At 42.9% G+C, this 128,351-nt stretch overlaps 1 protein-coding gene across 1 annotated transcript; it reads left to right on the forward strand.

Moving 5' to 3' along the window:
• The first annotated feature begins 16,359 nt into the window (after nt 1-16,359).
• TNC (tenascin C) lies at nt 16,360-105,625 on the forward strand. Its single transcript, XM_067542158.1, has 25 exons — nt 16,360-16,535; nt 47,271-47,864; nt 51,174-52,766; nt 54,169-54,432; nt 55,899-56,014; nt 56,402-56,558; nt 57,130-57,399; nt 59,433-59,618; nt 61,074-61,163; nt 62,038-62,301; nt 72,640-72,912; nt 75,687-75,959; nt 82,563-82,835; nt 84,343-84,615; nt 89,617-89,739; nt 93,036-93,179; nt 94,135-94,254; nt 94,834-94,977; nt 95,124-95,254; nt 96,015-96,147; nt 99,763-99,914; nt 100,685-100,781; nt 100,985-101,146; nt 102,852-103,015; nt 104,122-105,625. The coding sequence occupies exons 2-25, from the start codon at nt 47,402-47,404 to the stop codon at nt 104,230-104,232; spliced, it is 5,976 nt and encodes a 1,991-aa protein (XP_067398259.1). The 5' UTR covers nt 16,360-16,535; nt 47,271-47,401; the 3' UTR covers nt 104,233-105,625.
• The last annotated feature ends 22,726 nt before the right edge of the window (nt 105,626-128,351 follow it).

Consider the following 128,351-nt stretch of genomic DNA (forward strand, 5'->3'; position numbering starts at 1 on the left):
CTAAATAAATAAATAAATGCTTTAAAGGAATCACCTTCTCCTGCACAGAGATGTAAAGCAAATTGCCATGTTCATTTGATGAGTGTCTGCTTCTGCAGGGGTGTCGCATTAGTTGACACCCCAACCCAGCCCACAGTCTTGCCTTGCAAGACCCACCATCTGCGAGGCAATGAGGAAAACTCAGTTTCTGTGTTCCCTGAATCCCAGGCTTCCCCCACTCCACCACACAAACAGATCTCAAGCAGCCTAACCTCAAGTTGGAAAGACATAGGTAGGTTACCCTGGCCTGATCTACACCTAAAACTTAGGTCAACATAGCTATGTCATTTTAAGGTTTGAAAAATTCACATCCCTGAGAGATGTAGTTAAGTTGACCTAAGCTCTGGTATAGACACTGATACACTGAAGGAAGAATTCTTTTGTCAACCTAGTTACCACCTCTTGAAGTGGTGGATTACCTACAGCTATGGAAAAATCTCTTTTGCCACTGTAGAAACTGTCTACACTAGGGTGCTACCGTATCTGTGCCTTTGTAGTACCTGTAGTTTAGACATAGCCTCTGTAGTGAAGAGGATTCTGTTCCCTTCTGTAACAAGCTATCTGTGATTTGCTATACACCCATCTCTATTAGCAGGTGTTGATCCTTCTGGGAAAGGTTTAAGTGGGTTCTGCTGGACATAAGGGAGGTGGGAGTGGCTCTTGACAGGGAGAGGATCTTGGATGTGGGCTGAGCAATCCTTCGGGAGGAACCATAAGAGCATATAAGCCAGGGGAAAAGGCTTAAACTGAATGTATTCTATTGTTATTAATCTCTATGTTAATAAAACCAAAACTCAGTAATGAGTGCAGGAGTGAGTATGGACTTTATATAACATGGGAAAGGCACCTGTTTGCACCATGTTTACTCAGTTCTGCACTTCTGTACTGCTCTATTTACCTACCTACCTGCCTTGGGTATTTATACCTGCTCATTACTGTGATGCCTGATGGACTCTAGCCTCAGCCTAGAGTGGACCATACTCTCCTGAGCAAGGAGGAGAGAAGAGATAGGTGAGAGCCGGGGGTCAGGACTTAATACATAGTAATGCAACAGCCTGTAATTGAGTTGATGACTATGTTAGACAGTAGTGACAGATGCCAAACTCCATCCCTCTCTGGTTTAAGATTATTGCTGATATTAAATGTCTAAGAACACAAAGGCAAAGCAAGAACAGAGTTAATCCATTCAAAGGAGTCTGGGATTACAGCTGTCTTTCATGAAATCTGAGTTAGCCACAGAGAATGTCAGTAAATTAAATCTCATCTGCTTTGAGGTTTCCCCTTGTTCCCAGAAGAAGCCAAAGGCAGGATATGAGGAGAGATGTATAGGCTTTTTACCGGAAATGCTGAGAGAAAGGCAAGGAAAAATGCCTCCCCATGCTCCTCTTGTCTGCTTTTATGATGTGACCTCATCACTAACAACCTCATACAGTGATGCAGGCTATAGTACAACACATTGCATAGCAAAGCAGTGAACGAAGAGAAAGCAGACTAGAGATTTTACCATCCCCTCCACTCCCAGCAAATGGGATTAAGACTTCTGGAAATAGTCAGGCTGTAGAAAGGCAGCAGTAAAAGAATCCCCTCCCTCCACCTCCCAGCTTCCATCCTCTCCATAACCTCACTACATAGTCCATAGGCCTCACAGGGGAAAGGGGCAGGGCCAAGAAGAAGGGGGAGGAGCCTGGGAAGAAGCACGCCGCACAATGCATTCTGTCTGCTACGTGGCAGTATACAAATTGAGGACTAATTAATGGCAGCAATAAATATTGCTGAGAACTCTCATGAACCGCATGGGAGCAATCACACAGCACAAGGGATTTTTTTTTGCCAGCCATCAGAAACATGGTTCTACTGACATGGCTGGCAGGAGAGGCAGCTCTGAAAGGAGAGCACAGGAAAAGCGCTTAGTGCTTCTGGCTGGAGATCCACACAGTGGAGCCTGGGTGTCTGGCAGATTCTCCACCATGGCAGCATTTTCTTAGCCCTGCTCATTGTTTCATTAGCCATAAGTAATGCAGCCGGGAGACAAGCAAGTGGAACCATAAAAAATATTAATGCTGAGAGGCCAGTGTTACATGCTGAGGCTCCATTTGTCTCCCAGCACACAGGTTTATATTCCTGAATTTCAGGTCCCTCACCAAACAAGGTCTTTCTTTGAAAACGGAGACTTTTTTCCCAGTTCCACTCTTACTATGACACCAGCACAAGCTGCAATGGCCATGCCGGTAAGCCAGTTCTATTGCCCAACTGGTGTGTATGTTTATAGCTACAGTGTACATTTCACTTCTTGGGTTGATAGCTGGGAGGGACAATTATAATCTAAAATTATCTCTCTCTTCCATCACCCAATAATACTGCCCTTCAATTATGGCCTTTCCTGCCACATATTCAAAAACCCCTTTGCAGAGTTGCTAAAAATCTGCAGCTCAACTGTGATTTATGATCAAAGCATGGCAACAGCCTGGCTTTGAAACACTGCAGCCACGTGGCTGTCATGAACCAGTTAAGGCAGCGAATTGTGTGTCCCAGGAGGATAGCAGTAGAAAACTCTGAACTGGAGAAGGCAAGAGTCTTCCAAAAACTTGAGATCTTCATAACCCTTCCAAACCATTGTCCTTTTCTAGAACTCAGCCCAAACCAACAATTTTGGAATAGCGTAAAATGCTCCATTGACTTTATTTTTTCTTGTTATTTGTTCATTTTCATGAGTGTCTCTGCACTTTCTCCAGTACTCGGATGATGGTCACTGTGAGATAGATAGATAGATAGATAGATAGATAGATAGGAGCGTGATTCTTCTCTCACACCTGGGTAAATCAGGAATAGTTAAGTTCTGGTGTAAATCAGAATGGCTCTATCGACATCAAGGGAGCTACACCAATTTACACCAGCTGAAGATTTAGCCCTATACTCTTCTACTACAAACAGCAGTATTGGCCCCAGTTTTCTGGTTTTACTACTGTAAGCAGTAGAGTTTTGAACTACTACTGCAAACCGTTTTTTGAATGGGAAATATTTATTCTCAGCTTCACATGAGAGCATGTGTCGTTCTGTGCTTTTGTAAATTAGAGGGTTATTTTACAATGTGAGGGTCAAATTATCAGATGGTGCCAATCCCTTCACTTTATTGGAACCATACTACTTTATACCAGCTGAGGATTTGGCTTTAAATTTACATCAGAGATGTCAACAAACTTATGCACCACGTTGGTAAGGCCGTAGCTCCTTACTGCATCACCCACCTGCATCAGTGGCAATGGTTTATTCTAGACCCATGCGCTACCCTTCTTATATTGTGGTGGGAGACCCCAAGTAATATTGCACATCACAATAAGTAGCTGTCTGTGGCAAGTGCCTCAACTGCATTTCCACCTGCTCCTGGTGAAGGGAGCTGACTTTTTTTTTCTTTGTAAATGCTTGCTCTGTGTTTTGCTAATGGGCTTCTCATGTCCTCTGCTAATGAATCCAGGCACGAGATCACAGAACAAAATGGAAACCAAGAGCTTGTTAATTGTTAACAAAGGCACAGGGGGGACAGGTAGTCTGGTATGTGTCTGCTTCCTGCTGGTTAGTAACATTTTACAGTTTCTTTTCCACTAAGGTACATACAGAAGTCTGAGCCCTATAAGATCCAGACAGTGAAATATTCCCATATTCCATAGGTATGAATTTGTGAGACTCAGCAATGGGACATTCTCCCTTACCACCTGAGATTTCTAAGAGACATTGTCCAACCCCTTGAAAACTGTTTGTGACTTGGAGGACAGATCCTCTTGTTGGGGGTGCATAATCGCTCTGTGCCTCGGTTTCCCTGCCTGTAAAATGCAGATAAGATCACTCCCTTTCTTCTACTCTTTGTCTGTCTTGTTTGTTTAGATTGTAAATTCTTTGGAGCAGACTATGGCGTCCTCACACTGCCAAGCACAATAGGAGCTTGATCTCAGTCAGTGCCTCTTGGAACAACTGTAATACATATAATTAATAATCATTTATGACCACTGCATCTGGTCTCATCCATCACAATGGATGCTACAGCTTCAAGATGGTTCAATGCAATGTTTTTAAATGTGACCAAAGAGCTGTTACTATTTATTTAATTTACAGGGGGAGGATCCCCCAAGATTCCCCTATCCCATTTCTCCTGCCCACTCTCCCCTACTTCATTGTTCCCCTTTGGCATTGGTATAGCCAAACTGACCATCCTTCCAGGTTGGATGTGGTTCTCTCTACAGCCAGTCAATGCTGATCCTTACAGCAGCAAAAAGAGTAACATTGTCCTCTCTGCTTCCTGCCACTCTAATCACCCATGTAGCCATAATGCTCCCATACAATTGCTGTTTTGTTGGTTATTCCTATACCTGTAGGGTTGGTGAATGCTCCCCGTTAAACCAAGTGACCTTTCTAACCAAGCCACATGCAGTTTGGAGGTGGGTAGATATAGTTCCCTGGGGTACCAGTCGTCCGACCGAGTTGTAATTTCTGCTCGTTAGCCTGGAATTCCGCACTCCTTGTGTGACACAGAGGCCCATTGGTGGCTCACTCCTCTGTGTCGGTGACTCCTATCAGGCCCAACAAACTCACTACACCTAATACATTGCTGCCATAGTATTCATCTATGAAGAATGTTGTGCAAGGTGTCAAAATGAAAGCTTATATCGTCCTGATCATCATAAGCATTACGAGATGTATGTACAGGCGTCATTCAAGAAATTGTCCGTATGTACTAAAAAGAAGTTTAAACTATGTAACCAGGCAAGGTTGATAAACAAATTTGCCCTAGACAAAGGAGTGTTGAATTACCTGTTTACCTAGATCTTTGATGTAAAGGAAGCGTTCAAAAAGCCAAAACACAATGGGACCTGCATTTGCAAGTAAATCAACAGAAAAAGCTAGGTTGATGGGGGAATGGGCCGGGGGGGGGGGGGGGGGGAAAGGGGAGAGACAAAAAGACATATGGTGATCCATCTTTGAGGGAGCAAAAAGGACAGCGCTTTTTGCACCCATGAAAGCTGGATTCTGGCCCTGGGACCTGGTGTTGTTGAGAGGTTGCTTTAGGTGAGATGCTTACCTTTGACAACGACTAAAATCCACTAAAGTTACGGTTAGTCGCTTACAAGCGTTAATACTTTTGTTTTATTTGTAACCATATCCGTCTTCATTAAACTTGCTTTATATCACTTAAATCTCTGTGTTTGTTAATAAACTTCTCCTTGTTTTATCATAAGTACATCACAGTGCTGTAATATTAAGCAAAGTGTGAATTCTTAATTGAATCAAAAAAGATGGCGTGGGCGCTGTCTCTTTGGAGCTAGCACACTTGGTATTTCTGTGAGTGTCCAGCGACGGGGTGGATACCCCGAGGGAATGCTCTTCCTGGGAGCTTGGGTACTGGGGTGCACCAAGTGTTATCTGCAAGGCAAAGTAAAGGCTGGCAGAGCTTTGGGGGAGATTGTTTGGGTGGATAACTGATTATCAGTGACCTGCACACAGTTTAGTCCCAGGCAGAGGGGTAACAAGATGACTCAGTTCTGGGTGCCTAGAGAAAGTGTTACACCTTCACTTTAAAGTAAGAGCTGTGGCAGAGTCAGGAGTTTCAGTGCAATGAAGCTTAAATTGGGTAGCTGGCAGATGATAAATCCAGCAGGAAGAGAGAAGTAGGTCTAGTCGATAGAACAAAGCATCTGGGAGCCAGGACTGCTGGGTTCAATTACTGGTTCATCGACTGACTGTCTATCTGACTTTGAGCAAGTCACCTCTGTGTGGCTCAGTTTCCCCAGCAAAATGAGGATTATAATACTTGGAGGGATATTTCGTTAATTAACATTTGCAAAGTGATTTGAGAAGGTTGGGTAAAAGGTGCTTCATAAATGCACGATACTATTACAGGGTAGAAAATCAAAGGTTTCCTCTTTGCATTGCTTAACTGGGAAACCAGTTTCTCTGTTGTCCTCCTCTGACCAGAAAATAATGGTCCCAAATAAGAGACATTAGTAGGAATAATAATAATAATGAATTGTAATAGTACCTGTAAGGGGGGTTTCCTGTAGGCTCAAATGCATTCATTTTCCTCTGTCCTGGGAGAGAAGCATGTAGAGGCAAATGAGGTGGTAAATCCATTGGACAACAGGTATTATGCCTTTCCAGACTCATATCCTCAAACTGACACTTCATGGGTGGTCCATTTGTTGTAACCACTTGGCAACTTTCTTTATGAGTGAATGTATTTTCTAGGTGCAGTTTCTATTAGTTCAGCAAGTACCTACTTCAGGCATATTTTAACACACAGCCCTGTGGGGCTGTGGGTTATTCCAGGGTACCGTGAGAAGCTACGCAATGCCCTATGCCATTTTTATTTGAGAAAAAAATGTAGCAGGCTAATCCTGTGCTGAATGACTAGCCCTGAGATTGCCTAATGCAATATCAATAGAAGCACTTCAGACCTGCTTCATCAAACCCGTATCTAGGAGAAGAGGACTTCCTAGGTAGCAACCTGGACTAGACATGTAGAGGACACGTAAGAATAGCACATTTTCACCACTACATGGAGAGTTACCCAGTGATCAGTACAGCATGTAACTCGTCCCTTACCATGTTGAAAGTGTGTCCTTTGCTCAGTGCCATTTTACATCTTCCCCTGTGCTAGGATGGGATGCTCAGGACCAACAGCACCAGCCACGTGTGGCACTTACATCACCTTCCTCTAATGGGTGACATATTGGATTGAAAATATGTCACATTCAGTTACAGAAGGCAACCTGTCTCAAAAGGAAGTGTGTGTGTGTGCATGAGTGTGTGTATACACAAAGAAGTGCTCAGCCTAAGTTATATAAGAGCTAGGTATAGGGTTATATGGATTTTCCCATACATGACCTTTCTTGGTCCTCCGATCTCCATCCAGGCAGATTTTTTAAATACAAACAAATATCCATGACGTTTCCTTGCTCGTCATTTTCCAACAAAAGTTCTGCTAGAACTGCAGTTTCTGGCATCCCCTAATAGCACCCTGTGCGTCTACTGGATTTGCTACTCTTTCTTCTGTGCTGCCGCTGCTGCTGGCAGCGCTGCCTTCAGAGTTGGGTGGTCAGAGAGCCCCGGCTGCTGGCTGGGCGCCCCGCTTTGGAGGCAGCACCACCACCACCAGCAGCACAGAAGCCAGGGTGGCATGTAGAGGGTATTGCCATAGAAACTGTACCTCCCTCCCCCTCCAGCTTCTCCTTTCCTCAGCCATGTCCTCTATTTGGGAATTTGAAATATGGTAACCCTGTGTGACTTAGGGTTTTATACTCCCTCACCTCACCATAGCATCTGAGCGAACCTCTACATAAAATAGGTAGCAACAGTGAAGTCCCTAGCAGATGTGATGATGATGATGTATTTATTATTAATATCCTAATTTTGGAAACAACACATCTTCAGCAAAAACGTAAGCACATGGCTGACATGCATAACTTTCACAGTGAGGTCAATGGGCCTGTCACCAGCTGGCTGGCCCTTTAAGACAGGCCAGGTTCAACCTTGCCTTTGACTGAGCAGCTAGCCACCGGCTGATGGTGATATGGCAACGTAATGATCATTAGTGACCGCAGCTGCAGGGAATTCGGAAGGACTGCACAAATGAATCTGGGCCTTAACCCCCCGGGGAAAAGCTGCAGAGAAGGCTTAGGAAAGAGTTGAGTTCTTGGGAAGAGCTTAGAGCAGGCGGGACCCTCCTGCAGATAGGGGGAACCCCTGGGGATCAGGCTTCTGCGAGTGGGAATGCTGAGATAGGGCTTAAATAGGCAGGAGGACCCACAGTGAGCAGCTTGGCTTCCTGAGGGGGAAGCCCTGATCTAGGTCTGAGGAGGAGCAGGGAGTTCCCTTGGGTCCCTGGGGGAGGGAAAACCTGATAAGACATGCAGCAGCAAAGGAGAGCTCTGCGGGAGGAGGCTTGCTGGGGTGGGCCCTGAAGCTGTGTTTGTAACAGCACTTCAGTGGAGCGGGGAGACGTTAGTTCAGCAGAGAAGGGAGAAGCCTGAGAACCGAAGGGAGGCAGTGTTTACCCAAACTCTAGAGAAGCAGCATAAGAGGGCAGTATGATGGGTGAATATGCCACAATACAGGGACTTCAACCCATAACTGACGTTAAGCACTTCCTGAACGTGGGCCACAGTGAAAGCGAGGTGGTGCGGAGTAGTACACAGACTTCACTGGCGTTCGTTTGAATGCTACGCATGGCTTCACCACCCAAAAGCAACGCAATTATGCTGACAAAAGCTTTATACCACCCCATGTGATTTATTTATACTCGCTCTCACACAGCCGTTTGGCATATGCTCCATCTTCTCTCTAGCTAAGTAAAGACCTAAAACTGTATTTAGTTTCCATCAGCTTCCAGGGAAGCCTGCCACAAATATACGAAATGATAAAAGTGGGTCTGAATATTGCTCTTCATCACACTCTGACAGCATCAGCTGGGACTGAAAGAAGTTCATATGTTTTAATTGTTACCAGGTCTTGATTTCTTCGTGCCTCAGAGCACTGGTTCAAGGTGGTGAACTTAAAGGGTGTTCTATACTCTGTCTTTGTAAATAGCTCTGAGAATAGTAATATCAAGCTCTTATAGCACTTTCTATCAGTTCATCTCAAAATGTTTTGTAAAGGTCATTGTATTTAATCCCTATTTCTCAGATGGGGGGAGGGGGAAGTGAGGCACAAAGAGGGAAAGTGATTTAGCCAAGGCCATCCAGCAGGTCAGTGGCAGAGCCAGGGATAGAATTAATTTATTCTGAGTCCCAGTCCAGTGCTCTAGCCAGTAGGCAACACTGCCTCTCCTGATTTTTCTGATCAAGGGACTCTAAATTACTTTGAAAAAGACGGCACCTTCCTCATTTACCTTCTCCTGCTTTTGGGTTGACGTTTTCCCAGGTGAAGCGGCAGCTGTTCAGACAGACTCAGCTTTCAAAGGAAGAGTTAAAGAAGAGGATCAGGGACCATTGCAACCTGCTTCCTGTGCAGACACATTGCGCAAGCCCAGTGGTTTTACTCTCAAGCAGCTGCATCCCATGTCTCAGGGGATAAACACAACACTTGAGAAACGTCTTGCTCATAGAGAGAGAAATTCTAAACAATGAAGGACTTTCTGTTCTTTTTAGGAAGCACTTACAGAAAAAAATGCTGGTAATTCAAGTATATTTTTTTACTGGAAATACTGGCCCATTATGGTCTAGTTAGAGATGACTAGGGTACAATCCTCCTTTATTTACAGGCATGATCAATTCCATTGACATCCACAGGACTGCTGATATGAGCAGGGCTTGCCGGAGCAGGCCCTGTCCTCCTGGACTGGAAGGCTTGCTGCTGCGGGCTGTGTAGACATGCTGTAAGTGTTGCATTCATAGGACTCGTCCTGAAGTCCTTGCTCAGGTTGGACTCCTATTGAGATTAGGAATGGGCCTTTCAGTTTTCTGGTCTTTAATGGATCATCACAGCCTCTTGGTCCTGCAGTTATTAGGATGGATCCAAGTCTAACAGCAGGAACTTCATCAATAAGATATGAGCCAGAGCACAACCGTAGCCATCCATAAAATTTAAGAAGCCTCTTGAAAAGTTTATCATAAATCCCTATTTGCACTCCATTAACTAAATTAGGTATTGATGCAAGCATTCTTATTGGAAGCATCCATACAGCCATCCTGAAGGCTACTGGTTGGTTTGGGAATAATCAAAGGAGAGAGGGAAAAATAACTTGCTATTCATGTTGCCTGTTTAGCAGTTACAAAAAAAAAAATACTTCAAGCAATAGACCCACAATACTTTATGGGTCACTGGTAAATTGTAAGTGGAACTGTGGGCACATAAACCACTTGCTGAACAATTTCAAATAATGAACAAAGTCATAAAAAATCAAGTCTATTTGTAAATCATTTGCCAACAGGAAAAAAATACTGAACACATTGAACAAATGGCTTCCTGCAAAAAGCGGAACTTGCTTTAGTAAAACTTCAAATGAGAATATTGAAAGAGAGGAGATGATAGCAAGGTTGCAAGAATAACAGTCAGATTTAACATGAACCAACTGCAGGCTAGAGGCATGTAGAAGTCAAGACTGTGATGTTTTAGAAGCCCAAGACTTTCAAAATGTGGACGGGGGAAGGAGACAAAGGGCTAACCGCTAGCCCGATGAAATCTTTTTAGTCTGCTAAACTCTTCTGAGCACTGGTTCAAAGAAGAGAAAATATAACGAAAGGAGATTAAATGGGCTAAGATAACAATTGTCCCTGGGAAATTACTTGTTCTAAAATCATCAATGACAAGAGAAGGTTCTGGCTGAGACCTTCACATCCAGTGTCCATTTAGTCAAGTAGAAAGAACCAACACTATTATATGCTAATCTTTCAATAAATCTTTCAAATAACACATAAAGACTTGTTCCCCTGACTGATCCACCTTTAAAAAGCTTTCTTCCACGAAGGTCCTTTATCCATAATGTATTATTTTTAGCCTTTATTCCTTGTTCTAACCCTTGTGTCCAATGTGAATAGTTCATTTTCCTCTTTACTGTTTCACTCTTGTAAAAATCTCAGTCTTTCATCTGGATTCACATCTGAACATTACAAAGGAGACACATTTCTAATTTCTTTGGCGTCCTAAAAAAATACCATCTGTGCCTTCCATCTGAAAATCTCAAAGCATTATCATCTCTCTTTATGGGTGGGGGAAATGATTTGAAGAAGCAATACAGAAAGGAGGACAGCCAGGATTCCTAATGTCCTGCTATAACCAGTAGAAACATCGTTACAGTTTGTCAAGATGTCCTGCAGTGTTTCAAGGGCATGAATACAAACCTCAAGGTGGACTGTTAAGAAGCAGGGCACAAATGGCAAATTGGCTGATGAAATCTAAGTATAGAACTCACAACCAATTATCAGGTGTGAACTCCTCAAGCACAACAATAGCCTTAATATGGAGTCACAGCCACCTTGGGTACTTTGATCTACCTTGCCATCCAGGTAAGCTTATGTTTGTGATAGATGGTCCTTTACGCCAAAGATCACAGGAATATTCAGGTTACTCCCAGTCTCAAAGGACCAGTCACTTGCACCTTAGGTCTCACACCAGACACAGATTGTAGCCAATCCTATAATAAATCTTTAGTTAATTTACCTAGAAAAAATAAATCAGAGTTATTTACCAGGTTAAAGCAGGTAACATGTATAAACACAAATGAGTTCCAATCTTAAGATAAAGAACAAGAATGGCCATACAGGTCAGACCAGTTGTCCATCTAGCCCAATATCCTGTCTTCCGACTGTGGCCAATGTCAGATGCTTCAGAGAGAATGAGCAGAACAGGGTAACTATCAAGTGGTCCACTCCCAGCTTTTGGCAGTCAGAGGCTAGGAATACCTAGAGCATGGGGTTGCATCCCTGACCATCTTGGCTAATAGCCATTGATGGATCTATCTTCTGTGAACTTAGGTAATTCTTTTTTGAACCCAGTTACAGTTTTGGCCTTCACAACATCCTCTGCCAATGAATTCCACAGATTGACCGTGTGTTGTGTGAAGTGCTGCCTTTTGGTTTTTTTAAACCTGCTGCCTATTAATTCAGTTCTCAGTGCTTCGGGCAAGCATCCAAATCCTATCGTTAGTATTGCCCAGGTCCAGGCTAATTATTCTGGAATAGGATCCTCAAGTTTAAATCAGAAATCCTAACCAACTCTAACTACCTGAGCTCCAGTAATCAACTTATCTGAGCAGTCTTTTCCAGAATCCCCTTCCTTGAATATGAGGAGAAGCTTGAGCTGGCATCTCCTGCTCTTTGTCATTAGAATCCAGTCATTCGTGGGTCCATCTATCCATTATGGCCTTCTCTGTATGTAGTAGCATATTGGGCTGCATTAGTAGGAGCATTGCCAGCAGATTGAGGGAAGTGATTATTCTCCTCTTTTTGGCACTGATGAGGCCTCATTTGGAGTATTGTGTCCAGTTTTGGGCCCCCCGCTACAAAAAGGATGTGGACAAGTTAGAGAGAGTCCAGTGGAGGGCAACAAAAATGATTAGGGGGCTGGAGCACAAGACTTATGAGGAGAGGCTGAGGAAACTAGGCTTATTTAGTCTGCAAAAGAGAAGAATGAGGGGGGATTTGACAGCAGCCTTTAACTACCTGAAAGGGGGTTCCAGGGAGGATGGAGCTAGGCTGTTCTCAATGGTAGTAGATGACAGAACAAGGAGCAATGGTCTCAAGTTGCAGTGGGGGAGGTCTAGGTTGGCTATTAGGAAAACATTTTTCACTAAGAGGGTGGTGAAGCACTGGAATGGGTTACCTAGGAGACGGTGGAATCTCCATCTTTAGATGTTTTTAAGGTGCAGCTTGAAAAAGCCCTGGCTGAGATGATTTAGCTGAGGTTAGTCCTGCTTTGAGCAGGACCTCCTGAGGTCCCTTCCAACTCTAATATCCTATGATTCTATGTTTTGATGACTTACAGCTAAAAATGTTATTTTTCTTTCATGTAGGAGAAAATCTCTCCCTCCTCCCTCTCTCAAAATGTTTTTTGTCATCCAAGTTTATTTCTTAAGAGAAAATACTTCAGTGAGACCTCAGCTCCTGTCCTGTCTGGTAGGGATCAGTGTCTAACGATGTATCTCTGCTATAGGATTCTTTAAAAGAGAATCCCTCCCCCCAGAAAAAAATGATTCAGTTTTTGATTTGTTTCTAATTCAGGGAATCACTTAATGCTGACAGACCAATTAAAATACCAGTATGTGTTTAGGGAGGGGTGAGCCAGATGGGATAAAATGAGAACTGGCCTGAGGTGAGCCAGATAAGAAGAAACCAGAACAGGTCTCAACTTTTACCTGACACCCTTCTGTGGAGCCTTGTCTGAATTTTGCATAGAGTAGTGGGTGGAGGAAACTAAGAGGAAAAGTATGGCTAGCAAGTTGTAACAAGTGAAGGCAAAAGGCTGGTATTAGCAACAGTTACTGAGACAAATGCAGCAAATGACTTTGATCAATCCACCGTCTTTAGCTTTCTATGACAGACTATAGTCTCATGGATTTGCACAGTAAAATAGAATGTTTTCCAAGCATATGCCAAATGAGACTGCAGTTAGGAGTTAGACTGCTGGAGTTAGAGACTGGAAGGCATAACCCTGAACACATTGTAAATATAAGAATCATAGGATTCTCAAGTCCAGGATCATGCTTCCATCAGTAGCCAATACCTGAAATTTACCTGTGGAATGGGAGGTTCTCTGTCCGGAGTTAGACAGGAGATCAGACTAGATTATCCTAATGGTCGCTTCTGGTCTTAAAATTTGACCCCATGAAGCTGTGAATTTCCAGAATTCTCTTAGCCGACTGAGCAATGATTATATAGGAGGAGAACATTTCCTGAGCCCCCATCACACTTAACAGCCAAATGGATCACACTACACCCAGTGTTCAACTTTTGCCCTTCACAAGAGCCAGCAGTAGTGGGAGATCTGTAGTAGAGTAGTTGTGCTCTGATGAAAAGAATTAGACAGCAAAGTAGGAAACATACAGGTGCCCTAAATACCCATCACCACCACTGCTAGCTCTGGTGGAGATGCATAGGTACTAGAGCAACAGTGGAGGATTTCCATAACATTGTCAATACAGTTTGAGTATGCAGATGAGGTGCAACCTGCTCAGAACAATGGGGACATGGTATTTTTAGAAAATAGTGGACCCCTCTTAATGTGTCTCAAACTTCTCCTCTAGGTTCTATTAGTGATCCATTCATAAATGACAAGACAAGTAGGGAGCCCTGTGATAACCTAGTCTGACCTCTTGAATAACACAGGCCCCAGAGCTTCCCCCAAAAACTTTGGAATCATCTAAGCAGATCTTTTAGAAAAGCATCCAATCTAGATTTAAAAATTGTCAGTGATGGAGAGTCCACCATGATGATTCGTAAATTGTTCTGATGGTTAATTACAATGTTAAAAATGTATGCCTTATTTCCAATCTGAATTTGTCTAGCTCCAACTGCCAGCAGGGGGATACCAGTTCTTGGAAACAGAACTGCCTGAAAAAAGATGGAATTTAGGATTTGCCACAAATAGGAATGGGGGGAGAAAGGGGAAATCCTCCTCCTCTTTTACTGAAATTTCAAATGTCAAAATTTCTTGACAAGCTGGACTTGGAAAACAGGACAAACAGTTTTGTCCCGTCCCCTGCCACCCCCAAAAAATTGTGGAAAAATTCATTCTGCTTTTTCACAGAAAATCAAAATCTGGATGCTTCACCAGCTTTATTTAATGCTGCTGGTGGTCCTGCGCTGTCTGGGAATAATGGATGCTTCTGCTAACATAGGATTAATCACGTTTAATTGAAAGCCTGTGCATAAATTATTTCCTGAATTAGAGTATGCAGAGATGCAAACACTAAATCTAGTTAAAAAAAATAAAATTCAAAATTTGAAATTTAGTTGAAAATTTTGAAATGGGGTGGGAGGAGAGGCAGGGGAAATTTTCAACAGTGATTTCTTTCCCCCCTCCCCCCCCTTTTTTTTTTAAATTTTTTTGGACTGATCATGGATGTGGGTGGAATTATCTGAAAATGCTGACATTTCTGTTTATTTTTAAAATGGAAGAAAGCTTCCAATAAAATTTCCTATTTTTCTGACCTGCTCTTGGGTCAACCCCTCCAGTTTTTCCATGAGAGGGTTAAACAATAGAATGAAATATCATTTAAAAAAAAAAGACTGGATAGTCTTCTGACTCACAACACATTTGTATCTAAAGTAATTATTATGACAGTCTCCTGCTTCAAGGTTTAAGATGACTGACTGCCCCAGGTCAGGAATTCTATCCCTCCTCCATACAGCAGTGCACAGCTGACCATATCTATTATGTCAGTCTTAAATATGTAAAGGGGGGCAGGATATTCCCTGTAATGTATTTCCCTGCAGTGTAACTCCCTTAACACAGCAAGGATCATTTGCCATTGGAGGCAGGATACTAGGTTTGATGGACAAATGTTCAGATATTGGTGGTGAATCCTGAATACCTAGGGAAAAACCAGCTGAAAGGAGATGCAGAGAGGTGAAGTGTCTGGCAGGAGACAGTCAATTACTTTTAATTTGAACCAGTAACCAAGTGACACTCTCTCATTGTAGCTCAAAAGGATGCCACTGTTTTTAGGTGCCTGGCAATGGGAGTGTTTGCACTGACTTCAGTGAACTTTGGATCAGGCTAGAGGGAGCACATCAAATGGCAGTGGTTGCTCACTGGAAGAACATCAGAGGTGTGTGGTCCAGACACATAGAATGTAGCTAGGTGAAACCAGAGCTCAAACTCTGAAGGTTTTTTAAAAGGGAAGAAAGTGGAGTGGGTCAGTGAATGGGTCAGTTTATACTGCCAATAGGAAGAATGTCCAGGTTATCCCACCCTCTGACACCGTGACTCCTATAACCCTCAGTCACAAACCTGAGGTCAAGGGAAGATAAAGATAACAAAAAGATGCCCTTGGAATATACTAAAGAGTGTGGTTATATTATTGATAGCTCTGGGGGGTGGGGTGAGGGTGCTTTGTCCCCAACTGAATGAAGCACAAGCGTCACAAAAAGAAACAGATTCTCTCTTCAAACACACACACGCACCACAGACACATAATCCCCTTTTATCAGCTCCGGAGAAGAAAGGTGAGTCTTCTCTTTTCTCTCTGCTTTTCAAGACGTCAGAAGGGAGCTCAGCTCAGATTCTGCTCCACTTCTTCCCCCCCCCCCCCGCTGTTGAGTTTGCAAGGGCTGAGAGACATTGGTTAATGAGACTGCAAGGTTGCAATTACAGGGGCCTTCTGACTGGTGTAAACTAAACTGGCACAAGTCCAGTGACATGTGGCTGATTTACACCATCTGAGGGGCTGCTCTGTGTGAACGGGGCCTTTGGAATGGGAACCCTGCTTGCCACCCTGTGGCTCTTACTTAATTTTCTTTCACAGTATTACTAAGGAGGGATAGGGGGGTTAAAAACTCTAATATACTTCGCTGATGCCGTAAGGAAAATGTTCTCCTCTGAGTCACTTGCGCTGAGCTGGCTTTTTTTTTTTTTTTTTTTAGTGGAGCAGGGGTTTCCTTCTTTAGCCATAAACTGCATGCGAATAGCTTTTTGTATGTGTGTCTTTCACAAGCTAACCCACGCTCCAAAGGGAGGCTGTTCCTTTAATTCATCAACTGGAGGGGCAGGGGGGAGTGGAAAGCTTGCCTTGAGGCATCCCATTACAGTGGAATGAGACAAGGATCAGGACTTCTAGCTCGACTATAAAAACCCAGCAGAAGCTGGCTGCTCTGACCATAGTTTGCTTCACTATCAAACATCTCTCTCACTCACTCACTCACTCACACACACACACACACATAAGACAAGATAACTTTACTCCGTTTTGACAGGACAGCAACAAAGTGAAAAGCTGGTTGCTGACTTTTGCATCCCATTTATTTCATGGAGGCTGCTTATAGTAGGATCTAATTCATATCAAAGCGTGGAAGGTAAGTCTGCTTGAGCACAAATTGCTAAATCTAAAAAAAAAAAAAAAATCTGCCTTTTCTTTTTTTTTTAAAGATAATAATAGAATGTGCCCTAGTGAACTTTACAGTCACGGCTTTTATTCAGTCTGAACTGCCAGAAGATCTCATCTGGGAACGTTTCTTTCACGAAGTGTGCATGTGTTCAGTCTGCTTTTATTTTCTGGTGTCTGAAATAATCAGATGAGTGTCTCAATGGCATTGGCCTGAACAAATGAATGAATCAATGAATGAAGGAGTGCTGGGATTGTTGAGCTCTCGATCTGTGGAAACCCAGACAAAATTTGGAAGACAAGGTGGGTACAAAATGAATGTCCGATTGGAGTGGAATTCTTGAGGTCCACTTGGCTACTCAAGTAGTTAAAGAAGCCCTCTCCCATATCAGATCAAACTTATTTTCAATTCTTAGGCACTTCAAATAACTCCCACCACTAGTCTCTTATATATGAACTGCAAAGAGTTGGAAGGTTTAAATTTTTAACTGGCTACTTACGCTCGCACTTGTGCTAAAGTTTTTTTCTCACCTTTTCCCCTGGGTTCCAATTTCTTCCAGAAGTACAGTGACATCTGACTCTATATTGGAGAACAAAAGACAAAGGCAGACATAGCTGGTATTTTATTACTCGATTTAAAACAGGGGGGAGAGGGATTCCAGGGCAAAGGGTTGAAATTCTGCCATCATGATAGGTAAAAAGAGCCACTTTCTGTATTAACCAGAGTTATTCCCTGTGTATTACAGTTTTTGGCATTACTAGTGATGATCTTGTTAACTTAAATTGGTATGGCTGATAGAGGTTGTAATACTTGGCTTTGTTTAATGGTTTAGTCCTACTTCAGATCTTTCTATAATTACATCATTTTTAAAGTGTTTTTCCCTGTGTGTGCTACAACTTAATAGCTGGCTAGTGGGAAGAACTAGTGGCTACTATTTTAACTTTGACAAAACTTTCATGGCACTGGGTAGGTAAAATGTTATGTTCATGATGTCTAGCATAAATGAAAAAACATGACATGTCTCTAGTGTACAGTACACTAATCCAGAGGCACAAGAAAGGTATTCTTTACCAACTCTTCCTTTATATAGAAGCTGGAACAAAAGCCAGTACACTGTAGTTATTCAATGAATAGGGCAGAAAGTCTGATGTATCTTTTTCTGTTTTCCAGTTCATTTAGCAAATGTCTTCCTTTAGTGGATGTTAATTTTCAAACTTCCCCTGTATATGCCAGAATAAAGTAGCAGAGAGGAAAATTTATAACAATATGCATTAAATTAGTTAGAAAACATGCTCTACCTAACATGTATCGGGGCTCCTGTATGTGCCTTTAATGCTTTAAAACCAGAGCCTGTAAATGATATGTAGTGTTTGATGCCTTACAAGCATAGTAACTCTTTTGTAACAGAGAACTAAAGAGAGACCTAGATATGGAATGCGAGGTTTCTCTTTTGGGTCTTATCATTTCACATTTCTAAGCAATAAATCTTAAAAATCAGATTTTTTGATCAAATCAACATGCTCAATTAAAATAAAACTGAACTAGTCTAACCTCAATGGGTTTTCACTTGCAGTGAATTTTGAACACGTCCGTTATTGAGGAGTTCATAGTGGGTCTCATGCTCCCCCGTTCCATCTCTCCAGTATCAGCTCAGGAAAGCTCTTGCATCTGAAATTAACATGGGGATTAGCAGCTGTAAAAGAGCACAGTAAGAAGGGACTATTCAAAGGACCTTATCCTGCCCAAACCCTCACTGGCCCCATCTCATTCATTGTCTGCAGCAAATTACTATTCATGAAGACAATGATTTTCTCCATTAATTTCATCCTATGCCTCCTTTCATCCTAGAGAAGAGGCTTTTCAAGTTTCTGTATTGATGCTTTCTATGCAGTGAAGAGCTCTATGATCCACAGAAAACCGTGTGTCCTGCAAATTGGAGCAGTGAGTCTTGGCTGACAGCAAAGCTGGTGTCATATAGGAAAAGGTATCAGACAGTACAAATTGCTGAACCAGCCTAAATGAAGGGAGACCTAAAAACCCCTCATTCCTTCCATGGAATTAATGCTGCTGGGTGTCCCACAAAATCTGACTCTGAAGCAGTTTCCAAATTTACTGTAATTTGGGCCAGAGTGTGTAACTTTTTTATAGGGAAATCCTTTTCTTTTGCGAGCCCCACTACTCTCAGGATAGACTGTCTGCTCTTTCTCTCCTCCCCCCCAGTAAAAAATTGCAGTTAAGATTAACTATCACATTACCAGCCTGGAATTTCTAAAGGTGTTTGAAGTTACAGAGTGGTGGCTTATTCTTCCTAAACCTGCCATTTATAAAACCGCTATAATAAACCAAAGGACTCTCTCATATGTGCAGATGTTCTGGATTGCTTTACCAAGACTGTCAAAGCTCTCTTGATTAAAGATATCTTTCACTTGTGGATAAGCAAGACCTGATTAGATTGCAGCAGAGTCTATACTTCTTGGGGTAGGTTTCATCTTCTCTTTCCCTCTCTGCTGTCCCAGAAGGAAGACAAAATACAGAACTGAAAATGGGTTTGAAATACAGCAGTGCTTTTGAGTCTAAAGCTTAGCAGCTTCACAACCTCAAGGGATATCATCATATGAAATAATGGCCACCCACTTGCAGCTGTTTGCTACTCTTCTGGTATTGCACATGGCTCATCTAATGTTTGCTTAGGCGCATATTACTTTGACATGTAAGGAATTTTGGATGAAAAGGCATTTTGTAAATGCTAAGCATTAATAATTTGATATTTTGGATTGCATGAATTAACAGACAGTGGAGAAGATGAATTTATACCAGTTATCTGGTGTCCCTAACATTACATAACCTCCCCTTGCAGATCAGCTAAGTTGACACAGTGGGTTAACTTAAACCTTTTACCACATAAGATCTGGGTTCAGATTTGAACTTGGATAGAAGTGAAAATGATTTGGGTGGTCTCTGCTTGGTTACCAACTAGCCATTTATCCTTACAAACTCAACACATAATTAAACATAGGAGACTCAGGGAGGTTGGAAATTACTCTGGTCTGAAGTCTGGGACTTGAGATATTCAGCCCTGGACACATGCCATAAAGGCAGGGCTAAGTAAAGGGCCAATGACAGTTTTAAGGTCTAATATCTCATAAACTTTCACGGTTACAAATGCATGATTTATACCAGTGGAAAGTTAGGAATTTCATCTTTCCAATGGTGAAAGCATTTGTTTTGAACTCTGGCAGGCTGTAAGATATTAGTCTGTAAAATATCTGATTTACCATCTTTTCTCCCACCTACCTTCACTTAAATTCTGATCTGACTTTTTTTTTTTTTTTTTAAGCAGCACTGTCTCAAGAACTGAGTCTCGCATAGAAAGCAAACCATGTAAACCATGTAAGCCTGGAAATATTGTAAAGCACTAATTTTCCAAATAAAACCTGCACTATGATCACAGAAGGCATGTCACAGCTGAAGTGGGGAAACTCACAAAGATGGGAATCAGAATGATGTGATTTTATGGACCAGTGTCACATAACCTTCCAGGGTTAGAAATATTATGGCAGACAATACAAATCATTTTTGGACCAGCAAGTTTTGGTCCTAGACTGGTGACTGAAAATAAACTTGAGGCCAAGGAATGGAAAAAATGGGGGACATTTGCCTGTCAGTATTGAGCAGTAAGACATTCTCATAGCTCAAGTGCTTTGAGATCGATGGAAGAAAAGGACTTACAAGGGCCTGATCCAAAGCCCATTGAAATCAACTCCCATTGCCTTCAGTAGACTTTGGATCAAGCCTCTTAACTAGCTGTTGTTGTTATGACTACAATAGTTTGGGATCTCATTGTGCTAGGTGCTGTGCATATATTTACAGTCCCTGCCCCAAAAAGCTTACAAATAAATGAGACAAATGTTATTACTGATGGCTTTAAAAGTTCTCTGTGATTAAAAGAAAGGGAAGGACAGTTATCTGAAGCAGAAAAATACCAGAAAGAAGCAAAATGAACAATTCTCAGATAGATCTCTGGGCTGTTTCAGTTTCCACTGAGCTCTGGAGTGATTACAGATACACCAGTCCTGATTCACACAGCACCCTGTCCGCTCAGGTGGTCTCCCACTCCATTCAATCCAAGTTGAAGTTAAATGCCTTCCGCATGTGGGAAAAGTTAAAAACTGGGCATTCTTCCAGCAAATAAAATCCCCCAAAGTGTGATGGAACTAAGCTGTCCAAAATTTTTTGGGTAGGAGTGAGAGGGGATTATTTGGGATAAGGGGTATCTGTCGGTGTAGCAGGATGTGCAGCATAAGGAAGGAATATTATAAAGTCCATAGGGCTGAGCAGAAAAAGCTTTGCCTATGGTCTTTTTCTAACAGTAGTAAGCAGGAGAAAAGCTGTTACAACATAAATGTAATTTGGATTATATATATGTCATCGTACTTCGAAGAGAAAAATATCTTATTAGGATTCTTCTCTGCACACCCCAAATCCCATTGCTAATAAACAAAGCAATATAGCAACATGTCCTCAGCTGCTCTAAATCAATTTATCTCCACTGATTTAAGAAGAACGAGGCTACCTTACAGCAGATGAGGATCTAGTTCACAAACTATCCATAGTAAAACACAAGTAAGATATTGCTCTTTGGCTATGGAGCCCAGGGAAATGATGTCCTTCTATCTACACCCCTCCCCCTCCCATACATATATATAATAGGCTCATTTGTAAGTTGGACTCAAAAGACAAATTCATTCCGAGTTGACTCAGATATTAGAAATATCCTCAAATTCACATCCTGAATGGTGTTGCCATTGTAGTTTCAATTAAACTAATCTTGGCTATTGCCAAGTTTTAAGATTTTCTAACCAGAAAATCCCTGTCCGCAAATAGCCTGTGGCATCTTGTATTCTTCAGAAAATGGAGAGTAACCTTGCCAAGTTTGCATTCAGTCATCCGTCACGTTTTAGCCTACTGGAGAGCCATTCTTCCTCAGCAATAGGGGAGCCCTGGTGCCTACTTATAAAGATTACTCACACAGAAAAAGCTTTCCTTTTAACCAGAACTGCATGAGGAGCAGAAAGGAAGCTTTCTTCAATTCGTATAGCTGATCAGTTTCCAAACCCCTAACAAAAATGATATTGTTTCATGATTAGGAAACATAATTTTTTTAGCAATTGACTAAGAAAAACATGGTGATGGAAAATTCATTTTAATACAGATGTAAACAAAAAATCAAATCTTGGAAATGAAAAGTCTGTTCAGATATCTGTTAAATATCTTCTCCAGCTCCATGCTGAGCTGGAGATCTAACACAAGATTAATTGGGTGTAGATATACACTGAGGTTTTCAGGAGGGTCCATGGAGGGCTGCCGACCTCACTTATTTTCTTTTGAAAATCCCTGGTGTAATGGCCCTGATTCAGTAAGACATGTTATAGTCTATCGTGATTCATCAGAGCAATTGAAGAACAGGATAAAAGTGAAGTGATTAAGATCCTTAGCTGAGAAGTTAAAGATTAACCCTATGGGCCTGATTCTTGTTTACACTTATGCTTTTTTACACAACTCTGTAAATAGTCTGGGTGGGTGTAGTGTGAATTGCTCTGACATTCAGGCCTCTCAATCCTCAGGCCTGTGAGGTTGCGTCCCTTCATCCCACCAATGGAAGTCATTGTGGTTATTGTCATCTCTAAGGTGCTCAACACTGTGTAGTACATAAGCATCACTGCACAAGAGTGCTTTCCTGGAAAGCAATCACATTTCCATTCCCCCATGGGCTCACAATTACAGTGACCCAATGACACATCAATTACTGTACTACCAGGTTTGATATAAAGGGGACAAGATCCAAAGAGTGTGACATGCCAAAATGGATTTCCATCTGCCTGCTCATTCTCAATCTGACTCTGATCTGGGTCACATTTCTGAAGCTATTTTGCTCTTCTACTATTATTGTTTTGCCAGTTATAACATCTTTGATATGTTATCATCAAGGTCATTTTGGGAAAGTCAGTTTATTCATTTGAGTTATTTGTTTTAATGTTTGTTAAGGGCAGATTGTGAATCCTTTACTAACACTGGTGATCCATTACTAACACAAATACCCCCATTAGCACTATTCTGAGTAAGGACTCATCATCATGAGTATGGGGTTTACAATCTGGCTCTACTTTAATAGGGTTGTTTTAAAGGATAGGGCCTGATTCTCACTTGACACCACTTTGAAATTATGAAGGAGCCTTACATTGGGTGTAAATATAACTTGCAATTGGCATAAACTTTAAAGTCCCTGTACACTGCCAGATTGGTGCAAAGGGCTTAGTGTAAATGAAAATCAGGCCTGAATTGTCTAATTTATCTTCAATTGCTTTATTTATGGACAGAGTTTATCCTATTAACCCAGTGAGCTGTTTGCATTTCATTCAGATTTGGGAAGTTGAGTGGGGCCTAATGCGTAATGGACCTTGCATAACACCTAGCTAGTTGTACTCTAAAGAAACTTCAGCTTGCCCAGGATGCAACTACCTTCGTTGATCTGATTCTGATCTGTCTTGTGTCCGTGTAAGTTCAGGTGTAACTCTAATGGAATTACACCAGTGTAAAACCAGGATGAGTGAGAAGGAATCTGGATCTGTTGAATACTTTCATGGGGATAGAACATATCACGTCTGTGCTTCATTAGCGTCGGTGTTTGAAATCCACTTCATTTCTGCATGCAATTCAGGGAGCTGGTTTTTCTTTCTGCAATCTGATGAGCTTGGAGACTGCAGGACAAATTCTCTGCTGATGTAAGTGTGTTGACTTCAGTGGAGATCTGCTAGCATAAAATTGGGCCCTGTCTCCCTCCCCAAGTTCCACAGCTCAAGTTGCAGTTACACATGGCTCTTGAGTGGACAGATCCCAAGTTAGTAGGCTTGAGAGAGAGGGTCCGGAGGTTCTTGGTGGAGGATTCTCAAAACTACTATTTGTGCAGCAGATCCTCAGTTTGCTGACATTCCAAACAATGAGCAAGGTGTGTCTGTTTGACTGTGCTCCTGCAAGAAGTCTGCACATTCATTCAATCCACCACTTGCTCACAGCTGCTTATGCATCTAGATTTTCTGTTCCATTACATCAATGGTTCCCAAGCTGGGGGGCGGGACCCCCGGGGGGAGGGGTACCAAAGATTACAGGGGGTCCATGAGGCTTCAGTAATATTGAAGTCATTTAGCCCCCTGAGCTCCGCGCCGGGCACAGCCCCCCCCAAGCTCCGTGCTGGAGTGGAGCAGCAGCCCCGAACTCTGCTCTGGAGTACCCTAGCCAGGCGCCTGCCCGGGGAGGAGCAGCCCCGCGCTGGTGGGAGCCTGGAGCACCCCTGGCCAACCTGCCAGAGCCTGCCTTCATTACCCTCAGTCCATGAGGGATGGGAAAAGGTGGGACCACATGGGGCATACAGTGGTGGCTGTGCCAGGGTAGGCTTAGCTTCTTACTCAGGTCAGAGCGTTATTTTTATTATCGTTATATGTGTTTGTTTATGGTGGTGTGGGGGGCACATGTTTTACCTAATGTTAACTAGTCGGGCTTTCACTCAAAAAGGTTGGGAACCACTGCATTAGATGATAAAAGCTTATGCTTTACATCAAAGCACCGAGGAGTATCTTGGGCTGATTTAATGAGGAAAGATCTACTTCTCTTTTCATATGCTCTACACCCATTTCTCTCAGTGTGTTAAGGATTTGATCTGTTGGTGGGTGTTTTGCGCTCTCTGGAGTTGACTCCGCATCCATCTCTGTCTCTTGAAAATATGTTTTGTTCATAATATAGAGGGTCTAGGAAGGGATTTATGACTCCACCCTTGGCTTCCAAAGAAGCAAGTTCTTGATGTTATGATATCTGACAGAACTAGGCCAAGCAACTATGTAGCCTGGAGGGAGACAGATTTCTAGGAACTATTTCTGTGGTCTCTTATGTTGGAAAAATGTGCATGTTCCTGCAAATTTAAAATGCTAGTACCAAGGACAGAGGAGTTCTCAGCTGGGATGGAATGCAGGACAAGTAAACCATGAATTCTTTAAAAAGTGAGGAGTTCTATCAAGGGAAGGTTGTCCATTCACTCCCTCAGCATCTAGTAAGAAGAAGCCATAAGCCCCTGGAGTTGGGAGGGAAGCAGTAATATTTCACATAGCTGAGAGCAGTGTATGTTGCTGGTAAATTCTGAGGGAAGCATCATCCCAATATGTAATCTGCAGAGCTGGAATAATTATGTGGTTAAAGCAAAGCAAAATTACAAACTGCAGTTCAAACCACCACAACCAATACTTAAAATAGCCTTCTGCCTCCCAGCCAATTGCCATCTGAGCCATTCATATCTTTTAAACACTTTGTCTTTTTCCAGGCCATTGCACAAGCGTGCTAATTGTGTTCTCTAGTTACAGCTAAGTCATAAAGAAAGAAGACCACTCCATTTGCCTCTGTATACAAAGATCCCTCTACAAAGTTAACTTAAAAGAAGGGACAGTGGAATGTTTGCCTTATGTAATGGGACACTGGATAATCGCATGCTGGCTTTGTGACCTCTGGAAGTCGTTTAAAGATCCTGAGTTAATTTCATTCTCAGGCACAGCATTCACTTCGTTGGAGGTCCTCCACAAATGAATGTGGTCTCCTTGTGTTTATGCATGGCTATTCACCTTTATACTCCAGGGAATACGTATTTAATATGTCATGACTACAGTCTAAATCCTTTCTCTTGGCCACATGGCTCTTTATTTTCATAAGAGCCCACAACCTACCAAATAACAGACAAGATGATGAGACAAATGCTTTGACTGTATAACTCCACGGAGGGATGAAATTGGCATTTTAGATCTGTAGGCTGTGTGAGAGCATAAGTTCACCTTTGTGCAAAATGAGCATATATTTAAATAGGAATAAATGGATATTAGGTGTCGATAACATCCAGTGCTTTACTTCCTCACCGCGAGATTTAGGATAATTACAAAACTATATTTAAAGAGAGCATAACTCTTATGTTTTCACTGTGATAGAAAGCAAAAACAAAAGTGAAGAGATGCTATTAGTCAAATTATGCTCTCCTTTCTACCATTGTAATACTAGAGTATCGCATTTGGCTACAGCAGAGTCACTCTGGATTTAAACCAGTGTGTCTGTGGGAAAAAGGTGCCCTGAAAATCTTAGAATACAGATAAAGGCAATCCGACTGCCAAAGTATGTGTAAGGGGCACAGCGTGGGAGAATTGTGTTCATTATTAGTGGTTAGCTCCTGAAAGCTCCATTTTGTTTTTACACACCCACACCAGTAATGTTGACCCCAAGCATTAAAAGATCATGAACCTGGTGTGAAAATTACGACATAGCAGGGTGGGGAAGGGAGGGCGGGGTCTTTTTTTTTTTTCCCCCTCTTCCAGTTTCTGAGCATTTAGGGCACACTGTACTCCTGCTTTCAAGCTTTTTTCCTGTAACCAGAAGGATAGAAACTTACTTCACACAAACAAAAACCTGAAGGTTTTTTTTTTTTTTTTGGATAACATGATTTGAGGAGCTGATTTTAAGAGAAATACCAAATATCAGAAGATTGGTAATAAAATCATGAGAAGCTGGCAATAGTACCCCTCCTAGTTGCCCTCTACCTCATTGCTATTACCTGGCAAATTGATTTTAGGTGTCTCATAGGCAGGTTTGAGGAGAGATTTGAATGCAGTAAGGGTGGTGGTCTTGTAGACATCTCAGAAAGGACTTGTCATGCATGAAGGGTAGAGTGGAAGAAACTACAAAGATTGTTTTGAAAGAAGCAGCCAAAGTGACCATCTAGGGAAGCATAATCTTCAGAGAGATGGTGATGGGAAGAGAGGCAAAGCACTAAGTCTAAAGACCTTTCACTGCTGCTCTGAGTTTCTAGATACAGTGGTTTCACAGCCTAAGCATATGTGCAGAGGTTTGGTTATGGTGCATCTTGCTCCCATGCGTGGGATAAATTAATCATCAAAATTGGGTTGGGAAGAAATCCACCCCCATAGCCCACTGGTAGGGTGACTTTTTATTGCTTTCCTCTGGAGCAGTGAAACTCAGTTTGTTCTTTATTGTGGACCACTTATAACCAATCAAGGAGATTCCCCTCTCCATCACACATTCTCTGTGGCAGCTATAGTGCAAGGGAACATGAAAAAGTAGTATTAGGGCAGACCTGGGGACACATGAGGAAAATCAGACCACTTGAATACAATGAGTCTGGCTGTTTGATTATGTCTCTTATTCTATAGCTGTGCTGCTTTTCTTCTCTCTGTGTTACCCCACATCTCTGATCTTCAGCCCCCACTGTGGTCCTCTGCCAGCTAGTTCCATTGGCTAACTCTCTCAAATTGTGTTTTTTCATTTGCAAACTTGACCATGATTGAATTTACATCAAAGAAACACTCACAAAGGAGATTTAATTGCAGTCTTTGATGCCTGCCCAGCAACCCAAACAAGTATTTAAGTGGCCACTGCTTCAGAACTGATGAAAGATGGCGGGCAGGACCATTGCATTCCAACTGCATTTTGTGACCAGTGCATTTCTATGGGCTATATGGAAGTAAGCTACTGGGGTTCCATGGACCCGTTGAACAATGTCCAGTCCGGATCACAGAGGGGAGAGCCTTTGTTAGGGTTGATGGACACCATACCTGTGATTAGAGGAATGTGGGCACTGATGTACTTTGACCCTTCTTGACTTCTTCTATGTGCGTTTTTGTTTTTGACTTTAGTAATAATGTTCTGTTTAGCACCTTCAGCCAGTGACCTAAAAGCGTGGCAGAAATGTGAATAAGCTGAGTCTTGAGACACCTCTCTGAGGCATTACGTGCATTTTACAGACAGCACAACTGAGGCAGAAACCAAAGGCTAACCTGAGAGAAGGTCAGCAAGGTGGTGTATGTTACACTCCGAGACTTCGCAGTCAGAAGAAGACGACTGTCTCAGAAATACTTTGTCCATTTACCAATGTGTAAATCTGAATGAAACAAAGTCTAAATTTATGTAACTAAGGGCTTGTTTACAGTTACCTCTGAGATTCGGCGGCAATCGACCGGAGTTATGCAAGCTATGCAAAAAACTTGCGTAACTCCCGTCGAATTCTGTGGTTCTGTTTTGCACGCCATCTTCAATGCACTGCACCAATGGGAACCGCGTTCCCGTCAACACAGCCTTATGCCACTTGAGAAGGTGGTCTTAATATGTCAATTTCTGGATCAACTGAGCGTGTCTTCACTGACCGCTCAGTCAATTCAGAGAAATCGATCTGACAGTGGCGAATTTGCCACCGTCAGTGAAGTCATAGCCTTAAACACCAAAGGTTTGGGAAAAACTGTAAGAAGCTGTAAATTAGAGTTAAACCGAGGGTATTTTAACTTAAGATTCCTGTTAGTTGCATTTCTTATCACACTTCCATATTCTGGCCCATCACCATGTGTTACATCCATTTAGAGGAGTGCTGACATTTAGGAACATGTAAGTTGGGGTTAATAGAAGAGAGCCTCATTCAATTCTAAGAGTAAGTCAGTCACAGTAAGCTGGTGTAAATCACATGCTGAAGGGTGAAGGGTCAGAAGAACAGAAATTTACACTCCTATTTGGAATTGGTGGGCCAAATACTGCTCTCATTTACCCCAGTATAAATCCAAAGTAACCACTGAAGCGTAAATGAGAACCAAATTGTGCAATTAGCCTTAATGTCTCTGCGCCCAATTCAGAAATGGTGCTAAGTGACTTGCCCAGCATCACACCGCAAGTCAGCAAAAGAACCAGGAACAAAATCCAGAAATTCTGGTTCCCAGCTCCGGATCATTGTTTCCATCAGATCACAAACCCTTCTAGAATTTGCAAAATGGACTGTTGAAAGTTTATGGATAGTTGTGGAAGAAACATTTGAGGTTCTGAAAATGAAACAGAGCTTTTGTGTTTGAAACTTACATAAATTGCAGTGATTAATACGGAAAAGAATACAAACTTCATAGTTTGAAACTGTATCTGTGAAGCACTCGGAATAATTCAAAGTGAAGTCGCTTATGTCTACCCAGAAAATAATGAGCTCCTGACAAAGTGTAACTTGGCAAAGAAACTTTCCGAAGACAAGTTTAGAAATCTGTAGATCTATTCCAGTTGTGCATTCATCTTTGCTAAAGGAAGGAAGGGTGAGAGTAAGCAAATACTTTTACCATTAGGAAAGGTTTTATTAAAGGGCACAAAGCGTAGGACTAATTTTTGCTGTGTGATTAAGCACAAACTTTGCTTTTTTATTGGAAAAGGTACCAATCTGGCTTTTAGCTTCCTTGAGTGCTGCTTCTGAGCCTGATTCCATATTTAAGCGTCCGGCAGCTCCATATGGGTCTGCAGAGACTGAGTAAGACTCAGATTTCTGTGCTGCACATGCAAAGGGGGGTGGGGGTGGGGGGGTGTTAAAACAAAAGACAAAACAAAAGTGCAAACCCAGACCTTCTGCTTCCATGGAGTCATTTTGAGGAGCCATATTTCTAGAGTTCTGCTTCCGTTTTTAGAACAGAGCCCTTTTTCCCCTGATATCATCCCCTTTGTTGCTGTTCACATTGCTGATGTGTACTGATGTTTCTAATCTATATTCTTTGTCTAAGCTGTATCTGCCAGAGGCGTTTTTGTTCCAGCTCTGGAAATTACAGTAAGAAAGGAGATTGCTTTGCACTTTCAGGGTGGGGGGGATAGTATTTAGCAGATGTGCAGTCCCCCTTTTTATTTTATTTTATTTCTCTCACATTTGAAGCAAATTGCTCTACTTGGCTGAGTGCTTTACACCCTGCCAGGATTCTGAATGTAGCTCAAAAGACCCCCCACAAACCACTTGTTTTGTTTCTCTTCTACGAGTTCCTGTTTCCAGAAAATGATGCCCAAATAGCCAAGCTCTGTGCAAAAGCTAAGTTCATGCATGGACTGGATATCCTGCTAACCTGTGTCTCTTTGGAGGCAGTGGGACAGTTCCCATGGTTGAAAGAGAAGGACGGGGTTAGCTCTCTGATTGCTGCCTCTCATCATTCCAACTTTCCATCTATCAGTAATATTACTCACTCTGATCATATTCTGTCCCCTAAAACATCCACCTTCTCTGTCATGGCTTGAATGAAAATCCTTCCGCAGTTTCAACTGCCTGTTGTTCTTCTTCACTTCTGTCCTAAAGCATGAAACGTGTCAGCTGTTTAACGGTGCACCACATCACTACACAACAGTGATGCTGTTCAACAGCTGACTTAGTTCACCATAGAGCGAGGGTGCATTTTGTGTGTACGTGTTCACATGCATGTGAAATTATTCTTATGTTCAGTTTGTCAAGACCTTGGGGATCCTCTGACATGAAAGGCATTGTGTACATGTAAAATATCAGCTCAAAATGCAAAGTCTGAATTTTGTTCCAGCTACAAATTGTCGCCAAATGCTGTAGGGCTTTGTTATCATTATTGTTTATTTCCATACGTTCATCTTGTTTTGGTGGTCTGCTGAACACATGTTGGCTCCAAACGAACTCTTCGACCTAAAGTTGTTCCACCAGAAATTCTAAATCTAAGCAGCTTCACGATGTTCTGCTTGTTCATTTTCTCATCAGGACTTTGTCCCTGATGCAAAAGATACTTCCCTGTCTATAGGCTGGGTTTTCTTTTTCCCCCCACATGCTATCAGAGGACTCAGATGCCGACAATTCCATTGTGTATAATTATTAGTATTGCTGGGGTGCTCCTGAATATTGTAATTAGCTGTGAACTAAGGGATTCTATAGTGCTTTTCATCTGAGGCTGTCACTGCACTTTACAAATATTCATTCATTAATCCACATGTTTCCCTTTTGAGAATTTGTAAATGGGCAAACTGAGGCACACTGGTTAAGTTACAAAGTGCTATGGATGCCTATGTATAAAAGCCAGGAATCCTGAATCCCAGTCCTCTGTTCTAACCACTAGACATCACTGCTACTAACCCAGGGTTTATGCATATTTCCTGCAGACATTGCTGGCACCACATGATTGTCTGGGGACTCCAGCCATCCAACATATTGAGCCAGCTTTGTTTAGCTTTGTTTCTCTGGTTATGATTGAACAGTGTCCCGGGTGCAGACCTCTAGTTGGGAAGCTCTCGTCTAGACTGTTGGCCAATTGTAGCTTGTCTGAAACTGGAGAACTTAATCTACCTGTGAGTTCAGCTCATGTTTTAGCTTTCCAATGACATAAGGGGTCTCTGCATCACCCTGCCATCTAACTTTAACTTTAATCTTAACGTTTTCCTTCAGCGGCACTACGTGTCAGTTCACCTCCAATTTCCCTTGCATTTTAATTTTCAAAGCAGTTGGCAACAAACTGCCTAGCATTATGAGTTGAAGCTTTTCATCCCTTGACCTTGGAAGAGGAGCTGAGAGAATGTCTTTGGTACATTGCAAAACCAAAAATACACTGTACAGCAGAAAGGAGATGAGTGCCTCCCCCTGCCCTGCACTGTATTTCATGTGTCACTGCAGATATATGGACACCATATGGACAACTCTGGAGGATGTTTTCTCTCCTGCACATGTAGCCTGTTTAATAGAACACAAACAACTCTGGAATATAGGCTGATGATGTAAATGTCATTTAAGATATGAGGGGGGAAAAAACCACTCCAAAGAGAACATTCATTCTTAATGCTCGGCTCAGAGTTCAAACAAAGATCCACGTCTCTATGTTGTCCTTTTGGAAGTGATCCCTGATTTTCAAAATTTGTATTTTTTTTTTTTTTTATGGCAGCTGCATTTTAATTTTCTGATGTACAGAACTGAAGCCAGCGAAGAGCAGCACGCAGTTTAAACAATCGGGGCCGTCTCTTCACTGGGACTTCAGTGGAGCTATGCCCATTCACATCAGCTGAGGAGCTGCTCCACATTTTGCCTCAGATAGAAATTGGGGAGGAGGGATTGTCTGTTTTTTGTTTTTTAAAAAGGACGCATTTGCAGCGGAGAATAAGTCGCTGGCGCTCTGCTGAAGTTAATGGTCCTATGCTGATATTCACCAGCTGCACCAAAGTACTTTGGTAAGAAAAGAGAGCAACATTTTTTAACACTCCAAAACCATGCAATGAAATTAGACTCTAGAAAACTTAGTACATAGGAGCCCCTCCTCTTCCAGCCTTTCAAACTGCTTGCTTCATATCGCCTTGGAACCATAGGAACTGGTGCTCCAAAGGGTGAGGAGAAACAGAGTGGGGACTGGACAATGAGCCAACTCAGAGAGAGCTCTTGAGATCGAGGGCCAGATTCCTAAAGGTGTTAGGCACCTCAAGATGCAGATAGTTGCCTAGTGGAATTTTCAAAAGCATCTAGATGTAGGAGTTAGGAGCCTCACACGCTCACAAATCCTACTAAGCACCTGTCTTACATCTCCTGGTGCCTAAATACTTTTGAGAACCTGGCTGTAGGTTGCTTTTGAAAATGGCTGTTGGCTCTTAAATCAATGAAGCGCTTTAATATTATCCTGCACTCCTCCTCGAAGTGCATTAAACAGCATGACTAATGTGTCACGTGTGGGTAATCTCTCTCTCCTCCTTTTCCGCCAAGGGAGCAGTGTGTGTGTGTGAAATGTCTATACTGCTCTTTTGTTATCAAAGAATGCAGGTTGAAGAAGTGTCCCTTGCACTTGGAGAGGAAGGTGGTGAAGTTTGTGATGGCACTTGCTGCCTGGGCGAGTTCATTCCATAGTCTCAAACCAGCCACCAAGAAAGCTCAGTCTCCTGCACAGGTGAACAAAAGAATGGCCATACTGGGTCAAACCAATGGTCTGTCTAACCCAGTATCCTGCCTTTTGACAGTGCTGGTGTCAGAGGCTTCAGAAGGAATGAACAGAACGGGGCAATTTTGAATGTTGTCTAGTCCCAGCTTCTGGCAGTTGGAGGCTTAGGGACACCCAGAATATGGGGCTGCATTCCTAACCACCTTGGCTAATAGGCATTGACTGACCTATCCTCCATGTACAGTATTTACCTAATTCTTTTTTAACCCATTTATAATTTTGGCCTTCACAACATCCCCTGGCAATGAGTTCCACAGGTTGACTGTGTCGTGTGAAGAAGTACTTCCTAATGTTTATTTTAAACCTATTGCCTATTAATTTTGTGGGGTGATCCCTGGTTCTTGTGTTATGTGAAAGGGTAAATAATGGTTCCCTTTTCACTTTCACCATACTATGAGCTTTACCCATATAGCAGAGAGCTCCATTGTGCCAGAGGAGCAGATCTGTCAATCATTGTCTTCATCCTGGAGCTTCAGATATTCTGGATGCTGGCTACTGAGCATCTTGAAGATAAGGACCAAGACTATGAACTTGACTCTATGGTGGATGTGTCATCTCCTGCCTAGGAATTCTTGGTGATCTCCTTATCCTCTCCCCTTGCTGGAGTTTGATTATATCTTCCGAACTCAGTTCAGTACTGTCAACCCCCTAACATTCAACAATCACAAGACATTCCTCCACCCAGGCCCCTCAGACTCCCAATGATGAAGTTGGCTTAAAAATCAGGACAACTTAAAAAAAAAAAAAAGTGGAGTTCTTTTTTATTTGCCTTCTGGTTTTTGAGCTTTTCCTCTACAGGCATGAGGGTTGGAAATTTCCTTTTTTGTTTAAATGAAAGCTGAGCTGTCCATGTTACCGCCCGGCTCCAGAAACTGGAGCTCTGAGAGAACACCAGCTGTCACGAGACGCCCAGTACAATTGTGGGATTGGCAACGCTGTTTTGTATCTGTCAGTGCTCCATCATGATTGAGCTGGGCCTGTGCCACCTTTCCCTCAAATAAGACAAGGGGTAACGGCAACTACAGTAGCACACTACGGTAACAGCAAAGTGGCACCGTGAGAGCGTATGGGGCCTATGACTCAGTAGTAGCTCGATCACCGCCACACACTATTTTGACATGGAGCTCCTAATAAGCCACTCACTTCCTAATTAGGTGCTCTCATACCACAGTGAGGAGGACAGGGGGAAAAAACATAAATTAATACAGCAGCTAGGCAAGTGAACTCTGTTTTTCCAATAAAGACGAAGGATAACAGCAAATTGCTGATGTGAAATAGTATGATTCTATTAGGTGCAGATGTTTTACAGCAGGTGTTTTATAACCTCCCTGCGTCTATATCCTGAATCCTTTTAGGTAAGATACAGTAAAACGGCTACTTTCTGCACTGCTTAGGACTCTGATCCTCTTAGACCTCATCAGCTAAGCACAACTGGACCTGATTAAAGACTTACACACGAGTCCTTGAAGGAAAACGTAGATGTCAACAATTCAGTATGGTTCCCTCTTCCCTCTTAATAATGAGCCCAGTCCCCAGCATGGTGCTAAAGGGCACTATACTGCTGGAAAAGTCATCTGAGATGTAGGGTTTCAATTACAGCTGGGGGAAGTTTTTCATGTGAAGCTTTTTTTTTTTTTTTTTTTTTTTTTTTGTGAAAAATGCAGATGTGGCAACACCAAAATGTTTTGCAAATTTGTGCTGTTTTTGCCAAATTGTTTGTTTAGGGAAAACCAAACAAACAATTCTAAAAATTTTAAACCACTGGTTTAGGGGGGAGGGGTTAAATTACTTTTTATTTAAAATTTTCTCTTGATTGTTTTATTTTAAAAATTCTAAAAGTGTTTTTAAATTATTGAAACTGAATTTTCATTTAATCAAAACTTTTTTTTTTTTTTTTCTATTTGCTGAAATGTTTGGAAATTTTTGCTTTGAGTTTGACATGAAGCAATATTTTTTGACTTCAGAACTGGAAAAATCCTTTATCCACCCAGCTCTCATTCCAACCCAAGAGGAGACGTGCTAACCTTAGTGTTCAGGGCAAAGTACAAGTTGTGTAAATTGCAATTTACCTATCTCAAAACCCACGCGAACCCTTAGTTTGAATTATGATTCCATGAGTGCAGAAGGAAGGCTGTGTTCCAGCCCAGAGGTGACCTCATTTCAATGGTGGTGTGGAATGACCTCTATAAGGTATGTACAAATGGAAAGCACATGGGGATCCTTCAGGTAGGAAATGTGCTATATAAATGTATATCATTATGATATGCTACAGTGATGGGTGCTAAGAAAACCCTAAAATAGATTAGAATTTGTAAGCTTTGCTGATCTTCTGTGAACATTGCAACTCTTTTTTGTGTCCCCTTCCCATCTGATTGCCCTTTGCCTATGTTGAATAAAACACAGTAAGGAAAAGAAAAGCAATTTATTTATTCGCTGCTCGATTCTTCCTGAGACTTTTTTTTTTTTTTAACGACCCTGCTTTTGTGAGTTGAATCAGATGCTTGATAACAAAGAGCTGCTAACTAGCGCAGAGACACAAAGAGCCCCTTCAGAGGAACCCATGATCTCATCGCCAGGATTCCTCTATCGCATGAATTCAGACTTGGTTGTGTACCTAAAATAAATGGTGGGCTTACTTTGCAGGGAAGGTCATTTATTCCCACCATCCTCCCCAGCCAGGGAAAAGGCTTTGCCAATGTCCTCCCTGGTTACTGAGATTAAACATGTATGGCAACGCAAAACAGGAGGCAGATCTCCCGGTTGGATTCCCTGTCATGCATTCACTGGCTTCTCGCTGGACCGTCGCTCACAGCCGCTGCCTGGTTGGAGGGGCTGAGTACTAGTGGCACAACAGGCCCTGTTGACTTTGTTGGTTGTCTTGGGTGCTTGGAATATCAAAACATGAGGCTCAGTGCCTCAGGGCATGCTGAGGGAGTGCTCACCCCAGCAGCAGCAGTTACCCTTTTACCAGGGTGCAGCATGTGCTACTCCGACACACGGGGAAAGGGAACGAAGAGAAGCCAGTGTCCTGCCTTACGGCCTATGTGGGCCGCTGTCAGCGCTAGTGTCCCCCGGCTCTTGTACAATGTGGCTGAGATTTTCCGAGCAACCTGAGGGATGTGGCTACCAAGAGGGGCTCCAAATTCCCCAGGGGCTTTGAAATTCCCAGCCTTTGTGTATAAGGACCCGGATTTTGCTTGGCACTTGGCCATGAGTGAGAGAGCTATGGAGTACCAAGCATCCATGCTGGTCTAGGTGCCACAGAGCCTTGACAGGACATGTGTCATTAAGAATAGGGACAAAGGGCTTTTATAGGAATTGAACCTACCTCAGTGCTTGGCTCGATACAGCATAATGAAGTGGCATGGCAATGTCCCACTCAGTTGCAAGCTGGAGGCGTATTTGATATGAGCCAGTCTCTGCATAGCCAGTAGCCCAGGAAAACATTGGAAAGCAATGCATCTGCCATCTCCTGTTAATGAAGTAACACAGACTGAGACATCTCATTTATTTAGCTCTAATTATACACGATTGGCAATGTGTTACACCAGAGATCAAACATTAAGGCATGAGTGCAGAGTGACTAATTCTGAATTATGGGTCCAAGTCGGCTGGGGATTATCTCTATTTATCCAAAGCTCAATTAATTGTCTTTAATTCCAGTGGCATCAGAGAAGAGCTATTAGAAGATTGTTGATTCCTGCGTTTAGAAATGAGGCCCAATGTGGATGGCTAAATATAACTATGACATAATGCCATGTTGGATGCTTCTTAACATAAACATTTGATGCAAAACAACTGTTTAAATAACCTTATGGGTCTGAACCAAGCCAAGAGCAGGCTGGAGATGCAAGGATCCAGCGAATGCTGTTCTCCTGGACCTGATCAACTCAATGCATGAATGGTGCATTGGGCCCCTACTGCATGTTGTTGCGATAAAGGGCTCCGCAGGTCCCTGCTCTGTCAGTTTTCCTGGTGATTTCAGTGGTGGTGTTCCCTGAGTGAAAGGCCACAGAATCAGCCCTAAGCGTGTGAGCTGATGATGATTTGCTGTAACTGAAGTCCTGCCTGTGAATTTCTTTTAGGGGGACGGGGAGTTCCAAAAACCTTAGGGCTACAGTGTAGTTTTAAACTACAGTCCCCAGTAGGGGGCACTGCAGAGTCACGCTACCCAGCCGCCTCACCAGGAGGATTTGTGCCTGATACTCTCCTTTTCCATGCTGGAGTCAGCAATTGCTGCTACATCTTTGGAAGGGTGCAGCATCTATTCCATTGTATCTGCCAGCTGGTGCAGAGAGAGCCTGGGGGGCCAGAGTCTCCACCCTCACTCTCTTCGCCCCTGCTTCGAGGTAGCTAGGGCTGCCATAGGCACTAGACACAATGTTCCTTGTGCTCCCTGCTCGAAAGGATTAGGTCTGTGCCCAGCAACTGTCTCCTTGCACATGCCCTCCCCACTGCATGCTCTCCTGAGCAAGAGTGGACAAGAAAGACCTGATATTTAAGTAGGAAACTTATCTCCCCAAACTCAATCCTTGGAGGATCAGACAAAATTCCTGCTGGCTGAATCCAGATAGGCGGATGTCAAATGCAGTCCATGTCAAAGAGCAAAAGCCATAGTTCAGGTGGTTTGAGTTTTGACATGGGAACAATGCTGCTGCTCTTGGAGTTTTCATGTACAGGCGCATGTGCACATACAATGGGTTATCCACATCCAGTCTGGATTCTCTTGTGCTGTGGATGCCACATCACAGCTGCTGTCCTTAAGGCTTCAAAGGACAGGCTCTCCTGAAGGCTCTTGAGTCTGTATGGGCTCGTTTTGGTGCTAATGCTGGCAGAATGCTACTCCTCCGTCAGCTAGAGATGTTGGAAAGGGGAAGGAAACCCCGCACAGTCCCTCTCTCCCTTTGGGGAGTTGGCTGTGGTCCTCCCAACACTCTGGCCCTAGGCGTGTTTTGCTGGATGCAGAACAGTATTCAAACAGAGATCTCCCATGTGGCCGCATGCAGCCCCTCCACTAGGCTAATTTCAATTGAATAATAACAGACTTGTTTAATTTCCTCCACCAGTGTCTGACTTCTGGAATGGCTCCAAAGGAAGCATTTCAGCCTATTCTATAAATAATTATGTAGACGAGGCTTTAACAAGAGTATCCTATAGCCAGCAGCCCTAAGCACCATCGTAGTGAATTTCAATCTGAAACCAGTATCAGAGGATATATTTTCCAAAGACATCTCATTTACCCTCTGCACCACCGTGCTTGTCTCCTGCCTTAGCTACATATTTAGAGGGTGTACCCTGAATATTATTAACGCTTTTTTCACTACCTGTAGTCACTCCAAGGTACAGTGTTGTTTCATAGCATCTAGAGGCCTCTCTGCTGAGATAAAGGTCCTATTGTGCTAGGCGCTGTAATACATGTAGTAAGACACAGTCCTTGACACAAATAGCTTAATTTGTATTGCACAGATAGGGAACTGAGCCATGGAGATATCAAAGTTTAGACATTTCAAAGGATGCTAGTGAGTTTGGCAACTGATTCACATTCATTTCAATGAGATTTGGGTGCCTAACTCCTTTAGGCTTCTTTGGCAATCCCAGACTAACTGACTTGCCTAATGTTATGTCAGAAATCAGGAAGTAAGCCAAATCTCCTGAGTCCCAGTGTAGTGCTTTATCCCCAAAACCAACCTTCCTCTGAATTCATTGAAATTGATGGAATGCTAAGATGTCAGACTGAATTTATCTGGGATGTTCATCAGTAGCCATGGAGCCCCAAAGAAGCATGCACTAAAAGTCTTTATGAAATCTATTTATTGCACATTTTCTACCATCATTTTTTACCCATGTATCTTGGCCACTTGGCTTTATTTTCTGTTTAAGTCCCCTGATAACTGCTCATCAAATCTAATATTTTATTGATTTGAAGATGATTTCTGTGCTGTTGATGTTGGATAGAAACCATCTCTGATTCACAAACTGCCTCTGCACTCGTTTATTGAAAAAAGGCCAAACCGACTGTTTAATTTGGAAATATATGTTCTCTGTCTGGGATCTTGAATGACAAGGGTAAGCCTAGGATGAGTTTCTATAATTGAGACTACAAACCTCCTGAAAATAGTGCTTTAGAATACAATAATAGATTCTGCTTTATTGGAAATGTATGTATTAGAATTTACTACGGTTCCTTTCTCATTGGTTATGAACACTGGCTTTAGTTTTTTCATTCCCTTTGTGGTAATGTCATGCTGATGCCTTCTTAAGGCCAGCCTCTTCTATGTTCAAAATCATACACCAAGCAATTAATTTAAACACTTTCCAAGACACGCTTGGCAAAGTCTTCTCCACATGCTGCTTTTCATCCAACATGGGCGGGAGAGAGGCTAATATTAATCTAAATGGTTCAATTTAAGGATGATATACAGTAGGAGCTGCTAACCAGAAACTGTACAGCTATCCCCTGGTGGAAATCACAAGAAATGACTCCAGGGGGGGAAAAAGGCCCAAGAAATATAGGGAAAAAGTGAGTGACTGTAAGTCTTGGTAGAACAAGGACCATGATTTTCCAAAGACAGGGGCTACCAGATCACATGAAGGATTAAAAACTGAAGTTTAATAACAGGGCCTTGATTTTCAATGGCCAAAAGAGCAGCTAACTGCTCAACCCTGGTAGAAACCCAGACGTGGGGGCCTAAAACCTTTTGTGCCTTTTTCCTTATTAGAGGGGGAATCCAGTGGCAGAGCGCTGGGAGAATAAATACAGCTCAGTGCTAGGAAGGACAAAAATCATCCAATACCTGGAGCTTCGGGTCTTTATCCTTAGGTCCCATTGAGCTGTGCTTAGTACAGGACTCCAGGGAGTCAATGGGTCAAAAAGTGTTTGTGTATTTCTATTGTATTGCTACTGTCTGATATGAAGGCTGGGTTTGGACACTGGGAGCCATATAGATCAGCATCAGAGCCTAGTGGGGGTGCGGAGTCAATTTATAGCCCTCAACTGCTTACTTTATTTATCTTAAGTGCACCAGTACAGTGTTTCTCAACTTTTTGGATATCAGGGACCAGCGTGCTGCCTTCCTAAACTGCGTCAGGCAGATCTCAGGGACCGGCACCGGTCCATGGACTGGTCGCTGAGAAACAATGCACCACCAAAATGTATGATGCATGCATTTTGCACATAAAACCCCTCCTTTGCTGCACAAAAGTGAATCACAGATTGAGCATGCAGATCAGTGTAGACACAGTCTAAGTTTCTCTGTGCCTCAGTTTTCCATCTTTCAAATGGGACTAATAATATGTTCCTTGTCTATTGTGACTGCAAGCGCTTTGGTGCAGGGGACTCTCTCTCCCAGGAGGCCTCTGGGCATCCTTGAAATATTCTAGTAATATCAAGAATTAAGGACCCACGGACCCTTGCAGTTTTAGAGCTGACATCCCTTTAGTTAAATGAATGAATTTTTCACCCATTCTTTAAAGCTTTTTTTCCCAACTGTTTTCCTTGCGTCCCTGTGTCTTTGTCCCATGGTAGTGCCTGGGGCAGGCTGAGAGCTTATTTTCTTGGGCTCAGCGCGTCCTACTTTCCTGCTTGTATAACCATGAAGAGGCGAGGCCAAGCTTTTCTTGCATCCTGTCTGATGCAGCTGGATCAGCCGTGTGCCACCTAATGAAAATCACCTCCTACGGCAATACGTTTTGACTCGTTATCTGAGAGCGTTGGCTGGTTTAGGCCTTAAGCCAAGATGACATCATGGTAACATAATGGCACCTGATTTGCCTAAACTGGGAAAATATAATTTCCTTCCAAGTGGCTGCCGCCTGCATTTCAATGTGACAGTGCCTGACGTGGTGTTCTGATAAGCAGAAAACTGGAGGGTGCTCTTTCTACCTTTATAATTCTTTATGGACTTCTTTTCAAAGTAAGACCCTTTTGGCAAATGCATTTCTTAACCCGAATTTCTAGAGATGGATTCAACCTACGCATTTGGAGCTTTCACTTTCTGTCCATTAGAAGGAAAGGGGCCATTGGATATGGATCCACGATCTTGGATTCTTTGGATCTGGGATTTCCATTCAGGTTTCTCTCTTTCTTTATTTGCAAATAATGGACCAAATACCTCTCTAGAGTATTTGGTGGGTGCTATAAAAAATCCCAAGAGAGATACTTGATGACTGTCTGGGAGGGCTGTCCTCAGAGACAGAACTCAAACTCTACAGATCTGAAGCATGAGTCTGAGCTAAGGGAGTAGGCCCATGAGGTTATAGGCCATGGAAAACTCATAAACCTCTTTGTGTGGTCCAGTTGCTGTACAGAGAACAAAGAACTACCCTGGGTAAATATCGGTTATAGATAGATAGATAGAACTTCTGTGAGTAAGGGAATCACTATTTCTCTTTCTTTCTGCTGCTTACTACCCCTTTTTCTTCTCTGGACTCTGGAGATTCAATAGAGTGTAGGAGCTTTCCATAGAGTAGAAGGACTAATTACTAGATTTTTTTAAAGAACTCAGCATCCAGAAATTCCCAGTGAGAATATTGTGAACCGCTGAGTGCTGAGTTATTTGGAAAACTTGACTGCATACAACTTCACTACATCTTCCAAGTCCATAACTTGCTAGGTTTTTGAAGTGACTTGAGTCATCCTTCTTAAAAACCGTCTCCTTCAGAATGAATCAGATGGCAGCCAAAGGAAAAAATTAAATGATTTTGCTTTGATGGTCCCCCAGAGCCCTTTGAAGGTAGCAGTAGAGGAAGGCAAGGACTGTTATTACAATGATCATGTCTGTTCCCTGGAGTGATTTCACTTAGTCTGCTTTGCACTGAGGATCTCCCATTAGGTTCTTGGGCTCTTTGGCATCTAAACTGGGAAAAGATGCATTTTTCTAGGCTTGAATGTACAGCAGCAGCAAGGAAACATGATTAGTTCAGAACCGTTCACTTGTTGCCCTGCTGCTTCAGAAGCCTCAATCCTCTCAGCCTCTTACTTTCTTTAAAACATTTCAATACGCTCTACTCTCGGGTCTAGCTGTGCTCAAGATGATGGTACAAGCTCAACTGCAGTGGCAGCGCTGTATTATTAGTCGATTTCTTTTAGATGGGTTGAATCTTTTGAAGCTCTTCCTGGTGAGAATCCACCCCGGCAGTCGCTTTTAAATTGTTAATCCTCGAGAATGAGGTCTCCCGCACCACTTTGGAAAGTGCCTGTGTTTTACCATTTCCCCAAATCCCCAAAGGGAAAATATTCCAGAGCAGAACAATTCCTCGTATGAGTCTTATGTGCCTGTCTGGTGGAAAGAGACCGAGACGAGGACACCACAAAATAGTGACACCAATGCTCACACCTGGCCATTTCTCTGCACCCCAATCCTATGTTAAAAACCAGAGGTCTGGTCATAGCCTCTGCTCTGTATTATGAATGCCTGGCTGCAATTCACTTAATTCCTCAAGCATATGTCCAAGGTTATAACCATGTGATGCTGAGTCTATAACTATAAGGCTGTTGTAACTTCTGGGTCAGGTTACTGTAGCACTTAATCTTACAGTTTCCTTGAAAAAACAAAACTCCCTGCAGTGACTCTCTGCTATCTTCTGTACAATGCTACTGCCCCGACAGCCATATTATTAATTCTTTATGCAATATCTTCAGCAAACCAGTAGAGAGCTTCTCAAGGAGAAGATTGTGTTTTAACTCCTGTGTCCTCAGTCCTGATGTTTTAGTTGCCTGTCAAAGACATTAGTAACATTTTCAAAAGCTCCTTCAGCTTAGGAATTTAAGTCAATGGGAATTAGTCTCTAAGTCACTTAGGTGCTTTCGGAAATTTTTCCCCAGGTCAGGAAAATCTGACTCTCAGTATGAAGTAAAGAGAATTACTTTGATCAGTTAAGCAATGTTGTCAGCTTTGGGAGCAATGGGCTGGAGTGAGCTCTGAAGTCAGTAGGGTAATACTACTGTAAAAACGGTGTCAGAAGAGAATCAGAACCAGTGTATGTCTGTCTGACATTAGTCTTTGCCCTGGTCTACACTTACCTGGCGATCCGGTGGCAGTCAATGGGAGTTACGCAAGCTACGCAGAGTAGCTTTCATAACTCCCGTCGACTGCTGTACTTCCCTTCTGCGCGGTGTCTTCACTGCACTGCATTGACGGGAACCGCGTTCCTGTCGACGCAGAGCTATGCCACTTGAGAGGGTGGTTTTACAGCGTCGACTTCTGGATCGATTGAGCAGGTCTTCACTGACCGCTCAATCGATTCGGAAAGATTGATCTGACGGCGGTGACTTTGCTGCCGTCAGTGTAGACATACCCTTTGACTCAGGCTAGGTGCTATAAGTCACTGCCTGTTTGTCAAGCTATTCCAAGATCTCTAAATGAGTATATCCATTCTAACCAGAGGTTGAAATACTGGCTCAGGTTTATTCATACCTAGCCCTAAAGAACAATGTCTCTAAAAAGATGGTCTGGTTAGAAAATATCCTGCTTTTATTTCCCGTGCAATATATTCTTCTTTCCTTTTTCTTTTTCTTTTTTCATTGCTATAGGCCAAAATCCTGGTCCTTACATACTGCATTTTTTCTACACAGAAATTCTCAGTTACTTCAATGAGATTTCTGTATGCCAAACAAATGTAGAGTAGGCCATCATCAAGCCCACAGTGTAGACCGCAAAGGAGAATTATGTCTATAATGCATTTTGTGTTGCGGTGGCTATTTTTCATAATTCTGCTATATGTTAGCTGGATGCAGCCTGCAGCAAGGTACATGGATTAGAGAAGAATGGAAAGAAAGGGAAAAGAAAAATAACTCTGCAATCCAGATGGGATCATTTTCCCAATCAGAAACAAATTTTTTGTCCAGCTTCATTACATTTTAACTAAGAAGCTGAATTATTATCCTTAATAAAAATATGTAAAAATGCAAACTGCATTCCTGATTTTAACAAGGGGTAAAAATAATACACTTAGAATATTTATGACAGGAGTTTTTACTAGAGTTTACTGATCAAGAGCTTGATTGCCAACTTGTACTTCTAGGATCCAAGATATGTATACATTGCAATCACAAGGTGTGACTGCAGCTTGAGTAGCCATCCCAAGTGGAGACAGAAAGATAAATAGAGTGACCAGATGTTCTGATTTCATAGGGACAGTCCCGATATTCAGAGCTTTTTCTAATATAGGCACCTATTACCCTCCTCCCCCCAACCCCACTATCACACTTGCTATCTAGTCACCCTAAAGACAAATGAGGGAGCATAAAGAAGCAATGAGATGATATTGGTCAGCATGATGGGCTGTGGTGTCAACCCACCAGCTACCTAATCATGCCAAGTATTTTGTAGGCATTAGGGCAGGATCGAGTCCTTGGTGAATAAGGGCTGTTGCATCTGGGCCCTCTTTTGCAAACTCTTCCTGCAAGCTTTATAACCTGCCATATATTAAAACATCTCAACCCTTGAAGTCTATAGAGAGAATATTTAGGAGATATATGTCTGTAACCTTAGGATGCTGATTTTCATAACAACATGAAACAAAGAGAGGGGTCAGGGGAAAGCACTCAAAGAGCAAATGCTGCAGATTGCTATGGCTTCCAACTCTCCCTTTTTAAATGTCTGCTCGTGGGTGGTCACTAAAGGCCTGAGCTGTTGCATAGACATGCTTGAAGGGTGGGAGTTGCAGGGAAGAATGTTGCCTTTGTTGTTCCAGCCAAAAAATAGTTAATTTAGACGGTACTGTATGGCAGTTGCCTGGTAGGTTCGGAAAGATCTCGGATCCAAGTGGGAAACTCAGCTCCCCAACCTTGTCAGATCAGACAAAAAACATCTGATCTGAATCAGCCGAGACACATTATAATCTGGCACTCTGCTTCAGAGCACCAAGGCCACAACAGAGAAGGGGTCTTTTTCCAGACCACCCCGAACAACGTCAAAAAGATGTCAGAAGGGATTAAGTCATCCAGTGTCATCCTCCAGCTGGGAGGCTTAATTGATTGGATCTGATGCACCTCCAATAAATGTGTGTATGATCCCAAGGCTCTCCAACTTTCCTTATGTCTTCTGACTAACCTTAAACTCATTAGACGTAGGATGACATTATAGGGGTATGGCACTGGCCCATGTGTATTGTTTATTAGTTTGGAACATGCATGATGGCAAGTATGGGAGATTCAGCAGCTTGGTTATTTGCTGTGATGAGGGGCCTGTTATATTAGTGTGAGGCCTTGTGGGAGTAGTTACACTAAACGCTGGATTTTAGCTCTAATCAAAGCAAGCTTAATAACCCTGTTATTTATGATCACCTACTTGCCTCCATGCATGTTCCAAACTAATGAGCAACACACACTGGTCAATATTAGACCTCTATAATGTCATCCTAACTCTAGCGAGTTTAAGGTTAGTCAGAAGACATCGGGAAAGGTCATAGATCAACATACCTAAGACCCCTTTTCACATCCCAGCCTTAATTCTGTTGTTGATCCTTTCAAGCAGCCACTTCCTAAATGTAGCTAGGTTTTTGCCCGTCAGTATCCTGTTGTCATTTTGGACAATAATTTTGATTCTACAAGGGACAAGGCATGGCTAAAATTTATATAGACATCTCCCAAGACACACTAAACATCTACAGACAACTTGTGAGACAATTGATGTCTCAAAATAAAACACGTAGCATACCTGGGATCTCAGCTTCCTTTATCAGTTGTAAAACACTTTGAGATCCTCAAGTGGAAACTACAGTGTTAGTCAGGAAAAGGCTTAAGCATCTACTTAAATCCTGACTTCACTGGAACCCAAGCACAATCATAAAGTAAGCCTGTTCCTACGTAGTATCCTGAGTAGAGATATGCTCATGACTTTGAGCCCTATCTGGGGATGGGCCAAGGTCACAAATTGGGATGCATATCTGGGTCTGAACTTCACCGACCATTGGGGATATCTGGTTCAGGACCACCTCTGTTATTAATTATTATTATTATTTACCTGGTGACCTTTTCCAGCACAGAGGCTGGGTTCAAACCCTTTTGAACAAACAGGGAAAGTGCAAAAGAATGATTCAAAGTTGAATGGTTGACTAGACAAAGAACAAGAACAAGATGCGACTGCAGCTTGTGTGGTTCTGATTTATTTCCTAATAAAAAAGGTATAAAGTTCACCCTTTGGGTGTGCTGCATTGTCTGTGCAGAAAATGGACCTGGATGGTGGGTGCTGGAGTACAGGTGTCCTCTTGGTATAAAAGCAGCTGGGATTGCACGGGGAAATAAAATTAATATCTACACTTTATGGGAGGCAAAGGGCCATGAAAGCAGGTCACGCATCTGACTTATCTATTGCCATCAAAACCTTGGGTGTCATAGTCTTTATTGCTGTTTGGGCAATTACCAACACAAAGAAAGAGAGCCCACATCCAGTCAAAGCCTAGCCTCTGATTTATTCATTTAACAAGATTCTTCTGGGAGTAGAAAGCAACACAAAAATGAAGATGACATTTATTAGGGAGTGATGGCGTAGCCTGCCTAACAGGCTCTCTGAGGATCTTGAGCCGGGAGAAGAAGGGCTAATTCTGAAAGGAAGAGGATCTGGGAGATGGAGAGGGGTTAATATTTTAGCTGCTCTGCAGTTCAACCCACTTGAAATTAGTGTGTGTGGGGGGGAGAAGATATTGAGGTGAATTAAAAAGAATGAGATGCAGGAAGGGCTGTTCTGGCCCAGCCAGGCTAAAAGTAGATACTGTATGGACAGCTAATGAAAGGTCAGACATTTGAAAATGGTGCCTGATGAAAGGAGACACATGTTGCTAAAAAGACCTGTTCACGCCTGCCTCAATGTGAAGCTTTCTCTTTCTCTCGAAGGGATCAGGTGTATCAAAGGGTTCTTTCTTTCTTTCAATTACTATCCTTTTTCCCCAGCACACCTGTCTGGTGTCCTGCCCTTCAGAAAGATTTCTGTAGTTCAGCACAGTGCAATATATTTGCTACACTTGAACTAATATCTATTTTTCCCGATATATATTATGGGCTAGCTCCTTAGCCGCTGTAAATCAGTGTGGTTCCATGGCCCTGTGAAGCAGATATCAAAATCTATAGACTTGACTCTTCTTCTGAATACTCATTTATTTCACTGCTGTATGCAAATCCTTTGGGGATATAAGAAACACTGTTGGAAAATAAGCCTTGACATTGATCCCCACCCATCTCCTCCTGGCCCCTCCCCCCTCAAATCAATTGTAAATAAAGGGAAACAGTTGAAATTGGTTTAGCGGCTGTGACATGCTGGATGACACGTGCTTTAGGTCTCAAGTGGTCTGACGCTTGTTAGGCTGAGACCATTTGGCTGCTGAGTGAGAGGAGGTATGGATTGTTACATTCTTACTTGAATGTTGTCAAAATGCAGCATTTCAATTTGTTTTTTAAAGGAAATCTTTATTTTTTTTTTTTTGGTTGCATTTGTATTTTAACCAGTTCTGCTTCTTCCCCTTATCCTTCAGGAATAGCCCCCCAACTTACTGCTTATGGTACTCTTTCCAGAGGGCCAAATTCTTATCTCAGGTGCACATGCCCAGCACCCACTGGCATCAACGGAATTTACGTGTTGGCACCAGAGGGTAAATTTTTTGTCTCATATGGGACTCAGCAGCCTTGGTTTCTGTTCTTGGCCCTGGGGTGAATCTCTCAAACTCTCCACATCTCAGTATGTTCACTTGTAAAATGAAGACTAATTTGCAAGTGCACCGAGATCTTGCTCAGAAGGTGATGGATTGTGTTGCTATTTAAATGCAAGCGTAGTGACTTGACGCTGATTGGCTCTTCATGTCCGCAGCGAACATGAGTCCACATGATCTCTTTGAGGCCAGCATTGTTGATCTTTAGTTGGGATGTGCAGTGGTAACTCACTCTGTGCAACTTTCATTGTTGTTATAGGGGGGAAAGTACATCAGGAAGAGAGCAGAAATCCAGTTTGGTTTGAGCTGGCTCTCCAACTTCTCCTCTGGACTGTGGAAGCAAAACGGTATTAAGGAACCAACCGTGTCCCGAAAGAACCAGACATCAGCATGGGGCTCCCCGTGCAGGTTTTGACCTGCGCCATCATAGTTTTGCTACACCACCATGTCAACGGTGGGCTCATCAAGAGGATCATCCGGCAGAAGCGGGAGACCGGGTTAAACGTCACCTTGCCAGAGGATAACCAGCCCGTGGTTTTCAACCACGTCTACAACATTAACTTGCCCGTGGGTTCCCTCTGCTCTGTGGACTTGGACTCGGCTAATGGGGATGCAGACCTGAAGTCCCTGATTGAGCCAAGCAAATCTGTCTCGGAGCACACGGTGAATGAGGGGAACCAGATTGTCTTCACACACCGCATCAACATCCCCCGCCGGGCTTGCGGCTGTGCGGCTGCTCCTGACATCAAGGATCTGCTGAGCAGACTGGAGGAGCTGGAGGGGCTGGTATCCTCTCTACGAGAGCAGTGTACCAGCAGCGCTGGCTGCTGCCCCAGCGCCCAAACGGCAGAAGGTGAGACTGGGGTGTGCGGGGGAGAGAGGCGGAGCTGCTGCATGGCAGTGTCTGAGTCCTGGTTGCAAATAGATGTTAGAGCTTGTTGAAAAACAGGGAAAAAATGAACCCCGTCTTTTTAATTCCTCCCATGTTTCTCTCGGGTGACGTAGCATAGGGTGCAGGGGAGGGCCAGAAGTCAGACAATTAAGGTAGGGTCTGTCATGACCATCAGCACTCTTTGCAAGCTGATTCTGAGATGGCTGAGTACACACCTCCTGTTGACTTCCGTGGGACTAGGAGGCACTCAGCACCTTCTCAAGGATCAGTTCAGGACATCGCTGGTGACAGTGGAAAGGACAAGAGGAAGTATGGTCCTGGGGTTACGGCTCAGGGCTGGGAAATAGGAAGCTATGATTCTGACCACAGCAAGTCACTTAACCTAACTGCACCCTGGTTTCCTCATCTGTAAAGCAGGAATAATAGACCATACCTAACCCACAGGGTGTTGGGAATCTGAAATAATTCATACTTTTAAAGTGCTCTGATGTCCTCAGAAGATGCTGTTGATGGTCTAAATATTAGAGGCCATCTTAGAGGCTTAGCTGGTCTGAACTGGCATAGTTGCTACATTGACTTCAACCTAGATCCATGAAGGGATTTAGGGGTTGCAGTGCTGAGTGTTCCAGCACCTAGAAAATCACCAGAAGAACAGGGTGAGCCACAAAGCCATGCTAGGCACCTAGGATCCCGATACAATGAAAGGGCAGGAAGGGGACATAGGCATCCTACAATGTGATCCACAAAAGCCACCATGCGGAGGGGAGAGCTGTTTAAGCCAGCAGACGGGAGCTGCTGACAAGACGGATGTGTGCTAAGCAGTGCTGTTCTCCGGGAGACAGGTGCCAAAGTTGAGGCTGCCGGGAGACACCTGTCTCTGCTTAGCGATTCGCAGCCAGGAACCCCTCTCCTGCAGTCAGGTGGTTAAGCACCCCTTGCAGAAATGAGTTAGTCGCCCTCCTCACTCCCCACAAAACAGCCAGAGGAGGAGATGGTGGTGCCCACCTTATAACTTTTATCCCATTTTATCACCTGCAATGTGAGAGACCCAGCTTCAATTACCCCCTTGCTGCCAGAGGGGGAGAGAGGATTTGAATAGGATTCTTCCACAAGAGTGTTCTAACCAGAGGAACCTGTTCAAATCCTTTTCCCCCCTCCTGGCAGAGAGCGGGGAATTGATCCTGGGTCTCCCACCTCCTGAATAGGTGCTCTAACCACTGGGATAAAAGTTATAAGGACACCAGCATCATCACCTCCTCCAACCAGACTTTGAAAGGGACTCGATCCAGTAGGTGGCCTCTGATTCAGATCAGGTCCCGCATGCAGCTTAGGCGGCTCAACCCCTGTGTGACACTGACAGAACAGCCAACCTGGGTATGGCCCATAAAAACTTAACGAAAGGCCTTGACATGCAATCAAGACAATCTACTTGTATGTGAATTTCAGAGAGATGTGCTAGACCAGGAATCATTAAGCCATTTCTTTGTAGTAATAGAAATCAAGGGTAGATGCTAAGTGTATTTGTCTGTGTTTACCTATATTTTGTTAGAAGTTTAACAATGTAACCAGATTAGGTTGTAAATGCTAATTCCCTTTCAGGTTGTAAATGCTTTATACAATGCATGTGGATGGTTCAGTTAGCCTTAAGACCAAAGATGTAAGATACTGTAGGAAACTAATAATATTATCTATATTGTCTTCAACTGAATTATCTATGCCATAATGAAATACCAGCTTATTGCTTTATGTGAATGAATGCAGCTAGTTTACCTCTGTATGCATAAGAAATAGAAGATTAGCTTCAAAGCAACAATTTACATTGCCTGTTCTTCCTTGGGGGAGGTCCTTACAACTTCAAAGTGTTGTACAGATTCTAATTCGTCTTCACAACCTCCCTACTCCATTTCATCCCCATGTTACATCTGGGGATAAATGAGGCACTGAAAGTAGACGTGACTTGCACAAGGCAGCACAGCCAGTGTGTTTGTACAGCACCTAGCACAATGGGTCCCCACTCTTGGCTGGCCCTTAGGTACTACTGTAATAAACATGATCAATAATACATTGTCAAAACTGAGACTGAAACTCAGGAATTCCTGGTTCCCCGTCCCAGGCTTAGTCCACTAAGACAGGCTGTCAGTATAACAATGGCAAAGGAAGCTCTCTTCATTCTTGCTTCCAACTCTTCTCTAGTAAAGGCCAATGAAAATTCAGCACACTACACAGACTATAGACCGAGGTCGAGGGGAGCAAATGGATACAAGAACAAAATAGTAAAGCAATTTCCTTTGAGTTTTTATTTCATTGATGTCAAGAGGATGGGTCACACAGAAGAGCAAAGACAGAAAGTTACAACCTCCCCTTAACCTATAGCCCACCTAAAGATGCTTTATTATGCAATGACAGCATCTCACATAGTGTCCTACTTTGGGGTCAGTGTATGGCATATAATGATAAGATCTCTAATGGGACAGTCAGAAAAATGCCATCACACATTGTATCAGGGTCTTGGGAAAAGGCAGAAAAATTCAATGAGAGGGACATACCTGCTAATCTACAAAATACAGTAATTGTCAACAGCTGTTCCCTGTTCTTAGTGAGAATTAAGGTTTACAAGGGAAACAAGGATGTATTTTGACCCTTTAAGAAGCCTTAACGAGACCTCATCTTCAGAAACCGCTGAGCAACTGCTCAGAAAATCAAGCCCCGTTCAGATCTCTCATTTGGAAGCCCGAAAACTGAAGCTCCAGGAATCACTGGTCACTTTAGAAATTTTAGCCTTTTAAAAAATGTCTTACTATTATCTCTCTTTTTTTTTTTTAAATGTTATCATACCTCTGCCCTTGTTGGGTGTGGCTGGAATAGTCAGAGCATTGAAATGAAGCATGAGAAGCAATTTTCAGAGGATAGGTGGCACAACCCAACCCTGAAGCGTGTGATCTTACACAAAACTTTTGGATATATTTAGCCAAGCCAATTTTTTTGAGGTTCACCCACCACTTAGTCATTGTGTCGCATTTGTGTGAGCAGGCCATGAATTGAAGCTCACATTAGCCACGTTGGCACCATCTACCTACCACCATTACGATTTTTTTATTTTAAAGAGGAGGTAAGAGTAGACCCTGGCTCAGTGCATGCTGACCCCTGCCGCTTTAGACAAGAGTAGAAAACTTTGTAACCCTGACCCATGCCATCTGAGGGGGACTCTTGTGTGTCTCACTTCTGTGACACACACCACAGCTCATTCGGTTTTCTGATTCATTGATGCAGGTCTAGTGGACACCACGCCATATTGCAACGGACGAGGGAACTACAGCACTGAGCTCTGTGGCTGCATTTGCGAACCTGGCTGGAAAGGACCCAACTGCTCAGAACCGGAATGCCTGAACCATTGCAACAACAAGGGCCGCTGCGTCAACGGCAAATGCGTCTGTGACGAGGGCTTCACCGGCGAGGACTGCAGCCAGCTCACCTGCCCCAATGACTGCAGCGACCAAGGCAAATGCATCGATGGCGTCTGTCTGTGCTTTGAGGAGTACACCGGGGAGGACTGCAGTGAAGAACTTTGCCCAGTGGCGTGCAGTGAGCATGGAAAGTGTGTGAACGGGCAGTGCGTGTGCGATGAAGCCTTCACGGGCGAGGACTGCAGTGAGCCGCTCTGCCTGAACAACTGCAATAACCGGGGGCGCTGCGTGGAGAAGGAGTGCATCTGTAACGAGGGCTACACGGGCGAGGACTGCAGTGAGCTTATCTGCCCCAGTGACTGCTACGACCGCGGCCGCTGCGTCAACGGGACCTGCTACTGTGAGGAGGGCTTCACGGGGGAGGACTGCGGGGAACTGACCTGCCCCAACAACTGCAACAACCACGGACGCTGTGAGAAGGGGCTGTGCGTCTGTGACGACGGCTTTGTGGGCGACGACTGTGGTGAGCAGCGGTGCCCCAAGGACTGTAACAAGCGTGGGCGCTGCGTCAACGGGAAGTGCGTGTGCAACGAGGGCTTTGCCGGCGCCTTCTGTGGCCAAGTGAAGTGCCCCAAGGACTGCAACAAACGGGGCCGCTGCGTCAACGGGCAGTGTGTGTGCAACGAGGGCTTCATGGGGGCAGACTGTAGTGAGCGGAGGTGTCCCGGCGACTGCAGCAACCGGGGCCGCTGTGTCGACGGGCAGTGTGAGTGTGACGAGGGCTTCCTGGGTGAGGACTGCAGCCAAGTGAAGTGCCCCAACGACTGTCACGGCCGTGGCCATTGCGTCAACGGGCAGTGCGTGTGTCACGAGGGCTTCATCGGCGAGGACTGTGGGGAGCTGAGGTGCCTCAACGACTGTCACAACCGGGGCCGCTGCCTCAACGGGCAGTGCGTCTGTGAAGAGGCCTTCGTGGGCGAGGACTGCGGGGAGCTGAGGTGTCCCAACGACTGTCACAAGCAGGGGCTCTGTGTCAACGGGCAATGCGTGTGTGAAGAGGGGTACACAGGTGAGGACTGTGCTGAGCTGAAGTGCCCCAGCGACTGCAACAACCGCGGCCGCTGCCTGGATGGGAGGTGTCCGTGTGACGAGGGCTTCACTGGGGAGGACTGCGGGGAGCTGGGGTGCATGAACAACTGCAACAACCAAGGCCACTGCGTCAACGGGCGGTGCGAGTGTGACAATGGGTTCACAGAGATCGACTGTAGCCAACGGCGGTGCCCCAGTGACTGCAACAACCAAGGGCGCTGCGTCGACGGACAGTGTTTGTGCGATGAGGGCTTCAGAGGAGCAGACTGCAGTGAACGATCATGCCTCAACAACTGCAATGACATGGGCCGCTGCGTTGATGGGCAATGCATTTGTGATGACGGATACATCGGGGACGACTGCTCCCATGGTAGGTTTCCGTGGCGTGCTCAACCAGCCAACCACCCTTAAACGATCCTCAGTTTATCCATCGGTGAATGGAGATTTAAGGGTTTTTTTATACAGCTGGGGTCTGATTCTGATCTTGTTTACCATGGTGTAAACCAGGAGTGACTTCAGTGAAGTCAGTGGGGTTAAGGCAGCGTTTGGCCAAGGTGAGTGAGACCAGAATCCATGTCCTCTTTAATGTTCTGGGGTCTAAAAGTTCCCACTTGATGTCCAGCCTCTCAAAAGGCTGGTGAGGCTAATACTACAACTATGTTTCTCATCTGGTGTAAATCCGTACCGGCAGTTCTCATAGACTTCCATGGATGTGCAACGATTTACACTAGCTGAGGTTATGGCCCCCTGCACTTTTCTTTTCCCACTTCTTCTGTTATATTCTTCTGTACTGGTTGTATCTAAAATAGATCTGCTCAGTCCTGGGGGAGGTGAAGAGTCCTAATACGAGGGAGTCAGCAGGATTCACCAAGGGAAATGGCTTTTTGAAGTGTAGAGAGAGCTTTGACTTGAAAAGAGGGCTTCCATTCCTCCAGGAATACTGGAATGTGGACTAAAGGCTTCCAGGTTTACAGCCCGAGTTTTGTATATTTCTAATAGCCAGGCTGTAGATTAAGGATGCGTTTCCTACATATGACACCTTGTGTTCACGCTGAACTGGGAAAGTGGGGTTTTACACTTGCAGTATAGTAACTGTGTACAGAACAGAGTACATGTCATGCTGTGTCTTTTTGGCACCATGCCAGGTGAGACCAAGTTGCTCAGCTGGTTGTCTGCACTGTGGGAGTAAATCAACCTGAGTTTGAATCCTAGCTGTGGAATGGGCAGTCCTGGCTCCACCACCTCCAAGTTGCTGGTCAACAAAGCTGAGTCAGCACTGAGAGTTTTGTCATTTGCTGTTAGCACAAGTCATGGCCCCTGAGACAATTTGCGGTTACTCCTATCGGAGTTGTAACTCTTGGGCTATGAAACACATCTGTGTTTCTTTTGCTGTCCCTATGGTGACATTTCAATTCTTTATCTCTTCCAGTTTCCTCCCACTAGAAGAATCCTGAGCCACATTTTGATCTCCCACTCATGAAAATCTGAAATAACTCCACTGAAATAACTCCAGATAGCCGATCTCACTTAAGCTGACAGTAGGATTTGAACCCATGAACTTCAGCACTAAAATCATGGGCCACTGCCACTTGAGAAAAATTGCTAAGTCCTCTAACAGGCAGCTCTTAGCGGTCTTATAAACTTCTGTGCATCAGCCACTAGAAAGGGACATGCAGTACGATGAACAGTGATTGCATAGGGGAGTGACAGCAGAAATTGTCCCACTGTCTTCAAGTCTGTCTGATATCTCCATTGATTTTTTTTCCTCGCAGTGTCCCCTCCACGCGACTTGACAGTGACAGACGTGACGGAACAGAGTGTAAATCTGGAATGGAAGAATGAGAATCTAGTCAATGAGTACCTCATCACTTATGTTCCTACCAGTGTTGGTGGTCTAGAATTGCAGTTCAGGGTGCCTGGAAACGAGACATCTGCCACCATCCGTGAACTGGAGCCTGGTGTGGAATACTTTATTCGTGTCTTTGCTATCCTAAAGAACAAGAAGAGTATTCCAATCAGTGCCAGGGTGGCTACTTGTGAGTTTAAAATAAAACACAAATCTCTATATTTGACCATCTCTCTGCTCCCTAATATGCATTTACTTGTATCTTTTCTTTCCTTGGGATTTTCCTTTTTTATTGTTCTTTCCTCAGTTATATTCATCTTCAAGTCTGGACCAAGGCAGAGTCTCCTCAGTTTTCTTTTCCATTCTCTTCTTTCAATGGTGCACCTTCAGAATGATAGAATTACAGTATTGGAGCTTTCCTGCTCTGCATGGGGCCTTCTATTGAATATCATTGGGTTCCTGTAAATCAAAACCCTGTCTTCTGCGATGACAAGTTACATTTTAAGGCTTTGGGACTCCACCTGTAAAATTGAAGCAAGTGAAAAGCAAGTGAAAGCATTTAACTCAATGCTATTGTAATTAGAATTGAGATTCTGGATTTTCAATGCTTCCAAGTACAACTATCTCACCTTTCTTTATGATATCTCAGGGTATTTCACTACTGCCAGGTTCAGCCTCCTATAAGGCATACCATACCATACTATGCTATTCTATACCTCTTGCCCTATAATAACACTATTCTAAACTGTTGCTGTAGAATATTATGCTTTATTTTTAAGAGTAACATGCACCATCAAAGCCAGCTTAAATAAGTGCATTCATGCTTCATTATCTTCAAGTTTCAATCTTGCCACCTAAATATGTTCATATATTTCCAATTGGCCCACTTGAGAAAGCAGAGGCATAGTGGTTATATGTAATTTATTTGATGATTTATTGCATGAATGTGCTAATTACTGTGCTTGGAAAGATTCTAAAGAAGGGAATTACCACCTATAACCAGAAGGGGCTAAAGTCTGATCTCTGCTTTAACATGTATTGCTGCTATGTACCACAGAACTGCTAAATTGGCAAGTACATAGCTATGCAAGTCTCTTTAAAAGGCACCAATATATATGTGTGTGTGGTGGAGATCCTTTTTTGGTCTGGAAATCAAGGATGATTAAAAAGCCTTAAAAAGAAAAATGTAGGGAAGTTGGAATATGAGTCCCCCTTCTTTGCAAAAGGGAAGGAAGATTCTTGACTGCATTTTTAATCTTGCTAAAGCTTAGTGGTACATTAGTGGTGATTGGCAAGGTGGGATGGAAAAGTCAGAATGGTGGATAGATTTTCCTACAATTTGGTGGTTCCCAAATTAAGTCTGGCGTCTCTGCAGGGAGGAAAAAAAATATCTATCCATCTACCACACCCACCTTTGATACGTGTCCATGATTTGTTTGTTCATGGTACTTATCGCCCTACTATCTGAGTGCTTCTATCTAATCCAGCTAGTTTTTTCTATAGCTCTCAGCACCATATTATGTCAACATATTGTAGTTCAAACTCAAAACACCCCTGATGATTTTCACCACTGTACTTGTTTGTGAATACCTACTTCCCTGATCTGTGGGAACGCTATAACCTAGGCAACTACCCTCTGGCTGTTCCTCCTCACAGATCTGCCTACTCCAGAAGGCCTGACATTCAAATCCATCAAGGAAACATCTGTGCAGGTGGAGTGGGATCCTCTGAACATTTCATTTGATGGCTGGGAGCTCGTTTTCCGAAATATGGTAAGGAAAAAGTTCATCCTGTGATGCCTCCATGTACAAGTGCAGAGCGTTGGGCTCCTTTTATGCTACATTCTAACTAGAGGTAGCCAGAGAGTGCCAATTGTATTTCACAATAACTTTTGAGGGTTTCAAAATTAGTCTTTGCTCCTCATTGGAATGAAAACCAAACCTCTCAAAAAATGGAATTGCTCCAAAAGGTCTGTTTTCTGAGTCAGCGGTCTTCCTCTGGGAATCCCCCCACATACCTCAGGGATCTTCCCATCCCAAACTTGGTCAAAATCCATTTGTCTTCAGGAAACGTTTCAGTTTAGACGGGAGGGGGAGAAACAATTAGCCAAAAATGTTCTGACCAGCTCTAATTTTAACCAATTGCCTTGTGCATTACAGAAAAAGGAGGATAATGGGGATATAATCAGCAGTTTGACCAGACCAGAGACATCATATATGCAGCCAGGTCTGGCACCAGGACAACAGTATAATGTATCCCTGCATGTAGTGAAAAACAAAACCAGAGGACCTGGGCTGTCTAGGGTGGTGACCACAAGTAAGTCCCATTTTGTTATTTGGTGCACTCTCTGGAGATGCTAAACAAAAGGAAAAACATGACCCCTTTTGAAAACACATAGCAGGAAAGAGCTGAAGGAGCTGGCTGAGGAATTCCTGGGCTAACTTTCTGGAGAGGAAAGGAGATGTTTCTTCTAGCTGGCAGTGGGCTAGTATTCGCTTTATTCTTGTTCAGAGAGTGCAACAAAGTAAATCACGCTGCACGTCCCTAACCCATCACCTGGAAACTACTTGGCACCAGCAGGATTCATCGTGCAGATGGAGAACCTACTTGGACTTCTGCTCATCCTTGCTAGGCCAGCTTGCTAGCACCAGTGCAGGACTGGCTCAGTGTACATCCCCTTTCCTTCCTGCATAACACAGCACTTTCCATCTGTATCAGTAGAACATTAAGGGCCATAAATAAGTGGGCTTGAAGATGAGTTCCCACTAATGGGAGCCACTCATTTAAAATTTGCTTTGATTCAGCTATTCAGGATCAAAGTCCAGACTGTGTCTGATCTCTCTATGATGGGATCAGAAAATTCATGTTTTTCCTCTTTTCGTAACAGAGCTTGATGCCCCCAGCCAGATTGAGGCAAGAGATGTCACAGACACCACAGCTTTAATCACATGGCTCAAACCTTTGGCTGAAATCGATGACATCGAACTCACCTATGGACCCAAGGATGTTCCAGGAGACAGGACGACCATCGACCTCTCTGAGGACGAAAGCCAATACTCCATTGGGAATCTGAAGCCACACACAGAGTATGAAGTGATGCTGATCTCTCGGCGTGAGGACATGGCCAGCGACCCTGTGAAGGAAATCTTTGTCACAGGTAAAGAACCTGGTCAAAGATGTCATAGTTTCTTGTCTATTTCTGCTTTACACCAATCGCCATCAACATATCCATGCTAATTAGTTGTAGCATGTTGCTTCACTTCACACTTATTGTGCCAGCAAAGCACTATGCCAATTACAGAGGTGTATGGAAATGGATTAAAATTATTCAAAAGCGATTTAGGAACCTAAATCCCATTGCTCTTCAAAGAAACTTAGGCTCTGCAGTACCTACATTTCTTTTGAAAATTGAAATTAGGTTCCTAGCTCACTTAAGGCCTTTTGATACTTTTACCCTGAATCTCCCTTTTTTTCACCACTGACACAGAATCACAGAAGATTAGTGTTGGAAGGGACCTCAGGAGGTCATCTAGTCCAACCCCCTGCTTAAAGAAGGACCAACCCCAAGTAAATCATCCCAGCTAGGACTTTGTCAAGCTGGGCCTTAAAAACCTCTAAGAATGGAGATTCCACCACCTCCCTAGGTCACTGATTCCAGTGCTCCGCCACTTTCCTAGTGAAAGAGTTTTTCCTAATATCCGACCTAGACCTCCCCCATTGCAACTTGAGACCATTGCTCCTTATTCTGTCACCTGCCACAAGTGAGAACAACCCAGCTCCATCCTCCCTGGAACCCCTCTTCAGGTAGTTAAGGCTGCTATCAAATCTCCCCTCACTCTTCTCTTCTGCAGACTAAATAAGCCCAGTTCCTTCAGCCTCTCCTCATAAAGCATGTGCTCCAGCCCCCTAATAATTTTTGTTGCTCTCCACTGGACTCTCTACAATTTGTCCACGTCCTTCCTGGAGTGGGGCGCACAAAACTGGACATAATACTCCAAATGTGGCCTCACCAGTGCAGAATTGAGGGTAATAATCACTTTCCTTGATCTGCTGCCAATGCTCCTACTAATGCTGCCCAATATGCCATTAGCCTTCTTCACAACCAAGGCACACTGTGGACTCATATCAGCTTCTTGTCCACCGTAACCCCCAGGTCCTTTTCTGCAGAACTGCTGCCTAGCCAGTCAGTCCCCAGTCTTTAGCAGTGCATGAGATTCTTTCATCCTAAGTGCAGGACTCTGCATTTGTCCTTGTTGAACCTCATCAGATTTCTTTTGGCCCAATCCTCCAATTTGTCTAGGGAACAGTGTTCCTCCTGCCTTATCTGCCTGCCTGTGTTTATTGATCTAAAATTTTCCTGTAACTCCCATCACCACAGTGTCTAAGTTCCGAACAGATACATTATTCTGCCTACATCCATAGTGGATTAGTATAGAACTGTCTCCTTTTTTTTCCCCCTTGGTCCTGGCAATCTCTGCCTGCTTTTGCTTTTTAATTCAGTTTCACCTTTGTTTATGCTGGGAATGCTTTGGCAAAAGGTGTGCATTTTAGCATGCAGTCATGATTAGGATCTGTTAATGGAGCCTCATGACAATGATCAGGAGTAAATGGAACATGGAGAACAAAATCTTCTCTCACCCCAAGATGGGGTTGTTTCACCAAAGCAGAATTTGAGTCCCTTGTGCAAGTGGATTGTGCTAGCTCATTGCATTTTCAGATGGAATCCCTATTTCACTCCAAGAGATGGGATTCTGTTAGGCCAGGGTTGGAGTGTGTTTTCTGAACACTGAATTCCAGGGTTGGTCAACAATTTTCCATCACTAACTTTTATGTGATAGAAAATTGGGTTTTCGATGAAACAAAATGAAAATTTTCACAGAAGGTATCTGCTTTCCTGGAAAAAATTCAATTTTTCTGAAAATGTTTAACTTAAATGGATTTTTGGTGAAGTCAGAATTTTCCACTGAGATATAATAAGAGATTAATACATATATCAATCAGCCCTAGTGAATTCCTCTCCTTGTTAAAAGAAATTGGCTTCATCAGGTCAGGGACATTCATATGAGTGGTGCCTTCTGTAGGAAAATTGATCTCATTTTGTAGATGATACCGTATGTCACCAGGTGTATGACTCATTCTTCCCTTCTGTCATCTGCTGTACTGAGAGAGAGAACCTTTTTCCCTCCTCAGACCTGGATGCACCAAAGAATCTGAAGCGCCTGTCTCAGACGGACAACAGTATCACCTTGGAGTGGAAGAACAGCCAAGCCAGCATTGATAACTACAGAATCAAGTTCGCTCCCATCTCAGGTGGAGACCATGCTGAGATAACCGTGCCAAGGAGTAACAAGGCAACAACCAGGTTTACACTCACAGGTAGGATCATAGTGAGATTGTTAATGTAATTTGCACCAGTAACCACTTGGAGACTTGACCTCACATCATTATCGTGCACTGTGACAAGGTGTAAAGGCATGTAAGGGGTTACAGAGAGAACCCAGGTACCCTTCCTGTTACATGGTTGATCTGGGGCAGAGGCAGGGCTATAAAAACAAAGGAGACGCTGCTGCATGGGGAAGGGTTTGTCCTTTCTCCTTCCGGCTTGCTGAAAGCTGCAAAAGCCTCCATCAGCTGTTTTGGAATCTTAGATTAATAAAACTAGCCCTGAAGAAAGGGATCTTGAATTGAACCAGAGTTTGGACTTTATTATAACGTCCCAGCTGGTACATCAGCCCACCATAATATTTATATAATCACAATATAATTGCATCAATATTCAAGAACAGCTTTGTTTTCATCACAGTCTCCTTAGCTATCTAGAGAGATCTTGTCTTCTTTTGCTATGTACAGAATTTTCCCCTGACACTAAGAATTATATATGCACAACGGAGGAACAGGAGACCCCTTTAGTGTAAAGTACTGTGTCTTCTGAATAGATTATAAAGAAGTTAAAAAGATGTAAAGCTATAAAGCGTGACATTGGAGAGATGTGAAGAGAAACGTGAATATATTAGAGACTTTAAAAACACACCAAAATCCGTGGAGATTGGGATCATAAGTTTATTTGAATCTTTTATGGTAGAGAAGATATTCAGGATGTAAAAGGCTTTGAAGATGACTAAGGCACCAGGAGACTCTCATTTTTTACTAACTTGGGTGCACAGTGTCTTTGTTCCTATCATGAACCACATTTTTAGCCTAAGGGTCAGATTTTTAAGGGTATTTAAAGATGCAGATAGGTGCCCAGTGGAATTTTCAAATCAATTTTCAAATCAATGGCAGTTGATTTTAGGTAACTTTGAAGTCCCTCTAGGTGCCTCTCTGAATCTCCAGGCATCTAAATATCTTTAAAAATCTGGCCCCTCTCAATGCCTCTTTTGCATGTGCTTGCAAAAGTGAGCATGTATCCTTTTATGCATGCAAGTTGTCCTCTCGCATGCAAGTTAGGCAGTTGAGATTTTCACATTCGACATGGATGTCTGCAAACTCATGCAGGTTAAATTTATTTAGATCAGAAGCTTTTTCAGGCAGGAACTGTCACTTTTTACGTGAGCGTACAGTGCCTAGCACACAGGGATCCTGATCTTGGTTGGAGTCTCTAGGTAATGCAATAATAATAATAAAAAATTATAATCAAGTTGATTGTGTATGCAAAAGTTTTTCCTCAACATTGGAGGCCAGCTAGAGACTGACTGAAAATTTGGCTCTTAATGTTCATAGAAAAGGAAAGATCCAGCACCACTCCATACAACAGCTTTCTTATTAAAAACAAAACCAACAAACCTGTTGTCTAGTCCCATCCATAAACACATCTCTACTCCTTCACCATAGGTCTGAGGCCTGGAACTGAATATGGCATTGGAGTGACAGCGGTGAAGCAGGACAGAGAAAGCACTCCGGCTACCATCAATGCTGCAACTGGTGAGACGATCCTTTCTCTTCTCCACACAGGGGGAACCAGCAAAGAAAGCTGGAGCCATTCAAGAACTCCAGTTAGGGGCAAGCGTAGATGGCTCATAAATTGTGCAGTCCTCATGGTCTCTTCCACTAAAAGTGAATGTTGCTGCTGGGGAAAAAAGAAAAGCCCACAAAAAGTGGTATAGTTTGACTCCAAACATATAAAATGTTAGTAGCAGGTATAATTAACCATTGGGAAAGCTTAACAAGGGGTGTGGCAAATTCTCCATCCCTTGGAGTCTTTTACCCAGGATTGGATGTCTTCCTAAAAACATGCTCTAGTTCAGTCAATCTCAGCCTGTTTTGTACCCAGACTTCTGTTTGCATACTAGTATTCCCCTTCTGTTACCACTGTTGGAAGGGCAGTGTGATTGTAAGCCCCTCATGCCTGTCTGTGAAACCCATCTTCTCCCTGGTGGCCAGGAGTGCCTGGCTGAGGACCTCTGCTCTAGTTTCATTACAAGGGCTCAATGCAGGAATTATGGTCTGAAACTGAATGCTGCTAAAAAAGGAGTAAAGCAGAAGGTCAGATTCTGCCTCTCATCCATGCAGCCCCATTGAAATGAATGTAAGCGAAGGAGATTTGGGTCCAGTTTGGTTTGCACATAAACAGAACGTCACCTGTTACTACTGAGACCACGGAAAAGGGTCTGAAAGACATAGAAAGGGAAATCAGACTGTGAGCTACCAGTGTGCATTGAATCTATTTATGACAGTAGATATAATTATGGCTCTTTCTATGTTAGTTAACAGAATACCCCCATGGCAGTACACAGCTCTGCATGGGGGAACATAAAGAATGCTGATGTATAAATAACCTTTGTGTTTTAATGTGCATATCTTTATAATCCCAAGGATTTGGAGGTCAATGATCAGACTGAAACGACCCTCTCCCTCCGCTGGAAAAGGCCCCTGGCCAAGTTTGACCGTTACCGCCTCACTTATGTTACCCCCTCTGGGAGGAAGAATGAAATTGAAATCCCAGCTGATAGCACCTCTTACATCTTGCGAGAGCTAGAGCCTGGTACAGAATATACCATCACTCTCGTGGTAGAGAAAGGCAGGCACAAGAGCCAACCCGCAACGGTGAAAGCATCTACTGGTAAGTAGCAGTCTCTGAATGGGTGAACTGCGTCAGATCCTCTTAAAGAGCAGGTGAGACAGTAAGTCCAAGCAAAATGTCACCTGCTGTCCAAGATGCTGCTGCGGAGCATCTTTAAACACATCAGTTGGCTGCAAACGCCTAACTGAAGTATAGCCATGCATTTTCCTTATCCCTTTGTTTCTCTCCATCTCCTCTATTGTGTGCTTGCTTATCCCTTCAGGAGACCCATACAATGTACTTATTCTCCAGCAGGGAATGTACAGCCTCGTTCTTTGCTTTACATTGGATGATTTTTTTGTGTTTCTGTCTAATGGTTTATTTTGTTTTCCTATAGTTTAGAGCACTCAAAGAAGAAGGGGAACAAAAGTGTTAACATCTCTCCTCTTTAACATCCCCACCCCCCACTTCATGAATTTTCATTGCAGCCTTTCTTGATACCGAAAGCATCCGAACATTGTTGGAGCCCTCAAGACTCTGCTTTTCCTCTTCATCTTTTTCCTCATTCAAGAGCATAGGAAAGCTGATGTCATAATATTAGTCACAGTCTCTTAATTCCATTGCATACCATGATTGCTACACTTCTCAAGTGAGAGAACCCATTTCTGCCACCCTTATTCACCTTGGGTAGGATCTTATTCCTCAAGGAGTTTCCATGGAAACCAGTGGGACTACTTGTTAAGGAACTGTTCAATGTAAGTGTGACCCAGAGTCAGGGCTATGTCAGACGATGGCCTTAGGGTGAAAGATAATCAGGTCCTACGTGTTTTCAGGGTGCTTTACGTTTAAATACTGTGGGCTACCTCTCACCTGATATAAATCATAGCTCCACTGAAAACAGGGGGATTAAATCAGTTTGCACCAGCTGAATATCAGGGCCTGTGGGTTTCATCCCCTTTCCCTCAATTCCATCTAGAATACAAACCCATGCAAGAAATCCCAGATTGTACAAATTAGGAGATGTATACAAAGGAACATTGGTGTTGTGACGTCTCAAAATTAAAGTAGGGTAGGCACCTTATTCTGCTGCCACAGAGTCAGTCCAACCCAGCCCAACTTCATTTTCCATAGTAATTTTCATGCCAACTGTGCCTATAAGTGGTTTACAGAGTTGAATAATTCAAGGCAGCTGAGAGGTCATATGTTGTGAATTGCAGAAAACCGTCCACGTTAAGTAAATTGCATGATGAATAAATAGGTCAGTAGTCAAGCGAGAGAAAACATGGGAGGCACACTGACACACAAAGCGAAGTGGAAGGTCTACGCTGCAGGGATGAACAAAGCTTTGATCTTTCCAGGATTATTTCTCCCCCTTCTCTTTGAAGACTCTTCTGACCCTCACAGGAATTACACATTGAGGGTGAAAAGGACTTTGCTTGAAGTTTCACAAGCTAGTCCTTTCCAGTTTCAGAATCAGATCACCCAAGCCTTATTCTTTACATTCTTGAGAAATTTTTTTAAAAAAAATACACATCAGACCAGTATAATTTTTTTTTTTTAGGACTTTGCTCTGACCCCTGAATAAACAGAGACGCTCCTGCACATGCAGCAGCACTAGCTGATGTAACTGGCTCTGTGATCTTTCCCTTGATTGGGCGTGGATGCATCCCAAATGCATAAGAATCAAGAGCTGTAAAATAAGACCTTGGGAGCACGTGAGGGTGTGAGCCAAGGGGTTGCTTCTTTCTTTGTTCTGTCCATGTCCCAGTGTGTGTGAGATCCTCAAATCCTCAGGCCAAGCAAAACAAATCCTGTTAGCTCACACTCTCTGCCCGCAGCGAGAGATGACTTTTGTGCCGTTTTACTACAGAGGGGATGTGCTTGCTCTGAGCAGCAGGGAGCAGAGAGAAAATGATTCAGGTGGAAGACACCAGGAGCATGACTAGGACCAAATGAGTTCCTAGGAGGGAAGCAGTGGAGGAGTCCCAGGGGCTCAGCTTGGAAACACCCACTCCTTAAAAGAGAGATTTGTCCTCCCTGAACAAAAAGGAAACAGATTCATACTGTAGCTTGTAGACGGCAATCTGCTTTAGGGCAGAGAGTATTTGCTTTCAAAGTTCCCTTCCTTTTCCCATGTTGTGTGTTTTAGTCTTCCGTCTTAATCTTTCCTGACTTCTGTTTGTTCAGTCAGGCCTGCAGAGGTCAGAGAGCCCTGGATTTTGTTTTGCAGGGTTTTTTGTTTGCATCAGTCAATTGTCTCCTAGTGAAATCCTGTAAGATACACATTGCTCCTGCCCTGGAGCTGAAGACATTATCTTCTTGTTCATTGTATGCCTGACTGGTTTTCCCTCACACTTTCTTCAGTCTCCCTCTGAGTTTATAAACACCTCTCTCTCCTCATCCACCACATGTGCACATACACACACACACACAAACTAAGAATCTTTGCAGATTGTGTAACACACTGGCAAAGTCTCCTTCATTGGCCGGCCCACTGCTATCAACTGAGCTGAATGGATCCTTTAGCTCGTACGGCAGAGCTTTGTGCTTTAGTTCTGTGGGTCTTGGTTTCAAAATCTGCTTAGATGGTTCTGCTCACAGCAAGATAATAAATATGACGTGCCCGTTCATTGACTTTTGTTGTTTAAAAAAGGAAGGAATTAAGTATTTCATATTCTATCCTTTGCTTGTTTGTTTCTTTATAGCCACGCATAGTCTAGAACTAAAGTGGGAGGCGACTCCTGGCCCAGATGAGTACTCTGGATCTTGGAGCTTTGACGCTTCTGGGATGGGGGAGGATGCACTGAGGGATCTTGTGGTCTCCAATGTGACGGAGCATGGCTTTAGTCTCTTGTGGAAGGCAGACTCAGGAGTCTACACTAGTTTTGTGGTGGAGTACAAGGAGGTGTCATTGGCAGCTGGGCCCTTTGCAGAAGTCTTCATGTCCAGAGAATCCTTAGGCGCTGTGATTGACGGCCTCCAGGCTAACACATCCTATAAAATCAAGGTGTACGGAATGGCTGGAGGACAGCGCTCTCCTCCTCTTGAAGCGGTGGCTACAACAGGTACATCCTTTCAGATATTAACTAAGGGGTCCTTAACTGTGGTCCACTTTGTTAGATGTTCCACCCAGGAGCATGGTATGTTTACCATTTAGAATGACCTGAGAAGTGAAGGGAAATAAACTGTATTATCTGGAAAGACCATTCCTCCAGCGTATCTTTCCAAATATATTTACCAAGACAGAGAGTTAATTTGTAGTGTAACCTCGTAGCCCAGCTTTGATGAAACTGAGCAGTCAGACTGCATCTTTGTTTCTCCCTGCTCCAGTTCTGGAGTGTTGCCTAAGTAGCACAATGCGGATGCTGAAGAAGGGGGGACAGTAATATATCACGCATGGGTGGCATGTGGAAATACATGAATGGACTTTATAAAAGCTGAGTGCCGGCTTAACATTCCTCTGCAACAGTGCACAGATTGTTTAGCAGCTACTGACACATCTAGGATGAGATGCTCTCTTGTCTCTGGAAGTGAGTTGCGTCTCTAGAGCTCAGAGGGCGCATGGCTTGGAGAAGGTAGCTTCCTACTCTGTTGAATGACTAAAGAAGATTCATTCTGTCTGCTGAGGACCCTTGATAATATTCTGTGTCAGTCCTTTTTTCTCTTATGGCTTCTGCTTGTCTAAAGTTGTGTCCCCGTTTTCCCACACTCAAAGTAACATCATCAACAAGGAACGTGTGAGCCAGCCTGACAGGAAGCTGCAGCGGTTGCCACTGAAACATAATTTGACAATAGATGCTACACAGTTACCACATCTGATCCCTGTTTAAAATGGAGATATAAACAGGTATTGCAGATATCAGCATGCAGTGATTACTGGCAATGCAGAATTTGTAATGGTAGCTATTGTGGTATATTAATCCACCACAAGCAAGACCTTAAATCAGATCCTGGCTGCAAATTACTTCCCCTTTGTGGTGATCTAGTGGTACAAAGATAGCTTAACCAGCTGACTGAGATAGAAGAGAGGGATATTTAAATGGAGGGCCCAAAATAAGGTGGAGGTTTCATGGTTGACTATGATGCTGAAATCCTACCTTGGAAAGGTGAGAGCCCCGCGGCATAGAAGGTGGGTTGATGGGAAAGCTGGCACTGAGTTTGGTTCTGGACACCTCTTTCAAATAAATAAATGAAAAGACAGAAACAAGAAATGATAGAAAGGAACACTCCCTTCTCCCTCCCCCGAGCACCCAGAGAAATCTGACATCCTGGCAGGACAGTAACATTCTTCATAGTAAAAATACTAGCGAGGAATTAAAATGGAATTCCTCTAGAAGGCCCAAGAACATTCCTATAGGAAAGAATAGGCTACATCTATAAAAGGGAAACTTCAATTTGAAAGTTTTACCCACAGGATAATAAATATAGCTATTTCACTTTGAGGAGGAATTCTCACAGCAATCTATCTATTGTCCATCCACCTATCCTTCCATGTGCTTAACTCCTGTGAATCTGCTATTCATTCAGCTTTCTTCTTGATATCGTTCTGTCTTTCTCTCATCCATTCAGAGCTTCTAGCTCTGTCTCTCTTTTGTCCATTTAGCCAGTTGTTACCTTCACATATCTCTGCTACCCATTCACTTTGTTATTCAACCATCAAACTGTTACTTACCCCATTTTCTGTTGTCCATTCACCTACTTGTTAATAATTTGTGATACATTTATAGATACATTACCTGGATGTTTTCCACGTACCCAGCTATTTTGCATTTCTGTCTCAGTTCTATGTTTGTACACTAGACCATACATTTTTCTATTATGGATTAGTTTGGAGCTAATTAAGCTGTTTCTCTACTGACCATGAATTCATTTTCCCTTTGTGGATCTTGTGTTAAACCCCCAAATAGTATCCCCCGCTAGTTCTGAAATAAAATAATGATAGATAATATGACAGTGTAGATTCACCTACATGCCTTGGGCCAATTTATGCCCTGCAACTCCAACTGAAGTCAATGAAGTCCCATGGGCAGAACTAAGAGCAGAATTTGGCCAAGTATGTTTAACCTCCTGGTAATGGTAAGATCCAGAATTCAATACTCGTTGTGAGAATCTCTCCTTCATGTGAGTTACTCTCTGGAGTTATCACATATTCCACCATCCTGCTTTCTATCAGTAACAGACTACATTAAGAAATTAAGTCATTGCCTGCAAGTAACATAATAAATAATCAAAATGGGGTCATTTTTTCTAGAGCTGGGCTGAAAAAAAAAAAGATGAAGAAAACTGTGAAATTGTATTTAAAAATTCCCCTTTTTATTTTATTTGTATTTTGAAATTTCAAAATTTGAAATTTTGGCAATTGAAAAAATTAGATAAACTTTAAAGCTGATCAAGCCAGTAGGGGGAGGAATAGAATTTTGTGAAAATGTCACTGAAACCTTTCCCCTTGTTTTCTGAATTGTGAAATTTTGTCAACATTTTGAAATTGTCAATCAGCTCTCATTTTCACCCTTTCACCTCAGTTATGTGTTTATCTCTGCAGCAAGGGCAGAGGAATGTATAAAATCAGCCTGCCTGGAGCCTGTATCTATGTGATAATTTTTCTGTCCTCCTAATTCTGCTGGTCTGTGTTCTCTACAATATATGTTAGCTAGCCGCATGCATGTAGAATGGTTAACATTTAGTCAGCATTTGCTTTCAATTAACACACTCCTCAGATGCTGCTGTTGCCACGTATACGTAGAATAGAAAAGAATAGGTGGCATCTCTTGACATGCTGACTTTGTAACTGCAGTTCACAGCTCGTAGCAGGTTAATGATGTTGCATGCTTGCCTCGTTCACCCCCACCAACCCCCTTTCCTCCGTGGCTGTCATATTAACTTAATGATTCTGATAAAGCCAGTTAATAACTATAGGCTAACTCAGCATCCTCACTGGCAAAATGGGTATTAGTGTAGTAGTGGTCATTGTAGGTAATATACTATCATGATGATAAAGCTACTCTCTTTCAGCTATACAATATATAGGGCCTGGTTCTGCTCTCACATTGGAGTAAATCAGGAGGCACTCTATCTAAGTCAGTGACAGAGTTACACTGATCCATGACCAGTGTAAGTGAATTGTTCCCATAGGCTTTCAGACTTCTTGAAAGTCTGCAGGAAAGGTGCTTTTACATGAGTATTTGACTTGGGAATGTGTTTTCTAGATATCTTTTATTGCTTTTGTTTATAGATGTTTTTAATGGTTCTTTCTCTTCTGAAAACATGTTTGTGAAACGCTAGTGTCTTGTCAGTTTGGAGACAAATATTGAATCTAGGGTCCATGCCCATGCTGATATGCTTGATGGTGGAAAGCTGCTCACTGTCTTCTAAATGAATGCCATTGGGACAAGAGAGCAGGGCAGCCATTGAAGTGTGGAATGATGTGGTTAGTCCACTAATGAAGAGATAATGCTGCATGGCTAATTGAAGTCTCAGAAAAGTTGCCTGCCTGTTGCCCTCCAACTGGAATGGACATTCTCTCTTATCTGTGCAACCCTCAGAATCCCAAAGGCTGATTATGGTAGAAGGCATGTTAATGACTTTTAGGTAGCATATAAACTCTAGAGCAAGTGCTGGCTCGTCTCTTTAAGTCTCACAAAGCTGTTTACAGAAAGAAGGCTCAAAATCTTTCTTTTTCTTTTTTTAAAGAATGTGGCATGTGTTCAGACAGACAACAGATCCTAGTTTGTTTTTCTCAGGGTAGGAAGAAATTTAGTAACGCTACTGCTGTAGCTGAATTCTGAGTCTGTATTAGATATATTTGCAATCCTAGCATGCATTCAATTTCTGGATTCCATCAGTAGCATTAGCTGTCCTATTGTGTGGATAGAAGGCATGTTTAAGAGATTTAGGGCCAGATCTTTAGCCAGTGTAAATCAGCATAGTTCCATGGAAGTCAGTGAAACTATGTTGATTTACACCAGTTGAGGATTTGGCCCAGTATCGCTACTGAAAACTAATGTCTTTACATTGCTAGCTATAGTGATTGATGCTCTGGAACTACCATTGAGTGTGGCTGGTATGAGAATGACATTATGCTTTGTAAGGCTTCCTTTGCTTACGACCTGGATTCAGTCTCCAAACAACCAATTACCCCATCTGCTTTCTCTGTATTTAGAGATCTTTAATGCAAACCACAGAAATTCAACTTTCTTAGACGTTAGGTATAGTTTGGTGTCATTGCTTTTTTTTATAAGGAAAATTTAACTTGTGATTTACCTCTGTTTAGCACATCTAGTCACAGCATCTGGAGAATCAAACAATGAAACAACACTTATTCCTACCAGCCCAGCACCTACTGAGCTAAGTTACTTAACATATCCAAGCACTGATTCTTACACTCTGCTTTCAGTGCCCACTGATTTTTCCATCCCAGAAGCTACTACTCAACTTCATGACCTTAAAATAACAGGCAGGACTTTCAATAGTTTCACAGTGTCCTGGGCAGCACAAGATGCATTATTTGATCGGTTCTTTATCACTCTGAAAGACCTGCCCAGTTTAAACAGAACCCAGGAAATCTTTGTGTCGGGAAACCTACGAAAAACAGAATTTACCAATCTCACAGCTGGCACACAATATCTGATTAATCTTCGTGGAAGCATTCAAGGTCAGCTTTCTCGGTCACTGGATGCTCTAGCTGCCACAGGTATTTTCTATGGATTTTGTTATCCATATGTTCTCATTTCTGCTTTGAAAATTCTGCATTTCATCTGATACTGTGGTTCCATTGCAGAAATGCCGGGCTTCATGAGAAATGGCTTCCTTCTGATATTATTTTATGCATGGGACAAAACTCCTATCACTTTGGAATGAAGGCGTTAAGTTATGTAGCATGAACAGTTCCCCATCCTGCTTTTGAAGGGACAAAGCATTGATTCTCCCTTTACAAATTGCATGCAAAGAGGGAATTTGATGCATCTGCTATTTACAAGACACATGGAAATAGCAGGAGATGACTGGCTTTTGTTTGGATTGTGATCCAAGCAAAAGGAAGATTACAAGAAGGTCGTGTCTGGCAGTGTTTCCATGGAAGTGGTGATGATTGAAGGGGGAAAAAAAAAGATTGTAACACATTGTGAGTGGGGATTTTCAGAGTTTTTTAAACAGCCTCTTGTTTTCCTTTAGCGCATGTATTTCTCTTTGTACAATACAATACTAAAAAGAAACAGTCATATACTCTCTGAGTGCAATTCACTAATGATCAAGTGCCAAGATGCAAACACACTGTTGAAGAAATAGACAATAGACTAGCAACACTCCCAGTCCATGGACCAGTATTAAAATCATTGTCTGCATGAGATGTAGAATTTACACAAGAACACACAGGCCATCCAACATCCCGGAAATGATTAGAACAATCTCATCTTTTTCCATAATGTGTTATATCTTTTTTTTTAACCTAAGACATATCATCTCTTCATCTCATTCCCTGTGTCATCATCTTTGTTGTCATGTATGGTCGAGCCTTTACTGGTGAGGATGGCTGAGCTCCCCCAGCAATCAGAATTGGTGCAGTGCATGATCTGTGTATGAGAACAGGAGAGCATGATGGGAATTGGATGCATTTTCAGATCAGACATGCATGTCCCTGAACAGGAAACTGAAAGGAAAAGTGTTTTTTGTGACTGTATCTTGGAAGAGAATGGAAATTGAACGTTATATTGAAGGATCTGAATGGCTTTGTCATGCACTTGCAAAACAGATAACGATCAATGTTTTTCCTTGAAAGACTTTGCTATAATTTTACTTCTTCTTTTTTGGTTTATTTTCATTTAAAGGAATGTCTTATTTGTCTCCACTGCCATCAAATGAACTTTGACTTCTTTTCCAGCCTGCATTCTCTCTTTCCAGCTGAACAGTGCTACTTAGACAGGATTTACATTATATCCCAATGAGTGTCTGATCCCTGTCTTTGTTAAAACAGCTCAGTTCTGGATTCATGCAAAGTTCTTGAGCAGCACTGACGTGAAAAGTTACTGTGTACAATGTCATCTTTCCAGGATCATGGGGGATGGGAGGCAGCTGGTTGGTGCTTCAGTGGACCTGAGTTATATCACTTTCCTATACAGAGATATAGGGCCTGAGCATCCGTAAGTCCAGTTAAGTCAGTTGGAGCTCTGGATGGCTCAGCATCTCTGAAAATTAGGCCCACACTGTATACCTTAGGGCATGCAATACATGCCTGCACACACACTATGTGCAACCCTTACTTTACATGATAAGCACCTACACAAGTAGTCTCACTGGGCCTGGTTCTCTTTTACACTAAGGCCCCATTACACCAATCTGCCTTAAAATGGGTGTAAACCTTTAAAGCACTGTACGTCAATGTGGCTTAAAGAAACCTTGAGTATAACTGAGATTCAGGTCCCAATGGAACATCTCTCATGAGTAAGTGTTTAGCAATGTGAGTATGGGTTGCACAATTGGGCCCTGTTATTATTTATTACGGCTATTTTACCTCAATTTCAGCCATGTCAATAAGAGAGAAGAGAGGCATGGAATGGGTCCAGTCCAAGATTAGCCACAAATTAAAAAATAAGATTCCCCATGCATTACCAACAGAGAAGAAGATGCTATTTTCCAGTGTGTTTTTGAAAAGTTTAGTGTCAGTTGTCTTCCCTCGCCACAGGAGGATTTTCTATAGCATGTCCCTGAGATTCTTATTTTGAAATAATAACCATGTTTTTTTGAAGAAGGTATTGTTACCTGCCCTTATAAAACTTGTGTTAACCACTTGGAAAAGGAGCGTTCATTATACATAGGGCAAATCTCTAAAGATGGGCAGGTGCAGGCAGAGAAACCACTATTCATTCTTTGGCCTTTTGAATTAGGAATTGATTTTTAAAAAACAAACAAAACCAACCTCATTTCAAGTGGACACTATTAAAAACACAAAAATCACAGCTCCCAGTACTTACAAGAACTTCAATAGCTGCCTGACCTTGGAATAGGAAATACTGCTGTACCACAATCTCTTCAGATTGGAAAACATTGAATTGTTAATAGCAGCTGTAAAAGCGTTATAGAAATACTTACTTGCCTCACAAAGACACTTAATTAATGTTTGTAAAATGCTTTCAGCTTCAAAGCGAAATGTTATAGTATTAAAGTGATGATTATTTATTATTATTGCTCTCTCCTTATTTTACTGCTCTGTGTTACCAAGTCTCTGAAGGAAACTTTACACTGAGTTACCAAGGGCAGACATAAATGTATACATGCACGTTACAGTGCATTGATCTATACCCTAATTATAACTGAAATTCATTAGCATGGAAAGTCATCAGGCAGCACCCCGTCTCCTTTAATTTTTAATTGGCGTTAACTAATTGACTCTCTGTCCTTATTCAGAGGAGGAACCTGAACTCGGAAACTTAACGGTATCGAAGGTTAGCTGGGATGGTTTCCAACTCAACTGGACAGCAGCAGAAGGGGCCTATGAGAACTTTTTCATTCAGGTGCAGGAGCCTAACAATCCAGAAGACGCTTGGAATCTCACAGTCCCAAATGGACTGCGCTTTGTGGATGTTACTGGCCTCAAGGCTAACATACCTTACACTGTCACCCTTTATGGTGTGATTCAGGGCTACAGGACCAAACCCCTTTCTGTTAAAACCACAACAGGTACCCTTTCTAATTCATTCATCACTTTCCATGCTCCTTCCTTCTTTGCAGATAAGGATATGGGCCAGAGCTATGTCAGCTTCCAGTAAGAGCTTGGATGTCTGGACTCTTTTGCATGCGCGCTCTTAATCCTCCAGCCTTATCAAAGCTTGGCTGACCATATCTTGCCTGGAAATGTCTCATGATTATTAGATTTTTCTAGTGAGAGCCTCAGGAGCTCCACGCTGCCATTTGCTTTCAGGAGTGACCATTTGTCCTTAGAACGACTTATTTCTGCTTATTTTATGCACTTCTCTGGTTGTTGGAACAAATTGAAAGACCCAGATCTCCATTGCACATGATCAGAAAGAGCAGAAGTTGCTCTATGGAAAGCTGTGAAAAACCATGATTTTATAGCCCAGATACTCAAGGCCATGAACATTTGTTTTTCTTGGATTCCAATAATTATTTCCAAAACAATGCAAAAAAAGCAACATGGAAATGAATTACTGATAGGAGTGCTCTCGTGTTTTGGGCTGTTAACCAGTATGGGTCTGTTACTGCTCTCACAATGGTATAAATCAGGAGTAGCAGAATTACACTGGTGTAAAGCTGGTGTAGGTGAGAGGAAAAGCAGGCCCCACTCAACCAAAAATTGCATAAAATGATCAATAATCATGGCATTAATTTGTATGACTCGTCTCTGCACCTTTCATTGATATGCATTCACCCTTCACTGATGTAAATGTGATATCTGGATTAATGAAAAGCAGAGATGGGAACTAGTCCCTACATTCGTACCCAGATCCAGATGTTGCATCCCTCAAAGGTCAAAGATGTTCCCTGGTTTTGGTTCAGGCTGATCTCTCATAAATAAAAAGTAACATTGTTTTAATGATCGACAAAACTCTAAATAATTAACCCTCAGGAAAAAGAGAACCTAGATCACATGATCCACCTGCCCAGTCAAAGATTTGGTTTTCTTTCCCTTCCAATTTAGATTTTGTCCCTCATCTTCGGATTTTTTTTTTTTAATTTAATTTGCTATACCTGCTCTGTATTTGCCATGGAAGCAGCCACTCTCATTTAGATATGCCTTGGGAGTATATCCCCTGCAACACTGTGCACTTCTACCATGACAAGTCAAATATAGCCTTCCTTGGATTGTTCCATGCCACTGCCATGTCTAGGTATTCAGAAAGTTTCTATTTCTCATTGACTCAATGACAATAGCTGGAACACAGTGGCTCTTCCTTCAGATGTGCTAATGATCTGTTTCAAACAGTATCCACAGAACCCTTCATTAAAGCCCTTTGTAACCTGCGGCAACTTCCTTCTAGCTTGGAGGATGGTTCAGATTTTCTCGTGTTTGCTCTCTCTGAGCACATGTTATCCAGCAGCTAGAAGGAAACAGGAACATTTATAGTTGAATTTAAAAAAAATGAGGCTGCACTGCTTGCTTGTTGCAGTGGTGCATTACATGGCTTGGCTTGGTTTATGACATGAGTTGCTTGCATTGCACTGTACACTGCCATTGACTTTGCACTAACGACGTCCATAAGCAGTTTTGAGTATGGGTTGGTATCCAATGATAGACTAGTCACATTGGACATAATTCTCCTTAAAGTGGAGAAAGGAAACTTTAGGGGATTAAAAAAGACAACAGACCCCGCCCAAACTTGGACATCTACACTGCTAGTGCAAACCCAAAGCTGTAGACTCAGGCTCTGAGACTCACTGCTGCAGGCTCCTGCTTGCCATGTAGACACACCTATAGTGTCCTGCCTAAGTATGGCTTTTGCATTGCTCTGTCTCTACCAGTTTAATGGAGACAAAAGAGGACATCCCACCGGAATGGTCCCTCCTGTTTCAGTTCCACTCACCACCTAGCTTTTCAAGGCTTTTCCCTCTGGGGGGTTTTCCATTGTCAGCATGTTCTGAGCCTTTTAGCGGCACATCAGGGATGTCTGCAGAAGGGAAGGAATCCCGACGGAGCTATCACAGATTTCTACTTTGGCTAAAGCTCTGGGACTAGCTGCCAATTTTCATATGTTTTAAACGGGAAGAGAGAGAGAGGAAAAGCTAAAATGAAACTCAACCCTTTCTCCTGGACCAAGCCCCGGATCCAGTTTCAGCTTATCTCAGAACAGTGACGTGTATTCTCCAAGACTTTAAGACCCCTCGGCGTGTTCTTTCACCTCTGCTTTCATGTTCAGACCTCGAAGGGGACATCTACACTGCAGCTGGGAGTGTGCGTCCCAGTGCTGGCAAATAGAGATGGCCTAGATCTGCTTCAGCTAGCACACTAAAAATAGCAGAGTAGCAGGGGGTAGCATGAGTGGCGGCTTGGGCTAGCCATCCAGGTACACACCCAGAGGGTCCAGGTGGGTTGGTATTCAGGTGACTAGCCTGAGCCACTGTCCTTGCTACTACTCCTGGCTACACTGCTATTTTCAGAACACTAGATCAAAAAGAACTAGTGTGTGTCTGTCTCCCTGAACTGGGGAGCAAGGTCCCAGCTGCACTGTAGACATATTCAAGGCTGCTCGGCTGCTCTCACATGCATGGAAAACCATTACTGTCTTACCGCTTTCATTTCTGCAGCATCGTTAGACACTTTCTCTTTTTGACTTCCTTCTCCTTCGCTCATGACGGCTTGTAGCAACCTGTTGTTCAAACCCTCCATTCCGCTTCTCAGCTAAGAACTCTGGCAGCCGTAGGTGCAAGAACAGCATTTCTGAACGCGGGGTTTCAAAGGAGTATCTGATTCTCGCTCATTTTGTTTTCCTCTTTAGCAGCAGAACCCGAAGTTGGTGAACTAAAGGTTTCCAGCATTACCCCCGAAAGCTTCAACCTTTCCTGGACAGTCATGGATGAGGCCTTCGAGACCTTTACCATTGAAATTATTGATTCTAACAGGTTACTGGAGCCCATGGAGTACAACATTTCAGGCAATTTAAGGACTGCTCATATCTCAGGGCTTTCCCCCCAAACCGATTTTATTGCCTACCTCTATGGGAGCACTCGTGGTTTCCGGTCAAAGGCAATAAGTGCTGCAGCGACTACAGGTATATAAACCTACCTCACATACTAACTCTGCTTTCTCCTAACTCTTCTTTACAGGACCTTCCCTTTCCCCTGCCCTTACCTTCCCCATCCAACTACCTGATGCCATATCCTCTACCTCCCCCTACAACGTCTTCGGATGAACAGCTGCAGGAGTTATTTTAAACTGTAAAATTATGGCTAACCCCCATCCAGGGCAGGGAAAAGAAATTGCGGTGATGAGGGATGTTCTCATTCACAGCAGAGAGAATCAGCTTTCTTTTCTCTCGGCCTCGCCTGAGCAGGGGAGGCTTCCGATAGAGAGGAGAAACTCACCAGGTTTGCCCAGGGACTGGACATAGAGCCAGTACTTCTCTAGGCACACCTCGGCCTTGCAGCATGTGTTTGCATCTGTTACGTTGTATTTAGGGGGGTTATTTCTCCTGAATAGGCAGCTTTACGAGCAAAGATTTTTCTTCTTTGATTGGGGTTTGCGTGAAATTCACCCCATGGCAGAGGATTTATACAAGGCCTGTGCACTATTTTAATCCCCTTTAAAACCTCAGATTAGGTTTTACATGGGACTGAAGTAGTTCATGGCTCTGAGATGGCTGTCTACACAGGTCTGGATTTTATTCTTAGGACCTAGAACAGCCTGCAGTTTCAGATCTGGATCTCTGTGTAGCACCTCCGCTCTAAGGGAAGAGGGAATCCTACTGTTGTGCATGTGCTAGTCATCTATCAAATGAAATTTGAAGTAGAAAGCTTGCAAATTACAAAAGTAGATGGACTACTCAGGGGAGGACACTGGATCACATGCAATGATCTTTTATTACCCATATTGACTATGATCCATTAATATGGCCTCTGAAAATGGTTCCCTGCATGACGTTATCTCAAAGTACAGTGCCTACATTAGCCTTGTGAGAGATTATACAACTAACGCAGGTTATATCGCCTCACAGATTGCAAAGAATTTACCTTGTTTTATCTTAAAATAGGTATAAATCAAATGAATTGTAACAATGTGATGCTCCTGCTGACATGATTAACAGAAAGTTCTATGGAACTTTAGGATGCCAGTCATGGTGCAGCATAAAATCAAACAACTGTGATCTAGTCAATAGCAGATACATTTGTAAGTGGGGAGTGATATCCTGGCAGAAGGATGAAATAGGGGTTCTCAGCTGGGGATCGTGACCCCAGGAGGACTGCAAATGGGTATCAGCGGGTCAAAATTATACCGCCCATCTCATCCTGCTAAATGGGAGAGGGATCCTGGTTAGATCTTAGCTAACGTGGTAGGGGTGCTGGTGCAGAAAATGTGCTTAAATAGTTCTTTTCCATCTCTGACTCCTCTGACATTTTATTTTATTTTTGGTTCTAATAATTACGAAACGTTTCCATTTGTTTTTCTTCCTATAGTAGAGGAACCTCTCCTTAGCAAACTAACTGTCTCAAACGCTACCTCAGACAGTGTGTCCCTCACATGGGAAGCTCGGGATGCTGCCTTTGATCGCTTTGTTTTAGAAGTTAGAAACTCTGACTTGCCTTTGGACTCCCTGGTGCACACGGTGCCAGGGGCCTCACGGAGTTTTGTAATCACCAACCTAAGAGCCGCCACTAATTACACTGTCCAACTCCATGGTCTAGTTGATGGCCAAGGTGCTCAGACTTTGACAGCACTTGTTACCACAGGTATTTCACTTTCAAGATTTACTTTTTCTATTATTTCTTTTGCTGCCCACTGAACTGCTTTAGAATGTGGCTCCAATGTGACATCACCTTTCGTCATCTAGATGGTCCTGATTAGTAAATGGCAGAAATGGTCACTATGCGCCAGGTTGGAATAAGCTAAATCTGAGACTGCTTTCAAGTAAGCGGATCTGGGACCCTGGAAATGGCTGAAAAGTGCCCCCAGTATTAAGGGAGCACAATGGTAAACCTTTAGTTGGTTTATCTATATATACACTTATCTGCAAGTTCTCTGTATATATAACTGAATTGCTCCAGATGATTTTTTCTGGAACATCCTTGCATTTGATCTGGAATATTCTTTGTGTTCATTCCCCACCATCTCTCCTCATTTGCCTGGGATCTTTCTTATCATGGGAATGAGCTCTGTGTCTTTGTTATACCAGGAAGGCACCTGCATGCCATTTTGGTTCTTTGTTTGTAAAGGTCAAATGTCCCTCTTGGCATTTGTATCTTTTACTGGTGCTTTCTGGAGCATGTCAAATGACCAACAGGAACTGCATGGAGTGGTCCAGTTATCTAGTGCTGGTACCAAGAATTTTTTCTGCCTGCCATCTTTGCACATCCCCCCAGCAGTGAGCTGGGATTGAAAAGGAAGTGCATCCCTTCTTGATGATCACCCGCGTACACTGTCACTGCATTGTTGCCAGTTATTCTTGCAGGGTAATGGGCAGCACAGTGCATTCCAGGGGATGCCTTTCCAACACTGGTGGTGACTACAGGATGTTGGGAACTCACTAAGCCTTGCCTGAAGAGACACTTTCAACTTGTGTTGCATGTAGTAATCTTTGAAATCTGGGTGCCAAGATGTGGGCCTGCGTGCAAATGGCATGTGAAGGAATGTGCCCGTTTTCGGATCGGTGTGGAAAAGATCGTTCTCTTCAACATGCATGCAGGGCTGACAGTGCTGTGTCTGGTTTCACCACATTCTCCCTTTCCGTATGTTTGCATCTTGAATACTTTCTGATCTCCTCCACCATCTCCAGAGTCACCGAGCTCTTGCCGGGACTTCATTACCAACCGTGCTGGCGCTGCTGGTCAATAGATGGCAGCAAGATGACAGTCCCAGCATGCATCCTTAATTGGGGTTATTTGGATGCACCTGCTCCTGGACTAGTCTAATGCCATACAATGGATGGGGAACAAACTCCCCTTGCACATTTAACGTGGGTCTTGGGTGGGTAAATTGTGGAAACTTGCATCAGTTCATATTTCACTTAATTATAGGACGTCTTTCTGTTCTTTCATTGTTCTATTGTGCACTGAGATTTGCCATGATTATTACTTCCCCAGCATGAATCATTTATTCCATAACTCCCCCTGAAAACCACTGACTCCATTTAACCAAGGCTTTGATGTCCCCAAAACATTTTGACAAATGGGGTTGCAATAGACTCCTCATTGTTTAATGATATAAAAGCTGGATGGGTTTGGCTCCAATTTCCAAAGATATTCCTTTGAGGATGAGACAGAAATTTATGCCAAAAGGGAATATTTCCCCCCCCCCAGAATTATAAGGGCCTGAAAAAGGGGGGGTTCAGTGATCTTGTGTCCTTCATTCAGTGGTGCACATTGTGACCAGTGGACAGTGTGCTGGACTGGAACTCGGCTAACCTGGGTTCCTCTATGAGCTTGGGCAAATCACATCACCCATTTGGGCCTCGGTTTTCCCTCTGAACAGTGAATATAATGACACTGGCCTGCTTTGTAAAGCACTTGAACATGAAGTGCGTGAAGCTTGCCATAACTTAGAGCATTGGCTCCAAAGTAAAGTCCTGGTTCAGATTTGTGCAGTCAAAGAAAAGCTCATTTTCAGAGGCGCTAAGCCTCTGCAGTTCCCCTTGGCTTCACGAGGTGTTGTGGGTGCTTAGCATTTCTGCAAATCAGGCCCAAGTTTAGGTCAGAAAATTGAATTTATTTAACAATCAATAAAGAAAGAGCAAGGGGGGAAAAAAAAAGAAAACCAATAAAGAACTGCAAATAGGTTAAATTAAAAGCCCTTAGAATGCCCAGGTCCTTATCTCTTCACCACTGTTAAGCGGATGGTAAAGGCTGGCTATGTTGCTATACAGCCATAACCCTCGTCTGCTTATAAGCACAGCCCTGCTCTAAGTAATGCTTTCTCTTCACCTGTGTTCCTTTTCCTTCAGAGGCCAAGCCACAGCTGGGCACGCTTTCATTCACAAATGTTACCCCCGACAGCTTCGACCTCTCTTGGACCACGAGAGATGGGCCTTTTTCAAAATTTGTTATAAATGTTAGAGATTCCTATTCAGCACACGAGCCGCAGGAGCTTACGGTGTCAGGAGGTGCCCGCAGCGCTCGCATCTCAGGCTTGGTAGATTACACTGGCTATGACATTAACATTCAGGGCACCGCCAATGCAGGGGTCCACACAGAGCCCCTCACAGCTTTTGTCGTGACAGGTACCCATTTAAAGGCTGCTGCTTTATCTTTTTGCTTTTTGTTCTTGTTGTTTTTTTCTAACAAGGAGGAAAGGAGAGAATTATGCCGGTTGTTTCTCTATGAAACTGAGTCATGTTGACACTTAAAGAGATCATCCACTTTTAGGAATAGGGAAGGGAGAACAGGTTCTGTCCTGAATTAAGAACCCATCCACATTTTTACTTCTAATTTCAGCTGCAATCAACTTCCCCTCTCCCCCGCACCACCTTTGAAAAAATATGATTAACTTCATGGGCCTAATTATCTAATCTGAATGGCTTCTAGTCCTTATTTCCACTCGAATATTCGGAGCAGCACTGGCCCTTTACAATTCTGGCTGTCTTGCAGGATCAATTCCATTGAATAGCACTAATCATCTGTGAAATGGGCATCTCCTTTCTGCTGGACAGTTGGCAATTCAAAGGGCAGGACTTCAGGCACTCTAGTGCCTATTCAAACCTCGACATGTGGCAGTGAGGGAGGACATCAAGATTTGGCCCGTTTCCCCTTGTTATCATGCACTTTACCCCAATCAGATCTAATATAACAACCTGGCAGCCATGCTTGTATTAGAGTACTGCCTCCAGTCCATTTATACACCTTGATGGCTATGCATTCCTTGCACATGATATCACCGGTCATGCCTCATTTTTGCAGTGCTATGTGGCTTTTTTGTAGAGATAGGCTCAAGCCTAGACGTTCCAATTTCTGATCAAAACTCAAACTTTCCCAGCGTTTGGAAGTGGGGGGGTCTGTGTCTGAGCTCCTGGATCAGACTAAGGCTCTCTCTACACTTGGAGCTAGGGATGTGATTCCCAATTAACAGAGACGTACTTGCACTTGCTCTCCTCACGTAAGCGCACTATAAATAGTGATGTAGCCATGATAGGGTGACCAGAGGTTCTGAGTTTATAGGAACAATCCCAATATTTGGGGCTTTGTCTTATATAGCCACCTATTTCCTTCCACCCCTGTCCTGTTTTTTTACACTTGCTATCTAGTTACCCTAAGCCATGGCAGTATGGGTCGCAGCGGGCAGCAGCACGGTTTAGCTACCCCTAGTACATTCCTGAGAGCTCCAGGTAGGTTTCTACTCAAGCTGCGCTGCCACTGGTGCTACCACAACCACGCTACTGGTTTTAGTGTGTTTGCTCGATGAGAATGAGCCCAAGTATGTCTGTGCGCGCTGGGAATCACACCCCGAGCTCCAAGCGCAGACAGAGCCTCAGCTGTCGAATTCAGCTCAGAAACTTTCCCAAGCGCCTGAGCTGTGTGTTTCAGATCCATGGTTCTGGTTTGGACCCATCTCTACTGTTCACCGCTATTTATGCAGTCACACAATGCAGGCAGGGTTATTTTGGAGGGGTGGCTGGGTGGGATGGAAGCAAGTCAAGGGCCAAATCCATTCCACTCTTACTAGGGATAAACTTCCGCTGACGTGAATGTTAGTGAGGCGTTGAGTGAGGATTGCAAGATTCGGTGATTGGGCCAGATGAGACAGTAAGGCCAGATTTTTAAGAAAGCTTAGGGTCAGATCGTCACGGGCCGAGCACCCACTATCAGGGCCAGACTCTCAAAAACGCTCAGTGCCCAGTAACTCCCACTGTGAATCTTAGGTCTGGATTTTCAAATGCGCACTACAGGCCATTTGAAAACCTGGCCACTTCTTTTAGTGCCTCAGTGAAAACTGAACTCTTTTCAACAAACGGCCCTATGCCTCTGAACTTAAACTACTGCCACATTGGTCTGAAAACTACCGGAATAAACATTCTTGATTGGAATCTCTTTAAGTTGTCAACATATCAGTTAAAGGAGAAAGGGGGGGAAGGAATACTTGCCTCTTAAGATTTTTGGCCAGTCTTATCATCAGCCATTAGCTGCTGTCATTAGTTGATGCTAGCACAATCTCTCAAAGAAACAATCCTTCAGTTGTTTAGACCTAATGCTTACTGTGACCCTTTTTCATTTAAACTCTGATTCCTCTGGGTCAACCATTGGAAAGAAAAACTGGCTATACTGGTGTGAGATATGTCAAAATTGAGGCTTATCTATAAAGCAATGGTGATGGAGAGGGAAGGAGGGAAATAGATGCATTATTCAAATCATACAAAAGCTGTATTTTGTGTGCATGTGAAACTGAGGAAATTTGTTTAAATATCTGGGTTGGGGATTTTCAAAGGGACCTACAGGAATTAGGCACCCCAATCTCATTGACATGCAGTGGGAATTGAACACCTAACTTCTTTTGGCTCCTTTGAATACCCTAGCCTTGTTGTAATGGCCATGCCTTTCCATTAAATCTTGTGGTTTTGGGGGGAAACTTGTGAATTATGTTTGCTGGAAGCGTGCTGTCTAACTCGCAATGTTTTTCGCTTCTTTTCTTGTTTTCTTTTCTTTTCTTTTTTTTGCACCTTCCCTTCTTTTAGAGTCCATGCCCCCACTGGGAAACCTAACTGTCTCTGACATTAATCCTTATGGGTTCACGGTGTCCTGGATGGCATCGGAGAATGCCTTTGACAACTTTCTAGTAATCGTGGTGGATTCTGGCAAGCTGCTGGACCCACAGGAATTCCTCCTTACAGGAGACCAGCGTCAACTGGAGCTTAAAGGCCTTATTACTGGCATTGGCTATGAGGTTATGCTTTATGGTTTTGCCAAGGGGCGCCAAACAAAGCCCCTAAGCACTGTGGCTATTACAGGTATATTATCGTGGGCAAATTGTTCTCTTCCGTCCTCTCTTTCATGCTTCTATTCTCACTCGGAAGATGTTGTGTGCAATCCATTTGCAAAACAAACCATGGCTTTTACATCTCCTTTTTCATCATGGCTACACATACCTCATCATGACTGATAGGTTCACTAATGTGATCCCATTCTGTGTTTCTTGGTGTTTTCTTTATTTTCTGTCTCTGTGGGGGTCCGGTGGAGAAGAGTGGAACAGGGTGGAGGGGTATATTGCTCAAATTGCTCCATGCAAGCACCTTAGCTGGAGAAAGGAGACGAGATGCAGCAGTTCACCATGTTAAAAGCCACCAGGTACCTCAATATTCTTCAATTGTCCAACATTCAGGACTGTTCAGGAGAGTCATACTGGGCTTCCCGCCCATGGAATCCTCCCCTTTGTTCTCTATACTGATCTCACTCAGAAAAAATCAAGGTGATCATGTATAACCAATGGAGTTGGGCATCTCTCAGCAAAGCATTGCCGTGCTCTCTTTCTCATTGTAGCTGAGTTTTTCCAGCTGCATTTAGGCCTTCTTGAACAATTATTGCCAACTGATGGGTTCTCTTCACTGGGTCTCAGCCACAGGATTTGCTAACTCCATGCACCGGCGAAGCTGGGGTTATATGGCTGAACATTGGTGAGAAAATAAATATGGACCTTTTATTGTGAAAAATAGCGGCACACTGGAGATACTGTTAAATAGTTACTATTCTGGTAGCATTGCTACAGCTATTGATGCCTAGAGTTCTTTACGAGGCAGAATATCACAATAATAGTGAGAAACCATCTTCGTTAACTGCTGGAATCCTCTTAAGTGGATTAATCCTCTGCTAAGAGTTTTAGATAAAACCTCTTTGGACTTAAGTGTGCAGCTTTGAGGATATAGATTTTCTTGATTTTGCCCATTGCTTCTTCAACATTTATTCCAGAGGAAAAGTGGACAGTGTCGTCTAGTTTTAATCAGAAACATCAAAAAGCCCAGAACCACATGCAATTATTGCTGGGCATGAAGGAAAAAGATCTTCTCAGTGGCTTTTCTACAGTGTTCCTATCAAAGGGGGAGAAGCAAGCAATGGTATAGGCACAGCTGCAGCTTTTTAATAATGGCTTGTTTTTATTTTTCATAAAGGTCTCACAAAGGATGGGTAACTTTAACGGAAGCCAGAAAACAAATAGATATAACATTTACTATTAGCATATTAAGATTGCATGATGGGGCAAATGGCTTGTATCCAGATATTTGTTCTGCTTTGGGGTAGTTGGGCACTCCTACACACACACTCATATATATCTTGGACAGTAACTATTAAATATCAAAAGCTTTTTTTCTTTTTTATAGCTAGCAGATTGTTCCAATTTCTTTGAACTGTGGCTGGATTTTTGCAGCGTGCTCTAATCCGACCTAAAGCAGGTCACTATGAATTGGTGAGGGGTGGAAAAAGTCTAATTTCTTCTCCCTACTGCTATTTTCTCCCTTTTAGAAGCAGAACCCGAGGTCGACAACCTTCTGGTTTCAGATGCTACCCCAGATGGCTTCCGTCTGTCCTGGACCGCAGATGATGGAGTCTTCGACAGCTTTGTTCTTAAAATCAGGGATACCGAAAGACAGTCTGACCCACGGGAACTAATTGTGCCAGGTCATGAACGCACCCAAGATATAACAGGGCTGAAAGAGGGTACTAAGTATAACATTGAACTCTATGGAATTATCAGTGGACGACGTTCCCAGCCCATAAATGCAGTAGCTACCACAGGTATTGTCTTTACAATGGAGGGAGAAAAGCATAATGTGCATGTCTGTCTCTTTAATTTCTCTCACTCTCACATCCAGTTTGAGCTTTACAAAGTTTTAAAAGCCCTTTGCCCCCCACACAGCCCCTACCAAAATTTCTTTTCTTTGAATCTACTCCATCTGATGTAGCACTTCCTGTCTGCTTGGTGTTCTTCACCATATTTAATAAAATACAAGGAGGTATGTTTCATACTTGATTTCTGAAGGTAAGCAGCGTAGTCTAGTCTAGTGGTTAGAGCACAGGGCTTGAGAGACAGGGGATTTGCCTTCCGTTGCAGGCCCTGCCAATGACTTGCTATGTGACTTTGGACAGTCACTTGTCTTCACTCTTCCTCAGTTTCCTACCTGTAAAAGATGGTTGATAAAAAGTATCTAACTCATAGGGCTATTGAGAGGCTACTCACTTAGGGCTTGATCTGCCAGGTGCTGAGCATCCTGAACTCACATTGATTTTATTGGGAGCTAAGGATGCTCAGCAGGTCAAGGGAGCCTTCAGCATTTTGCAGAATCAAATCCCTTGTGTCTGGGAAGTGCTTTGACGTCCTCAAATAGAAGACGCTATAGATTAGCTTTATGGAGAGTAGAATACCCTGGAGTCAGTGATTGTTTAGCTGAGTCTTCCAGTGAATGGTATCTTCAAAGAAAAAGGCAGGCACAAGAGTTTATTAGTGCCATTTTGATTGAAAAAAAATCCCCAAGGGCTGGATTCTACACCGTATGACGCCAGCTTTGCACAGATGGGATTCCATTGACTTCGATGGAGCTTCCCTGGCACAGAAATGAAGTAATGTCATGGCCCCAGTGTCTGATTCCTGGATGCCTAACTCCCTTTTGTGCCTTTCAAATCTCCCCTGGAATAAACTCTCACATCCAGGCTGTTTTTAACTGCCAGAGTGGTACAAAGGGGTCTTGCTGGAAATGAGAATCAAGCCTTAAATCTGGCTTGATAACCTTCAGTCAGTGTTTGGAGAGGAAAAGAGCCTATGGCAGATCAGTGTTGAAAAGCACCCACTGACACTGCATGACATCATGATTCATCTAACTGATCCCCTAAGGCTGAGGGGGAATGCACACTTGTGAGGCACGTCCAACTGATCACAATCGTGTCTCTTAAACAAACAGCAAGCAAATGTACTTAAGGGCTGAGACATTTGCAGTAAGCAGAAGAACATCAATCCATCATGGGCAGCCTTTTATGAAACCACAGGTCTGACTCACAAGAGAGGGAGATAGATGTTTAAAGCCAACTATACTTTTTAGCCGCATGTCCCCCTTTTCACTGACTCTCAGAATATTTACGGTGAGCCAGAGGCGGTTGTAAATTTCTTCATGACTACATTCTGATTCAGCCCTGGCAGAAAGATTTAGGAGCATGCCAGCTATTGAAGCTAATAGTCCAGAAGACAGCTACCCATAAATAGCCCATGGATAAATGATAATAGGTCTAGGCCCATAAAATCCCAGCTAAATGACTTAGGCTGTGGGTTATGCCACACCCAGCAATAGTAGCCAATGCCACCGAGAAATCTAATTAGCTTTTTGAGTTAGTAGCTTCTGTCTGTTAGACTTATATGGCCTTTCTGCTTTGATGGTAAAGAACGATTTTGAGGAATTTTGACATTTCCCCCTCATTTTCTATTCCAAATAGGAAGCAAAAGTCAAAATATCGAAAAACGTCATAAAATGAAAAATTTCAAAAAAGATTTGATGGGAAATGCACCCATTTTTTAATCCAAAAAAAAAAATAATAATTTGATGTGTCAAACAGATATTTATGGGTTTTTTAAAAAAGTCGTTTTATTTTGAAATATTAATTCAAAATGATTTTGATTCCCCGGATTGCTGATTTTGACAACATGTATCTATTTTCCAATTTACTGCAGAAAAATTTCAATTTTATTGAAACTGCATTTTTGTGCAGGAAAATTTTCATGCAAAACTTGTTTAACTAGTTTTATTGGCAGTCAGTGTCAGAGGGACTAGTTGACTCAGGGGACGGGCACATAGAGTCTTTCACGTCTACCCATCAGAAAGACCAAGGATAAAGTGCCCGTTTGGAAACTGAACTCTGCCTTCACACCAAGACGTGACCTCTCTAGAATGACACAGAGTCACACTGGCAACAGAAGTGAACCTAAAATTCTTTGCACTGTCATTGTATCTGTGCTGTCGTTCGAAGGCCTAGTCCAGTACTGATATGAATGGGACTATTCAAATGGGGTGCAATTCACCCCATAAAGAGAGGCACTATAGAGCCCAAGCATCATATAAATGACCATATGTGGTACTGGAGTGGTACTCAGGCACTCTGTGCAGGGATGAATTTCACCCATGCATAACAATGTCTGAATCTGGTTCCACCAGAGGCTCTCAGTCTCCAGAGCTGTCAATCCATCAGCTTTCACCAGCCACTAAATCAATATTATTTCCAGATCTGTCTCATCCGTGTTCTTTTTCTTCTTTGCTGTTTCCTTCCAGATTGTGGCTTTTTGGCTAAATCAACAGCAGCTTTTTGTGCAATGCAGTTTTACCAAACCCAGCTTGCTTTGTCTTTTCTCCCCACTCCCACACCGTTTTTTTTTTTTTTTTCTCCCTGGCTTTTGTTTTTGAACAAACCCAGCAGACCCAACATGGACAGTGAGTGGTGGAGATAATTTACAGTTCTCAGGAAGCTCAGGTTGTTTTCCTTTCCTTTCCCTTCTGTTGATTTAGTGCCCTGCTGCTGGAGCTCCCAGGAGCACCTAGAAGTCACACCCCTCTTTGACTCCTTTCCTGGCAAACTTTCTTTCCAAGCCATTTCACCCACAGTCTTTCTTTTTTCCTCTCACCGTACCCCCTGGCTTGCCTCCCCTGATTCTCTTACTATAGCTGGTGTTTGGTATTTGTCGCTCTTCTGCTAATGGACTTCTCTTGGGGGGGCTATTTATTTTTGTTAATTATTAGCATGGTTTTTGTTACAGTATAGAGGGCAGATTAGGACTGAAAAAACTGAATATAAACCATCAAGCCCCGGATGTTGTCACCCCACGCTGCGGGAAGCCCTTGCCACACTCAGATTGCACTTGCATACGCTCTAATTTGTTGAAATACTGCTCAGACTGTGCAAAAATGTATAACACATCTTCAGACTGAATCTCATTGACAGGTGTTTTTCTACTTATCTAAGTGGTGCATGCAGTAGGCTTTCACATGTCTAATTCCAGCCAATGTGTATACAAACTTAGGAGCCAGGATTGGGTAACCAGTTTTTAACAAAAGGGGTGTGTGCATGTGTGTTCAAAACCAAAGCCTCAAATAAGTATACTTGCTTCACAGTCCTCCCCGCCCTCATAAGACCTATCTACTCCCAGTGGTTCCACCTATGCAAAAATATCTATAGGGCCATATTCACTATTACGCTCTGGCTGTTTTGTGTTGTTCTGGCAATGCATATCAGCCATAAACCTAGCTTAACTGGTTGTGTTTATGGCTGTGTGGCATTGTCAGAGGCACACAGCAACCACTGCATATTCTTATTCTTACTTATTTAAATCCCAACAATGTGTTCAGCACTGTACCCCAGAAGAAGACAGCTTCCGACCCAATGAGTTTGCAGTCGAAACATTGGCTGCCTTGCTCTCACAATGTACAGACTTTGCCTATGCCACTTTAAATTCTGCTTAGTGATGCACCCTACTTTGGAGAGAGAGAGAGAGAGAGGGAGAGAAAAGAAGAAGCAGTGGTTTTATCCAGAGGAATCAAAGCCAAAAGAATTCCTTCCCTGTCCTCCTCCCTCTAAACGATTTGTTCTCTGGCTCTAAATATCCAGTCACTTCCCAGCCAGGGAATTTGTTTTTCCCCTCCTGCTCGCTGGGTAAAATGCTGCTCTCATATGCAAAGCTAAAGTTAAAAAGGCTTTCAGCCGGGGGCTCTACTCGGGGCTGGAGGGGATGGAATTGTCCCCATTTCATAAGCAGGGTGCAGGGGAGCTGCACAGCCAGCCCCAGGTGATATTGCAGCCTGTCCTAGTGGATGTGTCCTAGTTGTGGTACCACTGGCTGCTCCTGATTGCCTTCTGCATGCCATTATAAAGAGAGAAATACAGTCCATAATAGTGCTCTACCATGGGGAATGAGTGGAGGATTTCTCCTACACCCAACACAGGTGGGAGCCTTTCTTTTGGTGCTATGTGGCTAATATGTTCCCTCTGCATTCTGGACCTTCAGCGACTTTTATTTGGACTAGGAATTACTTGGAGTTTGTGACATCATCTGGGGCTTGATCCTGCAAGCTTTTGAGTGTCCTCCGCTCTCTTTGGTATCAGCAGGAGTTGAAGGCACTCAGCCTCTCGTGGGATGGAGCTCTAGACACACTCAGATCCCAGATTCAAGTCCTTTGGTGGGCTTCCTGCCTACAAGGAACTTGGCACCATGAGAGAGGGCTCGCTCCATCTCTAAAGATTGCTGTGCACAAATGCTTTTCAGGGTGCGGGGATGGACTGCCTCTGATGTTCAATGAAAAACTAAAAACAGACCAAGTAAAATTAGCTATAGAAAATGACGACTAGAACAAATTCTGTACAATATAGAGTGCAAACAAAAAAATGGATTGAAAGACATTGCTGTTCCCTAACCCCTGCAATCTCCATTATTCCATGCAATATGCTAATAATAAAGTAATATATAATGATAATAAATTTAAGAGCTTTTTTTTACGAGGCTGGACATTGCTGTAACTTTATTGGAAAACAAAATCAGGACCAAAACACCTCAGCGGGTTCTGTTCTGAGCTGGTAATAAAATCCTTAACTGTGTGGAACTTTCTGCTCTAGTGTGATGTTAGACTGAATATTTATAGCGTCAGCTCCTGGGATAGAAGGCTGAGGTCATTGTTATTCCAGCAAAAATGATTGATAAGCACGTGATTTAACTCTTTCCCTGTGTCTGTGTCTATGTTTTTTTTCTCCCTCTGACTCCACCGGCAGCTGTGGGATCGCCCAAGGCAATCACTTTCTCTGACATTACTGAAAACTCAGCCACAGTCAGCTGGTCACCCCCAAGGACCCGAGTGGACAGCTTCCGGATTTCATACGTCCCCATAACAGGAGGTGAGGAAGTGGTGGGGTAGTGAAAGGAATAAGGGAGCACTGCAGAAAGAACGTAGTGAGCGAGTGGAAGGGACTAGGTCATGCTGGTGTCAGTCACTCGGCACATAGCAGTTTGTCCTCCGTATCAGAAAGACATAGAGGTTCATTTTCTTGCTAGCCAGCAGCTGGCAGGCACAATTAATGTGCACTTAACCAGTTCTAATGGGTGGACTTATTGTATGAATGGCATATCTAGTATGCCATGGACCAGATTTGTGAAAGACCCTGATTTCCAAATGCTCAGCACCCATAATTGCATCCAGATTTTCCCAAAGAGTTCAGCTCCCATTTAGGCTCTGGAGCACATCAACATGCATGAATCATGCTGAGCCTCTTTGAAACACCGGCCCTTCCAGATTAAGAATAGTTTATTTTTAAAATTTTGTCTGTGGCTTTAACCGTGTTTTCTAAGTCAACACTTTTTTGAACATCCCTGAAAGATGTTTCATTCCATCCACCATGATTAGTGCTTAGTGCTTCACTGACAAATGGGAAACTTGTCTTTATCGTGAGACTTCCTTGATGGGCAGCAGATGTTAGCACAACTCATGGACCTCTGGGTGGAAAGATTAGCGAACAGCATGGGAAGAGCACCTAGCAGAGACTAAAAGGAACACACTGGAAGTGCCACACAACAGAACAGGAAGGAGATAGGGATGGAACTACAAAATGGGAACACCAACATCAAATACCTTGGAACTGGTTTTTCACCTAAGATTTAGGCCTGGATCCAGAAAAGCACGTGTAACTTTAAGCACCTGAGTAGTCTCACTGAAGTCATTGGGCTTACTCAAAAGCATGAAGTTATACATGTGCTTAAATGCCTTGCTGGAGTAGGACCAGATTTTGGAACAAATAACTATCCATGTCCCTGTTAATGCAGACTAATATGCATTGTATCTTGGTCTGAGATTAAGTGGGCCACGGAGAGACTCTGCATAGATATATGACCTTTCTTCGTCTCCCCCAGAAACAAAATCAAAGAGGTTCAAATGTACAAGACTCCTTGCAATTAAATACAAAGAAATCAAGTGCAAATACCTACATTTGCATGTGGCAGGTACCTATTTGGCACATGAAGATGTGGCAGTGTACAGGCACAAGATTTTATTTTTTCCTTACATGTATTCAAATGTTGGCCTTTGCACTACTAGGAAAAATGTGAATAAACCAGTCCCTTTGATTTATGTTTTAGAAAGACCAATTTGACTGATTTTCGAATTTTCCCTTTGGTTTCACCAATGCAACCCCATTTACATCAATGGGTGTAACCGAACGGGAAATTTGGCCCTGTGTCTACATAGCACAAGCATGTAGGGACAAACTCAGAAAGGGTAAGGCACAAAATGAGTTACATTTAGCAAGGAACATTAAAGGTAATAAAAAGAGGTTCTTTAAATAAATAGGGAGCAAAGGAAAGATGAAAGAAAGTGTAGGTTCTTTACTTAATGGAGAAGGAGAGCTAATAATTTATGACATCAAGAAGGTTGAGGTGGTTAATATCTATTTTGCTTCATTCTTCACTAAAAAGATTAGTGATGACCAGATACTCTACACAATTAATATTAATAACAAGGGGGAAGGAACATAAGCCAAAATACGGAAAGAACAGAGTAAAGAATATATAGAGTAGTTAGATACATTCAAGTCAGCAAGGCCTAACAAAATTCATCCTAGGTTACTTAAAGAACTAGCTGAAGCAATCTTGGAACCATTACCAATTCTCTTCAAGAGCTCATGGAGGATGGGAGAGGTCCCAGAAGACTGAAGAAGGGAGAACATAGTACCTATCTTTAAAAATGGGAACAAAGGAGACCCGGGGAAATATAGACCAGTCAGCCTAACTTTGATACCTGAGAAGATACTCAAACAAATTATTAGCCAATCAATTTGTAAGCACCTGAAGGATAATAGTGTGATTAGGAACAGCCAACCCAATCTAATTTCCTTTTTGGACATGGTTACTGGCCTGCTGGCTGGGGAGAAGCAGTGGACATGATATATCTTGATTTTAGTAAGGCTTTTGACACAGTCTCACATGACATTCTCATAAGCAAACTAAGGAAATATGATTCAGATTAAATTATTATAAAGTGGATGCAAAACTGGTTGAAAGACAGTTCTCAAAAGGTAGTTATCAATGATTCACTGAGTCCTGGGTCCGGTACTAGTCAATATTTTCATTAATGACTTGGAAAATAGAGTGAAGATAATGCTTATGCAATTTGCTGATGACACCATGCTGGGAGGGGTTGCAAGTACTTTGAGGGAGAGGATTAGAATTCAAAAAAATCTTGACAAATTGAAGAATTGGTCTGAAATCAACTGAATGAAATTCAATAAAGAAAAGAGCAAAATATTTCACTTAGGAAGGAAAAAACCAAAGGCACAGCTACAAAATGGGAAATAACCGTCTAGGGAGCAATATTGCTAAAAAGGAACTGTGGGTTATGGTGGATCACAAATTGATTATGTCAATAGTCTAATGCAGTTGTGAAAAAGGCTAATATCATTGTGGGGTATATTAACCCTGTTTGTGTTCCGGGAAGTGAGTGGGCCAAAGGCCCCTCCCCCAGCTTAAGGGGAGGAGTCACTGGGCCTGGGACTCAACTGATTACAGGGGGTGGGGTGTATTAACAGGAGTTTTGTATGTTTGTTACAAGAGGTAACTCTTCTGCTGGGCTCATCACTGGTGAGGCCTGAGCTGGAGTACTGCATCCAATTCTAGGTGCCACACTTTAAAAAAGCTGTAACTTGGGGACATTTCATCTTGAAAAAAGAAAACTGAGGAGGGACCGGATAGCAGTCTTCATGTGTATTAAGGGCTGTTATAAAGTGAAGAGGGATCAGTTGTTCTCCGTCCCACTGAAGGTAGGACAAGAAGTAAGGGGCTTACTCTGCAGCAAAGAAGATTTCAGTTAGTTATTAGGAAAAGCTTTCTAACTGTAAGGATAGACACACCCTGGAATAGGCTTCCAAGGGAAGTTGTGGAATCCCCATTTTAGAAACTGGAGGTTTCTAAGAACAGGTTAGACAAACAACTGTCAGGGATAGTCTAGGTTTACTCAGTCCTGATTCAGTGCAGGGGGCTGGACTTGACGACTTCTCGAGGTCCCTTCCAGCCTTACATTTCTATGATCCTATGAAACTTATTTCAGGGATGGAAATGATGTCCTTTGTTTGGAACACAGCACCACAGCCTAACCACGAGCTGGAACATCATCACACCATTGCCTTGACATTTGGTTTGCTCCTAGGTACTCCCAGTGTTGTGACAGTGGATGGGACCAAGACTAGGACCAAGCTGGTGAAACTGATCCCAGGTGTACACTACACTGTCAGCATAATCTCCATCAAAGGATTTGAAGAAAGTGAGCCTATCTCTGGAGCTCTGACTACAGGTAATGTCCAAAAGAAATAAGGTCCTAGTAAGTTTGTCCAATTATATTACATGTGTGTACAGAAGACTCATAAAAACTGGAGATGAAAAAGTTCCACCAGGTCCCATTTTAGCTATCCCCTGATACTGACTAGAGGATTTCTTTCTTTAGTGTTTTCCCTAGTGGTTTATTATTCCCTGTATTTGTAAAGGAAGCAATATTAGTCCCATTTTACAGATGAGGAACTGAGGAACAGATTGATTAAGTGACTTGGCCCAAGTCATACAGGGAGTATGGGGTGGAACACGGAATTGCACTCAGATCTCCTGAGTCCCAGCTCAGTACCAGAAAAGCAACCTCTCTCTCACATTTCCTTTGTCTAGCACAATTTTAAAGAACCCCGAGGTAGGGATTTCCCCACGGTCCTTTGGAAACCACCTGCAGTCTAACTGGTCCATCATTCTCTTGAGCCAGTAGGGTACAGAGCATTGGGCGGAAGGGGCGGTGCGCTCAGTACGGGAGGTCAGGTCATACTTCACATCTCCAATCCGTGGGAGCAGCTAATGCTCCCAATGCAAGTTCTCTCCTCCACCCCCACTGGTCCCCAATCCACCCCAAAAGAGTCTGTCTGGGACTGAGAGCGTTGAGGAGAGAACTGTGTGCAGCCCGAAACCAATCATGTCGAGGGTATTATGCAAGAGCCTGTAGAACTGAGACTCTGACTATAATTCGTTATCGCTGCCAGCCTCTCGGCAGGCATTTAATCCTCTCCCGTAATGATGACCTCCCTTTGCAGCAGTGGTGTTTGGTGAAGCATGACATCTTTCCAGGATCCCTCCTCATTCCAGTGAGGACCACGCCCGGGCAGCAGTGCACACACCGTTTGCACCATGTGCCTGATATAGCGCATTACAACGCAGCAGGGGAGCCTTTAATCCGTGTCATTCCCTCCTTATGGTGTTATCTGTCCCTTCAGCTCTGGATAGCCCCTCAGGACTGACCGTGGTCAATATCACAGACTCTGAGGCGTTGGCACTCTGGCAGCCAGCAATTGCCACGGTGGACAATTACGTCATCTCCTACATTGCTGAGGATGGTAAGAAGGGGCTGGGGGAAGGAAGGGGGGAGGGCTTTGAGCTTGACCGCAGTTCAGTCGGTGAAAGCCATGTTCGGGACAGGTTTCAGCAACTTGATCGCAACTGGGCAGGAGTAAGGAAGGTTGAATTTGAGGGGTGAAGGCTGGTTAGGCTGGTTAGGGGCATGTTATCCTCATTTAAGAAAGTTTTCAGTCCCTGATCCAGGTGGTGTGGACAGCAAAGGAACTGTGTTTATGTTACCTTTGAGGAGAAGAAAACACCCTGTCTTGTAACTAATACTTTTGTATGGAATTGACTGTAGATCTAACAACCCAAATTCAGCCTTCGGGTGGGTTGAGGTAGGGAGTCCACTGAGCCCGTTGCTTCTGCTTATTTCATCCTCGTCCTGAAACGCCTCAGGAAAACGGATTTCCTTCCAATGAATGATCAGCCCTTGGCACAGGATGTGATCACTCGAATGGAGGACTGGTGTGAAGTATCCATCTGAGACGTGTGCACCACTTGCAATGGCTGTCCTTACTTTTAGTCGCCCATAAACTAAAGTTATCTGTTCCCATCTCTGTTTGTTCGCTGTGCAGAGCCAGAAATTACTCAGATGGTGTCTGGGAACACTGTGGAATATGACCTTAACGGCCTTCGTCCTGCAACTGAATATATGCTGAGGATCTATGCAGTAAAGGAACCACAGAAGAGTGAGACAATCTTCACCAAATTCACCACAGGTACAGCACCAAGCCTTCCCCAGGATTGCAGCCTCTGGCAGTGTGACAAGGTTACTTACATTGTAAGGCTGTCATCAAACCAGCACTGCATTCACTGTATCATGCTCCTTGTGGATGTGGTCTCAACTGTGTCGTGTCTCCTTTAGGCATGGATGCGCCAAGGGATTTGAGTGCCTCTGAGGTTCAGTCAGAAACAGCCGTGCTAACGTGGAGGCCTCCACATGCTTCTGTCACTGGCTATCTCCTCATCTATGAGTCCGTTGATGGCAAAGTCAAGGTACAGCGCTTGAATCTAACCCACAAATTCTCTATTTGGACACATGCTTGTGAAGCTGCTCAACAAATGCCAGCCAGTGGGACGTAAGCATGTGTCTAACGTTCAACACATGCTTAAGTGCTTTCCTGAATCAGAGCCTATAATAAAAACTTAGCTGCAGCCTGCACAACGTAAAGACTGTCTTCCCTCCACTATAGAGAAAAAAAGATAGCAAGCAGGCTGCCTTCTCCCATCCAAAGTCTATGGAATAAAGGCACACATGTCCACAGGTTGGGTGCTCAACTTCAGTCACTTAAAGTGGCCCAATTTTCAGCACTTTCTGCAAATCAGGCCTCTTCAAGGTATTTCAAGATGGATGTCCAAAATCACTAGTCACTTTTGAAAATTTAGGCCAGAGATGTCTACAGACATACCACGAAGGGCAATCCTGCTTAATTTTTTATGAGCTTTGCCCCTGTGGCAGTATATAATGCGTATATATAAGCCATGCTAACTTCTGCCATGGTTTGCTTTTAAGCTACACAATTTAAACATTACAATATTAAACATTCATTTCCAGGCAACCTTTCTCATACTACTAATGGAAGTTAGCATGGTAAACATCTCATAGGATTCAAAGTTTCATAATAAATCATTTAAATGGTTAAAAAATAGCATAAATAATTTACATAAAAAGGCATCTGCAAATCTAAAATATGTAGCAGTTCCAGTCCATATGTTTTTTTCATTTGAGTTTCTCTATGATTTATTCTCTCAACAGGAAGTCATCCTGGGACCTGAGACAACTTCCTACAGCCTGTCTGACCTGAGCCCATCCACCCAGTACACAGTGAAATTGCAGGCACTGAACAGAGCCCTGAAGAGCAGAATAATCCAGGCTGTTTTCACCACAAGTAAGGCCTTTGCTCTGTATGAGGGGTTAGAATTATCTACAGGTTACCATTTTGAGGACCAAGTTGAACTCTGGAGCACACAGATACAGCACTCACTGAAGTCAATGGGCAGTCGCTCCTACTTACAGTATGCTTAGGGCAGGGTTATTCACTCATAGAGTGTGCCTGCACTGCAATCAAAGGTGTGACAACAGCTCCTGTCACCGGAGCTAGCTTTGATCTAGCTAGTTTGAACAACAACAATAGCAGTCAAGCACCAGCAGCATGGACTATATGGCCCCACCCAGCATCCTGAGCATCTACTCACGTGGCTAGCCTCCGTGCAGAAGGCCAGTGCGAGTCTCCCTGCACCACTTAAACTGTACAAAGCAGCAGCCCCATTCACTACCCTCAGACTGGAAGGTGGAATGACTTGCACTCAGGTGGAATTTGGCCTTCAGAGCTTAATTCCTGAACTAACTTCTCCTCTTCCTTCTCTCTTTCCCACTGAGCTCACTCAGTTGTCATCCTGCTACCCCAGAGGGTTCATTCTGACTCTACCTGTGAAGGCTCTCCAGTGAGCTGACTGAAATAATGGATCAGGTGTTCTGAAAGCCTCCTCACAGCTGATACAGTTGGCAGTCAGTTCTCTTATTGAAACAATTTTGATGGCAGGGAATATACAGAGACGTTTCTTAGAATTAAATGGCTATTAAATTCTGCCTGCCATTCTTCTCACAATCCTCAGCCTTCCAAACACAGCAGCATCTTCAGATGTTTCTCTCTTTCTTTTGCCATCTATACTGACATCATGTCAAATGCTTATAAAATGCTAGGTAAAGTCACATGGCCATGAATCACCTTGCAATCAACTCTGGTGTAAAGCAGGCATAACTTCACTGAAGTTAATGGAGCTACACCAGTGAGTGGGAGCAGAGTCAGACCCAGATGTGTTTAAGTGACATCTGCCTTCTTGGTCATGAAGCTAAAGAATGACTCTCTACAGCTTCAGCTAAAGAGCTAGTACCTTATTCAGGCAAACAATTAAGTACATGCTTGATTGTAAATACATGCATGAGTAAGTGTGCTTACCTCCCCACTGAGTAATTCTCCTGAGGAGGGATGTTTTCCTGAATTGGAGGCCTAAGTCATGGAGCAGGGAGCTACAGTGGACTCAAATCCACTGGTACAGATGCATCACATAATACATAATGAACCTTGAGTTACATTTACACAGCTGGCTTTGAGACTGTAATAATGATAGTAGAAATTCACCTAACGTACCTGTCCAGAACATCACTTAATTACACCTGTTGCAGTTATTTCCACTGAATATGCAATAATCAATAGTATTTCAATCATTTCAAAGATGTTAAGAAAATGCCAAAAACATTCACATTTGAACAGGTTTGGGGACGTTTGTGTTAGAAATTGTATTGACTACGCTTATGCCTATATTAAATTGTAGTCGGAAGGAAATGCACCACTGTTGTTTTCCTCACATACTTTTTTTTATAACATACTTGCATTACACTTGTTATTGAAGAAGTCCTGATTTTTGTCTCGGTTTTACCAATGTGGCCACTGTTACACCTCTAGTGTCATACGTGCAAATCATTCCAGGTGCAGTTTTAGCCTGCAGGTATTTGCAGACACAACTGATGTCACTTAAACATTTAACTACATGATTGTGCCAGCATTGCAGGTAGGTGGGCATGTAAATGCAGCTAATTGTACCTTCCAAATTGCAGGCATACACAGGAGGTCTGGCTTTAGAAATCTGTCCCTAAATATTTCATTATGTCCTGTATTATCTGATTTTTTTTAAATGAATATATATAGTGTAGTGCTGGGGTGCGATCCAGACCAGTCAGGGGTTGTGTCACCACCTGGTCCACAACCTTGGGTGCTTCACCATGCTTTGCTGTTGTAGCTTCCATCCTAAGATGCTCACAAACAGCCTACTGGCATGCAGATCACCCCCCTCCTGAGTTTCTGTGGATAGCTGCAGCCCTGATCCAGCAGCTCTGATCCCAGCAGCCTGTCAGCAACACACCAGTCACACTTTGGCTTCCAGCAGCCTTGGTTACTACTTGCCAAGTGACCCCAACACATTCCCAGTCGCAAATTTTCCCAAAAATGTGTGTTCCACACCATCCAGCCCTCTCCTGGACAGTTCAGATATTACAGGTCCCTTGCCTCAATAGGTTGCTACTTTAATTGGAGTTACCAAACAGTTTGGTTTAAACACAGTACTGGATTAGTTTAGCTTAAAAAACAAAACCAGTTTATTAACATAAGGAGATAGGATTTTACATGAATTCAAGTGTCAGGTATTTATGTCTCTTGTAACTATTTCTAACTTTAAGATGAAACACTTTCTAGTAGTTAAAACTTAACAAGCTAGAGTTGGTTCAAGATAAAATCCTTAACACATGTTCCCAGCAATATGGCTGGCCAAAATCTCAGGTCAGAATCTCTCTCACTCACTTACCCCCCGCCGCCCCCCTCCGCTCCCCACACACACCTTGGAGTCAAAGGGCTGGTTCCTTTGTCTTCTTAGGTGATAAATGTGGGTGTTTTACCCCTCACTTTTATAGTCCAGTCACCTTTTGAAATGGATTTTCACATCTGACGGAGTGGGTTACAGCCGATGAAAGCTTATGCCTACAGAAATTAAATGTGTTAGTCTTTAAAGTGCTACAGGATGCTCATTGTTTTTGCTGTATACAGACTAACACGGCTACCCCTCTGGAAATTTTCCTGAGGGTTACCCCTAGATAAAGTTAATTCCAGCTGTGAGGAAGCAGACATGGAGTCTTGTGGTGGAAAAGGTTCCATGCTGTTGTTTGCTAAAATGCAGATTGATTCGTTCCAGTCAAAGAATGGCCACTTGACCAGTGATTGCCAATCAATACCTGGCTGGAGGCATCAGCTTGTCCTTTGTCTTTGAGGTACTGGTTTACCTACTCCCCAAAGTTGTCTGGTAAACACACTGTAGTAACAATTTCATCTTAGATTCATAACTCTTAATATGCATTGTATGCATATGTTACACAAGAATACGAATGAGCTGTGTGTCATCAGTTTTTAAATGATTCCTCGCAAGGCATATTTTGCACAAAGATTATTACAATAATGTGTGGGGTGTGAATACAGGGGTGCTTGGTATCAAGGATTTTCTAGTATTTACAGTCAGGATTCCTGGGTTCGATTCCTGGCTGTGCCATTGCCTACCTGTGAGACCTTGAGCATGTCACCTAAAGTCTCTGATTTAATTTCTACAACTGTATAATGAGGACACTAACATTTAAAATGCACCCAAGGTGCTCTAAGGCTTCATTAATTAATGAGCACGTTGAAGAAGGAAAGTGCTGTATAACTGTAAAGTATCATTATTTTTTCATCCAGATTGGTGGACAGTCAAGTTGATTTTTTCCATCACAAATTTTCAAGCCCGTGTTCCACTAGCATATTACTCCATTCTGAGCAGTCTCTCTTCTAAATGAAATAGATTCATTTGTCTTAGCACCAAAAAGAGCTCACAAATGAATAAGCTAACTGACAGGAAGATGCATCTCCTTGTCATAAATGATTTCTCAAGCCCTGTTCTCTGTTTTTTTCTTTTGTGTGCAGTTGGACTTCTCTATCCTTACCCTAGAGACTGCTCCCAAGCTCTGCTCAATGGAGAAAGTGCCTCTGGACTTTACACCATTTATATGAATGGAGACAAGTCACAGTCTATGGAGGTGTATTGTGACATGAGCTCTGATGGAGGTGGATGGATTGTGAGTATACAGTGGGAAGGGATCAAAAACCTATATGTCACTGTTGTCTTGTGCCTGGATCAAGACCATGAGACAGGGCCCAGCTTCAGTTGATTACTGCCTTATTAATGATGTTGTATTAACGTTCCAAAAGACTTAGGAAATTTAATTTTTCATGCTAAATCAGACTGCAGTTGGGGTGGGAAATTGAAGCAGAGGGACAGCCACTTCCGAAACGTTGCAGGAGAAACTAGGTCGGAGAAGAATGCATTAGTTCTACAGCCGCACTGAGGGATTGGTAAACAGGATAGTAAAAAGTTAGGCGGCTTGTATCCTCATCAGCCAAAACAGTGGCAATGGGAAAAGAAAATTATGATGCAGAGAATCTGTGGAATTCAAATAAGCCAGCTGGGACTGAGAGTCTGAAAACCATCGAAGAGTGAAGGCAAGGAGTTTGAGAAATACTGAGGCTCCATAGAGAACAGGTTGAGGGATACAGAAGAACCTGTCAGTAAGACTGAGTGATACTGAGCATTAAGGGATTGCTAAGGAAGCAGAGGGCAAGGACTATAAGGCTGCAAAATACTGAGGGGGTTTGAAGCCCAAGAAGAAACATGGGCCTTATTTAAAAGAAATGTTCAATGGACCTGTTAAAATCTGTATTAGCTTGGCTGAAATACATCAAGACCCATGATGGTAGGTATATGGAAGTCTTTGGTGTACAGACGTTCTTAGTGTGTAAATGTCATAACTGTTGTAAATATAAATTTACTTGCATGTTGGGGGTTTAGGTGTTTCTGAGACGCCAAAATGGAAAGGAGGATTTCTACAGGAACTGGAGGACTTACGCTGCTGGGTTTGGGGATCCCAAGGATGAATTCTGGTTAGGTAAGCGACTGCCAGGAGCTTTCTGAAACAAAAGAGAATGAGTCACTTGCAAGCATGACCGCCATTTCGCTGACCACAATATTTGCTTCTCTAAAGAGGCTCAGTCACGAAGCTGTAATAAGTGATAATAAGACATTAGGGCAGAAGATTGAGAGAAAAACAACATAATGGTTGTTTGTTCATTTATTCATTCATTACTACAGGTCTGGAGAACCTCCACAAAATCACTTCTCAGGGCCAGTATGAGCTGCGTGTGGACCTGCGAGACAAGGGCGAGACAGTTTACGCTCTCTATGACAAGTTCATTGTGGGAGACTCCAAGAGCCGTTATCGGCTAAAAGTGGATGGATACAGTGGCACGGCAGGTGGGTTAAAACAATTTTTTTTTCAGGCTAGAAATAGGCTGGAAGGGGCTGTGGATTTCCCCCACCCAAGGCTTGAGCGACAATTTCCTTCCACTTGGTGCAGAGCAAGAACTTCTGTGCACAGGTGACGGGGATCCTTGTCACAGTATGTGTGTCCCTTTGGGGGGAGACTTGAAAGGATCACTTTCTTCTGTGATTTCATTCTAAATTCTCTGCGCCTTTAGATGCCACTTTGTATAAAAGATGCGTATGACAGAAGGTAAACAAACATATTCAACAGACACAAGTCTCATTTTAGCAATACCTACCTGTCATTAATAGGGTTTATAAGAGCTAGCCAGAATGCCCTTTGTTAAGGATGCGCTGCCGATGCCTCTTATCACATGCTTGATAACGTTACTGAAGAATGCCGCTGCCTCTTGTAATCCCATTAAACACAGTCCTGCGGATCCTGTCCAGTCCCCACTTTGGCTTTAGTGTTTACACGGTACTGACCAAGAACTGTATCCTGTGCCACTGAAGCATAAGGGCTTAAACAAAAGGGAAATACGCTGTGCATGACCACAGAAAGAACTGTCTGGGGGCTCTGCCCCATGCACCTTGCAACCATCCACAGTGGCTCTCTGCATAGCTGAGTAGTAGCGGCACAGCAGGAGTGTAGCCAATGGCTTAGCCAAATATACATTAGTCAAACTCCCCCATTATAGGGCAAACATACTGAGGTGGAGGCTGCTGCTTCATCGCATGGATTGCAGTAGCAGCTTCCCTGCTGCGCCACCAGCTGAAGGGAAAATTCCATTCCATCAGTGACCTACATGCAGATCCCCCTGCACTGTCTGTTCACTTTGGCTTTGTACAGAGAACCAGGATTCAGCCCTGAATGTAGGAACTGCAGAAGTTGACCCTAAAGCAATTTTACACAGATCCATAGAAGTGAATGTGGAGATCAAATTCATTTCAGACAACTGCTGAGATGTCAGATCCAAAGGGGACATTGTGTAGAATTTAAAATGTATCAGTGCATTTTTGAGAGGTGGATGGAAATGCAATTTAGCATCTGTCAAGGCTGAAGTTAAAGGCCTTAGTGGTTCTTTGTTTCTCCTGATAATGTTATTGACACCTAAAGTAATGTAAGGAAGGTAGTGCCCTGCTCCGCTGAAGTTGGTAAGCTATATAACATTGATTCTAGCCAGAGAAACACTGCATCTTGAGGGCTTGAATCCTAGATTCAGCAAGTGTAGTGAGTGAAGGGGCAGTCCATTTAAACAGCTTAGTTTTAAACTGTATATATTTGTCATTATTTTTAAGTCAACACACAGATTATGTGAGATGTTCAGCCGATATCCATCAGCATAGGCCCACTTCATTTGCTTGTGGTATTTATTTTTAGCAGAGATGGGCCTGAACCAAAACCCCAGATCTGAAGCCCAAGAAACTTGTGGTGGGTTCAGAATCTGGATACAGAGGCAAAATTCATAGTGTGGGGCCCATCTCCCTTTTATTCATTTGCAAATAGCATTTCAAGTGCAATTCAGGACCACATTTACAAAGTGGTCTCTGCAAAACTTGTGATCTGCACAGCCAGGTTTTTCAACAGGAGCAATCAAGGTATGTCATGCCCTAAAACTCAGAATTGCCCCTCCACATTGAATCATTTGCACATGCAGAATCCAAGCCAAGCCATTCTCTTTGTTTCCCTGCACAGGTGACTCCATGATCTATCACAATGGACGGTCCTTCTCCACCTTCGACAAGGACAACGACTCTGCCATCACTAACTGTGCTTTGTCCTACAAGGGCGCTTTCTGGTACAAGAATTGTCACCGAGTCAATCTGATGGGCAGATATGGTGACAACAGCCACAGTCAAGTGAGTTTGCCATTTGAAAGCAACGTTACGTAAAGATCCACCAGGCATGGGAATGTGGATTGGCCATACAAAATCAAACCACTGGTTCGTTCATTCCATTACTCAGGCTCTTGTAGTGGCCAGTATGTAGTGCTTCAGAGAGACAGAAGAAACCCCATCATTAAATCTGAACGAATCATGGGGGGGAGGGGAGGGGAATTAAATCACGTTCGCAAAATGAGAATCGCAGTTGAATCCAAACATATTCATAACCTTTTTGGTTCACTCCTCTGTGACAATTCATGTGAATGCTTGGGGCTTTTATCACCTCACACACAGGTTCTCATGCTTAAGAAGAAAGCATTCTGTTGGAAATGAAGTAAACACAGGAAAGAATAGTAGAGGAGTGACAGATTTGGGAGAGCAAATTGCTTCTCTAGTCCAAGCATGCTCCAAGTCATGGTCAATAAAAGGAACGACATAGGAATACTGGCTTTGATGGACCCCAATGCTACTATAACCTCATTAATCCCACACCAGGAGTTTCTCTCAGGGACAAAAATTGTGGGGGACCCACTGCTGTTCTATTCACAGATTGTTTCAGCTGGAGTTGGAACAGATGTGATAAATTCTTCACCAGCCTTTAAATTGAGGTTGGATATCTCTTTCTCAGAAAGATGCCCTAATTCAACCACAAGTTACTGAGGTTGACACAGGAATCACAAAGTGAAATTCTATAGTCTGGGTTGCACAGGTTAGATGAGATGATCGTAATGGTCCTTTCTAGGTTTACAATCTATGAATTTATAATGCAGAAGTACAGGAGAATAACAAGTACAGCAATCTTTCTTTTATGAGGTTAAGCATTCACTGGAAAATACATGTACAGGAGTACTGTCTAGATGATAGAGATCTGGACTGGGAGTCAGGAGACCTGGCTTCTGTTCTTGGCTCTGTTGCTGGCCTACTGAGGTGACTTTGAACAAGTCATTTCACCTCTCTTGTGACTCTGTTTCCCCAGCTATAAAGTCGAGTACTTTCAGACATATGGCTGAAAAGCACTATATAAGAGCAAGGTATGCGTGTTATACCAATATGGGGTCATATTGCCTGTGTTTGTTTTGCAGGGAATTAACTGGTTCCATTGGAAGGGCCATGAATACTCCATCCAGTTTGCAGAAATGAAGTTGAGACCCACCAGCTTCCGGAATCTAGAAGGAAGACGAAAGAGAGCATAAAACTTAGGAATGGAGGAACGTTTGGGAAGCAGGGTGGGGGTAGTGGGATGGTTTTCTGGAATAATTGGGGGGTAAGGCATCTGGTAATCTTACCAAAGCATCAGTGACGCTTGGCCTAACTGGGGCTCCTTCTACAGTTTAAGTGACCAGCATTATGCAACCACAGCATCTTCTGCAGAGCAGCTCTCGCTGCCCATGGTTAATGCCCTTCACACCAAAGACAACAATCTCAAGGGTTCTATATTGTTTTTAGATTTTGGGAGGGTTTTTTTCTCAGATTGGTTCCATGACAAGATTCTTCCATGGTCTCTTGGGCAGCTCAAGTGAGAGGCGAGGGAACAGATTGTACATTGGTAGTTTATTTGAGAACCAGCCATATTTTACACACACAAATTTGTATTATTATCATTATTATTATCATTATTATTAGTTGAATTTCTGTTGGTCATTGGAAAGCTTTTAAAATATATATATATATATATATATATATATATATATCATGTACCACAGAGAAAGATGGGGGTTGGGAAGCAGCACAATTTAAACCATAAGCAAAAAATTAATTGTATTAATATAATGGTAAAGTAATAATGATGATGATAATAATAAGCTAAGTTTTTGTCATCTTTTTAAAGGGATTCATGCTTTCCAAAACACAGCAGGACAGTGTCTGATTGTATTTTTCTTTTTTTAAATAAAAGCACAATTACTTTTAAAGAAACCTCTGCATTTTCTTCATGCATCAAGTTTGTGCACATCCCGGGTATATTTCTTTAAGTAGGGGAGTAAAGAAGGCTGAGAATGATCAGGATGCTAAACGTATTCAGAAAGCACACTTCCTTTTGTCAGTGTTTGGGTGTAAGTATTCTGGTGGACTTATTACAATGAAATGCTCATGAAGGTTTTTAGAGGTTTTTCTTTTTTTCCTACCCAAAAGCACATTCGCTGTGACATTTCTAAAGCTATGTCGACACTACAGACCTTATAGCAGCACAACTGTACCACTGCAGCTGTGTCGCCAAAAGGTCTCCCGTTTAGCCGCTCTATGCCGATGGGAGAGTGTCTTCTGCCGACATAACGCTGTCCGCACTGGCGCGTTTGTCAGTGCAATTTATGTCAGTCAGCAGGTATTTTTTTTCACACCCCCTGACTGACAAAAGTTTTACCAACAAAAGTGGTGGTGTAGACAACATCTAAATGTTACTGACCGACTTTTGCTTTCAACTAGCTGGAGCTCACTAACGAAAGAGAACAAGCAAGACACAAAGTTGGGATTAGATACCAAATGGTGACTCTGAACACCTGTGTAAATAAAGGGCTTTTTTTTTTTAAGTGAATGAAGCTTTTGTGTAGTTCCTTTGTACCATACTCTTTGATTAAAGACAATAAAAGATCTTTTGTTTTAAGCTCTGGGATCTCTTCCTTACCTTGCTCTTCCTGTGCTTCGCAGTTGTGGGTTTCTGACTCTTCCTCTGCCAGCTCTGGACTGTGGCTTGGAAAAAAGAGACTTACTCTGTGAGAACAGATAGGAGCAGATCACTTCTAACAGGGACCGTGTGCTACTGGCCAAGGTTGTTGTACTTTGTTGTGACAGTAACATTCTGCTAAAATCTGTCTAAAAATTGATCACGCAGGAGTTAAAATACAGTTAGGTTAAACATACGTGCCTGATTAGCTAGCGATAACAAATCTTTCTCTCTTCAACCACAAATGGAACAGCGCCTCTTGCAAACATTTTTATCAGGGCCTGTCCTTTTCAAGTCCCCGATTAAAGCCCCGTTTACAAGATTCTCCCCTCTTCCAACCCACGAGCCTGTTTCCATAGTATAATACTTTGAAACTGCTCAAACCCAGTTTCCATTCAAATGGTCCCCTAATTTTATTGACCCTTCTCTGGCCCAGAGCCTTTGGCTGAATGTATGCGCGCAGGTGTGTAAAGCCTGCTCGTGTAGTTGTGAGCTGAATGTTAAGCTGACATGGAGATTCATCTAGACCACGAGAAGAGGTATGGCAGACATCAGGTCAGACAGCTGGAGCTGCTCATAGCTGTGCTAACATTGAAGGCGACTCGTTTCTGCCTCCCCAGTCCTAGTCTTTTACAGGAAAGACTCGAGATTTAAAAGGAGCAGGAGGGTTCCCGTGTTCAACGGAAAACCTCTTGTGCGATAAGTCATAATGTCTATGAAAAAAGCTCTTCTGTGGGCTTGATTCAAAGCCCATTTGTTCTGGACTGAATTTCTGGAACAATCAAGGTAGAGACAGCCCACTGAAGAAATCATCCCAGACTTTATACACGCCCTGTGCATGGTTGGACAGCTCACTTTCAGGGAGTATTTCAAAGGCGCCTAAAGGATTGACTTTCAATGGGACATATACTCCTAAATCCCCTGGGCAGTTTTAAGATTATCACCCTTTGTCAGTGCTGTGCTGACATTCATCCAGCAGCTGGATGCATTCACTAAAGGTGAAGTGGAAGGATATCCCCAAGGGTAGGATGCTAGCATGTAACCAGGAGACCTGGATTCAATTCCTGCTCCCTTACAAACGTCCTGTGTGGCCCTGAGCAAGTCACTGAGCTTCCTCAAAGGTATTTGACAACGTATAGGAAATAGGAGTTTGGTGCTTAACTACCTTGAGTGGTTCTGGGATTTAGTCTCTCTGTGCCTCAGCTCCCCATCGGTACACTGGGAATAACGGCTCTGCCCAACCTCACAGGGTGTGTTGAGAAGATAAATACATTACAGCTCAGCTGCTGTGGTAACGGGTGGTGTGTGGAGTGTCATATAAATATTTTAGAGAGCAAGATGTTAGTCCGTTACCTTTAACCTTGACGCTTAGCATGTGAATGAAAGGTTTCCGCTAAACTGGGACACAACAGTAGGTGGCCCACATCGTCATACCAAGCCTGAGCAGGAGAAGAACTACCAACAGCCCCTTCTAGCAACTTTGCTTCTGCCCCATACAACATGAATATGGGGAACTGTAGCCAGCCACTGCTATGTGGCTACCCAAGCAATGCAGACATGAGCAATAAAACGCAGCATAATCTGCCTCACTTTTAGGTCTCAGTGCCTAGATTTCAGACGCAGCCTACAAGAGGACTTGTCACAAGAACCAACACCACACAGTTTGACAGTGTCTCCCACGTGAGCGTCTCACACAATGCACAGCAGTTACTCACCACAAAACAAATGTTAGATACATCCCCACAAATGGGTTTGCTGTTAGAAACCTTTACCAGCCTCTTTGTGCTGCACTCTCTGACCGTCTGTTTCTAATACTAAGCAATGATTTTTTAAAGGGATCTTTTTGTGCACATCTGCCCACATCCCAACAGCTGGTGGAGACGCAAACACTCTCCCACATTAATTGGTTCAGACTTCAGCTGGCATTTATCTCCATCTCTTTTTACCAGCAGATGGCATACTAGCGCTATCTTGCATTATACCTAAGCGCGCTCTAGCCACAATTCATGTACCAGGCCTTGTGTCTGACTGCACTTGTAAATCCTCCATCCCTACCACGCCCCTCATTTGCTGTTAGTTGGTAACTAGCAGTACGCCTAGTTCAAAATTCAAGGCCGTTTAGCCTCTTTTACGTCTCTGAACCAGAATTCGACTTCACTGGGAATACCAATGAGTAAGCTAAAGCAATGTCTGTGGCCCTAGACTGGAGATCTGTGATTAAAAGGATTACTGCTGGTTTCAATTAACAGCGGCCAAGTCACTGCAGGCGGTTGCAGGGTTATGTGGGAAGGTGAGAGAAGTTACACATACTTTTTCAGTGGGCGGGTGGGGCGTGGAAAGCATCTCATCTGAGCAATTGAGCTGGTTTGAGATGTTTTTCTATACATTACCAAACTGGAGTACTAATAATTATACCTGTTTTATTTTTGGGCCTATAGGATAAAAGACCTCTGGGAAGCTTAGCGAGCCAAGGTAGGGCAGGTAATATCTTTTATTGGACCAACTTCTGTTGGTTAAAAGAGACAAGCGTTTGAACTACACAGAGCTCTTCCTCAGGTCTGGGAAAGGTACTCTGTGTCACAGCTAAATGGGGGGAGAGGGGGAATTGTTTAGCATAAGTAGTTAATACATATTGTAAGTGCAATGGGGGTGGGAGGTTAACAGGTTACAGATTGTTGTAATAAGCCATAAATTCAGTGTCTTTATTAAGGCCATGGTTTTAGTGTCTAGCAGAGTTATGCACTTAAGCTCGCAGGCTCATCTTTTGAAGGTGTTGTGCAGGTTTCCTTTGAGGTTGCAGCCTGAGGGGCAACATGGAGCAATTGGTTTGAGAAAAGTGTTCACCCACAGGTGGTATAGTATTTTTGTCTTCTATTATTTTTCTGTGCGAGTTCATTCAAGAGCATAGTGAGTGCCTAGTTTCACCCACATAGTTGCTATTGGGGCATTTGGCGCACTAAATGAGGTACACCACAAGTTGTGATAGGCATGTGTAGGACCCATTGATTGTGTTGTGGGGGTGGGGGTATGAAGCATCGTACCAGTAGAGATATGTCTGTATGTTTTAGCATAGTAACTTTTAGCATAGTGACTTTTAGTGACTTTAGCAAACTCAGAAAGTTGGTAGGTAAAATTCCATGGGAAGCAAGTCTAAGGGGAAAAACAGCTGAAGACAGTTGGCAGTTTTTCAAAGAGACATTATTAATGGCATAAGAGCAAATTATCCTATTGGGTAAGAAAGATAGAAAGTATGGCAAGAGACTACCCTAGCATAACCAGGAGATCTTAAGTGATCTAAAAGTAAAAAAAGAGTCCTACAAAAAATGGAAACTAGGTCAAACTACAAAGGATGCATATAAACAAACAACACAGGTATGCAGGAACAAAATTAGAAAGGCCAAGGCAGAAAACGAGATTAAACTAGCTAGAGACATAAAGGATAACAAGAAAACATTCTACAAATATATTAGAAGCAAGAGGAAAACCAAGAACAGGGTAGGCCCATTACTCAATGAGGGGGGAAAAACAACAGAAAATGCGGAAATGGCAGGGGTGCTAAATGACTTCTTTGTTTCAGTTTTCACCAAGGAGGTTGCTGGCAATTGGACGTTTAACATAGTGAATGCCAGTGAAAATGAGTCAGGATCAGAACTAAAATAGGGAAAGAACAAGTTAAAAATTACTTAGACAAGTTAGATGTCTTCAAGTCACCAGGGCCTGATGAAATGCATCCTAGAATACTCAAGGAGCTGACTGAGTAGATATCTGAGCCATTAGCGATTATCTTTGAAAAGTCTTGGAAGACAAGAGAGATTCCAGAAGACTGGAAAAGGGCAAATATTTCCCTTTTTGTAGATGGGCACTATAAGGACAACCTGGGGAATTACAGACCAATCAGCTTAACTTCTGTATCCGGAAAGATAATCCGGAGCAAATAATTAAGCAATCAATTTACAAACATCTAGAAATTAATACGGTAATAAGTAACAGTCAGCATGGATTTGTTAAGAACAAATCATGTCAAACCAAACTGATAGCTTTCTTTGACAGGGTAACAAGCCTTGTGTCTAGGAGCGGGCAGTAGCTGTGGTATATCTTGACTTTAGTAAAGTTTTTGATACTGTGCCGCATGCCCTTCTCTGAAACAAACTAGGGAAATACAACCTAGATGGAGCTACTATAAAGTGGGTGCAAAACCGGTTGGAAAACTGTTCCCAGAGAGTACTTATCAATGGTTCACAGTCATGCTGGAAGGGCATAACAAGTGGGGTTCCTTAGGGATCAGTTCTGGGTCCAGTTCTGTTCAATATTTTCATCAATGATTTAGATAATGGCATAGAGAATACGCTTATTAAGTTTGCAGACGATACCAAGCTGATGCTTTGGAGGATAGGATTATAATTCAGAATGATCTGGGCAAACCGGGGAATTGGTCTGAGGTAAATGGGATGAAATGGGACAAATGCAAAGTACTCCACTTAGGAAGGAACACTCAGTTGCACACGTACAAAATGGGAAAGGACTGCCTATGAAGGAGTACTGCAGAAAGGGGTCTGGCGGTCATAGTGGACCACAATCTAAATATGAGTCAACAGTGTAATGCTGTTGCAAAAAAAGCGATTCTGTGATGTATTAGGAGGAGTGTTGCAAGTAAGACACAAGTAGTAATTCTTCTCCTCTACTCCGCACTGATTAGGCCTCAACTGGAGTACTGTGTCCAGTTCTGGGCACCACATTTCAGGAAAGAGGTGGACATATTGGAGAAAGTCCAGAGAAGAGCAACAAAAATGATTAAAGGTCTAAAACACATGCCCTATGAGGCAAGACTGAAAGAACTGGGTTTGTTTAGCCTGGAGAAGAGAAGACTGAGAGGTGACAAGATAACAGCTTTCAAGTACATAAAAGGTTGTTGCAAGAAGGAGGGAGAAAAATTGTTCTTCTTAACCTCTGAGGACAGGACAAGAAGCAATGGACTTAAACTGCAGCCAGGGAGGTTTAGGTTGGACATTAGGAAAAACTTCCTAACCATCAGGGTGGTTAATGACTGGAATAAATTGCCCGAGGTTGTGGAATCTCCATCATTGGAGATTTTTAAGAGCAGGTTAGACAAACACCTGTCAGGGATTGTCTAGATATTACTTAGTCCTGCCACGAGTGCAGGGGACTGGACTAGATGACCGCTCGAGGTCCCTTCTAGCCCTATGAGTCTATGATTCCATGTTTTGAATCTGTTGTCATGGCAAGGTCTGGTCCTGCTTTGAGTTGATTGGTCCTAGTCTGTGGGGAGTTTGCTTCTGACAATGAGCTGGTACATTTGGGGGGGGGGGGTGTGTGAAGGCCAGAAGAGGGGGCTCAGCAAAGATTCTCAGGCTGTGGCCCTGATCAAATATTGGCTGTAATTGTTTAATGATGGGTATGGAACCTGTATGGGTTCCAGTGTGGGGTAGTAGGTGACAACTAGCTAAATCTTTAGGTGCCTAAAAATCTGACCCTAATTCCTATTATCGTTCATCTCCCACCTATTCCCAAATGTTTAAACATAACAGAGTCGAAACAATATATAGTATATTTCTTCTCACAGGGACTGTCTCCCCTCAGAATCCTGCCACTCAAGTGCTTTTCAGAGCAAATGCATGGGATTTCATGATGAGCTTACTTCCCAGCATGCCCTGAGACAAGATAGCCCTACCTTTCGGATCCTCTCCTGGCTACAAAGGGTAGTCCAGTCAGTTACTGATGTCTATAACTGTAGGACCGCTCCATTTCCTGAGCAGAAAGGCTTTTTCCATATATCCTGCAGTCACCCCAAGGTGGGAAGGGGATTATTATTGTCCTTGAAACAACATCAAATTTCAACCTAAGATATTTTCTTTCAGAAGGCATGGGTGGGCACATAGATGTAGTTCATGACACAGATGTGCCTGAATGAAAAGAACTTTGTGCTTCTGTGTGTAACTGAGAGTCAGTCGAACAGACAGGAAGCAATTTGCCCGAGGTCACACAAAGATTTTGTTGCAAAACCATAAAATGAACCCAGATAATGAGTCCCAGTCAACTGTCTTAACCACTCAAATATATTTCCTCTATTGAGGCTCCCTGCCATTTATACCACTGCCATCGCTATAGTAGATTGTCTTACTCCCTGAGATTAAAGTTAGCTGGGTTCTATAAAGAAGGTTGGTGCCAAGATAAATGGAAAAAGAGAAACTTATGTGAACATTTTTATAGAATCACAGAAAATTAGGGTTGGAAGGGACCTCAGGAGGTCATCTAGTCCAACCTCCTGCCCAAAACAGGACCAACCCCAATTAAATCATCCCAGTCAGGACTTTGTCAAGAGCAGGCCTTAAAAACCTATAAGGATGGAGATTCCATCACCTCCCTAGGTAACCCATTCCAGTGCTTCACCATCCTCTAGTGAAAAAGTTTTTCCTAATATCCAACCTAGACCTTCCCCACTGCAACTTGAGACCATTGCTCCTTGTTCCATCATCTGTCACCATTGAGAACAGCCTAGCTCCATCCTCTTTGGAACCCCCATTCAGGTAGTTAAAGGTTGCTATCAAATCCCCCCTCACTCTTCTCTTCTGCAGACTAAATAAGCCCAGTTCCGCTAGCCTCTCCTCATAAGTAATGTGCCTCAGCCCCCTAATCATTTTTGTTGCCCTCCACTGGACTCTCTCCAATTTGTTCACATGCTTTCTGTAGTGAGGGGCCCAAAACTGGACACAATACTCCAGATCTGGCCTCGCCAGTGCCAAATATAAGGGAATAGTCACTTTCCTTGATCTGCTGGCAATGCTCCTATTAATACTGCCCAATATGCCATTAGCCTTCCAGGTAATAAGGGCACACTGTTGACTCATATCCAGTTTCTTGTCCACTGTGACCCCCCAGGTCCTTTTCTGCAGAACTGCTGCCTAGCCAGTCAGTCTCCAGTCTGTAGCAGTGCATGGGATTCTTCCGTCCTAAGTTCAGGACTCTGCATTTGTCCTTGTTGAACCTCATCAGAATTCTTTTGGATCAATCCTCCAATTTGTCTAGATAACTCTGTATCCTATCCCTGCCCTCCATTATATCTACCACTCCTCCCAGCTTAGTGTCATATGCAAAGTTGCTGGGGGTACAATCTACCCCATCCTCCAGATCGTTAATGAAAACGTTGAACAAAACCAGCCCAGGACCAACCCTTGGGGTGCTCCGCTTGATACTGGCTGCCAACTAGACATTGAGCCGCTAATCACTACCTCTTGATTTAGCCAGCTTTCTATTCACCTTACGTTGGAGGCCCAGCATAATTTGAGTTGCTTGACCACTGTCCTACAGGCTTAGCATAGCATTCAGTTGCTTGCTTGGCTTTTCTGACCCCTGTAGCATGACATCTTCCAGTTGGCAGAGACTGAATAACACTATAGATGTCTCAGTTTCTGCATAGTACGGCCCATAACAAGACAAAATACAGATACTGTATGGCTTACAGCTGCACATAGATAACAGTGATGGGAACAAGAAGTTATCCTTGAACATCTGGGGGTACACTGTTTTATTGCCAAGGGGCATACTTTTACTCCGCCCCTCCTATTACCAGATGTTGTTTTGATGACCCCAATTATCATGGTGAGAATGAAATGTAGTTAAGGGTGGAAACCCAGAGTAGGTAATTAGCATATATGATAATGAGAAAGAGATAATTAAGTGAAGGTTGTTTATGGAAGGGTATAAGTAGTCACCATTTAGACAAAGGGGGGTGCTCCATCAACACCTGACTCCACGGGAGGTGCTGCTGGTTGGACCAGAGGATCCACTGACTCCCTGGCGGGGCCCCTGAAGAAAGCCATTCCTGTATACAGCCTTCTGAGTGACTGCTTAGCTCTCCTGGCTTAGTGAGTATGAGATATTGTAGTTAATTTTAGGCTTTGTATCTAACTAGTATATTTATTGAAAACCTTGCACATTAAACCTTATTGATCTGCAAATCGGGCGTACCATGTCTCACTGGTATCCACACTGATCACAAAGTGTCCAGAATCAACACCTTATAGTCCATTCATAAGGTGTTGGTAAAAAAGAAACTGGAGGAAAGAAAAAAAAAGATTTATTTGTACTGATCCCAATCTCTTCAGCAGGTCCAGTGGCTAGTGGAGCTATCCCCAGTTCAGCGTTCCACGTCACGCATTTCTTTGAAAATGTCTGATCAGAGATTCTCATGAATCCTATTTTTGTGCTTATAAGCTCCCCTAAGGTACTTCCCCATCTGCCTCCACAGGCAAAGAAATCTCTGCCTCCATCGCCAGAGAAGCCATGTGTGGGTAACACATATGAGTCCTGATAAAAAAGGTCTGATTGTCTCAGAGGAAGTGCAAGCAATCATCATCCACGCAGCTATACAGATAATCTTCATTCTTGGAAAGGCTGGTTCCTCACCATGAACAATTGGCTTCTTAAGTAAAATTTAATCAAGATAACAATGCAGTCTCTCTTGTGGTGAAGAGAAGTCTGGTTTAGGTGAGAGGTGGGGGAGCTTCTCAGAACAAATGGACAAAGAGAACAGCTTTGGTTTTCCAGGTCATCTTCCTCTCTCCCAAACTCACTCCTGGCTGTTTGGGGGCTGAAAAGCAGCCTGGAAGCTGCAACCCCATTTATTTCAACTGTAATGAATCTGCCACTTTCACAACTAAGGAATTTCCCATTAGGTTTGGAATGGTTCCCCATAAAGTTTATACCACTTCATTTTCCTTCTGCAAGATCTAATAGTCCTGGAAAGGGACACTTAATTGACATCATGTTTGACTGCTTCATTTACCCCAAAATGATTTCATTTGGATTTAGAAACCTTATGGCATTCACAGTGGAGAAAGGAACAGCAAAAGTTAATCATCTTTAGCCATCACGACGTCTAAGTATTTTGTAGGAGTTTTTGAAGGAAGAGGGGGTTGGGTGTGAAAGAAAAGAAAGAAAGAACATTCTATTTATGGAAAAACTGCTAATCCCTAACAAAATATAAAATCTCCATCTTTCCTTATCTGCCATCCCTCAGGCCTATGCGCGCACCCAAACAGACATGCACAAGTACCTCCGCGTGCACACAAACATACACACAACCCCCTTACCATGCAATCACCATGCAATTCTTTTAAAGTATGGAGGACTCATGCTCCCACTGAGATGGTATCCACTGTGCTCCCCCCTCACACTCTTTGCGGCTGCCATTGTGGATTTGCTTTGTTGGGGAACTCGGCCCCTGAGGCAGGACAGCTTTGGAAACCTCAGAAGTGTTTGGCATTTGGATGCCTACAGCTCATTAATTTTATGTGAGCCGGGTGCCCAAATTTCTTAATTGGCTTTGAAAATGTCGGCTTTCGGTTTTTAGGTACCTGAAAAAAGAAGAGTTTTAATCTTCTGAAAGCCCCTGTGAGGATTGTCTCCCCACAGGACGGGGGTTCCAAAATGGCAGCTGTGCAGTGTCACACCCACAGGACACTGGAGATCATCCTGCTGTTTGTCGGACAGGCCCAGCACAGTTCCCAAGAGAGAGAGGGACTCTGCCAGCCTTGCTCACACTGGGTAGTGCCTTGGTCCAGGAGTAGTCCCACTGATGTCAACGCACTTTTTGCAGAGTAAGGTGCTGCTATTTAAGGTGAGTAATCGTGGCACAGTCTGGTATGGCATAGCATGTGCAGCACCAAGTAAATGCTCTGTCATTCACAAAAACAATGGGGAATTCAAAGCTGCTTGTTACTTGAGTTGTCACTAGGAGCAATTGAGGGCTCATGTACCTTCTGAATGTCATGCACTTTCACGACCACATCAAAGCCCTCTCACCCTGGGATCGGGTCTCTTACTGAAACCTCTGAGGAAGCAGCAGGTGGTGATGAAGTCAAATCATTTGATGACTTGACTCACGAATACGACTTCAATACTTACAATATTGCCTCTATGTCAGGTACTTTCCTCAGAGGAAATCATTCGGCTTCCTGCGCTTTTACGGTAAATCATATTCACCAAAGAGGAAAGAGAGAGAGAGTGTGACAGACAAGTAGACAGAGAGTGGAAACATGTAGATACTTTCAGTACAGAATGTGTCTTTCATCACCGCATTTGCAGCTCCCATTACCAAAAAGGCCTCCCTTTTCTCTGCTTGTTATTATTCAGGCAAGAGATAAAACCAACAACTAATCTGGAACTTAGTTCAAAGCCTTGAACTGAAACCAGTTTCAAAAAACAAAAGTATTTGGCTAACTTTCTCCCTACGCCTTTACTTTTCATTTTCTTGTCTCTCTCCACTTCCTGGATCTGGGTATGATAAGAGCTGAAATACAGTGAAAAGGGCAAGAAATATACTAAAAATAGCCTACGTGGAAGGAAGAAATGCTAGCAATTTCACAATAAATTGGAGCTGGGTGGAAGTGGGGGGAGGTTAATCAGAAAAACTAAAACCAAAATGAAAACATTTTGATTTTTTTTTTTAAAACAGAAAGTTAACATTTGCCACAGGAAACAGATATTTTCTGTGAAAAAAAAATTGTTTAGCCAAAACCCAATTTTTCCCTGAAAAACCATTTTGATAGAAAACTTTCAAACTATGCTACAAGAAAGCCTGTTTTAGACATTCCCAGCCCAGTTTTGCAGACTGAAGAGACTTAGCTAGCTGCGGTAAACTGTAGCTATAAAGCAGTCGTGTTGTGAGTACATATGTAAACCAAACAATAGGAGTTTCTCTCAGCAGGGTATCGATATCAAACCTCTAGGTACGAACGTTACTCCGTTTGGACCGACAGTAGGTTCAGATATGAACTCTGGGTCCTAGCCCCTTCTCTAGTGATGATTCTGAGCTGACATTTCCCAGGAATGTTCATCGCTAATTGCTTAATTAATATATTTATTTATTTTACAGACCTAGTCTTTTACCCCTGTAACAGGAAAGTCTGCTGAGAACAAATGGCTATAGGGCTGGATCCACATCTGAACTCCAAACAGCTGGATCCTAGTTCTTCCAAAAGGGGGCTGATCTAAATTTGAATTTTTTTTTGTCCCGACATTTCCTTTTCTACTACCATAGCACAGTGAGAAAGCTGCTTCTTTAGTGGACTGGGAACAGAACTTTTTGTGTACAAAGATCTTAATGTTCACATGCATGAGCTAGCTGTCTCCTGTAGCTGCATCACGTTGGGCTTATGATCATGTTGCAGAAGCAATGTAGGAGTAAGGCTAGGTCAGTACTTGGATGTGAAACCCCCCCTCCTCCCCCCCCAGTAAAACCCAGGTGTTGAAGGAAGTGGTGTTGGGGATTCCGCAGGTAAAATTCTTTCTCACTCATTTCTAAAACAGTTCCCCAGCATGTTGCTAGAGGGCACTGTGCTCCTGGAGTTGCTGGCTGTCTGATGAGAAGGGAAACTACCGCACTGACGGCCCATAGTTTGTAAAGACTCCATGGCAACTTCTGCAAGTTAACCTTAAACCTGGTCAATTTTCAACACAGGTAAGTCCATCCTACTTTCTGCCAAACTCAAGTCCCTTTGCAGTTTAAATTCTGTGCAATGTGTAGTGTTGCTGTGAGTTGTTAAGCAGTTCCTTCCACCCCCCAAGAGGCAGCTGCATTTCAATGCTTGGTAAAGTGACACAGACATAGCTATATCAGTCTTATACGTTTGGGGTGTACTCAGTGGAGCATGGAGAGCATAGCAATAAGAGCAAAGATGAGTGCCTCAGTACTCATGGTATTATGGTTAATATAATCTTCAGTGCTTCTTACTGATGCTCCCAGAGGGAGCAGAATGCAGTCCTCTGTGTTACCTGCTGCCTTCTGTTCCATGAACACTTGAGGAATGCCCCCCAGCCAATGGATGACACCCACTGCATCTAGCAATCAAGGAAGCACTGGTACTATTCTACCCTGGCTCCTGTGCTGATGTGCTGGGGCCACAGATTTCTACACATTCTTTAAACATCTGTGTAAGACAGGCCAGAATGTTTCCCAGAGTGCAATAATGCAATGACATTAAAAAAGCTGGGGGGAGGAGGGGCACAGGCTTAAGAATGCATTAATTCAAACAGAATAGCCAAATACTGGGGAAGTGTCACATCCCCTTTTTCCACCCAACGGTTACAATTGTGCCATAACATGTAAAGCACTTTGCAGATAAGAAATGTTCTCTGAATATGTTTCTTAGTTGTTGTTGTTATTATTATGACTGCTCCAAATTGTTATTAATGTAACTCACTCACTCCAATTCATAGCCCTTAAAATGCATGACATAGATAAAAAATAAGGGGACAACCAATGATTTCTCTCAGTCTTGGGACGAAATTGTCCTAAATTTGAGCTTTCCTTTTTGCCTGCTGTCCTAGCTGGTACATGACCATAAGCCAAAATAGAGTAGCAGGTAAGGTTTACTTATTATTGGAACTGGGTGGGAAACAGGTTTCCCATCCCAGAGTTTTTTTTTTTTTTAAGATATCAAACAAGTTTCCTGTCATGAATTGGGATAAAAATTCAAAATCTCAAAAATATTCATGAACTAAAAATAAAAAAATAAATCACTGTGGGTCATTTCAATAATTTTTTTAATATTTTCTTACAATTTTGTCCCTCTTAATTTTTTTTATTGTTATTATAATCATCTTAAATTTCAAAATGAAAAGCATCAAAACAGGAAAATCAGTTTTGGGGTTTGTTTTTGTTTGTTTGTTTGTTTCACAATGTCAATATAAACCTTTCTAACAATTTCAAAAAAAAATTTCCTCAAACAATTTTCAAGTTGGAAAATTTGTCAAAAGCAACCCTTTCTTGCAAAAAGTTTCTGTTTTGATAAATCAGCATCTTCTGACAAAATATATTTCACCAAAAAATTCCAAACCAGCTGCTTACTATGATCCTTTCATATCCCAGTTTGGAAAATTCGTCTCCTAATCAAGGATCTAAGACAATTCTGACCAAGTACCTGAGAGATCTCTCTCTTTGTTACACTTTGGCAATGGTTATATATAGCTTGTCCTGCCAATAAAGTCTCAATGCATTGGAACACGCTGAAGAAATGTCTCTTCTGGAGCATGCTTTGTAGTTGTAGCCATGTTGGTCCCAGGATATTAGAGAGAAAAGGTGGATGAGGTAATATCTTTTATTGGACCAACTTCTGTTGGTTAGAGACACAAGCTTTCGGGTCTGGGACCTGTGTGGCTCGAATGCTCACCAGAAGTTGGTCCAGTAAAAGATATTACCTCACTTGTCTTCTCTCTCTTTTGAAGCAATCTGTTTCATTCATCTTTGTTACACACAAAGCAAATATCAGTAGTTAATACACAGTGTGTGGATGCTAGATGGAGCATTTCTGCAGAGCAAATGCTGAGAAACAGATGATGCCTGTGGAAAAGGGTTAACATACTTTTTTTTTTCTTTTAAAAGCAAAGAAATGAAATTGAAAATGTCCAATCTGACCTTTACATCTCAAAGCAAGCAATGTCACAGGCCAGTACAGATAATATTCTAGCTGGAGAAGAAATAATAGGAAGGATAAGCATGGCTGGAAAGCAGATTTCTTTCCTGATTTTTAATAGAAAAGCAGAGACTGAACAAATCATGACAATTGGAGTAACAGTACATATGACCACTGAGATCAAATTCACATTGGCAAAAGTAGACTGGAATGGAATTACATCTGCTTGCTGTAGTCTTGAACTTTGTTCTGAATCTTGCAAATTACAGGGTCATGATCAACTTTGGCCAAGCTTTACAAAAGTAGAAACCTAAAGTTATGTTCCTAGGCCCCAAAATTGAAAAGTATTTAGACACCTATCTCCCACTGGTTTCAAATGGGAGTTAGATGCTTAAATTCCTATGAGGATCCGGGTTCCAGACATGTACTCAGGCACCTACACCAGTGATCTGATTTTCAAATGTACTAACACACCCAGTAGGTTCCTTTGGTCTGTTGTGTGCTCAGCACTTTTGAAATCAAAACCACTTTTTAGCTGCCGAACAATGGATTTAGAAGCCTAACTAGGACAAAAGATACCCCTGTGTTCACGTCCTACACACTATTGTAATAATTTTTGTACAAGACATGTCTTGTAAGGTATCATTTGAAAACTCATAATTTGCTGGTCAGTATCATCTTGATAAAATATGTGGCAACATTGTATGTAAAATTATGAGTTCCCTGTATGATGTTATTAACATATGTTCCAAACCCCACAGCCCTGCCCAAACAGAAGTTGGCAAACAGGTGTGTACTAAACAAAGGAATGTGTGCTCCGCTTAATTTGCATTTAAGCAGTAAACAGAGTCATCAAGCACGAAGGAAAACCAAGAAAACCCAAAGAGGTTAGAAAAAACCAGCAGGGATCATCCCTCCACATGGACTCTTTCTCTCCTAGTGCCCAGCTCGAAATGTTTTTCAACAGTGGGACTGTAACTATAAAAAGGAGAGACAAACACCACAAGGCAACTCTTTCTCTCCCTGCCCATCGCATTCACTACACCTGCAAAGATAAAGGGAGCATCTGTTGCACTCTGGGGGAGAGGTCCTGGTTGCAGAGGTTGGTCAGGAAGACTGCTGAAAGCATGTGGTGAGAAACTTTGCTTGAATGTGAGATAGTTTGTTAAGTTAGGCATTGGTATATGTCTCATCTTTATTTTTCTTGTAACCATTTCTGACTTTTATGCCTCATTAATGGTACTCACTTCAAATCTATCTTTTTGTAATTAATCAACTTGGTTTTTTTGTTTTATCTGATCCAGTATGTTTAAATTGGAGCGTCTGAATACTATTTGAGATCATAAAATGGTATATTATTCCCTTTAAGGAATAACAGACTTAAAATATTTTGTACTGTCCAGAAGAGGGCTGGGCAGTAGAAGACATACATTTCTGGAGGGAATCTGGGATTGTGCGGGTGTTGGGGTCACCCTGCAGTATAAGCCCAGGTGACAGCTACTTCAACAAGGCATTGTAAGGTATCCAAGGCTGCAGGGCAGGGGTGACGCAACTGATCATTAGTCTGGATTGTACCCTGGTAAATCACAATAACTTTAGGCTCTGAAAATCTTGGCCTGTGTGTACGAACACAGATAATATAAGTGCAGGGAGAGAGTCAACATTTGCCAATAGCTTGCACAGAGGTAGGAGGAAACAGCTGTATTCCAGAAGTGAGCAGGTAGCAACTGTTACTAAATCTTGGCTTTTTAATAGTGTGTGTGTGTCTGTCTGTCTGTCTTGAATTCACACACAATCTCCTTCAAACAACATGGCAAGAAAATGTCAGCCCATCAGATCTACTTTTCACAATCCTGGTGTGTATTCTGAGCTTGTAACAGAGTCTAAAACCAGTTTGTATTCTGTGCAATTTTGAGATTTTCAGAAAACATTTCACACAAACCTATCATTATTATTTATTATTTGTATTGCAGTATTGTATTGTATTGCAGCCAAGACCAGGGCCTTTAATGATAGGTGTTATACAAACACATAATGAGAACCTAGAGTTTAACTCAGGTGTCCTGATTCGCAGTCTAATACCTTATCCACAAGACCATCATTCCCTTTTAGGTCTAATTGTGATGAATACCCTGTATCCATAATACACTGTCCTTAGGCATACTAGTGCATCTGTTGCTTACTTGTCTTCTCATTGGCAACTTTACACTGTGTAGCTCCTTTAATCTCTTGAAAACCATAAAATAGGCTAAGAGTCTATGAGAAGGAGGCAAGGTTAATGTTGTGAGATGCACACACTACACAAGCCAACATGGTGGGCATTATCAGAGGCATATACAGGGACATAGAAGAATTCTGAAGTATTACCACATTTGAAGCATCTTCTGTGGCCATCACAGCTCACCCACAGGAGAAATAAGCTTAGAAAAGCAGGCAGACGACAGCTGACGTAATGGCTAGGCAAGGAAATAATAAAGGAAGACAGGCAGTCAAAGAGGATTTGAACAACCAGTACTCAGACTAATCCTCTGACCTCGTTTCTGAAAGGCCTATATAAGGAAGAATATTCTCCACTCAGCAAGCTGCGAATAAGCAGTGCCAGCATCTGAGATTTTGGAGCATATAGATTCTGAGATGCAGCTTTCTCTTCCTGGAAAAGAAAGCTGTGAAAGCGAACCCTCTTCAAAGAAAATTTCACCTCACATCTCTAACAAAAGCAACACTGTCTCCCGGCCTTAGCAACCATGGGAGTTAATGCCAGCTAGTGCAGTTACTGCAGATACTGCATACGTGTTTGTACGGCCACCCATCACCATACGATCCAAGAAAATCCCCCATGTAAAAATCTATAGCAACAGTGAAGTCCCTAGTCTCCTTCCTGGAGTCTCTGGGTCTTCTCAGTTTAAAGAAAGCTCTGCCTGGAGTTGAAAGAGACCTGAACTGGGACCCTCGTGGGATCTTCATCCTGTCCATGCCGAAAAGAGTTATTCTGGGCCTTTTGCAATTGGAAGCCACTACAGCCTACATTTTGAAAAGTGTCCACTGGTTTGGGTGCCTGGGTTTTTGGGTGGCCAATGTAAGATGCAGTAGAGGTGGCGTTTTTCAGAGGTGCTGAGCTGCTCCCACTGACTTCAAGTGGCGCTGTAGGTTCTCAGCTCTTCTGAAAATCAGTCCTAATGTGTCTCAGGATGGGCTCCCAAAACTTGAAGAACCAAAAACTTATCTAGTTTTGAAAATTCTAGCCAGTGTTCACATCTTACAGATCCAACTTCTCCTCCAGCTTGGTATAACACGATTAATATCAATGGGGCTACTCCTGATTCCCAGCATGTCAAGAGAAAGGAGAAATGAGTTCTTCATGTAAGCTGTTGCATCTTTTTCTCCTCTCCAGAAACATTGTAGATGCTCTGCAGGGTCGTAGAGGATTTCGTACTGTTGGTATTTCCCCTTGGACCAGAAATGAGACAGACCAGAAATTGCATAACAAAGCCTGCCCTTGTGAGATTCCCAGCCCAGTTTTGCAGACCCAGGTGTGATCCTTGTCTCAGAAAGAAAGTCCACTCCTCAAGACATTGAGACTGAAGATATAGTTAGAGGATGTCCAGTAGCTGAGGCTTCAGAGGAAGGTGAAAACCCTGCTAGCTAATTGTGTAGTGCTGTGGATGGGAGGAGAGGGGTTATGAACAGGGAATCTCTCTGCCTGCTAAGATGATCAGGTGGCAGGATGATCTAACATCTCTGATTTTTGTCTAGACCCCCTCCCCACCTACCCCCACCCTGCCTCCTGGTGATCATCTTATAACAGAGGCTTACTCTTACATTTAAGTTGCATAGTTGCATATACACTGCTCATAGATTTATTCAGGGCTAAAAGCAAAACAAAACCAGACACAGTATTTCACGTACTGATACCCTGAGGCACACAGTTCTTGAGTAGCTCTTGGTTTATGTGATATGGGAATGAGTATGTGGGAGGGACTGCTGAGCTTTCACTACTGCCTTCATAGACTCAAGTCCCCTAAAATCTTCTCCTTTAAAATAATCCCAGTCTTCACAATCTCTTCTCAACTAGAAACCCCATCTATAACACTTTTTATTGGAACATCTCAATGGGATTTACAAACAGCTGTGAATTAAGCCTCATGAGATAGGAAAGCTATGTATCCATGTTTTATCAATGTGAGAACTGAAGCATAGAGAGGTTAAAATACCTGCCCAAGTCCACACCACAAATCAGTGTCAGAGCTAGGAATATAGCCCATGTCTCTTGACTGCCAGCTCTGCAGTCTTTTAAGCATTCATCCCTTTGCTTTGGCTCTTTTCAACCTCTGCTCTGTCTTGCTTGAGACCAAGTGAACTCTGCACTCCAGCCTCCCATTGATTTCATATAATGTTGCCGTAATAGTTTCCATACTATTTTCTGTCCCCTTTTAAAAACATCCACCTAATGCTCTTTAAAAATAAAACAGCCAGCCCCAGGGGAACATATGACACCACTTTCCTCCCCCTTTTCTTCTATCATTGTCTCACACAGAATGTGCTGGCTGTGGGAGGGCCTCTGAGAGGAATTTGCCACAGGTGCTAGTAAAAACTAACCACATTTTTCCTGCAGCTTCATAACCTCCTCGGTACATCGAAATCCTCCAGTACTGTCTGTTCTGTAAATCCACAGATAACCACCAGGCAGCTTCAGTGGCCCTGGAGAAAGGCCAGGGACTACTCTACCTCTTTTGCCCCCTCTAAACTTTCATAACACCTCACTGTTTATTAGGACTTCATGACACCTGAGAACATGTGTGGGTTTATGTAACATTGCAAAACAACAACTGCCCACTGATTCTCAGGAAATCTCACAAAACCACACTAGAAATCTGTTAGTTCTTGTGCAATGTGTACTCCCGGTTCCAGCCTAGGCGACCAGTGGTGAAACTAGTGCAGGTCAGAATAAGAACTGACCTGAAACTTTGCCCAACCCTCAAACTGAACTGAACATAAAACCTTGTTTCGCTTGGAAACACTGAACGGATTATTTTTTCTTTGCCTTGCCAACTTTGAGACTTCCTGCTCTTGGATAAAACTGGAGGTGGAAATCTCAGAACAAGGCAAGAAGAGTGTGTGTTTCATGTACCACGTGCTGGGTTACAACGGGAGAGGACGCTGCGTGCCCAGAGGTGAACTGATGGAATCCTTCCATTCCAAAAAACACTGCCAGTGGAGCCTTTCCACTCCGAGCATTTTCCCTTTCTGTGTGTCAGGGCAATAACAACTAAAGATATGGACTGGTGGCTTTGCATCTTTGTTGCTCCTAACACCTTCTGAGGCATCACACTGTAGCTCTCGGAGCTCTGCAGGGTTGTAGTACTTTAGGACCGGTGCCTCACTTATGAATCTCTTTCTTTAGTCTTTCAAATGCCTGCTCTTGGGTCTTGGACCATTCCCACGCTGCGTCATTGTGTGTGAACTGTTTCAAGGGCTCACAGGCTTCTGACAGGTGTGTACAGTATCTGGAAAGATGGGCGGCCATCCTTCTGATCTGCTAGACTCCCTTCACAGCTTTTGATCTGGGATGCGCCAGACTGCCTCAAAAGTCAACCAATGTCCAATGCAGGAGGCTGGGGGGGAGGTTTCTTATCGACAGCCTGCATCTGCTCACTGGCCTCAGAAGGGTTTTATTGTTCATCTCCAGCACTTGGTCACATGTCTCATCTTGTATTGTCATGTCTCGTCTTGTATCAGGGTTACAAGGATAGTATTGCGGCTTGCTCCACAACCCAGCTGGAATCGAATTGGCTGCTGATCTAATAGTGTAGTTGCAAATATGGTATATGAATGGCTGGCAGCCTTCTTCTGGAGTTTGTACATTGGGAGTCACCGGGTCTGCTAAAGACGCACTGCTGATCACATCTTCTTCATTGGAAGTCTCTGCATCCTCAGTCACTGCATGTATCGTAGCTGTGGCATAAAGTGACACTATTAACTATAGGCTGTGTGTTTTTCTTTCTGCCTTTCATTTTTCTTTCCATTGACCATACATGGACCCTGATGTCTGTATTTTCAGTTGCTCTGTCTCTGTCCTGCTTCCTGGGTTCCTTTCGCTTGAGTTTGTGTAATTACTCTGCGCTAGTGACTATTATTGTGTTGATGCTTTCCCTGGACAGGTCAGCTGCCCCTGCTATTTGGATGCATGTATCTTGTTCTGTTTCTCTCCACAATCTCTCCTGTAAACTGGAATCATGTGTCCCACAGACAATCCTGTCTCTAATTAGGAAATCTTTTCTGTCTCCAAAATTACATGTGGATTTCAGGATCTCAGCCTTGTATTGCAAGTCTCTATTCCTTCTTGTGCTTCTTGGTTTTGAGTAAAAAGAAAAAACAAAAAAACCCAGTCTCTGTCTACAGACGCATTCTATCTAGGTTCACAGACCTCAACAAACACTTTTATCAGCGGCTGTTCCAGTGTTTCAGGCATTACTCCTGGCAACGTCTCACTCACTTAACATCCTTTTTTCTCCCAGCGAGACAGTAAAAAATCTTTACTTACATTTTCTCACCTTTATCTCCCATAGTCAGCGCTGGATGCTGTCTCAGTTCTCGCTTCCATTGCTTCCATGTTTGTGCAAGACTTTTGGCGTGGAAATTCAGCATTGCCAGTGGTTGAGTCCTTGCATGCCACCTGTTTGCTCTGTATCTAGGTGCTTCTTTATTTGCCTGTTAATCAAATTTTCTTCCCTGTTGCAGGTCTCACTAGATTGACCATTGCAACCATCTTTCATGTCCCACGTGCTAGGTAATAGCATGAGAGGACTCCATGCTTGTAAAACTAAACTGGCTCTTTATTAAGAGAACTATTCACAGAGGTGCCACTATGGCAGCTAGCATGCGGGCTGTGTACACACAGACTGATTACCTGGTGCCTCCTCCAAACTCTTCCCTCCTGCAACCTGTGCTCCTCCTTGCATTTCCCACGCTGGTTACTACACTTAGGAACAATCCAGCAGATAATGAAAATCCCGTGTGATGTTCTGCACGCTCTCAATATCCTCAGAGCAGTTTCTTACTCGTGAAAGGTTGAGGTAGAGAGGCAGATGTTTAAAAGCATTTGAATGTCTGATGAATTTCAAAGCCTTGAAACTAGATGACTCACCGGCTATCCCTCAGGAACCAACAGAGTTAGTGTCTTTGCATCTTCATAATCACCACAACATCTGTGCGGATATTCAGAAACTCAGGCAGACAATGGCAATTCAAGCTTTCTCTCAGCTCTTCTATTTTACCTGAAGGAGCTGCCTTTAATGGTGAGAGAGTAGCTCTGTATCGATAGCCCATTTATTCCTCCACCCGTGTTGAGGCGTCAAGTGCGGCCAATATGGGTATTTCTATTCAGCAATTAAACCCTGTGTCCGGCCCTTGCCAGCTGGTTCAGCCTCACTGGGCTTGGACTAAGGGGCAGTTTAATTGCACTGTAGATGTTGGAGCGTGGGCTGGAGCCTGGGTTATCGGACCCTGCGAGGTGGGCGGGGTCCAGGTTGCCAATACCCCAGGATTGTCCTGGAGTCTCCAGGAATGAAAGATTAATCTTTAATTAAAGGTCATGTCGTGCTGAAAGCCTGCAATGTGGGTTGCTGCAGTCTAGGACATCTCTTTCATGGCCATCTTATTCTCTTTTGGCATCTTTCTCCTCCTTTTGATTTATATTACAGAGGATGCCCTATCATACATTACTCTGACGCATATAAACATATTAGATATTGATTTTCATAATGCATTAATGCTTTGATTTCAAAGCTATTTACTACCAGATTCATGTATTCATTTTCCTCTCGGGTTGTTTTATTTGCTGCAGGTCACACAACAGTGCGCTGAGTCAGGCCAGATATTTAGACTGGAAGAAAACAGAGAAAATAGCAATCTCCCAGAGCAGCTTAATGGGCCTTCTCCCCTTCATAGAGAAGAACTTGCTGTCCCAAACATTGCTTCTGTTTAGGACCGTGAAAGATTGAAAGATTTCCCTCCATAAGTGACTTCATGTGAGAAATGATTTCATGCAGAATCTCCCTCCCCAACCTGATGGTCCCATCCACCCCCTCTCCCAGCCACCCACCTTTTATTACAATTATTCACTTCCCCTCTAATCCTCACCACCACATTATACCAACCCCCTGTCTCCCACTTCCCACCTCCTCTCAGCCTTCCTCAACTGCTTCCATTGGGTTCTTTTTACGTGGAATTGTCACTTTTATAAGCCACCTCCACCCCTTTAATTTACCTTTCACAAAACACAGCAGGAACCCGGGGGAAGGGCAGTAAGAGTCGTTTTTCCATCATTTAGAATTTTGGTGAGGTTTTGAACCACTGATGGTCCAGTGATTGTACATAGAGCTGAGTGGGAATCAGATTTTCAGTTTCATGAAAATTTTGATTTTTTTTTTTTCCATCCAGAAATACAAACAAAATAAAAGAAATCACAATTTCCCATGAAACAAACATTTTAAAAAATGGGTCTATTGAAACATTTAATTTTGACAAAATAATAGCTGCCTAATACCTTCTTTCATTTTAATTTTGACAATTTTTAAAAAAAAATTACATATTTTATCATATAAAATGGAAGGCATTTCTAAATGACAAGTTGTTTTGAAAATGAAAAATGAAATCATTCCATTCCAAAAAATGTTGAAATGGAACATTTTGACCTTATCAAATGCTCCCCCACCCCGAGATAAAATTTAATTTAAAATGACCCATTGCCATTTTTTAAAAAATGCTTTTGACAAATTAGCATGTTCTGATGAAAAAATGTTCCATCAGAAAATTTTCCAATACTGTATTGGGATTCAGGAGACCTTGATTCTGTCCTGGGATCTACTATGGATCTTCTGTATGACCTTGGTCAAGTCACTTCTTTTGATGCCTGTTTCCCCTCCCACCCTTTGTCTTTCTTGATTATTTAGAGACTTTGAGTCAAGTGCTGTCTTTTACTCTGTGATTGTACAGCACCTAGCACAATGGGACTTGAGTCTCAGTTGAGGCCATCAGGTTCTTCTGCAAGACAAATAATAATAATTTGTAAATGTACTGTTAGAGAGTTCAGAATGAGGTGCCTAGACAGCGTGCCGACATACTGATTATCGATCTATCTATCAATCGACACCTGGTAGCCTCAACTGAACTCAAGACTCATTGTGCTAGGGGTGCCATACAAATACATAGTAAGAAAAAG

The sequence above is a fragment of the Emydura macquarii genome, unplaced genomic scaffold (genome assembly GCF_026122565.2).
Source record: "Emydura macquarii macquarii isolate MOO-44397 ecotype Brisbane River unplaced genomic scaffold, CSIRO-AGI_Emac_v2 contig_691, whole genome shotgun sequence".
NCBI lineage: Eukaryota > Metazoa > Chordata > Testudines > Chelidae > Emydura > Emydura macquarii.

Excerpts from the sequence above, each read along its gene's own strand:
- TNC (XM_067542158.1), top strand. The coding sequence starts at position 47,402 with ATGGGGCTCCCCGTGCAGGTTTTGACCTGCGCCATCATAGTTTTGCTA. Across the intron at positions 47,865-51,173 it reads CAGCGCCCAAACGGCAGAAG|GTCTAGTGGACACCACGCCA; the intron begins GTGAGACTGGGG and ends TCATTGATGCAG. Across the intron at positions 100,782-100,984 it reads CAAGGATGAATTCTGGTTAG|GTCTGGAGAACCTCCACAAA; the intron begins GTAAGCGACTGC and ends TCATTACTACAG.